This window comes from Pagrus pagrus (assembly GCF_965226575.1).
Source record: "Pagrus pagrus genome assembly, chromosome: 19".
NCBI classification, from domain to species: Eukaryota; Metazoa; Chordata; class Actinopteri; order Spariformes; family Sparidae; genus Pagrus; species Pagrus pagrus.
Window position 1 is genome coordinate 1,862,545 of NC_140203.1, and position 144,179 is coordinate 2,006,723.

General features: G+C 43.5%; 5 protein-coding genes and 1 long non-coding RNA gene across 11 annotated transcripts; 4 read left to right on the forward strand and 2 right to left on the reverse strand.

The window, feature by feature from the left end:
• The first annotated feature begins 5,148 nt into the window (after positions 1-5,148).
• On the forward strand, positions 5,149-6,874 carry LOC311274840 (tripartite motif-containing protein 16-like). Its single transcript, XM_084382837.1, has one exon. The coding sequence runs from the start codon at positions 5,167-5,169 to the stop codon at positions 6,835-6,837; it is 1,671 nt and encodes a 556-aa protein (XP_084238963.1). The 5' UTR covers positions 5,149-5,166; the 3' UTR covers positions 6,838-6,874.
• A 10,912-nt stretch (positions 6,875-17,786) lies between these two features.
• Positions 17,787-40,567, forward strand: LOC311274782 (ceramide transfer protein-like). 4 transcript variants are annotated; one of them, XM_084382737.1, is made up of 19 exons: positions 17,787-18,421; positions 21,213-21,347; positions 30,433-30,549; positions 30,698-30,763; positions 33,966-34,073; positions 34,262-34,400; positions 35,820-35,903; positions 36,129-36,286; positions 36,447-36,539; positions 36,635-36,721; positions 36,834-36,926; positions 37,083-37,154; positions 38,111-38,206; positions 38,319-38,451; positions 38,545-38,615; positions 38,702-38,830; positions 38,945-39,074; positions 39,177-39,305; positions 39,393-40,567. In XM_084382737.1, exons 1-18 carry the CDS (start codon positions 18,311-18,313, stop codon positions 39,302-39,304), a joined length of 1,950 nt encoding a protein of 649 aa, XP_084238863.1. In that variant the 5' UTR covers positions 17,787-18,310; the 3' UTR covers position 39,305; positions 39,393-40,567. The 4 variants fall into 4 exon arrangements, with proteins under 4 accessions (XP_084238863.1, XP_084238864.1, XP_084238866.1 ...); XM_084382738.1 differs by lacking the exon at positions 30,698-30,763; XM_084382739.1 differs by lacking the exon at positions 37,083-37,154 and having other exon boundaries at positions 17,789-18,421.
• A 1,638-nt stretch (positions 40,568-42,205) lies between these two features.
• On the reverse strand, positions 42,206-52,959 carry LOC311274781 (3-hydroxy-3-methylglutaryl-coenzyme A reductase-like). 2 transcript variants are annotated; one of them, XM_084382735.1, is made up of 20 exons: positions 52,848-52,959; positions 51,998-52,178; positions 51,794-51,905; positions 51,620-51,707; positions 50,803-50,887; positions 50,589-50,694; positions 49,914-50,020; positions 49,699-49,818; positions 49,440-49,573; positions 48,529-48,815; positions 48,267-48,415; positions 47,972-48,166; positions 47,205-47,363; positions 46,877-47,034; positions 46,672-46,777; positions 45,351-45,521; positions 45,112-45,252; positions 44,864-45,022; positions 43,359-43,513; positions 42,206-43,267 (listed from the first exon to the last, which is right to left on the reverse strand). In XM_084382735.1, the coding sequence occupies exons 2-20, from the start codon at positions 52,157-52,159 to the stop codon at positions 43,219-43,221; spliced, it is 2,643 nt and encodes an 880-aa protein (XP_084238861.1). In that variant the 5' UTR covers positions 52,160-52,178; positions 52,848-52,959; the 3' UTR covers positions 42,206-43,218. The 2 variants fall into 2 exon arrangements, with proteins under 2 accessions (XP_084238861.1, XP_084238862.1); XM_084382736.1 differs by lacking the exon at positions 52,848-52,959 and adding an exon at positions 52,299-52,464.
• Positions 52,960-57,454: 4,495 nt separating this feature from the next.
• LOC311275443 (beta-1,3-galactosyl-O-glycosyl-glycoprotein beta-1,6-N-acetylglucosaminyltransferase 4-like) lies at positions 57,455-62,947 on the forward strand. 2 transcript variants are annotated; one of them, XM_084384019.1, is made up of 4 exons: positions 57,455-57,753; positions 58,817-58,953; positions 59,066-59,119; positions 61,096-62,947. In XM_084384019.1, the coding sequence occupies exon 4, from the start codon at positions 61,097-61,099 to the stop codon at positions 62,396-62,398; it is 1,302 nt and encodes a 433-aa protein (XP_084240145.1). In that variant the 5' UTR covers positions 57,455-57,753; positions 58,817-58,953; positions 59,066-59,119; position 61,096; the 3' UTR covers positions 62,399-62,947. The 2 variants fall into 2 exon arrangements, with proteins under 2 accessions (XP_084240145.1, XP_084240144.1); XM_084384018.1 differs by lacking the exon at positions 57,455-57,753 and having other exon boundaries at positions 58,692-58,953.
• A 16,385-nt stretch (positions 62,948-79,332) lies between these two features.
• lhx5 (LIM homeobox 5) lies at positions 79,333-98,578 on the reverse strand. The gene is made up of 5 exons (XM_084382548.1): positions 98,009-98,578; positions 96,040-96,263; positions 94,979-95,256; positions 89,886-90,051; positions 79,333-81,406 (listed from the first exon to the last, which is right to left on the reverse strand). Exons 1-5 carry the CDS (start codon positions 98,179-98,181, stop codon positions 81,057-81,059), a joined length of 1,191 nt encoding a protein of 396 aa, XP_084238674.1. The 5' UTR covers positions 98,182-98,578; the 3' UTR covers positions 79,333-81,056.
• Positions 98,579-123,046: 24,468 nt separating this feature from the next.
• On the forward strand, positions 123,047-137,708 carry LOC311274677. The gene is made up of 3 exons (XR_014624778.1): positions 123,047-123,162; positions 132,537-132,635; positions 137,500-137,708. It is a non-coding gene; the product is annotated as an uncharacterized lncRNA (long non-coding RNA).
• Positions 137,709-144,179: the final 6,471 nt, after the last annotated feature.

A 144,179-nucleotide genomic window follows, 5' to 3' on the forward strand; every position in this document is an offset into this window, starting at 1 on the left:
TGACTGACCCTAGGCGGCGTGGCTCACAGTCTACAAGAGGTTCCGGTGACATCGCCTCCTCCTCCTGCCTGGAACGCCTCAGCCCGTTCTGAACGACAAGAGAATGGTGACAGTCATCGTTCGGTCTCATAGATCCATAGTTATAGGCATAACTTACAATCTATTTTGACCTCACTGTGACGGTCACCACGGTCTTCACCTTGGATGACTCATGCCATCAAGGTCGTGAAGAACTGAGGACTCCACCCCGTCCTGGCTCCGTCCCGCAGCAGAAAGCACAGCCAAACCCAAAGGAGCTGGTGCAGCCACGTTGACCCTGTAAAATCGAGCAAAAGTACATGGGGTGGTCCAGGATGCTGCAGCACAAATGTCCGCCATAGGCACACCTTTTAGGGCAGCCCAGGAGGTTGCCATACTTCTCACAGAGTGTGCCACCAGATTACCAGGTATAGGAAGACCCTGTCTCTCATATGCCTGTGAGATGGTGTGACAAGCGCTGTTTAGACACAGCAGCCCCCAGTTTGTTTCCACCAAAGCAGACAAACAGCTGTGAATGAGAGTGTCTCAGAGAGTGGGTGCACGCCAAGTAGGCCCTCAATCCCTTCACTGGACAAAGTGTGCGCAGGGCCAAGTCCCCTTCACCCGAAGTCGGGTCTGGCTGAAACGAGATGATCTCAACTACCTGGTTCACTGTCTGAGGGCTTATCACCTTAGGCAGGAACACAGGATTAGGCCACAATGAAACTCCTGAGTCACCAGCCTTCCATCTCAAACATTGCTCACTGGTGGACAAAGCATGTAACTCACTGACTCGCTTGGCAGAACAGATCGCCAACAGTAACAATGTCTTATGTGACAGGGATTTCAAATCTGCATGCCCCACTGGTTCATAAGGGGCTTGAGTCAGTGCCCTCAAGACTAGGGCGAGATCCCATGATGGAGCTCTAAGTGCCCTGCCCGGACGCAAACGGTATGCCCCCCTAACGAACTGCGAGACCAAAGGTTGTCTCCCCACTGAGACGCCCCCCACACGTTTAAGCCCAGATGTTGAACACGGTCCAATACTTCGTAATCTTTGTGTCCAGGAGCACCTGACTGTGACTTGGAGTGCAGATCAGCCAGTCATCCAAATAGGGCAAGATCTTCAGACCGCTTGCTTCCAGGGGGGACAGTGCCGCTGCCACCACCCTGGTGAACACCCTGGGGGACAGTGACAGGCTGAAGGGGAGGACCTTGAACTGATAGGCCTGGCCCTGGAATGCAAACCTTAGAAATGAGCCAGTGGTCTTTGCTGATAGGGAAGAAGTGGAAGTAGGCGTCTTTTAGATCCAGGGACGTGAACCACTCCCCTTTCTCTATCGTGTGCAGGATCTGCCTCGTTGTCAGCGTTTTGAAGGGAAGGACCTTTAAAAACCTGTTTAGGTGCCTTAAACCTAAAATGGGCCTCAGGCTGCCATCTTTTTTTGGAATTAAAAAGTATTTGGAGTAAAACCCAGTGTGCTGTTCGCCGGCGTCTACTCTGACAATTGCCTCCATCTGAAGGAGGGTCATAATCTCCGCAGCCAGCACCAGCACCTGCTTCCCCTGTGGCATCCCTCTGGAACCTGACCGGGACATGTATCGCTGGCGCTGAGCCGGCTTAGCAGCCTCACCAGAAGCCCCCGTGTCTGGACCCTGATGTCTGTCAAACCCCCGGGACCATGACCCCTGAAGCGGGAGCTGCGGGCCCCAAGTCCTATATCTGGAGGCACTGGACCTGGAGAATGTCGGCTGTACACTGTTCCTTGTACACTGAGACTTCTCTGCTTTGTCCAGCAAACTCTGGGAGTCCGGGTGGAACACCCTGCCCGGGACCACAGGCAGATTCGTCAGCTCCTTCCTGATATTCTCAGGCAACGTGGTCTGAGCTAACCAAACCTGACGGCATGCTAGCATGGCTGATGACATTGCTACCCCCATATCCCTGGTCAGCTGGGCATGAGACACCAGCGCCCCGTCAATGAGGTTCAATGTATCCTGATCTTCCTGGCTAACAGTCTTCCTAATTGCTGCCAGCAGAATAGCTAAAGCATTGCCGGAGCAAGCTGCGCATGTAGCTGCATTGTATGTCTGGCACACCAGGCTGTCCGTCTTGTGACACTCTAACCGGGCAACGGGGGTTGGCAGTCACCCGCTTGGGACCGAGTGACGTCAAGGCTAGGCCATTTCCCTCCCAACAGATGGCATATCTGCCAGTCCTGTGTCTGGAGCATACTGAGGTCTTGTCAGCCTCCAACAACCTGCATTGAACTGTGGAGCCGCTGCCGGGCTATTCCATGCTTTCCCTAAGCATCTGTAGATAATCTGCAGCTGCTGGAACCCAGACTGAGGGCTGGGGCTGAGAGATGTCAGCCTACACCCCCTCTACTGCACTCAGAGCCTCCGCAGGCACCGAAAGCCCGACAATTTTGGCTGCGCTCAGTATTTTTGCCATGACATCCTGAGCTGGGGTCTCATTGTCTGCCATACTCCCCAGCTCTGAGTCCAAGCAACCCAGTGAAGAGTTCAGCTCGTCCTCCTCCAGAGGCTCCCTGGACAGGCTCACACTCCCGCCCAAGGAACTGTGAGCATACAGGGAGAGGACATCTGGCGAGCCACCCCCTGATATGGCTGAAGATCCTCCTGAGAGGCCACGCTCAGCTCCCGTGAATCTGAGGTTGCGACAGTGACTGGCCGCTGAGTCAGCCTATCAGATAGACTCTGAATAGCGGCCAGGATTTTCATTTGAGTGTCCTCCGTCTGAGCCTGATGTTCTGGGCTGGGTTGTTTCCCACGCACCGACTTTCCAGGGTCCCATTCCTGATGACGATCAGGGCTACGGTCCCGCTTGCGACTCCTCCTGCCATCCGCTGCCCTAGCTGGAGAAGGATGAGCCCGTGCTGTCTCCTCCACCAGCTTAGCTCTGCCGCAGCACGGCACGGATTTTCAATATCCTCCACTAGGTGTGCTACCCCCAAACAGTGGGGGCACTCCCTGTGGCCATCACGGGGATCCATGGCCGTCTGGCAAAACCTACACCACTGGGAGGCCATCCTTTAGTCAACAAAAAATTACTATAACACAAAACGCACCGCACTGCGAACAGCTAGGGATTTTTTCAGCGACAAAAAATTCACCTGAATTTCACTAGCTGAGCACCCACTGCGAACAGGGGAACAACAGCAAATCAAAATAACACAATATAATGTGTAAAGAATAATATAGCACAAACAAATTCAGTAATCACTTACTGTAATGTCCTGAGTAACTTTACCACACTCAGACAGCCAAGTAACACAAAGAGACCTCACCAGAGGAAAACTGATTATATGGCGTCCCCTCAATGTGCACGAACGCACGAGGGACGGTCCAAACAAGCGGCTGCTCACTGCGAACAGCGAGTCGGCAGGGCAAAACAATATAAGTTACACTTTGAAAACAGCAGAACAAACCGTTCGCTTACCAGCGCTCGCCGCTGACCACCGTGCTCTACCAGGAGTAACACTGGAAAGACATCTGTAACAACGAGCAGGAATAAGCACAACCTTGATGGTATGAGTCATCCAAGGTGAAGACCGTGGTGACCGTCTGAGTGAGGTCGAAATAGATTGTAAGTTATGCCTATAACTATGGATCTATGAGACCGAACGATGACCGTCACCATTCTCTTGTCGTTCAGAACGGGCTGAGGCGTTCCAGGCAGGAGGAGGAGGCGATGTCACCGGAACCTCTTGTAGACTGTGAGCCACGCCTCCTAAGGTCAGTCATATGACGTTGTTGACATAAGGTCTCGAGGATAGGTAGTAGGATGGCATCATTCAAGGTGAAGACCGTGGTGACGGTCTGAGTGAGGTCGAAATAGACCTCATATGACAATGATCCGAAACACAAGGCCAAGTCGACCCGTCATTGGCTACGGCAGAAAGAAGTGAAGGTTCTGGAGTGGCCTTCTCAGTCTCCTGACCTCAGTATCATTGAGCCACTGGGGAGATTTCAAACATGCAGTTCATGCAAGACAGCCCAAGGCTTTACAGGAACTGGAGGCCTTTTGCCAAGAAGAATGGGCAGCTTTACCATCTGAGAAAATAAAGTGCCTCATCCACAGCTACCACAAAACACTCCAAGCTGTCATTGATGTTAAAGGGGCAGTACACGCTATTAAGAACTAGGGTCTGTAAACTTTTGATCGGGGTCATGTGGGTAGTTTCTGTTGTCATTATGATTTAAAAAGACAAAACACAATTGTTTGATGATAAATGGCTTCAGCCGACAACGAACCATGAGTGAAAGAAAGGTTTTTTATATTATCATTCTTATTCTGTGTGTAAACTTATGAGCACAGCTGTACATGTCCTGTGTTGAACTACCAGCTGTTGTTTGTTTATGCTATATTGTATCGTAGTATTGTATAATGACAAATAAATGATGTTGAGTCTTTACACATTGATGCATCAGTAACAATCTAATCTTACTTTAGATACTTTCAAGTACAGTTTGCTGATAATATCTCTGTACTTTTACTTATTATTTTAAATGCAGGACTTTTACTTGTAATGTTTTTTTGAAAGACTTTTACATTGTTGTATTTGTACTTAAGTAAAGTATCTGAATACTTCCTCCACCAGTATCTTAGAAGAAAGTCTCACTGGTCTGCAACTCAACACCAGAACGGTACTTTGGCTCCATCATGTGCTCATAAACAGTCTGACAAGTAGCGTCAGCTGTTTTTAACCAGGAGCAGAAAAGTGAACAGAATCAGAGGAAGAGTTAGAGAAATATCAGCAAAGCCTGAGGAGCCAAGAAACATTTTACAACTAAAAACTTTGATGTTTTCAAATGTGGAGCAGGTTTTAACTGAGGCTTCATTGTAAAAGAGGAAACACAGTTCAGATTCACAGAGCGGCTCCTCGTCCTGGAGCGAGTCGCAGCTCGATCAGCCCTCCCTCTTCTTCCTCCTCTCACACAGCAGCTCCACTCTGTCGGGATGTTTCCTTGTTCCCTCCCCTTCAGATCTACAGTTTGTGGTTGGGTGTAACTGAGCTGACGGCCTCATTCACTGCACAAACACACCCTGTTCAGATCAGAGCTCAGACTAGTTTCAGTTATCAGGAAGTGAAGCTCAGACAGTCGTTGTCACTGAGAGGTGAAATGGCGCAGAGAGCAGTTCAGCTGGACCGAGAGACTTTCTCTTGTTCCATCTGTTTGGATCTACTGAAGGATCCGGTGACTACTCCCTGTGGACACAGCTACTGCACCAACTGTATTGAAGGTCACTGGGACACAGAGGATGAGAGGAGGATCCACAGCTGCCCTCAGTGCAGGAAGAGCTTCACACCGAGGCCTGAGCTGCTGAAAAACACCATGTTAGCAGCTTTAGTGGAGGAGCTGAAGAAGACTGGACTCCAAGCTGCTCCTGCTGATCTCTGCTATGCTGGACCTGAAGATGTGGCCTGTGATGTCTGCACTGGGAGAAAACTGAAAGCCCTCAAGTCCTGTTTGTTCTGTCTGGTTTCTTTCTGTGAGAAACACCTCCAGCCTCATTATGAAATCCCTGCCTATGGAAAACACAAGCTGGTGGAGCCGTCCAAGAAGCTCCAGGAGAACATCTGCTCTCGTCATGATGAGGTGATGAAGATGTTCTGCCGTACTGATCAGCAGTGTATCTGTTATCTCTGCTCTGTGGACGAACATAAAGGCCACGACACAGTGTCAGCTGCTGCAGAGAGGACTGAGAGGCAGAGAGAGCTGGAGGGGAGTCGACAAAACATCCAGCAGAGAATCCAGGACAGAGAGGAAGATGTGAAGGTGCTTCAACAGGAGGTGGAGGCCATCAATGGCTCTGCTGATGAAGCAGTGGTGCACAGTGAGAAGATCTTCACCCAGCTGACCCGTCTCATGGAGAAAAGACGCTCTGATGTGAAGCAGCAGGTCAGATCCCAGCAGGAAACTGAAGTGAGTCGAGTCAAAGAGCTTCAGGAGAAGCTGGAGCAGGAGATCACTGAGCTGAAGAGGAAAGACGCTGAGCTGAAGAAGCTCTCACACACAGAGGATCACAACCAGTTTCTACACAACTACCCCTCACTGTCAGCACTCAGTGAGTCTACACACTCATCCAGCATCAATATCCGTCCTCTGAAGTACTTTGAGGATGTGACAGCAGCTGTGTCAGAGGTCAGAGACAAACTACAGGACGTCCTGAGAGAGACATGGACAAACATCTCACTGACAGAGACTCAAGTGGATGTTTTACTGCCACAACGAGAGCCCAAGACCAGAGCTGACTTCTTAAGATATTCATGTGACATCACACTGGATCCAAACACAGCAAACACATTTGTGTTATTATCTAAGAGGAACAGAAAAGCAACAAGAATGAGACAACATCAGACTTGTTCTGATCACCCAGACAGATTCACTAACTGGGTTCAGGTCCTGAGTAGAGAGAGTCTGACTGGACGTTGTTACTGGGAGGTGGAGTGGAGAGGAAGAGTTGGTGTAGCAGTCGCATACAAGAATATCAGCAGAGCAGGGAGGTCACATGAATGTGGATTTGGATTCAATGGCAAATCTTGGAGGTTATTTTGTTCCACAAGCAAATATAACTTTCATTACAACAAGAGAGTCCAAACTCCCGTCTCAGGTCCTCGGTCCTCCAGAGTTGGAGTGTACCTGGATCACAGTGCAGGTATTTTGTCCTTCTACAGCGTCTCTGAAACCATGACTCTCCTCCACAGAGTCCAGACCACATTCACTCAGCCTCTCTATGCTGGACTTTGGTTTTACGGTTTGTTTTCTGGAGGCTCTGCTGAGTTTTGTTAACTCAAATAGACAGAAGTCATTTCAGGGTCAGTGGGTTAAATTCTGTGTTTCACTTCTTCACACTTGTTGTGTTTCCATCATTGTTGCTGAGAGCTGATTGTTGTGGCATTTCTTCACTGCACACAGATCAGCTGTCAATCAAACATGATGGGCGGTACTTTGACGTCTTCTTGTTCTGTAAATGTTGGACTTTCTTCAGGCGGCGCTCCTTCCTGTGTCTGTTCAGCCACGGAGGCTCTCACTGCTCATGATGACTTCAGTTTACATCATCATAATCAATAAGGAGATGCTTCATTATTTGCTTGTACATAGCTGAGATTCTGCTCCAACACACTGATTGTGTGGATGAAGTCAATCTGTTCATGAAATCATTGAACAAGAGTGGTTTAACAGACTTTACTGATGGACGTGTCAACAAACTGGAAAGTGTGTCCATGTTTTGCTGTTTTGAACAAAGGACGGTTCAGATTTTGATTCTCTTCATATTTTGTTCTGTTCACTTGTTCTTCCATATTTTGAGGTGCGGGGCAACTCGTCTATGACTCGTACTAAACCTTTGTATGTGTCAGAGAAAAGAGCAATGAGACTTATAAACAAGGTGGATGAAAGAAAACACAGCAACAGACTGTTTATCAGGTCACACGTGATGAAATTTAAAGATTGAGTTGATTTGAAAATGTTATCAGTCGTGTGTAAAGACAGAAATCAGCTGAAAATCTACAGAGGTTGTTTATATTAAGATCACATTAAATTTTAAAAGTCTGTATGATGTAGTACATTAAAGCAGAGACACTGTGACGTAACATGCTGCTCAAATATTCAATTTAAGAGGATTTAAAAGAGAAATAATGAGACGTTATGAGCTTATTGAGTCACATTTATGTTAATAAGACTGTTATTGATTGTATCTGAGTTGATTTGTGAACATAGAAGTGAACAATAAAGTGATGTCCATCAGTATCTACAGTATCTGGTGTTATTGTTTAGAGCTTAAAGGTGACATAGTATGCTAATTTCTGCTTGTTGACATGGGTCCTTGGTGTCTAAATGAAATGATAGTAACGTGCTTTGGTCAAAAAAACCCGAAGGATTGAGCGCAGCAGGGTTGTTTACACACCAGTTTCACAGCCCTGCTCTAAGCAGCCGGTTTCAGTGCCTTTCCCTTTAATGCTAATGAGCTACTGCGTGCGCCGCCCACCTCTTCCTGCCGGCCGGAAGACGTAGCTCACTGGCTGTGAACAGTGGCGGATTTAAGAAATTTGGGGCCCAAGGCAAAGGCAGGCATGGGGCCCTCTGACATGAGAAGACAACACACAAACAACAGGTCAATTATACAGACACATACATTTTAACAGAATACACATGTATTATGTGTTTTACCTGTTGTCCCTCTCTTCCTGTCCCTTTTTCACGTTGTCTCTCTCCCTCATTCTGAAAACAAACACACAAAACACAGTATCAGGCTCTGACCCAGTGGTGAAGTGTAAGTATATTTACTCAAGTGCTGACGTAGACATTTGAGGATTTCATGCAACTTCAGTTGTGTCTGCTCCGCTGTATCTCAGAGGCAAATACTGCACTTTCTACTCCACTACTGTACATCATTTACATGTCTGGTTACATATTTCAAACCCTTCCTGCCCAGTGAAAACCATGTACCCTCAAAATGATGATTTAATGCTGATATTTGTGATAAACTGAAAGAGTCTTCCTTTGTGGGGCGACTTCTTCAGCCAAAACTCTTTAAAACATCGTCTTGGGCCAGCTGGAAAATACATCATGACAAGACTTCAGTGAAGTTAGTTTTAAGTTGGATATTCCACATTCGCAGCCACTCCAACATTTCAAGTGCACCCGTATTACAGACTTTACAGTAAACACACGGAGAAGACGGCTACAGCGTGTACCGACTTCCTGTTTTCAAAATAAAAATGTGGGATATTTAAAGCAGAGATACTGTGTTTAAAGCTATTGAGAAGCTATTGAGCTAAAATGCTAATATTTGCATATAAAAATTAATAAAAAATATTTAGAGACGTAAAATGTAAAAACAAGATGTGTATCTCATGCAGCCAGTGTAGTCACATGATCCCAACATGATTTTGAGTCAATTGATCACATGACCTGGAAGCTATTGAGCTAACATGCTAATATTTGCTAAAAATGCTAATATTTGCATATAAAAATGAGTAAAAATTATGAACAGAAGTAAAATGTAAAAACAAGAGGTTTATTTCATGCAGCCAGTGGAGTTACATGATGCAACACTAGTCGGGCTCCAATGATTTTATTATAACATAAACATGTCCCTTGTTTCTATTGGCATAAGGGACATTTCCAGGTTTTGTCCCTGGACAGACATGAGCCATGGAACCACCGGTCGCAGTCATCACATTGGATCTGTTCAATTGAAAACAAATGATATATTTCATTATTTTTTTATTCATTATTATTTGACACCTAAACATTATTATATTTTTTTCATGGCTTTATAACAATTCAACATGTCTTTAACTGTTTTCAATTACTCACCCATTGTACAATGGCAAGTCCTGGTCCTGCTGGCTTGAAGGTGGCACACACAGCACAACAATTTTGATCATCAAAGACTAAAAAAAACAAGATTTATTTAATTACATATACCTCCTATCTATCTTGTTTTTGATTTGTATGCTTAATTAGCCTTTACCTGAGGCCTCCAGGATGTGAAGAGCCAGATCTCTCCTCTCCTCCATTTCTTTTTTTAGATGTGAAGTTCATGTCAGGGATGGCTGGGAAAGCCTTTATCAGGTATGAAATGGTCTGTTATTCACAGCCTAACAGACCATTTCATACCGTCTCCTCTGCGTGTTCAACGTTGATAACTTCACATGTAAAGTTAGTTCAGCCTCATATTCACATCCACGGTTAGCGTTAGCTCATGTGCTAAACAGCCAAAGTAACACAAACTACTGTTAAATAAATACTTACAGTTCATCAGTGTTGTTGCCAGCTTTGTACTGACCCTGGCTTCTGAAACAGTCCGGCGTGAAGTGACTGGCACAGACCATAACGCTTCTGCTCACTGAAGCTGGGACCCTGATAAATAAAAAGTAGCCTCTTCGCTCTGATATCCTCGAGAAAATGGCGGATCCTTGTTCGGGTAGCTGGCGTAGTGTGGGAGGAGATACCCAGCGTGAGGGCTGGATTATTCAAATCACCCGGACTGTTACGTAACAATCCGGGTGAAATCCAAACGGCTCGTTTAGAGACTCAATTCCTGACTCTGCCAGGTACAAAATATTGACTTAGTTGTCAAAACTCATGCTTAAGGGGTGGGGAGGCACTCCGGATACGCAAATATACATACTAAAGCAAGGAAAAAGTCAGTTTTGCATAATATGTCCCCTTTAAGTTAAGTTTTTGTTTTTTTTGTAATGCTTTCACCCATTAACAGTCCAGTTTCGGGGGTGTGTAAGTGTCTGAACCAGCCTTTCAGTTTCCATTGATACCAACACAAAGCAATATTTCCCCCTCAGCCCTCCAGCTCGGCCTCAGCTCCTGATTATTGCACTGCTTGTTGTGTATAAGGGGGTGTGGGTGTGTGTGTGTGTGTGTGGGGGGGGGGGGTCCTCACTCATGCGGATGACGACTGTAATTCGGCTAGAAACAGAAAGCGCTGAGTCGGCAAAGCCTGCCTGTCTTGGGAAGGTCAAAGCATTCCCGTGTCACTGACAAATGAGCTGCTGCCGTTCTGCTCTGTTGTCTTTAGAGCACACACACACACACACACACACACACACACACACACACACACACACACACACACACACACACACACACACACACACACACACACACACACACACACACACACACACACACACACACAGTATTCTGAGTTGACAGTTTTGTTGAAAGTGAAGTTTTAATATGAGTTTCCTGCTTTTGTTTGTTTGTCAAAGCACTTTGTAAACTCTGTTTTTAAAAGGTGGCAAATAAAATAAAGTTTATTATTATTATTATTATTATTATTATATATTTCACAGACATGATATGAGAGTCAAAAGTCAAACTGTTCCTTGAAGGCAGCCTGATCAACAGCACTGAGCAGGTCAATAGTTCTTTAAAGGTTTATTAAAATAAAATATTTCTGAACTGAAACTCTACCATCATATAATCTAACATTTAATAAATGATCATTGTGTCATAATACTTGTACAGCATGTGATTATATTCATTAAACTGAGTTGATTTAATCTGATGTCTGGGAGTGTTTTCTATAATCTTTTCCAGCCTTTTGAATCGAGCACTCTGACTCCACTTCACTGTAATGAGGCCGTCAGTGTGAGTGACGGGAGGTAAGTAAAGCCTCAGTCCTTCACTGAGTCATCGTGTGAAACAGTTTCACAGGCCGGGATGATTTACAGGCTGATTACTATGAAAAGATTTCTTCATCACAGCTCAGCGTCTCCTCTGTCAGGACACGTCTGAGCCTGTAAAGCAGCTCAGCAAGTGTGTGTGTGTGTGTGTGTGTGTGTGTGTGTGTGTGTGTGTGTGTGTGTGTGTGTGACCATATTTACTTCAATAAATCAATAAAGACTGAACTTATCTTGTTTCAGTTTAGTTTCTGTTGCTGAATAGATGTTTACCTTTTACTTATTTTTTGGTATTTGTTTATTTATTATGATATCAGGGTATTTATCAGGGACAACATTCAAAAAGCATTAATATAAGGTACCATGTGAAGCCCTGTAGGGGGCAGGTGAGAAGGAAAATATTGTGGTGATCCATTTTATAAATCTTTTAAGGTTCCCAATTTTTCTTTCCTATGTGAAACAGGTGGGTATTCATTTATTCAATTGTTTAATTATTACATTAAGTGAACGTCGCACAAAATCAGTGCCAACATGTCCTCCTGTTCCGGTTGAATGAGACACTTTTTATTGGATTTATGTGTTTTTTTTCCATATTTTTAATTATAATTAGCACTGATGCCTCCTCAGGTTCGACCAAAGACTAAAACTGAAGACATTTCGTGTACATTTGTATTTTATATGGGTTTTCTCAGTTGACTAAAATCTTCTTCACATCCAGTTTTTGTTTTTAGTTTAAAACACAAACTGAATCATTTGTATTTTTATTTAATGTGTAATTAGCTCGTTAAGAGCACAGCATTGTTTTCCTCTTTCCTAAAGTCTGAGCTTTAGTCAGTTAACTAAAGTGTGAAGCAGAGATCATTTAGTGGACTGAACCAAAACACCACACTGCCGTCTGCTGGTCAGACTGGATACTGGAGCGGTCCTGTAGTTTTCCTGCCTGTGAGTTTGGTTTACTCTAGTAGATTATTTAAAAAAAGGATCATATCAAGACAATACAATGAACAAGAGACTCCAGAAAAGCTGACTCATTCACTTCTCATCTGACAGTTTATCACAGAGCACAGACAGAGTGATGGATGATGCTGCCTGCAGACCGATGTGGGCTGAAGCAGCCTCCAGAGGAGATCTGCCTGAAAGTGCTCAGAAAGGCGAGCATCATCCACTTGGTCTGTAATGATGCTCAAAGAGTCCTTTATCCGCTTTATGTACATGAAGCACTGTCTGTTCGGCTGAGTGCAGTTTTGCAGAAGTGTGAGCGTTAATGCTTTAAACCTTTACTGTATTTTTTGCCAGTTGTCATGGTAACAGTTCATTAAATGAACAAGTATGTACAGGAATATTAACAAAAGTCTAAACAAGTCAATTTTGTTCCTATAATCACTGGAGAAGAATAAACTCTAGTAACCAAAAGTGCATAAATCAAAATATCGCCACACACTAAGTAGAGAGAACAAAGCTAGCTCACATTATTAATGCACCTGCTAAAGTTAAGGACTCGTTAAGCTTTTGCTGGATTCTATAAACCAAAAACAAACTGATAAACACAGGATAACATAATATACAGTACACTGTGTGCTTTTCTTACAGGGTTAAGCCTCACACAGGTGAGCAGGTATCAACAACTCAAAATGACACACCGCGGTCTGGTGGGAAGGCGAACACCCTTCAACACTACTCACTTACTGGATGCATGTAGACACACCTGAAGATCTGAGGAGCAGACGGGCACAGTGTCAGTGAACAAACTTCCTGGTGGCAGCCTCGTCTCAACCAGAGGGACAGACTGGAGCAGGACACACCTGGCTCGTATCAGCACTCCCTCACTAAACTCCTCCCATGAGGGCGGCCAGGTGAATCCATCCCACCTGCCTCAGTCTCACAGAGAGTTTAACAATCACAGTGCTTTAACATTTTGTTACAGAGCGTGTGAGAGGACGCACCGTGCTGCCACATCTGAATCCATATTTAAACAGAGCTCTCGTTCTGTTTTGCTGAGGAGGAAACTGGAGCCGCCTGAAGCAAATATTTCTCCTGTGTGGAGACGAGAGAGCAGCGAGGACAGAAACTGTCCAGACAGCATCCATAATGCATGAGTCCACACTGATCCACCTGAGGGAAACACTTTGGGTGTTCTTGTTCCTCGGCCAGAATCACTGAAACAGCTCATTGCTTCGTACAGTTTCTTCTGATTCTGAGTGATGTTCACACAGCGTATACTGATCAGAATTAACCTTAGACATCCAGGAGGTGTGAGACTTTAAAATAGAGCCGCAGCGATCAGCAGATTCATCGATTAGTCGATCAACAGACATTGTATTGTCATCTATTTTATAATGGATTAATCGCTTCAGTCATTTTTCAAGCAAAAATTTCAAACATTTTCTGGTTCCAGCTTCTTAAATTTGAGGATTTGTTGTTTTTCTTCGTCATAACTGACAATAAATTAAGAGTCTTTGTGTTTTGGACTTTTGGTTTGACAAAAGAATCAAAGTGAAGACGATCGATAATCATGAAATAATCTGTGGATGAATCGATTGTGAAAACAATCATTAGTGGCATCTCTGCTTTAAAATGTAAAAGGATTTTCTTTTTATTGCAGCAGGATGAAGGTTTATACTGCATGTGTTGCTGTCGGCCAACAGAGGGAGCTGTTTTCTATCATCTGTCACTGATTTTATTCTTTATTTATACTCTTTAGCATCTTGTAACCTTGTTTTCCAAAGGTGCTGTGTACATTTTTCATTGTCTTTTGAAATCAGTTTGTGATCTCGGGGCTTCTGGAGGCTTGGACTACACAGGACGAGCTGTATGGAGCCGTTTTTATGTTTTCTTACATTTTAAATCCAGCTGCTTCAGCTGTTCAGCAGAACGCTGCAACTCTGTTTTACTGTGAAGCTCCAGAAATGTTGTGTGGACTACGAGACTTCACCTGACTTTCATCAGCACGGAGGGAGGAGATGATGACTGAGTTTATTTTTGCGTGAAATTTTCCTTTAAGGTAAAAAGTACAAAACTTTGGCCTATTTTATTTTCATGTATATTTTGTACTGTATTGTACAATATGGAAGCAGTCTTTGTATCACATGTACCATAAATCTGTGCAGTCGTATACAGTTGAACATGTGACATGGCCTCATGAAACCAAAATAATTTTGAGGCAGTGTTTTAAATGTATCACACAGTTTTTAAATGATGATCTGTAAAAGATCATGCTACAAAATATGAGCAGGGATTTAAATTTGAATTATGTAATCATATAAGTAAAGTTAAAGATTTTACCAGAGGAATAAAGGCTCACTAGGAGATGAACTACAGTGTTCGTGGTCGTTCATGTAGAAAATGCTGGAGGTTTATGAAATACTTTGCTGGTAACACCTGGTTCCCCTCCAGTGAAGCCACACAGGACACATGCAACACTTCATACTTCCTCCTGGAGACTCTCTCCAAGTCTCTGTGAGGGTTGTCATGGTGTCAGGATTAGTGTCGCAGCTGTCGGGCCTTGATGAGATAAAACCACACACACACACAGTCCACACACACACACACACACACACACACACACACACACACACACACACACACACACACACACACACACACACACACTGACATACACAACAGTATTACTGTTATTAAAGGCGCCAGCCACCAGCAGAGGGCACACCAGCTCACAGAGAGCAGGTTGCACCTTCACTGAGGTTTCTTGTGCAAGACTTCCCTGAGTCTGTCCTCCCTGTCTGAGTCACGTCCACGTGCAGCTGGTGTGACATATTCTGTTACTCATAAATATCCTTTAAAAAAAAAACAATCAGAAACTGCAGCGATATCAGTGCAGCCAATCTGTTTGAATGTGACAGATGTGTGAAAGGAGAATTTTAATATTTACAATATTAATGAGGTAATAATACAAACTGTTTCCATCAGTGAATAAACAAGCTGCTCTCAGAGGAAAATAAGGTCCCAGAACACTGTTTGAAGCTAGAAAGGTGGCAGGGTCCGCCACATGTAAACAGTGAAACAGTATAAACTGTGTTGTCCTTTAAGGTCAGTTTGTTTATTCAGTCATGAAAATAAAGAGAGTTTGGTGATTTAGTTTGTTTATTAGTCAGTGGAGATCTTTAACATTTCTTCCCCAAAATTACAGTCTGCTCTTTAAAATCAAACCCCAGTCAGCTGACAGTGTGACACCAGTATGTAATAAAATAATCCGTCCTGCTGGACCAGCTGCTTCCTTCACTTTTACCCACTTGGAGCTGCTGACCGATGAGGAAAGCTCGAAAGAGGATGTGATTTAATCACATTACTGCTTGATCAGCCCTGCCTGACTCATGCTCCTTGACTCCTGGCCGCTAAATGAATCACAGATCCACTAAATTAGGGACGATTTGAATGTCAACATGATTAAATCAGCTGCTTGAGTCCTCTCCAGTCAAACAACAGGTTGTGTCTGAGCCCTTCCAGTCCAGGCAGGACCACCGTGTTGCCGAGTGACTGTCTGGATTTTCAGGGACTTAATGTGAAGTGAAGGGATTGGCTGCGGGGGCTGAACCAGACCTGATTTCACAAGTGAAGTCTGAGAGATAAAGGCCCTCGTCTTGTTTTCTTACCCACTGCAGTGTAGTCCCACTCTGATCACTGTCAAACCTGAAAATAAGAATAACCTGTCAATATTACCAGAAACCACTAATACAATTCCTCTGAACATCTTCTCTCGTGTATAGTTTGGATTAGTGAGTTCACTATGTTGTGGTGGCTTTCAAAACCTGTTAACGGAGCTGCTATCCCAGCTTCCTGCCACTCAGGCTTTTCCTTTTAATGGAGGAAAGGAGTCTGATTGTGCAGCTAATAGAAGTCTTGTGGTTTTTCTTCGTTTGCAGGTCTCATGACTTCATGGAACTGAATCAGAGCCTCTGAACCCATGACATGGCTGAAAGCTCTCCTCTCCTCTGCTGTAACTCGCTCATACACTGCTGTCAGGAGACGAGGTGTGTGTGTGTGTGTGTGTGTGTGTGTGTGTGTGCTAAACCGTTCAAGGATTATCACATGACTCATGGTTAACATAAGAGGCCTGGTACAGCAGGATTATACCAAGAGAGGAGAGGAGAGGGAGGCTGGGAGCGTTCTTCATGAATGGTTGTGTTATGTCACTGAGTATTTATGATGTTAAATATTTTAAAGAGTTAACTGGAGTATATTACAGTCTAATGCACCTGATTTATTTTATTATGTATGTCTGTTTATTGAGCTGTTCATCATGGAAATATAAAACAATTTTAAACTCTGACTGAACCCTCATAAAAGCACTGATGCTGTAATTATTTATTACCCAGTTTGCTGCATTGACATCATAAACAGCGAGTCGACCTGAAATGAATACTGTAGAAAAAAAAAGAGGTTTGGACAGTTATCTTTTGGGGTATTTTGATTAATTGGCAATTTGTTTGGGAATGTAAACCTCTAAAGCCATTTAAATTAAACAAACTAAGTCAGGTCCTAAATCATTTCCCATCTTGTAAACATTTACATGGTGCCAAAGTCGGTCCTACATCTTTTTGGGCCAACTGTTGGGTTGACATGTCAACGTGTCCCAGGGCAAGATACCTCACCAAAACAAACAGGGGGCTTAATAATAAACTGTATTTGTACAGCACTGTACACAACTGAACGAGGATGAAAACATTTCAGGATCGCAGTGAGGAAAATAGAATCAGACGATTAAAAGAATACAAATATAATTGATATTGGATAAAATCTAGGCTCGGTTAAAGTGGAAGTCAACCACAGAAAAAGTTTGAAGGTATCTGATATCAAAAGTTTTCAAAATAGAATAAAAAGTAGAATTCTACACATATCTACATGTATAAATATATATATATATATACTGTATATTATGGGTCAACCGATTGTCAGCCTGGGCAACCCTTCTACATTATAGAAAATGTAGGTCTATTATGCTTCATACGACTGAGCCTACAATTAAAAATATGTATTCCTGTCTCATAATATATCAGACTCTGATCTTGTGTCTGCCTGCTCATCCCTGAGTCCAAGACCATTCATTTATTCAAAAAGATCTCGGCTGTTTCATTGTTCTGTAGAGGTTATTTGGGCATATTGTTGAAAGTAACCAAAAATAGTGTAAAAAGTAATTTATTACACTATACAGACAGTAATAATGTAACGTAATACATCACTTTAAAACGTAGGTAACTACTAATATGTGAAAGTAACTTGCCCCACACTAGTGGTAACCAGTAAAGATGGAGGTCCCACATGTGATTTTTTACCCATGATTCCACTGGCTGGATTAATAGAAGTCAAAACGTAGCTGAAAGTATAAACAATAGTTTGTTTTAATGTGTGTTAAAGCTAAAAGAGGTCAGTAATGATCCCTGTGTCCTGCTGGTGTGTTTAGATGCTCTCCTGTCTATTTACAGAGCTTTAACTAGGGGGCGGGGCCTGCTGGTATAAACAGGGGGCGTGACCTGTTTTTAGAACCAGGGGGAGGGGCCTGCTCCACTTTAGGGGTGGATTTGGTGACGTCACCCGAGCCAGCGCCCCTGCGCAGCACACAAGTCAGAGCACGCGCTCCCCCCCCGACAAGAAGAAGAAGCAGCTCCGCAGACGTCAGACGAACATGGCGCTGAGCCGGAGAGCCGTCACCAGTCACCAGAGGAGCACAGCGGCCGCAGCGTCCATCTGAGAGTCCGCCGCGGATCACTGCTGCCAGCCGGAGCTCGTTTATCTGCGTGACATCCTCTTTCTTTCCGCCTTTTCTGGGATTCAACGTCCGCCGAAGAAAAAGGGGTCCGAGCTGACCGTTACCGTCCCAGCCGGGCTTAGCTAACGTTCACCTGGACAGTGACCGCATCATGTGTCAGCCTCTTTAGCTGACGACGGCGAACCTGCTGGCTATCGATCCGCTCACGAGCTCGGCTGTTAGGGTTAACTGCTCCGGAGCTGTCGGTCCAGTCGATACTAGCTCAACATGACCCAGTGAACTGTTGCTCATCGTTTGCTTGTCACTCAGGTCCTCGCTGGCTGCTCCCCATCAGCTCTCCTGAGCGTCACGTGCCAAGTTTCTGTTGTTTTTATACTCGACTGCTGAAGAAATGTCAGATAATCAGAGCTGGAACTCGTCCGGGTCCGAGGAGGACATGGAGCCCAGAGAGGAGCCCGGACATCTGGTCGGTGTGGTCGACCTGAGCGGGGTCCTCAGTAAGGTGAGTCCGCTGAATTCACCTCACAGCTCCGTCAATGTCACTGCCAAGAGCCGAGGGCGAAACTGCCGGGGAGGCGCCTGTCTGCATACCGGGCTGATGTTTGCAACAGATCCCGGCATGTCTGCTCGGTGGTCAGGTTTATCCACACTGCTTCAACATGTCAGCAGGTGATCCCCACTGAAGCGGGAGGAACAGAGGTGACCTGCCGCACAGAGAGCTTCATTAGGTCCCGCTGAGATAGTTCAGATGAATCTTCTGTGGTAATAAGTGGAGGTAACTGTGTAACACCTGTATATTAACTGTATCCATGCTGTGCACCTGTTCTGCACAAGTATGACCACAGTTGGCCATGGCAGTGTTTACCAGAGCTGCAGCGACTAGTCGACTAGTTGTCAAATATTAAATTAATCGTTAGCTATCTAACACTGGTCATTTCTCCTCCAGTTTCATGTTTATACAGATAAAATCAGAGTCTCAGTTTCTTGTGAGATGCTCAATTTTCCAAAAATCCCATCACAAGCCTATTGTTGACAGTTACGCTATTTTGTAGGGATGCACGATATACATTTTTATTATTTATTATATAATTTAGATTAACGGTTATCAGGCTGGGCAATATATGATATAGATCGTGATATGAGACTATACATCATCGTCGATTTCTGATATTGTTATATCATGTTATGACTGCTCTAATTGTCTTTACCCACTTATTCATTATATCCACATTACTTATGATTATTGGTCAGAACTCTTATTGTGTTGATATTTTGTGAATGTGCCAAGGACGTAGGCTCTGTTTGGTCAAATTATTGTGACATTTACTAACATTAATGAAGTAATTTTGAGAAGATTTAAAATTATCGAGGTATATATTGTATATTGTGATGTGGCCTAAAAATATTGTGACATTACTTTAAGGCCATACCGGCCAGCCTTATTGGTTAAATATCTGTATAGATGACATTCTAGAAAGAAAATCCATATCGTGCATCCCTACTTTTTTGATAAACGATTAATTGGCTAGAATACATTTTTAAGAAAAAAGTCAAATTTCACCGAACTGAATATCTTTGGGTTGTGGACAAATCGAGACATTTGAGGACGTCATCTTAGGCTTAGAGAAACACCAAACATTAGGACCAAGCAACTCATCGTGTAACTGAGAAAATGATCGACAGATTAATATGTATGATAAAAATCTGGTGATGGCCCTAGTTGTTAGCATACTTGCCAAACTTGACACCTCAGAAACAGGAAGGATTTCAAAACCAAAGTGCAAAGTTTCAGAGACTTCCTGGGACATTTTTAAAGAATGAGAATAGCGAAATAATAATTACACATAGATATTACAGAATGCATCCCTCTGTCCTTTAAACCATAGTTTCATTTCTCTGCCCGTCTTACTCAATGAGGTGCAGCAATACAGCACACTGCCTTCTGCACAGAGCCTGAAAGAGGCTGTGATGACTGAAAGGGGAAAAGTTGTGACCATTCGTCATAAATTGGGTGAACAGGAGAATTGGGACGCTGGGAGGAAACAGTGATGAAGAAACAGGAGTCTGCTGGGAAAGTGGGGAGTGTTGGCCAGTATGATTGTTACCAGTATAAATCAAGAGGGCTGCTCTTTTTTTTCGCCTCGTGTACATTAGTGCAGACATTAGTGCCTCTCTATCAGAAAGGGCAAGATGTCTTTGTGCTGATCTTGTAATTAATTGACTGCTGACGGGCCGAATCAAAAGTTAAGGCTCTTTCCTGCTCCATGTCTACGGTGATAACAATGTGGATACAGCAAATGCTGTTAGTGTTACGGGCAAATGTCCAGTCACAGTGTAAATATAGCTCTGACAGCAGTGTGTTAGGTGCAGGGAAACGTTTGCTGGGCTGCCGGTACAACTCGTCTGTGCAGTGTGTCAGTAACGGCAACACTGCGAGCTATTGTTGATGTGTGTTTCCTTGATAAACAGACAGTTAAGTCGACTGCTAGACTAAGTCCTGCTAACCTATTTGGCCATATGCTTCTGCCGCTTGTTCAAGACTCTGTTTTGGACAAAATGACCACAGTTTTAATTACTTAAGCTGCTGGCGAGCTAACGTGGTATTAATCTCACTGTACAGTTGCTGTCTGTAAACAGATTGCATGCTGACCCGCTAACCAAGCATATTGTGAGATTAAGCAGATCCGCATTGAGAACAGCTCACCTGTTCCATCATACTAAGCCCGATACACGTCATAGATCCAGTGAGGATTAATGAGTCAACTCTGTACATAAAATCTCACGTGTGTCCAAACGCAAGTTTTTTCACAGATGTATCTCAGAGAAGACGCGTACGATTAATGTTTGTAATATGGAAATGGAAACTATTCTCTAATTTCACGGTCCAGTCCAACAGTCCCTGAAAGACTTTGTGTAACTTTGTTGTCGTTGATTTGAACTCTGTGGTGATTGTTGAGGTTGTAGTTTTTGGTTTATCCATTTTCTTAAACCGAATTATATTGTAAAGTGGTTTTCCATATGTACAGTTGAGGTCAGAAGTTTAAATGTGTGACCATCGTTATGTTTGGAGGCTTGCAAGCTGAACATCATCCCAGCTGTGGAGCAAAGGGGTGGCAGCACCATGCTCTGGGGTTGCTTTGCTGCAGTAGGGACGGGCGCACTTCACAAAATAGATGGCATCATGAGGAAGGAAAATTACGTGGATATATTGAAGCAGCATCTCAAGATGTTGGCCAGGAATCTAAATTTTGGTTGCAAACAAAGATAATAACAAAAGTGCTTTTGCTTTTCAGTGGACAAATTACATCCATGGATGGCAGGACCGTTGGGTGGTCCTGAAGAACAACACACTGAGCTACTACAAGTCTCAGGATGAGACCGAGTATGGCTGCCGGGGTTCCCTCTGCCTGAGCAAGGCCGTCATCACTGTGAGTATCAATGAGAGTCTTCACTACAAAGCAGCACTCTTCCTTTCTGTGCTTCAGTACGTCTTTCATCTGTCAGCAGAACATTGTTGACCTCAGTTCTTTGTTCGTGAACGCAGCCGTAAGTTTGTGCAATATCGGCCCTTTCAAAATGTCTTACAAGAATGAACGCTGTTGTTTGTTCAAGACGGCTTGATCTGCTAAGAGAGAGGAACCGTCACTCGCTGTTTGAGCCTCCAAACAGCAGAAGTGACTGCGGCACACAATCCGCTGCTATACACGACATGAGAGGATACTCTGTGAGTGTTTATTTAAATTGCAAATGTAGCCACAAAAGGCCTGTGTGGAGCTTCACCTGCAGCTTCAGCCCATTTTCTGCGTTGCTCCGGTTTAACCTTCTGTTTGGAAAGAGCCGAGCAGCCGGGCGCTGTGGTGTTCAGGCATTTTGATTGCATGGGTAATCTAACCACAGTGGGCATATTTCACCACAACCAATGATGTGCTTTGTTGCTCATGAATGGAAGAGAAGTGACAGATAAGCCACACTGAAGAGTGGCCTGTCCCTAACCCTAGCCCTTTATATTGTTTGTGAAGCTACAGACGTACGGGCTAATCAGAGCAGTCTGACTCAATCATGTTGTTATTCAGAGTTGGCAAAGCTTTGTAAACCCTTTAATAATCTTGCCAACAATTCAGGGAATGAGATTAAATCAACAAAACAAATCAACTGGGGACTAACTGTTGCCATCAGCTGACAAACTCACTGGTAAACCTGCCTGAATAATGTGTGGGCTGCTTTTGTTGTTAATGGTGATCTCAGAGTCGATGACGGCTCGTGGAAGAATTGTGAAACATATAAACTTTGTCTGTTTTGGCCTGAATTCACCTTTGACCCACTTTTAACCTCACTGCATGTTTTGTTCAGTTCTCAAGCAACAACGACACGTGCTACAAAGAAAATGAGTTTTAAGCGGCGTTTCTCCAAAACCATGATTGATTTTAAACATTTTTTTCTCTGCCAGTGTTGAACTATTACTTCTGGATTTGTGAAGAATGACAGATCATTGGTTTTACACCATGACAACTGCCAGTTACATTTTCAGATTATCCTTTTAAAAGAGTATTTTCAGTAGCGCTCATTCCTCTGCACAGGCCCAAAAGTCCCCATTTGTAGTCTTTTTGTGATCAACATCCATATATTATTATATTGTCGAGAAAGCTCTATCTCCTGACTTGGAAAGAAAGCAAGAAAACTTTTCTGGATGCTTCCCTTTATCTGGATCCACAACAGAAACTAATGGGGTGTATTCTGGGCCGAGAGCGACTCAGTAGATTTGACGTTGATGTAATCGGGCTGACAAACCGACAAACAAACGGACACAGGTGAAAATGCAACCTGGTAAATCAGGGATGAAACAATAAACAGTAAAGAAGTAAACCCTCTTCTGGAACAATTCAGTAAAGGATCTCTGAAAAAGAAAGTAAACCCAACATCGGCGATGCTCTGCGAGTTTTCTCTGGTACCAGTCAGCTAATCGTCTTCATGTAAACAGGATCAGAGTCTGGAAGTGCAGCTACATGCTAACAGTAAGCTAGCTGCTATTATGCTCTTAAAAAGTTAGTCAGTTGGAGAGAAAACAACATATTGGCAGAATCACCAGTCCTGCCTTAGATTTTGATGTTTGAAAACTGAACGCTCATTTCAGCTGATTTTCACTTTAGGATCAAAATCGTGACGCCCCCTCTGTTTTTAACTTCACTTGCTTGTGGAAACGACTCCACTGTTGTGACTGACATTTGATCAGGACCTTTCAGCAGGAGCAAGAACACTGCTTTAATTTTCATATCAAAGTGTCTCCACCTCTTGCAGTGCTGTCTTAATCTTGTAAATGCTGCTTCAGTTTACCTGATCACAGTTTTTCAGTTTCCACTTTATCACTGCTGATCACATGAGGAGCACATAAGGAGAAAAGACTCTACCCTCCTCCCTCGCTTTCTCCCTCAGCCTCTCGCATAGTTTTGAGAAATTTGGCATGTGATATACTCGATGTGATTCAGATGTCAGGAATCCACCATATGTTTCTCTTTAATTCACGAGAAAACACTCAGTTCCCTCTTCGACTCCTATGTCGGCCTAAAGCTCGACTCTTGGTTGACGGTGTTTAATCATGAGGACCTTCACCCTGGAGTTTCTTGAACTCGTTCTTCAGGTGATAAACTATTTTTACAAAGAACTCCTGATTATGTCCCAAGTTATGCTCGAGGGTAACTGGCCTGTCAGGTGACTGTTTGAGTTTCATAACAGCATGCTATGTGGTAACGCTTCAGTGAAACCTCATCATGAGACCAGTAATGCTGCGTCACTGTATAGAAAAGACAGAGGAATGCAGTTTAGAGCAGCAGCAGCAGCAGCAGCAGCAGCAGCAGCAGCAGCGTTGTGCTTCATGTATTTACAGTAGAAGCAGAATCAGATGTCTGACACCATCCTGTCTCACAGATTCACAGAGCTGCCACACTCTGTTAGGCAACGAGATGAATAAATCCAAATGTGTCACCGGTGTTTAACGCTGGACGTTCACACCTTCCATCATGTTTCAGAGGGAGCTCAGGTCAGTCATTGACTGCAGCTCAGGCTCTCTCTCTCCAAACAGTAACAAGGGAAATGAATAAGTTACTGTTCCCAGGCAGCATAAAGCAGGCTTCACTATTAGCTGTATTTGTTCAGCTTCCTCCATTCCCAGCCTATGTAAATATTAACCTCCATGTGGTGCTCTGCTGCACTCATTTTTCATCCCAATGGAAATCTGCCTCCCAAGTCTGGTTCGTATATAACAAAGAGTTATCGCTGGTGATGGCCATGCACAGACAGTTACTGCCTTTTTTGAACAGAAATATTGTTTTTTTGCTGCCAGTATTTCTCTCTTTGATTTCCTACTTTATTTCCCCTGATGGCTCTCACACTTGCCCTCAGATGTAGATGAACTATGATACAGTTTGCTCTCACATGTACCACTTGGGATTTTGTACTGCTGCTTTTATACTCTACATGTCAGCTTGGTGAGGACCATATTTGCATTTATATCATACTAAATGTTTACAGGGTCGAGGCATCCTATTGTCATCCTGTTTCAGATAAAGCTGGGGTATGTAAGACTGTAGAAACCAGAAGAACAAGCATTGAAAATAGCCAACTGAAAAAAAATCCAACTTCTTTCCTTCACAGCCACATACCTCCACATGAACGTGCACAGACACTGACTATCCTGCAGCGCTCGCTGGCCAGATGTGTTAGCGGTTTGTTTGCTACGTTCAACAAGCTCTGTTAGCTTTTTTTAGTGTAATAAAAACATGAACAACTCTGTTAAATTCCAAGCTAAATAGCCCGGCTATGTGCTACTTGTTAGCTGCTGAACGTTCACAGTACTCAGTCATGTCACTGAGAACGCAGCTGATCTTTGTCATCGCTAACCGTAACCAACTAGTGATACCTCATGTCTCACTCACATGTGAGAAAACGCCTAACATGTCTCGGTTTATCTGACAGGCATCACTCATCAGTGATCTGATGAGCAGTCCAAAACCAGGCGGTAGTTAATTTACTAGAATATGACACCGAAAAGCAAATGTTGAAAAGCAAAATGATAATTTGTGTAGAATCAAAAAATAGTTGCCAATTAATGTTCTGTCAGTTTTAGTGTGCATACTGTTTGCATATATGCATTTAGGTCAGAGGGAAGTCGGTGGTCGAGGTTTCACTCTGAGTCACAGATTCTGGTTTGGATGCTAAAGTTGAGAAAGTTTAGTAGACGTGTTAGAAATCGTGTGATTTCTTGCAAGTTCACAGAAGCATTTCTCTAAAGAGTCCGTCTTCATCGAATAACTTGATTAAGATCAACTGAACGAGACTCCTGCAACTCGCTGCTAACAGACAGCCAAAACTTCAATATTTTATTCACTCTTCAATCATCAACAAAGTTTGCACTGCAGGGTCGTATTCCCCAACAACAAATACCCCATCTCAACTGGTCATCTGTGTAATCCTAATATATATTACCTGGCTTCAGATCACCGTTAGTAGGTGGGACATTTTCTAAAAGGCACAACGTATCAGCCACAACAACAGCTTCAGATAAATAATGCAGTCTAATGCCTCCAATTCCCGTCTGGAAACAGCATCTGTCCGACAGTCTCAATTAAAATTGGACACCGTCGGCTTCACAAAGGGAGTATTCACTGCAGAGCTGCTGGACTGGATCACATTATACACTGTTATTCATGGTGTCCACCTCCGGTCTACATAATGGTATAGGTAGGTCATAAGTGTCCTCTTTGTGTTCACGCTGACACTTTCTGATCACGATCTAAAATCCTCAGATCGACACTCCTCTCTGTACCTGTGTAGTATTTTTAGGACGTACTCAGGACTCCCTTGTAGCATTACTGTAGACCTCTCCAGCATGCATTAGCTCTAAATTTAGATCCCTCTCTTCAGACCCGCTATCGACCTACGAACGATGCCCTTCTCGTTTCGCTGCTTTACATCTGACAAAGGCAAAATGGTGCAGATCATTTGTTATAACACGAGACGAATTCTGACTGAAATCCTGTAAACGTTCAGTAGATTCATGGCTAGTGGTACTACAGCAAACCATCAACCAACCGTCACGCTGTTCCAGGTTTTTTGGGGCAAATTGTAATCGCGAAAATTGTCTCTGGTGTAAGTGTGCCTCCACAGCTGCTTTTGCAACTGTACCTACAAAGGCTGCCAACCACCAAGGCCATTTTTAGATCCACGGTCAGTTAATAAGAGCACACTGGCCTACTTTTAATTCCTCCTCTCTCCGGAATTGGTGAGTAGCGCAGACTGGATGTGTATTAGTCTGGCGCTGGACTGTTTTTGAGTTCTTAAAGGCGAAAGGCTCTGGACGCAATATCTGTCACAATGAAACACAAGATGCGGAAGAAGAAAGAGACCGAGTGGATGTTGAATAGATGAGTGACGTCAAACTTTGTGGAAACTGAAGTGTCTTCAGTCAGGAAATGAGTCTTCCTCACGACATGCGACTTCCTCTACGCTGGGGGTCATCAGGAGGGCCAGGAACCACATGCACAAGTCTTTAGGTGTGTGTGTGGGTGTGTTTCAGCAATGACTGTTGTTCTTACTCTCACCCTTGTTCATTTAGCCTTCCCTTTCCTTGGGTTTCGCTCTGACCACTTGGTGAGTCAGTGTTTCTTGGACGCAGGCTGAAGGGATCCCGTATTTCCATCCAGAGCGGACAGAAAGATGTTCCTGGCTCCAGGCCTCAGTAGTAACACTATATTTGTCTGAATCTCCTCTGCAGAGGCATAATTATGTTGCTTAATTTTGCACAAATGAGTAATGGAGCTCAGCTGCAGGGATTCTCTGTGTTTCCATTGGTTTCAGTTTCCCTCTATTCTTGTTAGGTAGTGAATATCACAAGGTATTTTAAGGGGAGGCTCCCGTCCATCCAGCTCTGTGACTGCAAACACGTACACCAGCTCAGTGAGGGGTTGGAAGGAGAGGACAGACGGGGAGGCTTTTTGAAGCTCAATAGGAAGTTTATGTTTGAAGAGAACAGAGACAGACAAAAGCTGTTTTGTCTCATCATTTTGATTTTGGCATTCATATCACTTGTTACACTGCAGCACTGGGAAATAACAGCTAATATCTCTGGCTGTAATGATTTCATAAAACTTTGTGTCCCTTCCTGTCCCGATCTCCCCCTAACGTCTTCCTTTATACAACCATACAGTTGAAAATGATCCAAGTCACACAAAAATGAGTCCCGAGAATCAAAGACTCTGATTATCTGGGATATAATGATGGCTGAGCCTCAGCTGGGCCCCACTAAAGAGGAGGTTATTGACACCAGAAGTCGCTGCTGGCAGAAGCTCCTCACCAGTAAATATGGTATCTCAGTGGGCAACACTTACATTTGTGTCGTCTGCACTGGTTGACTGTGTTGTGGTTATTTTGTTACACATATTGGGCTTCTTAGAGAAGTATTTCACTGCTGGAAAGATTGCCTTTGCATAAAACTGGGCTGTCTCTGCAGTCGAATATCCTTGAAATTGAGGCTACATGATTACTTGAATAATTACTAGTCATTAAGTTCACACAGAGCTGGTTGAAGCACCACAGCGAACCTCAGCATCACTGCAGACAGAATGTGTCTCCTCACGGTCTCAGTCTATTTTTGGTCTCTGGTAGTTTTATGAATTTATTGTGAAGTAACTGTGTGGGCCTTTATGGCACGATAAAGACTTACTGCCTCTCTGATTTGTTCCTGTTCCAGCAAGATAATCAAATATTGATCTGGGCTCTAAAGTGCTTCGCTGCAATCATATCTAAAATATCCATCAACTTGTTGGTCACAGGAGGCTGGACGCTGTTTCACTGTCAGCCTTCACAGACACACAAACTTGCATCTCCATGTTTTGTCTGCTTGCCTTTCACATGGAGCCCAGGCTGAGGTCATCGTCAGCATGTCATGTCATCTTGTGAAGTGCACGGCCGCTGAGATGACCTTCCTGTGATGGATTATTGTTTACTGTAGCCTTGGATCCCAGTCACGTTCTCAGACCCAGTGCAGGCTTTCATTTCTCAACACTGCTTACCAGCCAGTGTACCCGTGACCCCTTAAGTCCAGAGGTGATCCAGAGGAATCCATTTTCTCTGTCCTAGCAACCAACCGACACGAGAGTCCCAGCTGCAGTACCAACCGTCCAAGTTGTGTTCAGAAACACAGCATTTTCTGTCATTTAACTAAAGTATAGTCGTGATATTTTTACCATTTCTACACTTGTGTTTATTTTTCTTTGAATTTTTTTCAGATTTGAGGGGTTGTACTTTAAATTCAGTTTATATAAGAAGCAGAAGCTGATCTTTTGTCTTCCTTATAACAAATGGAGGCTTAAAGAAGGGTCACGCTCGTTTCCTTCCCCTCTTCTGCTTCCTCTTGTTGTCCGTCTCTGCCGCTGGGGTTGATCTTGTCTTCCTGCTGCTGGCAGCGTTCAAGTGCGCATCTGATCTGGAAAGCCTTCAGCGTTCAGCCTCACGCTGTGCATTATTGACACCGAGCATCTGGTCTTGGCTTCAGCGCCGTCCAGATGTTGGGCAGAACCATCGGGCCAGTGAAACCTCTCTAAAGACACCACAGTGGGCCGTTTATCTCTCTGAAGTAGGATCACTTTCAGTAGTGGTTTGAGCTCAGGCGGTCTCCGAGCACTTCTCATACACTGTTACAATGTTAATGATCACATGCGCGTGTTTGATGTTGTGTTAATCTTGTATAGATTAAATAGAGTTGGTGGACGGGAATGATCAATAAAGTGTAATTATAACACTTAACTCTCACAGCACTGTATTGATTAACTAACCCAGAGCGGTCCTGAATGAACTCATTGAACAAACACTGGAGCTGTTCAGTCATTCTGGAAGTGCTGATGAGAGATGTGAGCAGCTGATGTGTATGTGACCTTTTTAACAAAAGAAAGACACAGCCTCCGTAATTTAGATATTACACTGGGCAATATTGCAGCTAGATAATATTTCAATTACCCGCGCTGTCCCTCTTGAGCCGTGCCCTCAGCCACACTTGAACCATCCAGACTCTCTCTGACATCAGCCGGCTCGCTCGCTGTCATCAGACCTGGAGAGTGATTTAGCTTCAGGGCTCAGTGATGTTCTGTCAGGAGGCCTGATGCATTTGGTAAATACTGCACAGGTAAATACCATCGCTGTCACCAGCACTCCCTCCACCTCCACCCTCTCCCAGCACACACACACACACACACACACACACACACACACACACACACACACACACACACACACACACACACACACACACACACACAGTCCCTGGTTGCTGCCGATGCAAGTGCAGCAGTTTTACAGTGCTGTCAGTTCACTGGAGGGCCATTAGGCTCCATCCTGCAAGTCTCCTTAAAAGGCCAGTTATCTGCTGCTTCTCCTGTGGGACGGAAAATGGAGGCTGAAGTGTTACGCTCTTCTTTGTCCTCTGTCTCTGAGAGATGCATACAAGAGAGCTGCACGATTAATAGATGAGTCAGTCACCAGCTGTTTAGTAGTTTTTTAAGAAACAAAATGAAAGCTTCTGATTCCAGCTGGTTAACGTTGAACATGTTCTGGTTTCTCTCCTCCTCTGTGACAGTAAACTGAAGATCTTTGGGTTAAAACATCAAAACAGATTTTTCTGCATTTTCTGACATTTTAAAGACCAAACAACTTCTCTATTAATCAAGATATGAATGGACAATAAAAAACAGAATGGTTTAGTTGAAGCCGTAATCTTCAGCAGGTAGTCCTGCAGTAGGAGTGATTCATCTGACATCACTGGGACTGTTGCCATGTTTCCAGTCGTTAAAGCTGACTCGGGAGCAGATTGTCGCCTGCAGGAGAGACGTTAGCCGTTTGCTAGTTCGCTGACATTTTAACAGCCATTTCCATGGAAGGCCACCTCACACATGCATCCCTCCGCTCTTCCTGAGCAGGAAAGAGATGTGTGTTTCCTGTCGCTATGAAAAGCACATGACAGCAGGCTCAGAAATGTATGACATCATTATGACAGATAACGAGCCAGCTGGGTTCCCATAGCTGGCCTCATTTCAGGCCGTCCTCCAGGATCCCGTCCTCTCTCTGCCTCTGCGTGATGTCGAGAGAGGATTCGATACTGATACTGAAAGATCCCCTTCACTCATGTATAAAGGCATACATAAAAATCTGTTTTTTTACAGAAAAATATAATTAGCACGCTAAAATGGCAGCTACTCCTTCTCCCTGCTCCCTCATGAACTTTGAACTCCGACACAAGCCGACACAAGCATTTCAGCTTATTGTGAAATAAGCTGAAATCTGTACAACTTAAGCCAAAAGGTTACGCAAGTCAATAAACTAAAAAATAATGAATAAGTGCGAAGCTCAAACATTCAGCTGGAGGCACAAGTAGAGAGCCTGTCGGGGACTTCAGAGGATCAGCGGTGTATTTTCAATGCACACTGACTAACTTCACTTTTTGTCCTTTTTCCTGTGTTTGTTTTCCAGCCTCACGAGTTTGACGAGTGCCGGCTGGACATCAGTGTGAACGACAGCGTGTGGTATCTCAGAGCTCAGGACCCGGAGCACCGGCACCAGTGGATCGACTCCATCGAGCTGCACCGGGTGAGTCACGCAACGCTAACGCACTTACGAACAATCAGAAGAAACCAGATCCGTTTCACATTTGCTGCTAATAAATATGATCTTTTATAAAGTTGGATTTGTGTATGTGTGTGTGCTTATTGTATGCATGTGTGTGTGTCTCTCTCAGAGTATCAGAGAGGGGAGGAGAGAGAATGGAGGAGTCCAGGGAACAATAATCATCCCTCCACCACTGGTGCGTTTGTTAGACAGTCTGTAGGACTTAACGAGTGCCTCACTTGTGCACTGTGGTAGCAAGTGTGTGTTTGTGTTAACCTGTCTGTGTATTTGTTCAGTCCATAGCAGATTTTAGCACAAACACGTGCTGTGTGGATATTTTATCCTACGTGACGCCTTTCACAAAGGGCACGCTCAGCTGAAAGTTATCTTAACCTTGGACTAACCGTTGGTTCGGGGTTAGGATAATCCTTTTTCACACACACACACACACACGCACACACACACACATTTAACGCACGGGCGGCTCTGAAAAGGGTTGGACTGGCTGAGAATGCTGTGTGAATCACAGGCAGCAGATGGCTTGTAGCCCTGCTGTAATGATTTTCTGGGTTCAGCTGAAACACCGAGGTTAACGTGGACTACAGTCAGGACGCTTCTCGCTTTGTTTGTTTGCCTACACAGTGAAGTTCAGCCTTTAGAGGGCAGCGTGACGGCCTTGTAGTGACACCAACTGTGTTCAGTCAGTGTGAGGGACAAAGGAAGCGTCGTAATCTCTGTTGACTGATGAGTAGGAGACAATGGAGGAAAGGAGGACCTACATGTAGACACAGGCACCAACCGTCAATATGTAAATGATGTTCCAGATACTTATCCTGTGTGCAAGAAGACGATCAGCTGACTGGTAACAGCGTGGAGATGTCGGTTTATTTTCTTTCTCAGAGATCCTTTATTGATTTGTTTCAGAAGAGGGTTCACTCTGGACATGAAGCTTTTCTTTGTCATACAGGAGAGTAGAACGAATATCTTTTTGTTTCAGATTAAACCGTTTGAAGCATTTTATTGATCAAACAATCAGGTTTAGAAGTCAAACATTTGATCGACACAAGTTTTCAATTTGACGTCAAAATCAAAAGCAGGGTTGACGATTCTCGCAGTATTTTGTTCTCTTCGCCTACTTAGATGACAGAGCTAGCTTAGCGTTAGCCTGCAGCTGCACGAAGACAATCAGCTGACTGGTAGTCAGAGATCCTTTACTGATTTGTTTAGGAGGAGGGTTCACTCTGGACAGATTTGAGGAACTGAACTTAAACTGAATTCTATCTTTTGTTGTTTGTTGTTGAATCACTGAAGGCTGCTGTTTTTTGTTGAACTTTATTTTTGGTGAATATTATCTGAGCTTGTCAAACACCAGCCTGCAGAAAGCCCCCAGGATAAAGTGACGTTAATAGTAGTCTGACCCTGATCCTGTTTAAATGAAAAGCTAGATGGTGGATTTGGGGAGGTGACACCCCCACGAGCCGGAGAGGAAAGAGAAGCAGAACTCCTTCTTCCTTTCTAATCGAAGGCAGAAACAATGCAGAGTGGAGTTCAGAGTAAGTCTGACAGATGAGAAGTCAGCGACCACACCTTCAGTCCCTCTGCCAAAACATGCGTACTCCCTCGTGGTCAGCAGGGAAATCCCCCCTCCTCCCCCCTCCTCCCTCGTCCTCCCTCGTCCCGGCATCAGGGACTCTCCCTGACTCATACGGAGCAGGAGGACATACATATACATGCGCTCACAGCGGGCCACCACCACACCCACCATGAGTCACCGCTGAAAACTCTTCTTCCTAGAAGGCCCGCTTCCTTTTCTAACCCACATTACTCACAGCACTCAGCAGCTCGGCATCTCCAGGGAGACACAAAACACTCCAGCAGCTAACACTTCAGGCTCCTCCTAGTTTCAACATCTTCATGTGAAAACAACACTCGTTTCTAGGATACGGTTTGAAGATGAAGATGACGTCCTCAACCTAGAAATGATCGGTTCACTGTGACAGAGGAGAGAAACCAGAAAATAATCATCAACACATTGAGGGAGACGTTCAGTAAATCAGATAAAGTCAAGAATACGTTTATAAAAACGGCATGAAATGAAGAATGTTAACCCTTTAGACCATTTGTGGGTTTCTTCCTTTAAAGTCTGCTGCTTGTTTTGGACGATGTTGTCACTTTCAAGACACGTGATTCAAGAAACACCTTGTGTGATTTGTTAACGAACATTGGAGCAAAGTTTCCATCTGAGAAACAGAGAAATGAAGGTTTTAGTAAACACTGACAGTTCTGAATGGGTCAAAGGTGCAGATGTTGACAGTCAGACGGATAAATCAGTACAAATAAAAACAGCATCAGTGTTCATGCTCTTGTTGTCTGAATCCCTGGTGCACACACACTTTAATCACCTTACACATGAACACATTAACACAGGGACAGTTACTCAGTGTTCGTCGTGCTGCCTGCATCTTCAGAAGGTATTACTGTGCAGGTGAGGCTGCTGACAGGAGAGCCAGCAGCTGATACATTTCTCAGATTTAATCGGTCGGTACAGCTGCAACATCCTCAACCTGCATCAGCCCTCACACAAACAGTGAGCTGGAGCAGTGGGGCAGCAGTATGTTGGCTAAAGGGCGAGCAGCACCGACTGAAATCCATGTGAACGCAGGCCGAGTTACTCCTGGTCGTTGACCGACAGTTACCCCGAGCTCTTACAAATGCCAGTCACGTGCGTGTGCATCTCGCGCCCTCTGGTGGATGAAACAGGAAGCGCCTCTTAAAGGGAAACACGTCTCCCTTTCTCCTGTCGACCTGTGTGTGTGTGTGTGTGTGTGTGTGTGTGTGTGTGTGTGTGTGTGTGTGTGTGTGTGTGTGTGTGTGTGTGTGTGTGTGTGTGTGTGTGTTGTCACGAGCGTCTATTCTGAGAGCCAGAGCGTTATGTAACAGGAGAGGGGAACCAGTCAGGTTTACAGGAAGTCTGCTGGAGTTTCAGCAGTGTTGCCACGGTCACTGAACGGTGATGTCACTCTGTCAAAATGTTTCATCTCGCTGTGAGGCCGGACCGAACACTTCAACACCTCCCTCATAGTGTTGACATCAACCTTCTGCAGCAGGACAGCTGAAGTATCAGACACATTAATATTAATATAATGTGCAGCATTACTTAGATATCAGTATGACTCGATATGCTGCATTATCTATTTTAGTTTACTTACCTACTTAATCTTCTCTTCTTTGTCTCTGGGTTTGCTTCTTCACGGCTGAGTTCTGGAGTCCCAGTCGAGCTCTTTTCTCATGCATGGCCTGTTTGTTCTGCTTAAATATTTAGTTTGAATACATTATAATGATTTTTATTCACTCACTTGTTCCCTCTGTTCGTCTCCACACCTGCGTTTTCTTCGCAGGCCGATTCTGGTTATGGCTCCGAGTCCAGCCTGCGGAGACACGGCTCCATGCTGTCTCTAACGTCAGCCACCAGCAGCTTCTCTGCCACCTCCACCTCCTCCTTCAAGGTGAGTTTTCTGGGAAATGTTTACTGTGGCTCGGGAGGTCACTGGCTTCAATACTGCGTCTGCACACATGGGGGATTACCTGGTGTTTGCAGGAGCACACGGACTGTTAATTCAGTCGGCACACATGCTGGAATGGTTTCATCGTGGTCTGTGAAAATATTGACTTGTTTGCTTTATTGTCTCCTCAGAAGGGCCACAGGCTGAGAGAGAAGCTGGCAGAGATGGAGACCTTCAGAGACATCTTGTGCAGGCAGGTGGACACGCTGCAGAAATACTTCGATGGCTGCGCAGACGTCGTGTCCAAGGATGAGCTGCAGAGGGATAAAAGTAAGACCGTCACACGTCCACACTCCTTTTAACCAGCTGTTCTGTCGGGAGCTGATGTTTAAAGATTATTTAATTGTAAAAATCACAGGTTTGTTTTGGAGCTGAAAGCAAATCAGTAACTCGAGTGATTAAAAACTGTTTCTGGCTTCTCCAACATGAGGATTTGATGCTTTTCTTTGTCATACGTGACAGTAGGATGAATATCTTCATGTCTCAGATCACCGCTCTGATAAAACAGTTTGAAGATGGCACTTGTAGAAGATTACACTGTATTTAGCACTAATTTTATGGTTTCACCATTTCAACTCGAACAAAATGAACTTTCAGTTTAAATCAGATGCAGGATCACAGATTCTCAGTGTTTTATCCGAAGAATAAACACAACACCTCAAAGACGACAGAGCTAGCTTAGCGTTAGCCTGCAGCTGCACTTCCAGATACTTATCCTGTGATAAGAAGAGGGCTCACTCTGGACAGATTTAAGAAAACTGAACTTTGTAACTCACCTGCAGAAAGCCTCCAGGACAGAGCGAAGCTGCTGTCGTAACATCTTTGTGAAGAAGGATCTGAAAATGTAAATGACAGCTGTCAGGACATAAAACCAGATTTTCAAATGTGAATATTCTTCTATAATATTAAACTGAATATCTTCTCTGTATATCAGACTAACAGACAAAACAAGCAACTAGAAGATTTGAAGTGAAAATGAAAATGGAAACTCTCAGGGCCTAGAAAGTTGTGAGGACGTTTTGTTGATGGAGGAAATAACCAAATTATTACTACAGTTTATTTTGTCACAGACAAAAGTAAAAGAAGTAAAACTGTTGAATTCTGGGAACCAGTTTTAAATAAACAACTAACTTTCTTCCTCTACACCACGTTTACACGTCGGAGAAATAATATTCAGCGTTTAGAGGAAACATGCTGACTGTGTGTGTGTGTGTGTGTGTGTGTGTCAGTGTGTGTGTGTGTGTGTGTGTGTGTGTGTGTGTCAGTGTGTGTGTGTGTGTGTGTGTGTGTGTGTGTGTGTGTGTGTGTGTGTGTGTGTGTTGTGACTCAGAGCAGTTGTTCTCCGGGCCTCTCGCCCTCGGCCCGTGTTGGCTGGCTGAACATTTGCTCATGGCAGCAGTGGATGAAGCCCTGCTTTTGTTCTCCTCACCTCCCTCTCTCCTCGCTCTCCCTCTCTCTCACCCTCTGTCCATTCTGAAGATGAAACCGGACCATTGTCATGTTGTCCAGCACAGCAGCGTTCTGTCAGTCTGATGGTGCGCTGGGCTGGAGCTCAACTTGTGAATGGGCCACAGGGCGCCACCCTGCCCTGGACGACTCTCAGTCGCAGTATCTCCTGTGTAGCAGCTACCTGTTTGGAGTTCTTGTGTTGGTCTTCCCTCCTCTGAAACCTTCTCTATTTGTTTCCAGTCGTGGAGGACGATGAAGATGACTTCCCCAACACCCGGACAGAAGGAGAGTTTGTGCACAACAACAACGGCAGCAAAGAAAAATGTGAGTACGGCTGCTGAAAACTGAGTTTTTACTATAACCTTCAATACTTGTGACCAAAAGTTCATAAATCAAGCTTAATATTTTACTGATAAGTCTAACTCTCAAGAATGTTTTGTAAACTGCAGCATCAGAACTGGAGGATGTGAAAATAAAAAACAACCCGACAGCCGGCATCACATTTTTACTTCAGCGTTTGTTTCACCTCGTTGCTCCTCGTGTGTGCAGTGTTCCAGTCCTCGAGTCCGAAGGGAATCAATGGCATAGACTTTAAGGGCGAGGCCATCACGTTCAAGGCCACCACGGCTGGGATCCTCGCCACTCTGTCCCACTGCATCGATCTCATGGTGAAGAGAGAGGACAGCTGGCAGAAGAGGCTGGACAAGGTGTGTACCATGTGGATCCATCAGCCAGGATCATCTGCTCGCTGAAGAAGCAGCTATCTGCAATCAAAGAGTTATTTCAGGATTTAATGATAGTCAGTGAACAACCACATGTATGGAGAGGAAGTTATCAAGATGTTTACCTGTGTGTGTTTGTGTGCAGGAGATGGAGAAGAGAAGAAGAATAGAGGAGGGTTATAAATCAGCGCTCAATGAGCTGAAGAAGAAGTCTCACTTCGGAGGTCCAGATTATGAGGTGAAGTACTCGTCAGATTCATCCGTGAAGCAGCATGAATTCTGGGATGTGTTGGAGCTTTTTGAAGTGACGCTCTCTCTCCTCTTCACCATCAGGAGGGTCCGAACAGCCTCATCAACGAGGACGAGTTCTTCGATGCGGTCGAAGCCGCTCTGGACAGACAGGACAAGATCGAAGAGCAGGTGAGCGAAAGATCAGAAGTGAAATTTGTGAAGTTATTCTGTCAGAAAACAGGAGGAAAAGTATCATTTTTGTTCATGTTGTTGATTTAAATTGTGTTTGTTTTGTGTCCAGTGTCAAACTGAGAAGACGAGGATCCAGAGGTCCAGCCCCGTCCCTCCTGGAGACGTCTACTCCACCACCGGCACGCACAGATTCTCCGGCAAGGTATCCCAACGTTTCCCTCTAAAGCTGAACGAAGCTACGAGCTGCTCCCAGCGTTCCACCTGATCCACCTCCATTCCTCCCTGTTCCTGATTTGTACGCCTCACATACTTTCTCTCTTCCTCTCCATCATCCCGTCGGTTCTCATCGCCCTCGTAGCCTCATAGTCAGTCCTCCCCTGCTCTGATAGTCATGGCCCCTCCTCATGATGTCCACAGATTCAGCTCAGAGGTAACTCACTGCTAAGTCTTATCCAGTCACCCCCCCCCCCCCCCCTCCTCTGTACCTCACCTGCACCTGGACTAAACACCATGTCTGCATGAGTGTTGAACTTACTGCATGACTCACTGAAGCGTCCCCTCCTGTTGAACACGGTGGTCTGAAGTTTCTTCTGTGCTTATTTGATGTTCTAAGTTCTAGTTTGGGTGAATTAAAGCTTTAACTTCCTGCGGCCCAACAGGTTAATCAGGTTTAAACTTTATCCAGGTGATGTGAAGCAGCTGTTTTCTCCCCTGGGTCTGTTGTAATGTAGCAGAACAGACACTGAGTCACCACATAGTGCTCGTGCTGTCAGACTTCGCTCTCCTCAGTGGATCCAGTGTGGCTGTTTGAACAGGAGCTCACTGACGTCGTCCGCAGCTTTTATCACTTCACATTAACTTTGTCTGGTTGTCTTCGTGCTGACCTGCTTGTTTTCACGCTTCATCTCAGCTGCTTTGAACTTCTGATGCATGAACTTGTGTTACGTCTGCCTTCTGAGAACAGCTGATGTTGTCATAGTTACTGACAGAGACATGACCTCACAGTGTCGGTGCAGCGGGTCAGAGATGACCCGGTTCAAACAGTCGACTGGTGTCAAACACTTCTTCATTATTGTTCAGTTATTTGTTGATAAGAATAGTTTTGACCTTTTTGTCCTCAGTTTTTTTTAAGCAAATTTTTTATTCTCGGTCTCGTTTTGTTGTGAAAAAGACGTCAACAGTATTTTTGTTGTTAAATGAACAGCTGTCCTCAGAGGACGCAACACAAACACTGTGTAACGTGTAGAGAGTCGGTTCAGTGCAGCCTCGGAGGCGCAGCGTCGGTCCTCTGCACACTGACTCCATCACACCACGTTGATATCTTTTTCAAGTTGTCATCACATAATCAATATCACATCCTCTGCCTGTCCTCGGCTCGTGTTACAGGTGGAGGAGATGGTGCAGAATCACATGACCTACTCCCTGCAGGACGTTGGTGGAGACGCCAACTGGCAGCTGGTCGTAGAAGAAGGAGAGATGAAGGTACGAGGAGGATTTACTGAACGTATTCATCTGATAGTTATTGGACCACAGTGTTTTCTAAGTTAAATATACATCTGTGTGTGTGTGTGTGTGTGTGTGTGTGTGTGTGTAGGTGTACAGGAGGGAGGTGGAGGAAAACGGGATTGTTCTGGACCCTCTGAAGGCCACCCACTCAGTGAAGGGGGTGACGGGTCACGAGGTCTGCCACTACTTCTGGGACACAACCTACCGCAACGACTGGGAGAGTACGTCCTTTAACTCTAAATAAACGCCAGCTTAAACACTTCATGATTCAGACGACTTCACCGTAACACTCCGTCGTTCTTTCTTGTTTTTAGCAACTATTGAAAACTTCAACGTTGTGGAGACGTTGTCGGACAACGCTGCGATCGTTTATCAAACTCACAAGGTAAGAAAATCTGCACGCTCTGTCGACAGTCAGATGGATCTGATGTTCTGTATCGTTGAATCTGATGGTATCTGATCCTGATGCAGCGGGTGTGGCCTGCGTCTCAGAGGGACGTCCTGTACCTGTCCGCCATGAGGAAGATCTTGGCCAACAACGAGAACGACCCCGACACCTGGCTGGTCTGCAACTTCTCCGTGGATCATGACGAAGCTCAGGTGAGTCCCCTCAGATCCGTTTCAGGCTCCAGACAGCGTGCGAGGGATTCATTAAATTCTGATCGTTCATCACGCTGCCGCTCTTCTTTAATTCTCTGTCCTGTCGTCTCACAGCCGTCCAGCAGGTGCGTCCGTGCCAAAATCAACATCGCCATGATCTGTCAGACCCTGGTCAGCCCACCAGAGGGAGACAAAGAGATCAGCAGAGACAACATCCTCTGTAAAATCACCTACGTCGCCAATGGTGCGTGTCGCCCTAAACCCACTCTCCCACTTTGAAACTGATAGTGTAGCTGTGGACAGTGTGAAGACATTTTAACTATAAGGATCCATTTTGTGTGTGCAGTGAATCCTGGAGGCTGGGCCCCGGCCTCTGTGCTCAGGGCCGTGGCTAAGAGGGAGTACCCCAAGTTCCTCAAACGCTTCACCTCCTACGTCCAGGAGAAGACGTCAGGCAAACCCATCTTATTCTGAGGTAACGCAGCAGCTCACTGACCAATTAATAATGTTTTCATCTGTCACATCTGTAACATGATAATAAAGAGCTTCTTCATCTTTACAGTGTGGAGACGTGAGGATCTTCAGGCTGACTGCTGCTGCGACGAGACCAGTTCGTCAGAGTGGTTTCTGCCTCCCGGTCATAGATATACGTTAGGTCCTGTGGGGGAGGAAGGGGCGTAACGGTGCCCTCTGGTGGCTGCATTCAAACAAGACCTCTGAGTGACGGTCAGATGAAAGTATTGTAGACTTTATCACATCACTTCAAGAAAAATTACGACTTGTTTCCCCTTTTTTTGTGCTTTCATTGCTAAAAATTGCAGATAAAACGGTTTCACACTGACAACCTGGACTCTTGTTCAGACCCTGAAGAGTTCTTGAGAAGCGCCGCTCATTCAGGCCCAAATGAAACAAGATATCACACATGAAAACATCCTGGATTAAGCAGATTATTTAAAAGGGGATTATGAAGCAGCCAGCAGAGGACTCAGTCGACCTTCCCTCCACATGAAGGCTCCCTCACGCTCGAGTAGCCAACACATCAGCTCGTGTCTCTTTTCTTACAGATATATTAATATATAAATGTACGTATGTTCTATAAGAGGTTTGTAAAAAAGAAGCAGATCTTTGCTAATAGACTTTTATTGTCTAGTTTCTATTTTGTGTTGATTTTTTTCATCAGTAGTCATTTCCCAGCTTTCTTTTTAAGCTGTTAACTTTTTGCTCGTAGAACATTAGATTGATTTAAGATGAGCGTCGTCTCATCTGCGTCGAGTCCAGAGGGCCGTCATTAACTCGTGACCCCGATGATGTAAGACTCGACCTCCCTGACTGCGTCGCTCTCATGAAGACGCCCCTCGGCGGTGCTGGAGGAGCGACGAGCTGATGGGAGCGTGTCGTATATTTTATGTACAAAAACAGAGTTTGTGTACATTGTTCCGCTTGGCTTTATATTTGTGTCATAGCACATGTTTTGAATGTTGTAAATAGAGTCGCTAACATTTCTCTGAAGGTCTGAAAGTTGTTTTTGTTGATCGAGTCGAGCCCAGATGCCTTAGAGTTCCAGGAAATGTAGGTAGAGACGCGACGCAGGGCGCTGTTAGTGCTCCTGACACATCACTAGTCAAAGTGCCTCTCGGCTAAACTCCCCTCACTGTCGCCTCTGATCCTTCAGGAGGCCATTTAAAATCTGTCCTGCAATATGTATCTACTGAATGAATAAACCAGGTGATGCTAACAGCTCTAGTGTTACGAAGAGATTCATTTCAATTTCATCTCAGTAGAAGTGTCCCCACACCGACCTTCAGTCAAAGCACTGACCCTGTGTTGCTACAGTCAGTTAGATCTGTGTGACGGCTGCAAAGACCAGAGTTCAACACAAAAAGACAACTGTGTGTCTGTGTGAGGTAGAAACCTGAGCTCAGTGCTGCGAGAAGTAAAACACACGGTTTATTTTTCAGTCGGCAGGTTTTGTTACTAACTGGTCCAGTTGCTGGAATGCTGGTTGGATTCCTCAGTTTCTCACTCTTCACCTCCATCAGCGGCTTATGTTCAGCTGCAGTGGAGAGTTTCCTGTTATTCCAGTTGTCCCACTGTTTCCCGGGGAGAGTGACAGGGGGAAACAATGACTTCCTGTTTTTGCTCCGTCCTGGTGACAGACTGAATATCACAGTGACAGTGCAGTTTATAAGGAACAGATCTGCGGTGACATCAGTATTTACTGCTCAACAAGTCGTCTACTGCAGGTTTAATGATTTCTTCTTAGTATAGATGTTTTATTTGCCCCTAATACTTTTCCTAAAGTTGAACTCTGGACTTTGGACCCATCACAGGACCCTCTCCCTTTCATGCATGTTGTCCACTACAGAGGACAGCTGGAGTACCATGTCTCATCCACCAAGTGGCAGCGCCCAGAAGAGTTATCTGTGATTCCAGATGGTTGTTATCTTTGTTTCTCTTTCATTTTGAGTTCAAATTCAAGATGGCGGAGCGAGGAGGAGACGCACAAGGCATCTCTGGAATAGATTAGATTTTTATTCTCAGAAAAACAGACGGGTTAAAATATCTCTTCCAAACAAACACTGTCAGAAATACTTTGGTTCAGATTTTAGTATTTTTCTTGTACGATATTTACATTCCACCGCTTTTACTCAAAATGATGATATAATTTACACTTTTTATTCTTATTTACGTTTTATTAAAGAGAAATGTTGAAGCCCTGAAGAAGAAACCCTTCGATACACAACTTCCACCAGAGGAGGCGGATGTTTGTCAGTCAGACAAAAAATAAATAAATCCAACATCTTGTTTAGTAGAATAAAGTTGTTGTACTCGACCCGTCTGGTTTTCTGAATGTCACGTATGTTACTTCAAATTAACAAGAAAACACGACTGAAGATGATTTTTCGTTTGTTTAAAGGTAATTTGTGATTTCATTCAGGCATGAGAGGGAGAAGTTTTTCAAAAATGCATTTAAGTTGAGTTCCCGTTGTCTTCATCATTTTCCAGACAAGTTTCCAAAGTAAAGCGTCCGTCCTTCACGTGAGGACGACGGCACAAAATGTTGTCTCTGGGTCACATCCTGAAACATCTGTAGCGTCTTTGTTTCAGAGCTGATGGCAGGATGATGTGAAGCCACATGAAACTCAGCCTGGAGGATTTCTAGTTTCTAACACACATTGTTAAAACTGAATGTAGTTAGAATGACATTTGTGTAAATAGTTTGTTCATACTAACGCTGTCGGGATCATCTTACAGATGTGCTGTGACGGCGTCGCACTTCTTCTGCCCCGTTTGAAAGTGAAATAAATCAGTTCGTCCTCCAGTTTGTTTCACGTGTGGAGTCATTTTGTTCACGTCACAGAGAGACACAGACGATTCAGAGGGAACATAGTGTTGTTTATTTATATTAAATAAAACAAAGTGCAATTTTTTCAACTGAACAGCTTAAAATTTATTATTCTATCTAGAACATGCTACAGCTCAACTCCTCCAAGACGAACAGTATGTAAGGCCACTTCTGAGCAGGACAAGAACAAGAGCAGGACAAGAACCTGCAGACGCCTGAAACGCTTCTTTAACTTCCATCATGCTAATTAATCCTGCAGTCGTTCCACATGTATAATAATGTACCATTAAAGTTAGTTAAGTCAGTTAATATGGCTTTGATTTTCCACTTTTCCGACTCGCCTCAACACAAAGATTTGTCGAGGTGGAGTCCGAGCGAGTCGCTCCGTCGGTTCTTTTCCTTCCTGGACCCAGCAGCCAGTCGCTCTACAGTATACACAGTATACAGTAGCACTGTAATCCAGTTAAATCCTACAATACTGATTTTAGTTCGACATACATTCAGGCAGGGATTGGCATTTTAAACTTGAACAAAATGTTGCGTTCAGCAGTAACAGCGCCATCTCAAGCAAGCTTTGGCAAGTGCAACAATCAGAAGTGAAGATCTGATGAAGATCTAACCTTCATGCAGGTTAGATGAGATGAACATGGACGTCGCGTCTTCGTTAAACGACAGGAAAACCGTTTCCTTTTGGCCTTACAACTCTTAGAGGCACAACATACTCGTTTGTGCAGCACAGTGGATTTTACCCCATCAGTGCTCCACAGCTGTCTGACGGATCAGCGCCAACAACAGTAAAGGCATCCAGAACACCGCTGCAGACAAATGGCACAAATAAAGAACCGCAACATAACTCAACCCAAAAAGTCTTAATGCGATCAGTCGGGCGACACACGAAGCGAGCACTCGATGGCTGTGGTCTTCACTGGTCAGTTAGTCTTAGACCCACAGAACTCCCTTCAGAAGCTCGTCATCAGGACACGGTTCTGTTCTCACTGAAGTTTGGAGAGCTCCTTCAGTCCGACTCTGAGGCCGTTTTACGTCACGCAGCTTTCTCCGACGAATTTGTTTCTGGTATGTTTGCTTTAGATCTGAGAGGAGAGAAACAGAACCGAGTGAGGAATCACGGTGAAAACTGCACCTTTGACAAACAGGAAGCACACGAGTGAGCAGGTATCTCACCTGTTGTGGGTCATGTGGCTCTTGACGAGGTGTCCTGCAGCCAGAGCAGCCATCAGGGAGAGCTCCCCCGCCAGCACGGTGCCACAGACCACACGGGCCAGCTGACGGGCGTTCTCACCCGGCTCGCTGGAGCTGGAACCTTGAACACCGAGCATCTACAGAGGCAGACGAGGTTTAACATCAGAGCAAGAGGGTTAGCAACCAGACGGCAGGTCATTTTCCTTCACATTATGAATGATTACATGAAAGTCATCAGAAACATCTCATCAGGATTTAATTTGAGCATTGGTTGTCTTAAAAAGCCGACCGGTTCTGTAGGAGAGAGCTTCCTTCTTCTGGAGGAATAAACACCTGGAGTCTCATCAGATTCTGCTCTGACCCGGAGCCGTTTACCAACAGGAGGAGAGCTTTTTAACTTCTGGTATCAAAAAGTGGATTTATCTTCACTCCTGTTTATCAACCTGACTGCAGCAGTGATCCACAGACGCTAGCTTACGGCTAATGTACAGTAAAGTAATCTGACTGTTGGGGCGAATAATCACAAATGTTACCGCGACCATTTTGCTTCGCTGGTGGTGAACTCACCATTACTGATGACAAACTATCTGACGTGACTCACAGACGAGATAATGTTTTTAAGTTCTCCGACTTCCTCCCTCGCTCTCTGACTCTCCTGGTTGTTATAGCGACAGACGACCAAATGAAACGCACCGTTACTGTGAGTAAACTTGTTGTGTACGACATTTTTATGCAGAAATGTTACATAAAACATCTTTAAAGGATAAGTACCGTTTTTTACAACCTGGACCTTATTTCTGGCAAAAGATATGGTCATTTACTCACCCAGATAACTTTGGTGTCATTCGGCGTCGTTCGGACGAAATTAGATCCAGTGTAGCGGCGATATATCCATATAATGGGAGAGACGGGGCAGCGACACACAGCCTCTATATAACGCATTATCTGCCACGAAACTAGTTAATTTCATCAATATTTTGTTACGATATGCTAGTGCTATTAGCCTCTGAGTCCGGGCTCGTCCGTTATCAACATCCGGGGTCAAACTAGCAGCAGCAGCTACAGGTAAACAAGGCGCGCTGTCGCGGGTGCGCGCGCAGCTCAGAGACGACATCTTCCAGGTCAGAGGTAGTAGATCAACCTACAGACCCCGGATGTTGACAATAGACGAGCCCGGACTCAGAGGCTAATAGCGCTAGCATTTCATAACAAAATATTGATGAAATGAACTAGTTTCGTGGCAGATAATGTGTTATATAGAGGCTGTGTGTCGCTGCCCCGTCTCTCCCATTATATGGATATATCGCCGCTACACTGGATCTAATTTCGTCCGAACGACGCCGAATGACACCAAAGTTATCTGGGTGAGTAAATGACCATATATTTTGCCAGAAATAAGGTCCAGGTTGTAAAAAACGGTACTTATCCTTTAACTCTCTCGTCCACTTGTAGAAAGTGAATGAAAACAGAGCATTAGGTGAGGTTACCTGCAGACAGGCCTGCTGTGGCGGCAGGTTGGTGCCTCCTCCCACAGTGCCCAGCTCTATGGAGGGCATACTGCAGCTGATGTAAAGATCCTCCCCGTCTGGACCTGCAGCCTCCATCTGAGTGATACAGTTGGAGCTCCCTATAGTCTGAGCCGGGTCCTGGAACAGATGACAACACGATGACTCCGTGGTGCTGATGTACAGACGAAGCTTTAGTTATTAAAGGAGCGAACACGTTGGATCGTTACCTGTCCACAGGCGATGTAGATTGCTGCTACGATGTTTGCAGCGTGAGCATTAAAGCCCCCGATGCTGCCGGCCATGGCCGAGCCCACCAGGTTCTTGTTGATGTTCAGCTCCACCAGAGCAGCCGTGCTACTTTTCAACACCTGCACATACATGAACGGTTGTTTTAGTAAGAAACGTATGATTCAAATACTTTTACGATCAGAGTTGATGCCTGAAGTTCTGTTCGAGTCGTCTTTACCTCTCTGACCACCTTGGCGGGGACGGTGGCCTCGCACACAGCAGACTTCCCCCGGCCCATGATCCAGTTGATGGCAGCAGACTTCTTGTCGGTGCAGTAGTTCCCGCTGACCGCCAGCACCTGCACATCTGGATACTGCTGCTGGAGTCTGTGCAGAGCCTGCTCGGTCCCCTGAGAGACGGAGCACACGTTTCAGTGTTCACAGAAATGGAGATTAATCAATTAATCTGTCAGTTATTTTCTCAATCAATTAGTTGTTTGGTCTCTAAAGTGTCAGAAAATGTTCTTTTAAAAAGTTTGATCAACGTTTCCCAAAGACGACGTTTTGTGGACGTTTTGTCCACAACTCAAAGATATCCAGTTTACTGTCACTGAGGAAGAAAGAAACCAGGAAATATTCATATCGAACCTTCAAAGACAGCTGAGAGCGGCTAAAAGGAGCCATTGCTTTCTTGTTTGGGCCTTCAGGGGCTCCGTAGTGAACGTGATTACACCATCATGTTCTGCAGAATTGATTCGTTGAGGAAACCCACGCAGTTTTTCCTCTGATGGTTGCAGCCAAGCTGCTTTTGTTCTTCATGTTATGATTAAGTAATCTTTCTGTTTACTTGAACACACTGAGGATAATATTATAATAAAAGGCTGTAACTTGATTAGGAAAGATCAGATGTAGACAAAACATCTTTTTAAATAAAAAACTAAAGATCTTCTGTCTGAGGTCACATTAAGAATAAAAACACCAATTTTTGACTGGTGTTTTTTTTTTTTTTTTTATTATTCTGGTAAATTCATCCATTTTCAGACAAAGCAAACAAAAATTGAGACTTGAAGCGATTCAGACTGAAACTTCAGCTTCTCCTGAATCAAATGAAGTGTGACACTCGACTGCTGACTGACAGAATAAGGGAGGAAACACTAAATAAATAAAGGAGAGGCAGGCGGCCCAACCCTCAAAGACCTGGAACTAGAAAAACATTTCTCCAAACAATCATAATCTTCTCGTGCAGCGACGACGACCCTGTGAAATAGAGTCAGGAGGGAAACTTGTTCTGAATGAGGGGAGGCGGCCCGGCCGTTTAAACGGTTGTGCCTCTACAAGAGAAAAGAGCTGCGAGCTTGTTTCGACCGCTAACGGCCTGGATAGAGTTTGGTGATTTGTTATTTTTTAGCGTGTCGGTTGCCAACTCTGAGGTTTTAGTTGTGGTTTCCCGTAGCAACAGGGATTTTGAAAACAAACACACAGATAGCAGGAGACAAACGGTCTACATCCGCTGAGTCACACCAAAAGTGCATCGCCTGCTGACTGAAGGCTTGGTCGTACCTTGGAGATCATGTTCATGCCCATGGCGTCTCCGCTCTGAGACTGGAAGCGAATGTACAAGTTCCTCCCAGCGATGCTCACCAACAGCTTCTCCAGACGAGCAAACCTGCACAGACGATATTCTTTCATGATCTGGGACATTTTACAGATGTGAAGAAAGGAAACGTTCAGTCGCTCTACTCATGTTTTCTGCCTTTGTACCGACCTGCTGGTGTGGTCGAACGCCTCTTTGACCTTTCTGAACCCGTCCGAGGTCTCGAGCCAGACTTTGACCTCTGCAGCCCGGCAGGCTGAGGGCAGCCTCACCACAGGACCCCTCGTCATACCGTCAGCCAGGATCCTGCTGCGGCAACCCCCGCTCATCTGGACAGGAAGCACAACACAGTCAGCACAACACAGTCAGCACAACACAGTCAGCACGACACACACACACACACACACACACACACACACACACACACACACACACACACACACACACACACACACACACACACACAGTACAACAGCTGGAGGTGCACATCATCACTTACAGAAAGAGCTCTGCATCCCCTGTTAGTGCTCGCTACCAGGCAACCCTCTGTGGTCGCCATGGGAACGTGAAACTGCTTCTCATCCAACGGAAGAGGACCAGCCACTCCCACCGGCACCGGCATGTAGCCAATCACGTTCTCACAGCAGGTGCCCGTCACCTGCAACAACACAAACAATACAGACTGAATGAAAACACTCACGCAGACACATTTTATTTATTTGTTTGTTTGTTAAAGAAAATTAAGGAGCTAGAATAAACATCAGACATCGAGGCTTCACATGTTGATTTGATGCTTCCGAAGACATTTTCATTTTTTTATTTAACACATTTTGCCTGAATATTTTCTCTAAGGATTATTATGATTTCCTCTCACAGCGTCAGACATGTTGGTTTATTCTCTTTATGGATTTGTTTATAAAGAGGGCTCACTCTGGACAGATTTGAGGAACTGAACTGAAGGCTGATGTTTGTTGTTGAACTCTGAGTATTATTTGAACCTGTCAAATCCTAACCTGCAAAAAGCCTCCAGGATTAAGTCAAGCTGTAGTTGTAAGATAAAGAAGAGTTTGTAAATTAAACGACAGCTGTCAGGGCAGAAAACCAACGAGGTGTTGATCTTTACAAATCCAGACGTCTAACAATGGCAGCGCCGTCAGCACTGAACACAAACGTTTCAACCAAAACTCGAATCGATTGTGGATTTTGAGAATCGTGACACCCCGACTATAAAGACACCATCGAAGGTGACACACACGTTGCCTGTACCTTAGAGTAGTCGTAGTCCTTATAAGGCAGAGAAGCCAAGGCAGAGTGAACAGGCAGTCTGGGCGACAGCATTTCCCTCCTGATGGCCACGCCTCTCTCCGGAGTGTCGAGAACAGCTTCCAGTTTGTAGTTGAGGATTTTACGAGAGGTCACCAGGTTCATCACCTCCTCATCGCTCAGGAAACGGGCTCCCCTCTGGAAAGCAACAAGAGCAAATCTCAAAGCTTCAGACAAAAATATAAAATATCTTCTGCTTTTGACCCAGAGAGGACTTCCATCTGCTCTGGCAGCTTACCTGAGGGTCCGACAGGATGGCCATACATTCCTCCAGCGCCCGGGCCTCTGAACTACAGCTGCTCTGAGGAGAACCGGCTGTCGGAGCGAGAAACTCTGCAGTGTAGGAAAGACAGTGGCTGTTCTCCACTGAGGCTGCTGGAGGCGCCTCTGTTGTAGAAGAATCGGAAAAGAAAACAAACTCAGCGTTATATCAGCCTTTTTGTTTCTTCATGAGTGCGTACGGACAAAATAAAGCAGGCAGGACCAATTGAAAGTCTCACCAGTCTCTCTGAACGCCGTGTCAGCCTCAGGGGAAGGTTTGGAGTCGGAGACAGCTGAGGAGGTGGGGCTGGTTGCTAAGGTACCGTTCATCATGTTGTGAGGTTTCGGGGCTGGGAGGTCCCTCCTGCAGCAGTCTGCTGCCACCCGGGGCTTCTGAGGGGGAGGAGAGCTGATAATGGGACTCTTGAGGGACAGGGACGACTCCGTCTCCGTTTGCTCGAAGAACACGTACTTCACAGCCAGGAGCAGGGCGAGACCGAGAGTTATCACCTGCTCCAGGTCCATACTGGAGGAGATAAAGTCAGAGGACGGAGGGTTACTACACCGGAGTCAATAACAGAAACATGTATTCTGGGCTCAGGTCTGGGGCCTCCTCACCACCCAGACAGAGAGGACAAGATCATCAGCTGCTTACAATCAACATGTTAAACACACTCTGATCTAAAACTTTATTTATTTTCAAACACACACAATGTTAGTTACTTCTCCTATAAATGCACGACTGACCAATTGTGTATAAATACTGAATTATAATAGATAAACTAAAACATACACCTAAATAAATCATGCTCCGCTACTAAAATGAAGTCCTTATTCTGTTACCGTTCAGGTCACCTGTTGTTTACCTGTTCTCTTAACGTAGCTTCCTCTGAATCTGCCTCAACACGGATCAATCAGGTTAATGATTGACCGATAACTGGTTGTTAAGGCAAATACAGTACATTTTTAGAGAGTACAGCATTCATTGTTGGAACACAAAAACAGCACTTATTGAACAATGATTAATGTACTTTAATTATACAAAATGTACTAAAATTAAGTGTACTTCTTTACACGTGTTGTTGTTTTTAAATTGCAGTTAGTCCTTAAATCATAAGTCTTTATTTCTGGTTCTGATTTAAGTTTTTACCTGGTGAGCTTCAGAGGCAACATGGGTCCTCCAGACTCCAGTCTCTTAGTGATGGGCTCCTCCACTGTGCGGTTCTGACCCGGATGTTCAGCTGCTAGTCGGGTGTGAGCGTGAACCAAGGCCAGGCCCAGAGACTGAGGACGACATCAGGTGTTGTTAGACTGTTTACATGCTTCATTACTCTTATTTTTTTTAAAGCCTCTCTAAGCTGATGTTTTAAGACACACAGTTTACTGATCAGCTGATTAGAGTTTCTCACCATGATGATTTTCACCCTCTGGGTCACAGGATTGGGCTTGTTGTCCTCTTCTTCAGCCAGCACACGGGCAAAGTGGCTCAGCTGCCAGATTGGACGGCCCTCGCGACTCTCCCTGGACAGCTGTTCACACAAACATGCATGAGCACACATATTCATCGTGAGATGTCAGGAGCTCATTTCCACATCCTTATCAAGATTATAATTCTCATTCTTACCTCCAGCACGAGGGAGACGCACGCAGGGAAGAAGGTCATGAAGACAAAGTAGTTGGCCAGGACAGACATACAGCCAAAACAGCACATGATCTCCAACTGAGGCACACCTGGGAAACAAGTGGAAATAATACTTAGTTAGTTTTCCACATGATTCACTGCTTACTTCACTTCTTACTCACATTAACAAAACTATTTTTGTATTCCAAGTTTTCATTTTTCTTCTGAAATTGCATGTTTCAATACGCAAATGAGCCGTTATCTCATTAAAGATGCACATCAGCTAAAACCAGGTTTACAATTCTTAGTTTATGTTGTCGACATTAAAGTCAAAGTTTTTTTTACAGAGGAAATTTTGGATTTGTCTTTTTATCACTCCATAAATCAGAAAATACTGAAGTTGAGATTTCTGGCTCAGAGTCTGAGAAAAACTCAGGGGATAACTTACATTGAGACAATTCATTTCTTGAATCACAAGTTTTCTAGCGTCATATGAGCTCATTTAAATACTTCTCAAACTTTCTTACTTTCTCAAACAGAAACTAGTCTGATAGAAAATGTGCTACAGAAGCAAAATACCCCAAAATCTCAAAATGCTTCATTAAGAAAATGATGTTTTCTCCATACAGATCATTGCTGTCACTGTTTTGCAGGAGAAGAAATTAAAGTATTCCTCACCTGACATGGTGCCGACACCAATGACCAGACACTCTACCAGAGCATCCAGGGTGAAGGTGGGGCCGAGGATGGCCATGCCCTGGGAGATGTTCTCCCTCACCTCCTCCTACACAAGGCACAGGGCCGAAGCAGGAGTCAGTGACACCTCAACTACATCCTTCATATGAATCAGTTACAGTTTACACATACAGCAAAACACGGTGTGTGACTTTACCTGGGAGTTTGAGCTGAGGGCAAATTTGGCCAATGCACAGGCTTTGGACAAATCAATGAGAAGGAGAAAGAAAGGCAGCGCTTCACTGCAGAGAAAGAGACAAATCACTCATTAGGGGATGATGGTGTTTCGTTTCACTGCAGCATTTGTCCACATTGTTAAAAAGACAAACTGATGACTCATCATTAAGAACAGCACGGCTCTGATCTGCACATAAAATGTTTCATCGCGTCTCTCTGACATTCATATTAAAGGAAACATTCACCCGACTGTCATTACATCACCAGGGGCCGTTTCTTTACACCGAACAGTTTTCTCTTACGTCTTCAGTCCGTGTTTACAGATCTGGGGTTTCACCAAAGTCCTGGCAACCCATTCCTAAGTAACTGCGCAGTATACAGTACACAGTATACTGTATACTGCTGACAACAAAATACATGCTCGACCGCACATCAAGGGTGGAAATGTTTGCTACAGCAGCCACAGTGAAGATTTCAGCTTAAAAAAAGGGTGTAAATAACATCTTTTCATATCAGTTTGGGATCTTAGGGCTACTGGATGACTCTGGAGGAGCTGCGTGGAGCCATTTTATATACCTATGATACACATCACCTGACTAACCGACTCTCTACCAGTTTGATCTCACCACCTTATTTCCCATCTTTTGTTCATGTATTCAATGCACACAGTCTAGCACTAGCAATCTCAACTACAAACTGAAAGACTCCAGCAGCTATTACAAACGAGTGAATTATTAGTTCATTAATCGAACTGTCTGCTGAACAGTAAGGATACGTTTGTGTATTTGGCGACTTACTTCAGACCCGTCAGCTCTTTCCCAAAGAAGTGTATGACCACTGTACTGAAAACAAAGCTGGAAAATACTGTGAATAACCCTGCAATACCTGTAGGAAGAGGAAAAATGTTTTACTATCGTCATAAAGCTGGGCGATACATGGAGCAGAACAAGCTAACATCCCATCACACTGACCCAGTATATATTTGGATCCCAGTTGTCGCAGATTCTTGAACTGGAAATAGATGTAAACGATGGCCATGCAGCGTGTGACCGTTAGGATGATTATATCACTGCTGTGGACTTTCTGCAAGAACACAGACACAGACATGTCCTCCTGTTACCACCTGTTACCTCCCGACCTGCCACACCAGCCTCCTCTCAGGCACACACACTCACCTCCTCCACTTTGGGGCACTCGTTCCAGCTGCACATCTGGCTGCTGGTTGCCAGGTTGTTCATGGACATCAGGCAGACGGTGAGAGCCAGCGTGCCCACTATTACCTCCCACGGGTGGGAGGCCACCAGCAGGCCATGGAGCCTGAACAGACGAGCCAACATGGTCGGGTCACAGCCTCACCTGTAGTGAAAAAGGATGACAACATCATCACATCGTTCCCAGTCAACGAGACGAGATGTCAGCTGCATGATTTACATTTCAGTCAGCAGCATAATGGCTCGTTAGTGTTTTAAACTCTACCAGCCACTCAGTAGATCAGTTGTTATCAGCGGATCTACCAGCTTCTTCACCAGCATCTGACCGGCAGCTGACGCTAATTTACTGCCCAGAAGATGTCAACCAGTTACTCAGCAAGATCGTGAAGCGGCTGATGTCGCTGCTTCGAACTAGCCGTTGAAGGCAAACCAACGTCTAACGGCTACCTGCATGTTCAGCCGTTACAGCCGTTTCACCACAAGCTAGCTTCTTCTCGACAGCTAACTAGCTAACGTACCGTTAGAAACCCAAGCTAACGTACGGTCAAAGATAAGATTTAGGTTCGCTCAGACTTTCTCTTTCACAATAATAAAGACTGACGACATGTGGAGACAGTTTTCAGTTTCGTCTTGTTAGCATTAGCTACATTTTTAGCAGTCGCCCACAGAGGACACCGCTAGCATTGGCTAGCATTAGCTACATTAGCTGTCACACCCACACTAAGTTAAACAGCCTGCCACCGAGGTCATAACGTCCCCCCGCGTTAACACACTTTAACGGTTAATGTCTAGTAAAGATATCAAAGTCACGTACTCTCAAATAAAAGCGTCACGGTGGTCAGCGAGTCTTCAACATCACGAGTATCTTCCAGAAACTGCTTAGTTAGCTGCTTCCTCCTGATGTAACGAGACCAATATGGCGGAGCGGAAATCCCGACGTCACAATTACGTCATGTGTATACGTCACGGATCATGAAAGGTGAAGCAGAGGTGACGCAGCGAACGTGACATATTTTTTAAAATTTGTTTTAATATGTTTATATTACATGTTTGTTCAAAGACAAGTGATTTATATGTTATTACAATAATAAACATTATATTTACTGTAAAGTGCTGCAGTGTTATTGGTGGCGTGGCGATGACGTATTTTGATGCTAACCCGGAAGTTAGTATCGCCCTGGTTCCCTGTGTGGGATTATTGAATTGTATTTTGGATTATTGCAGAAAATAATGTCTGTGTCAAACACAGGTTTATGATACTAACAGGTTTTATTCATCCAGATAATCTCCACAGATGAACTCCACTTTTATGATTTTTGAACCATGAATTAAATGTGTAGCAGTAAAAAGCTAATGTTAGGCTACAAACAGACAACATCAGGGTCACATGATTTAAATGTCACCATCACTAAGTATCTTACTGCACAACCGCTGTAGTTTCATTTAGACACTTTTTAAAGACATTTAGAGCTTTATAATTAAACTGTGGTACAGTTTATGTATTTTATGTCGTAGAACAAAACGTGCAAATATCTTCAGCCTGTGGTAACAACACACCTTATTTCACACATTTAGCTGAAAACCAAATAAAAAGACTTTGAGGCGAGGGAGCAGATGTGCAAAAATGCTAACTGATCACTGGAGTTTAAAGGTTCTGTTTGTCAGAAAAGTTGATTTTTGAGTCTCATTCCCAGTTTATTATTTGACAAGTTGGTAATGAGACTCAAAAATCAACTTTTCTTACAAACAGCACCTTTAAGAAATGGATACATTCACAGAAATAGCTGCATATCCATATTTTTCAGTGTACGCTGCTCTCTGGACTAAATAGATACCATCTTTACGTTTGGTATCTTGCTCTTATGAGCTCTTTGGTTTCTGCTGAAAATACATAGTTTCATTTTTAATTTTTATATGTATTTATTTATTATGTTTAGTCACTTCTTAGCTAGGTTCTGTAGTTTTTATAAAATGTTAATGAAACAGGGAGGAATTGTGCAGTTATTGAGGACTATTTTCAGCAGCGCATTTATCGACATTTGGTGCTGTAGTGAGTATTTGGGGCAGCAGGATGGTGTTAAATAATAAACTACTAAACTAATAAACTACAGTGTGTGTTAATAACAACTCACTCAAGAATTCAGCTTACCTGCCCGGGATCATTATACATCTCTACAAGTCGGACAATATCTGTAGAATAATAAGGAATGGGAAAAGCTATCAGGTGGTCTCATGGTCTCATAGAGCAGCTCTGAATAAGAAAAATAACTGAAGAAATTAGTTATTTAAAGTTTCTGTTGAACTTTGCAACATGATCATAAGAATAAAGATTTGGAAACTAAGAGAAGGTTCAATCCGATCCAACTTTATTTGTTAAGCACTTTTTAACCAAAGTTGACCAAAGTGCTGTACAGAAGAAAGGCCCAAAATGACATAAAAATACAAAATAAATTAAAAGACATAAAACATGAGTAAAAATAAAAAAGCAATGAAAATAAGAAATTAAAACAAGGAGATAAAAATCGACATCTTACTAGGTGTCAAAGGCCAAGGAGAAGAGATGGGTTTTAAGAAGAGATTTAAAAACAGGGAAGAGGCCTGTTTAACGTGCTGAGGCAGAACAGTCCACAATTTAGGAGCCGACCCAGCAAAAGCACGGTCTCATCTGAGCCTCCACTTAGTTATAGGCACACTCAGGAGCAGCTGATCAGCTGACCTGAGGGAGCGGGCGGGTGTGTGAGGGTGTAGAAGCTCAGAGAGGTAGGGTGGAGCGAGACCATTCAGGGATTTAAAAACAAATAAAAGAATCTTCAAAGAATAGATCAAGGTTGGATCAAAGATTAAACTTGCCGGTCTGGTCATAAACTAACAATGGCTGAATATGGACAAACAATGAGACCTGTCATGTGTCCCTGCAGGGGGAATAAGAGGATGTGAAAAAAGGAAAGGGAGTTACTGTTGGGTGTAACATTCAACCTTGACCCAAAATGATTCATCATAGAGATCCCTGTAGAAAATCTACTGATGAAAAAGCAAATGTTTTACTTTAAATTGCCCCCCAAAACACTATTACAGTCCTGTGGTTGCAGCCACAACCTCCAGACACAAAACAGTGTCAGCATGAGGTGAACGAGGTGTTCGTGATAGAAACACTGACAACTGAAATACTGCTGAGACTGGACACTCTCCTGGAGACGCGCCATGTCCAACACAAAGAGCTGCAGACATAGAAAACTCTTATGTGCAATCTGCTTTTTTAAGTATTAGCACATGTATTTGTGTTATTTCCTTGTTGTTGTTGCTGTTTTTTATTCCTACCCACATATCTGTAATCCATGAAATTCACATGTAGAACTACAGACTGAAACACAATGTTTGTTTGCAATAACTTCCAGGTAAAATGTTGTGGTATAAATAAAAGTTTTTTATTATTATCTAGTCTTTCTTCTATATTCTCACATTACATTGTTTGTATTGGTGCACTGTGTGGTTACACAGTGCACAGCTCTCTTTACACCTGGATGAATATCATGCAGCCGTCCTGCAGCTACGATTTTCATATATCAGATTAATGCAAACATGACCGTGTGTTTCACAGAGAACATGTCAATGAGCTCTGTGTGTCTTTATGACACGCTCGCCTCGATCATTTCAGTAATCAGGGTAGACATGCCTGTAACGAGAAGGTAGATAACGCTGACTGGCTCCACAGTATCACTTCTTTCTTCTCAGTAAAACTACTGCACATGGCGGTGGAAACCAAAAGGGGAGAGCAATGTAAGTTGTCACAGCACTTCCACTTCCCTTGTCCCGAAGTCAGCCTGAAATAAGGTCTGTGGTTCAGACAAGCTAAAGATATTTTCACGTGTTTTCTACGACATAAAAAACGTTTGAAGTAAAATGTATGGGTCTTAAAAAAGGCGTCGCTAACAAGTGGCTAAAGACAACAGAGGTTGTCGGGGACATTAAACGTCATCACGCTGAAAACTTTAGTTACAAACTTTACAACTTGTACATTTATCAGTTAATAGTGAAGTGTGTGTAGTTTAGTGTAGTAGGAAGCTTGGTGGTGGTGTTGTGAAGTCATGTGACATCTGCTTTTTATTTATTTGTTTACGCTTCAGGAATCATTGAAGTGTTTATCCGTGAAGATGACTGTAAATAACTTCTGCCTCACAGAACCAAATGTAAAGCATCATTTCTTTTCTGCGCCGAACTTTTCTGCGCCAAATTTACCGAATTAAGAGCGTCATTGAAGTCAGAGGTTTCGCCAAACTTCCCTGTTCACACCTACACGAGAGTGATTTCATCCTGCTGTTGATGAAACGTCTATTGTTGTTTTTTTTCATTCATTCATTCATTTTGAGTTGATCTTTTGGAAGCAGCCGGACGTGTTTGAGGCCGGCTCATGTGTCGGCTCTGACGCCTCCTTTATTAAGTTATTATAAGTTTTTAAATTCTTACACTCCATCTGATATACTTGACCTGGATAATCACACAATATAACAGGTGTTATTCAACAAGGTGTTATTCTTTCTCAATAAGAGGTCACATCTTCTTTATTTTGCAGGTAACAAGAAGGAAATCTACCCTGTCAGACCTGAGCCAGCGGATCTCTCGCCTCCAACACTTGCACTTTGCTTGATTAGATTTTCTTTTTAAAAATCTGTTCACACATTTACATAAAATTCAAATTAATATGGAGTCAAAAAGTGTTTAAAATGTTTGAGTTTAAGACAATTTTTTACGACTACGAGAATTTCAGAATATCTTAGTATTTAGTTTGTGACCGTTTTGCTTTAATGACTCCACCTTTCTATCTTCAAACTGTTCTAGGACCTTATTTTCCTCTGAGAGCAGCTTGTTTATTCACTTATGGAAAAAAAACCAACATATTTCTGAGTTTGTATTAATTGGCCACCTGTCAAATACACTTTGTGACTACGTATTATAAAATGAAGTGATAAAGTTCAGCCGCACATGAACCTTGAAGCTCTGCCCTAACATGATCACAGATCTGCAGAGAGGACGGACACATCGTGTGGGGTAAAGAACAAAAACTCACATCTCCTATAAACTGAATCCATTGTGTCGTCTTTAGTAATGCCACAGCTGATGCAAGTTACCCCCGACCAACGTTACTGTGTTGGAAACCTCAGAGCAGAGTAATGAAGAGTTTTTAGTCGTCCTCAGTTCCTGAGCGTGGATCTCTGCACTGGAAGAAGATGCTGTACCACTTCTTCTTCCTTTTCTTCTTGCTCATGAGCTCTTCCAGCTGGGACCTCATGGAGCTTTCTATCTCCTCACCTGCTTCTTTCCCTGCAGCATCTTCTCGATGTCTGTCTGTGGCCTGACTGAGGGATGTCTTTTCTTCCTGCCACTCCACCTGATGACTCTCCAGCTTCTGCTCAACATTCCTGAGAGCAGCCACGAGGGTGCGGTGCTCGTGTTTCTGCTGGTCCAGCTGAACTGGTTTCAGATCCTCGATCTCCTCTAACTCCAGTTTCTACAAACCATTTCTCTCCTGTGGTGTGTCTTGAGAGGACTTGCTGGGAGAAGTCTGCTCTTCAGGTTGTCCAGAAAACAAAGCAGCTGAGGGTCCAGCCTTCTCACCGTTGTTTTCCACGTCTTCCAGCTCTGTCCTCTGCTGGACCGCTTTGTTTTCTCTGCTCTGAGAATAAATGAACTCAAGTATCAGAAGTCATTTTCTGGCTATAAATGTAAGTTAAAGTAAAATTATACTTACATGATTGTGTACTGTTTACTATAGATCGACTGATTATTGGATCAGATATAGTTAGAAATGTTAACTTTTAATTATCAGCTGCTGTAAATGTATCTGTTTATTTATTTAATCTGCTCTATATCACATTGTTTTTACCAGGAGTTTAACGATACATCGATCCGGATCGATCCACGTTTGTTTTTATTAAAAGATGACAGATTGTTTCCATTTAAATGTCGGGAACCATCGATAAAATAATATTTCCTCTTAAGAGTTCACTAATAAAATTGTCAAATCATGTTTTAGTTGTTTTTTGTGAGTTGATATAACTGATTGTGTTAAATGGACAGATCATCTCATATCGTGGAAGACTTTGTGATATCGGTAAAAATCGTATCGTTGTCCAGAGAACTGATTTAATATCGTTTATTCTGAGCAAACTCACCGTTTTTATGTTAATGTTGTCTTGTTGTTTTGTATTTCGACACCACTGTAGCTGAGGACACGTCCTCAGTGGTTTTTCGAGGTTAAATAAAATTAACCTAATTAATATTGTAAATATCAAAATTATGAGTTTGAATTTCTTCTCCAAAACTACGCACTGCTCCTTTATCAAAGCAGGAGAACAACATTAAAAGACTAAAGACTACACACGCTGGCAGACATCATATATACACACAAGGACACAAAGTAATGACATTAAACTGTGTGTGTGTGTGAGTGTGTGAGCTCAGGTGACTCCGGCCACGAGCTTTTCATTCCTCCCCTTTAATCAGCTGCAGGATATCTGTCGTTTACGCACAGCTCCGCTCCTGTATCCACTCTCACAACGTGCCACAGGTAACGGATGAGCCCACTGGTGACATATGAAACGGAAAACAACATTTTTGCAGCGGTGATCTAATTAGTGCAGTTGGTCCATTCCTGAGCCCCTCCCTCTTTCCGGGTTACGCACCAGAGCGCAGCGCTGCAGCCTGCGGTCCTCTTCCTCTCTCTCTCTCCGCCTGCAGCTCACAGCGTCTTCCACTTTCTTCACCTTTTTCTTCATGTGTTACCAGAACCATGTGGCGCATTCAGTCGACTCATGGAGAGCGAGGTTCGAGTAGGTGTTGGATGTCGCATCAGGCGTGCGTAAAAAACACGTAACGACGCAGACGATCAATGTCCAGCAGTCCTCTCTCTCCCCCTCACGTCGGTGAGTTTACGCTCAAGTTTTTCGCTCAAAGAAAAGATCCATTATGAGATGAGGACGGAACCAGGTGAGCCGGTCTGAACTGAACTTCTCTCCTCGTTTTGGTAACTTTCAGGGTGTGACTTGGTGAAGCGAGGCGTGAGGCTGCTCTACCTGCATATGGAGCAAGGTGAGAATGACTTTGTGATACATCGATGTGTCAGTCTGTAACACTTTATATCACATGCAGAACAACATGTGAGGCTCGGGATAACAGAGGGGAGCAATCTGGAAACTTTAAACACAATTTATACTCTTTATTTTGTAATTATTATTATTTTGCCTCCAATATGAGCTACTGAGCTCCAGAGCAAGAAGTCTGGAGGAAGATTTATTTTTTAATCTGCTTTAATTTACTTCTAAATAACCACACAATAACTCCAGCTCTCAGCTCTGATGAGACATTTGGTCAGCCTCAGTATAGAAATAGTATTTATTTTACATATTTATTGTGTTATTCATACAGTTTTTACAGGACAGGAGTTCAGTCAGAAGGTCACACATGAAGAGACGAAGAAGTTTCACAGCGCTGACATGTTGTTGGTGTCTTTTACTGCCTGTGATCATCAAACTGAGTCAGAAAGTAGAGCCGAAGTGACGATCACCAGTTCAAACAGTTCAGACTGGACCTGCATTGTTTTTACTTCTTGTGACTTTCGATCGAATATGGTTTTAAATAAGTTTTTTAAAAATAGTGTTGAAATATCGTCTCGCTCTCGTGAACCCAATATCACTTACACTTACTACTAACTACCTGCTTGTGCATGTGTATATACATACATATATACATATATACATATGTATATATATATATATATATATATATACACGGAAATATCCTGGTTTCACGGTGTAATCTTCTTCTTTCATACTATTTTATTAGCTACGATTAAAGGAACAGTTCACCCACATATTAAAACTCAGCCATCATCTCCTCCTGATGATATAAAGTCAGGTGAGGTCTCGTAGTCCACAAAACATTTCTGGAGCTTCACAGTAAAACAGAGTTGCAGCATTCTGCTAAACACCTGAAGCAGCTGGAGACTTGATTTAAAAAAAACTAAATGTCTCCATACAGCTCGTCCCCCTGCAGCTCTGAGATCCAAACCGATTTGTAAAGACGTTATTTTCTCCGTTTTTCTTCACTGTAGCTGCTGAGCTAAAAGTGTTAGCATGCGTCCCGTCTGAAGTGACGTAAATAACAGCTTTTTAAATCAGTTTGGGATGACTTGGATTACACCAGACAGGCTGTGTGAAGACATTTCTAGTCGATTAATTGTTGCGTTGAAAGTTTAATCTATTATTATTACTCTTATCATTCTGGATTCACTGCCTCCAGCTTCTGAAATGTGAGGGTTCATGACAGTAGATGAAGAGTCAAAAGAAGCAGGTTGAACACGTCACACTGGACCTTTGGGGAGCATTTTTCACATTTTTTGACACTTTATGTATTAACAAGTAATTGTGAAAACAGTCGGCGGAGTAATGAAACTAGTGTGTAGCCGCAGCACTAACTGTCACTCACAACACAGGTCACAAACGCCTCAGTCACCTCAAAACTTTATCGAGTCACCGCACAGAATTGAAGTTTCTGGTTTTTCTCTCTTGTCTGGTGGCGTTAAACAGACAGAAAGTCTGTCTGACGCAGTTCAGGCACAAAAGTTCACAGATGAGGGATGTTAAAAGTTTTAATCTTGCCTTCCTCACTCTCTGTCCTCCACATTAAACACACGTCACCTCGAGGAAACTTGTGGATTTGTGGGAAAACGTACGTACACAACTCAACTAAATGTAGAACAAAGGTCTCGTTGTTCGAACACATTTGACTGCGTGTTAAATCTGTAACTCAGGACTCGACTTGCCAAAGAAAGATGACTTGATAAAAACTTTATAGCTCATAAATACTCTCCGTATAATTTCTCTTTAACTTTCCAGATTGTTTCCTTCTCGTCCTGCTCGTACAAACTCATGTAAATGGAGAATTACGCTGCACTTTACTGAGGCTGGAACATAATCCACACACGTGGCGTTCAGGGTCACCAGGTTTAGTGGATATGTTAATGAAAATCCAGTGATAGTTTTGGTTTCTGTCCCCTCTCACCACAGGATGAGGACAAGATGTTCTTTACTGACACTGAGAAGAAAGTTCACGCCATCACTCCTCTCACTGCTGACTGTTTGTGTCGTGCTATTAGTCAGCCTGAAGTACAGCTACGTCCCTGAATCTGTACCTCCAGCGGCCGCTTTCAATGACAGTCAGGCAGTTCACAAATACAATATTAGCTGTTCGGCTATATATGACATGGACCCGGTGGAGGTGGGTAAAGCGCTGATCATGAGGAAGAAGGAAGCTGTGGAGGACACGGATCAAAGTCTGGTTAACCTCACCACAAACTGCTCGTTATTCATCCAGTCCAGAGGTTATGATGACGTGTGTGTCTCAGGGGAAGAGGAAGACTTTCCTATTGCTTACTCACTGGTTGTGCATAAATCTGCGTGGATGGTAGAGAGACTCATCAAGGCGCTGTACTCTCCCAGCAACGTCTACTGCATCCACTATGATCAAAAGTCTCCACCTCAGTTCATCTCCGCCATGGAGGGCATGGCCCGATGTCTGCCCAACGTCTTCATCGCCTCCCAGCGGGAGTCTGTCTTCTATGCGAGCATCAGTCGACTGAGAGCTGATCTCCACTGTCTGTCTGACCTTCTGAGGTCGGAGGTCAAGTGGAAGTACGTCATCAACCTCTGCGGCCAGGATTTCCCCCTCAAGTCCAACATCGAGCTGGTGTCGGAGCTAAAGACGCTGAATGGAGCGAACATGCTGGAGACGAGCCGACCCACGGATTTTAAGAAGGAGAGGTTCACCTTTCACTACGAGCTGGCGACTGTCAGCTACGAATATAATAAAATGCCGGTGAAAACGCAGCAGGTCAAGACGCCGCCACCACACGGGATCGAGATGTTCATCGGCAACGCCTACTTTGTCCTGTCGCGGGAGTTCATCGTGTTCATGGACAATTCGGAGGTGGTGAAAGATTTCCTGGCCTGGTCGGAGGACACGTACTCCCCCGACGAACACTTCTGGGCCACGCTTGTACGAATGAAAGGCGTACCCGGGGAGGTGCCCCGGTCCCAGCCTGACGTCACCGACCTGAAGAGCAAAACCCGGCTGGTGAAGTGGCACTACCTGGAGGACAACCTGTACCCACCGTGCACGGGGGGACACGTGCGCAGTGTTTGCATTTACGGCGCAGCTGAATTGCGCTGGCTTCTTAATTATGGACACTGGTTCGCCAATAAGTTCGACCCCAAAGTGGACCCCATCATCATTCAGTGCCTCGAGGAGAAGCTGGAGGAGAAACTGAAGTTGTTCCGGTCAGCGTCCTCCAGCAGCTGCCGAAGGGGTTAACAACAAGCTGCGAGTGGCTGTAGAGAGCGGGGGTTCGATGAGTAGACGCTTATTTGACCAACAGAGAATTAATCTGCAATAATTTTGATAGTCGAGTTTCTTTCACTCTTTTTTTTATTTGGGTTTTCAGAGACAAAGAATTAAAGAAAAGAAAACAGAAAGTTAAATTAGAATGTGAATGTGTATATATATATATATATATATATATATATACACATATATATCTATATCTATTATATGTGTATATATAGATATAGATATTTATTAGGGATGAGCGAGTGTGCCATTATCTGTATCGTGGGGCTGAAACAAGAAGTTGGCTGTGTTTAAACCAAAGTTGTTGTTGTGTTATTTACGCCTGACATTGATGAGTTAATTATTAGTTGCTAAGTTTAGAAAAAGCTTCAGATCAATGTTTTTAATCACACGAGTAACTTTTTACAGAACCATTTTTTTTTTTATAAAACAAGAATAAACTTGTAAGCGTCGCACCTTCTTTATGTGTTTAAAACCTCAGGACAAAAATAAATGGATATTTTTTATGGGGAAGTCGGGACATCTCCGTTTTTTATTTCTACACAAAGTAAAACACAAAGTTAATCAGCTTTAATTTGTAGGCTAACTGTCTTTTATTTTTATGAGCTGCAGTGACAAACGAGAGAGGGTGTGTGTGTGTGTGTGTGTGTGTGTGTGTGTGTGTGTGTGTGTGAGGAAGTGGAGTTTTAGTTTTCAGGAGTTACTCTGGTTTTAACATCTGAATGAAGTGTTGCTGTGTGTTTGTGTGCTTTATGCAAACAGACACACACATCCAGGCGTGCAAATGTATTCTTGTGGAAGGAAGATATTTTTACAGCCCGAGGTTGAAGCAAAGGTCGTGACGCACGACTGCAGCGTGAACAGTACGAGTACGTTAACTCGGATCAACTCAGCATGAAGGTTTATTCAGACGAAGAAGACTAATTATTTAAGAAAGAAAAAGGAAAAAAAAAAATAGGCGAGGAGACGTCTAGAAGGATGTCCGACCGGTCAGCCTGGCTTTTGTTACTAGCGTTTAAACGAGGCTAGTTCGGGGAAAGAGCTGTGGCGTTTTTTAATCACATCTGCCGGCCTGGTTCTGCTCGGTTTGACTCGGCACATCAGGACTACCTGCTTAATCATTAAACTGATGATTGGCTTGTCTTGTGGTCAAAGGTAGCTCAGTTAATGTCCTGTTAATAAAGCCATAAGTAGGCCAAATGAAAATTATAGGTGCAGCTGTACATACTGTTCCTCCCCACAGCACCACCCAAAAAACAAAAAGTGCTGACGAAGCTCCATTAATCAAAGGGCAGCAAAACACGTTTCCTATAAAATCCTCACAATAAAAGTTTGTTACTTGAAGCTGCAGGAGGAAATGCTCCGTTCTCAGCAGCAGTAACTCAACACGTCTTCTGACGCAGCTCAGAACGAACAGGATGAAACAGTGTAACAGAGCAGATATCTGACAGCATGAACAGCGACACTGGAGAGAACCCAAAGTAAAAAGCAGACGTGGTACTTTGGATCATCCCGACCCGGGCGCAGCTTGGCTCAACCTGGCGCAGTAAAACCTGATGATGGAAACGCGAATGGGTGCGGTTTTGAGTCGACGTGGCCAAAAGTGCCAGTGGAAAATCCCCACCGGTGCATCGCTCCTGAGGCCTGTAAAAGTTTGCCAGACCCCTCTCAATGAAAATGTGATCGTTTCCAACTGCAGGTGGTGCAGAAACATCGTCCACAGGGTCAGAGTGACGCTGTGGTCTGTGTTCGAGTCCAGTTTAATAATATCAGTCTGCGAATACTCACGAACACAAAGGCTTGAAATCTGGGCAACACAAGATCTGACCTTTAGACTCATAACACTGCTGTCGGTGGATCGAGACGATGAGGACGTCTGATCACGACTGAAAAAGGTTTTCCCAATAAGTTGTGATTTTTTTGTGCCGTGCCAGAACATTTGATCGATTCTTTTTTTTTTTTTTTGATAAATGAAGTCACGTTATGCAATACATGAACTTTTAAACAGTCTGTGTCTGGCTCTGACTGAGGAGGAATGCTTGGGCATCTGTCCATAACTCTTCTGAGTTACTCCCAAATCATTAACCCCGGCTGTTTCTTGATAATCCACGGAGATGGTGCAATCTAAACACGAAGAGCGTTGTAAATAATGAAAGTGCCTCCCTTTATGCAGAGGATTTGATAAAAATATGGAGTCCTTTGGCGACACAGTAACTGTAAATACCTGAAACATTTCGTTTGTAACTGCGTCACTGATGAAAATATACCGTCAATAAAAAGATCTTTACAAGGAGTTGATGCCTTTTTCTTGTGCCACAGCTGAAACTGTGCATCAGTGAGCGATGGAGGAAACGAGGAGCCGGTAGAGAGCCGGGATGCCACCCAAAATATTTTCTATAGACAGAAAACATCAGCAGGAGGTGAAGACAGATAAGAGGAGGGCGGGGTGAAGAAGTTTCCTAGCAACTTAATCATTTTTTAGCAAGAATTCAAGTAATAAACAGCTGTCATCAAGCTTTTTACTTTGGAGAGCCCGGTAGAAACTAAATGGGCTACAGGCCAAGAGGAAACACCCATTGTACTGTACTGTTAACGCTGAAGCAGACGACTGTAGAGGAGGATATTTGATCATCGAGTCTCAATCACAGGTCGTGAGGAAACTGGCACCTGTTCTAGTTTATCTTGTTGGATCTTATTTCATAAAACTGTCTGGTATGAATGAAAAGAGACGAACAAACACGTCTTTATGAAGACGACACAGCCGACAGCCTCGTTAGTGACGTCGTCTCCTCACTTAAACACTGTAGAGCTGCTCCTGTATATCAGCAGCTCACAGAACTGAACCAGAACCAGCTCTCCATCAAACATTTATTTTGCGTCTTCCCGTAGACTTCTGTACAAATCTTGTCCGATATAAGGTCTCATGAGGTCCAACAGAACTTCAGCTCTCCATAGAAACATTTGAGTTCTCTGATATAAATGAAGGTTGTGCTTGGAAGATGGTTCTGGTCTCATGGGGATGATGCAGTAATGATCAGTGAGCAGTCGTGGGTCAGAACGTCAGCATGTTGACGGCAGCGTGGAGCGTCTGTTGAGCACAATCTGATGTGACTCCGGGTGTTTATTCCTCCAGGAGGTCTGGATCTCAGCCACGACTTCTCATTCGCCCTCATTGAAAAATCCAGATTCTGTGAAAACGGCGATAATGTTCGAAGTTTCCACAGCACAAGTTGCACATTGGGCCGTGACTGAGTGAATATGGAAACAGGCCTTTAGAGTGAAGCAGACGATTAATTAAGTCAAGTAACAATCGAAAGAGGAGTTTAAGTTTGAAAGGTATCTGCTTTCACCGCTGATGATATAAAAAAATATCTGCCAAAATCCATCTATGTTTAATCTCGTTCACTATAAATAACTTGGGCTTGTGTTCTGGTTGTTTACGACTGCATTATTGTTGTGTTTCATGTTTGTACTTCACACCACGATGACTGTGTCGTGAAGAGGGAACATGCTGCATGTTTCCTCATTTAGTATAATAATCTGGATGATAACTGCAGCGTGAAACAAAACATGCCATTAATCTCACTGATCAGAATCAGAATCAGAAACAGTTTTATTGCCAAAAAGGATTTTAAAAGGATCATCTATCTTGATCTTTAGAGTTCACTGCAGCTGACAAGTACAGCACAAACAAACAAGCTGCATGAGTCAGTGCACAAGAAGGAAATGAAAGGACGCACGAAGAAACAAGTTATTTATTTGTAGTTTCACTCTGAGCAACCGTTTTCTGTGATGGTCAACGACAGAGAAGTCACATTAAATCACACAGCTGTTATTACATCAGATAGAAAGACAGCACCAAGAAAAGAAAGAGGGGATTTATGCAGTTTGACAGGGATTGTTGGGAGACAAACAGTAAAACAGGAAGTACTTTGAAAATGTTCAACGACAGGACAAAGAACGGTTCAACAATAGACACAACAACAGCAGAGCCGGAGACAGAAGGGTCGCTTCTTTGACTTCCTGCAAAACCATAAATAAAGGTCACACTTTGACAGGAAATGGCCGCTGGTTAGACGTGAACAATATTTACAGCAACATGTTTTATGGTCCTCAACGTTGTGGGTGATAAAAAAAAAGAAGCAGCTAAAAATATTTTTAGACATTAAAGAGTTGCTACGAGAGAGAAACACATGGTTATTATGTTGCGAGGCGGAGGACCGACCCGTTCGCTGCACTGTGTCGAACGCTGTGTCAGATGTTTACATGCAAATATGTTTATTCTCAGGAATGTGACACTGTTGCCAGTTTGTGTCCCGTGGTTGCCATGAATCGTGAGGAAATCAACCCAACCTGTCGCTATTAGTTTACACACAGAGGTATCACGTTCATAAAGCCAGTGACCTCACAGCTTCCTCCAAACGTTAGTCACAGATCACGTAGGAGCTCTGATGGAGCGACCTCAGGTGTTATTAGGTTCCAGTAAATTATTAATGATGGGGGAAGTTCCAGTTTGTGAACATCCGTGAGAACGTTACACCTGCAGCAGTGACAGGTGTTCGTTCAGTTTACCCACCCTCACACACCGGACCCTGTTTGGTGTTACCAGGGGTGATACGACTGTGTACAACCTGAGAGCACTGAGCACGAGCAGCTTAGAGCAACAACCCTCCCGTCACACACTTCTTCCAGCTTGACTGGAAATCCATCCATGTCAAACTGAAACGGCCGTCTTTGAACAGAGGAGGTGGCCTACGACTTTATTCATCACCCACCTGTAATGCAGTACTGAGCTCTCTCCCCAGACGGCTTCACAACCATTCACACCTGGGCTCACCTAGCAACCCACAAGTGTCCTTAACGACTGTGTAAGGACACTCCCACACAGACTTTAAAAGCCTGCATCTGCTCCAAGTCCAGTTGCCTACGATACGGCACCTAGAAACACTCCTGCTGTTCATCATCTGGCCCCTCAAGTGGTGCCAGTTTGTGGGGAAGCTGTAGCTCAGGAGGTGGAGCGGGTCGTCCAGTAACTGGAAGGTCGATGGTTGCGTGAACCCCGAGTTACTCCTGATGAGCGGGTCGGCTCCTCGCACGGCAGCCTCTCACATCAGCGTGTGAATGTGTGTGAACGGCCCGGTTCTACTCGGCTTGACACAACTGGGCTACCTGCTCGAAGGTGAGTCTTCAACCAATGACGCGCTCGTCTCGATCCCCGCAGTACTAACGAAGAATCACCGCTAACAAAGTGGCTCAGCTAATTCAGTTACAAACACATTTTATGTCCTGTAACTTCACCACAATAAAAGCCTCCCTGTTATTTAGTCATTTAGAAGCTTTTATTATGAAGGACGGGACGCTTGACTCGGCACGGCCAAAAGTGCTGATGGAAAAACGTCCATACGTTGCACTGATGCTAGCTAGCAAACGTTAACATTACTAATGCAAGCTAGCTAACATTACTGTTGCTAACACTAGCTACTGTAGCTAACATTAGGGCAGTACAGTATTCTGTAGAAATCAGCCATGTGCACATTTCTTCCCTCCACAAACTGACAACTAGCACCGACTGTTGATGCTGACAAAACACAGAAGCCACGAGACAACGGTGTTATACGATTGGCTGACGAACCCTGTGAGAAGCTGGAACCAGCCGTCACAACTCTTACACACAGATAAACAAAACAAATCGTTCTGGGCCTGACGAACATTTTTAAATTATTTATTCACAGTCAAACTTCCCCCCTGGTGCGAGGAGACGCCTGTGTCCTGTGAAAGCTTCACACTGTGGCCTGCGTGAAGCTCAAAATGTGCGAAAACGCTTCTCGTATATTAAGAATAGTGTCAAACCGCTTGTGATTTTGTGTGTGTGTGTTTCTTTTAAGATTATTCTTTTGACCTTTGTTCGATAGGACAGCTTTGACAGCGACAGGCAAGAGGACGTGCAGCGAAGGACACAGGCTGGATTCAACCTGCCCGCTGCACCAGGTGAGCCATCAGGGCACTGCCACTGTGTTTTCACGTCTACTTAAGTGAGTCCAGAACGTAAACACCTACAGGAAATACAGAAAAATACAACCGTCCACCGTCTGAACTCAAGTTTCTTTCTGACTGAACTCAGACGAGCTTCATCGCCTCGTTAACTCAGCGTCAAACACACTTCATTCAAACTGGACACAAACTGAATCAGAGTCACCAGAACAGTGTTGGTTTGTCACCTCTGGTTCGGTCCAAATAAATCCTCAGTTCACAGATAAATTTCCACCCACCACTGATGTCCGACTATCCCTCTCTGTCCTCTCCTGCCCTGTCTTCTCGTCCCAGGAGTCATAGTCCTGGTCAGAGCCGCTGTAAATCACCTCTGTACTGTGTCCTCTGTCTTCACGCTGACCTCCGTCGCTCTCAGAGTTCAGTCCCAGTCTGCGGTCCAGACGTACGAGGTCTCGGTCCAACTCTGGCCCGACTGGCTGCACTCAACTGAGCCGTGCGCTAACAGTAGCTAGCTACAGTCAAGGAGCTGCCTTTGAATTCTGGCCGTATTTTACAGATGACACCTTTAATTGTTGTAACTTACAGAAGATATTATTACAGCAATGCATCACGATGTTAAGTGGAGGCGACATTGATCACCACGCTGTTGTAGCTTCAGTGAAAACTAATCAAGGCTTTTTAAACGATGCAGTAAAGTGAGGCACGTTGTTTAATGTGGAGCTTTTTGACGGATTACAACAACCGTTCTTGTTACTGGACTCTTGCTGCTTCAAAGGCACTCGACACTTGCTGAGTTGACATTTAACTTGACATCTCTCACATAACCTCCAAGTTATGCCGTCAGTGCAGCCTGCTCGTGAAGTGAGATCCAAAAACACAACTTCTTTTCTTGCCTTGTTCAACTCGGCAACATTTATGAGAAACATCTCTACTTTTTTTTTCTCCATTTCCAGGAAAGGCTCCGAGCTCTCACAGGGGAGCTCTGTGTTCAGCACATTAAAATGAACTTTCCAGCTTCCTGTTTGTTTGATCTCATAATACTGTACACAGCTGAGGTCTGGGTGTTTAGGCCTGCATTTCCTGTCTTCCTCTCTAAGTTGCTCTTCACTTCAACCCTGGCTGTTTTTATAAAGGGATCAAATGTCTATCTCATTCATGTCTGCGTCTACAGGAGTTTGGATTGTTTTTGTCTCTGATGTCCTGATAGTGAGGGATGAGGCCTTGATTGACGTGTTGTAATAAAATAGTTTAAACATGCAGAGTTGAGTATGATGAGAAATGTAGAAATGTAGAAATGATGACTCGCGAGATGCAAGATTAAAATCAAGCTGGTGTGGTTTTTGCACAGATGATTGGTGAAGAAGGTGAGTCATGTCAAAAGCCTTAAATAGCTCTCAGTGGCCTCTCACTAACCACATGTCTCATAAGTGTCAAGTTTCTATCCGAGCTTCACGGCTCATGAGCACCGGAGTAACGCTAACGTTCACTGCAAAGAGCTCATAAAGTATGTTGAGTTGGACTTCTGGCTCTGTTTGTCTTTCCAGAGTAACATAAACCAGATTTCTTCATGTTGTGGTTCAGCTGCTTTGGTTATTTGCAAATATAAAACCATTACCAGTTTTGCATCGAGCCACAGTTTCACTTTTAAGTGAGACTAAGATGACCTTGCATTGACCTCTTGGTTGAACTTCTTGCCAGAACAAAAGCTTTTGGGCTGCAGGGACACATTTACTAATGAAGCTTTGTCAACAAGGTCTGATGCCACCCTGCCAAGTGTTCATTTAGATTTTCTTCCTCTACCAGAACAGGAAAGAAAAGAGGTTTGCCAAGTGTTGCGTTGGGAGGGACGGACAAATCTACTGCTCAGCTGCTCAGAGCCAGCCACTTCCGGAGGAATAAACACTCGCATCGCATCAGATTTGGTTCTGATCCAGAGCCGTTTACCGGCGGAAGTTAAATCTCAACTTCATCCAATGTAACGGTGCGTTTCATTCGGTCGCCTGTCGCTAAAACTTCAAGACGAGAGTCAGAGAAGGGCAGGAAGTCGGCGAATGAGACGAAACATAACAAATTCAAATTTAAACTTTCCCCTGTCTGAACATTTGAGTCATGTAGACTCAAGGAGTTCAGCCTCTGACTGGACTGTGGTTCTGGTTCTGGTTCTCTCTCTCGCAGTCAACATTACAGAACACTCTTCCACTTCCATCCACTTTTTAATCCCAGAAGTTACAAAGTAATCTGAGCTCTCGGATCGGTGCAGAATCTCCTGATGTTTACTCCTTCAGAAGGTCCGACTCTGCACCCGACCCTCCTCCAGAGCCGACCGGCCCACAAAACACTCAGCAAACATCTTCTGTTTTGTTCTGACTGACACAAAAACACAGCGTTACACAACATTACATTAATATTAGAACGTGAACTTGCAACATGAATGTTAAGTTTTGACACAACTGAGTTGCAACATATTCGTGTTTTGCAGAAATGAACATTGTCAACATCTGTTCCTGTGAGAAAACTCTCTCGTGGACAAACCGAAGCTTTTTGTTGTGACAGGATCATTTGTAAATGATGCAAATCTGCACTGCTCACACCGAAAACTTAATTTACAGGAAGTGGCAGAAAAGCAACGTTTGGCGTGATGAGACAGAGTATTATTAGTCTCCCAGATAGATTAAAGTGCACCAGACACGTTCGTGCCGCCCACACACTGCGTGGAGTGATGACACTCGGGTCGCCCACTCCTGTTTGCCAGATCTGAGCCACGAGCCGTACACGCCGGTCACGTGTCGGCCCAGAGCGAGCCGAACAAACCCGACCCGGGCCACAACGGTTTCTCCATGGGTTGTCAAAGAATGTGCAGCACTTGTCACGTTTTTGAACGCTGACCGTTGTTTCCTGTAAAGAGAGGCCACATCAAAAGGTGCCTCAGTCTTTTAACTCCTGCGCAGAAAACGAGCTCACATAGTTCAGAGTGAGGTGAGAAGTATGTGTTCATGCTTCACCTCCAGCTGCAGTTGCACAATCAAGGCTGCCGCCTCAGAGTCACAATGTAGGATCTCTGCAGCTGAGTAGCAACGAACAGGCCGGGCGCTGAACAATATCACATTTAGTACTGTTCTCCTGTAAATGTTGAGAAGTTCCTGTATTCCTCATTTAACAACGTGTGCGGTTATAAAAACCGGAGGTTAATGTTTTCAGGAGGTGAGCTGGCAGAGGCAGAGACGTGTTCATCAGTCGACACTGTGAACTTGGAGGCACGTGATGATGAAAACACCTCACACTCGAGTATTTCATGAGTTTATCACGTATGAACTCTCTTGAACCGATTTTTGAAACGAGGAGGAAGTCACAGTTCAGGAAGAAAAAGGGGAAGCAACAACCACAAATATGCACACAAAGATTAAGACTTTCACTCGGCTGTTCCTCACAGATTATCTGCACACTGCACCGACCGTCCACGTGGTATTAAAGGGATAGTTCACGTACAAATACTTTGTTACTGTACTTCAGTGGATGTTTCAGGTGTCTGTACTGTACCTGAGTATCTCTGAGACTTTCCCTCTCTACATCTGAACTTTCTCCTCCTCACAGCTTCAAAATCAGCTTTGTTATTTGGCGTCATCGCACGCCGCCTCCCCAACATCACAAGACCGATTTCAACCTATCAGAGCACATCGTGCACGGCAGACGCAGCGAGACGAAACAAAGACGTAAAAGATTAGATTACATTAGATAAGTTTGGCTTTATTTACCCCACAACGGGGAAATTCACTTGTTACAACAGCTCAAGATGCGACAAGTACAGGAAACTGTAATAGTCTTTGAATTATATTAATATGACGTGAGCTTCAGTTAGCTTTGACCACAAATGTCCTTCAGAGGGAGGCTTTTTACTCTGATACTCTGAGTACATGTCAGAGCCTGTACTCGATTACTTTTACCAGAGTAAAGAAGCTGAATCAGGCCTCTGGATCTTTTTATCCACTATCAGGACATATACCAGATGTGTTTGTGACGGCAGAAGACAATAATCACATTCCTGATCAATAATCCTGTAAAGGTTCATTGTGTGTTCATACATCACACTGACAGATTATTCTTTATCTTCACATCTGAGACTGTGTAACTGGTTTGATGTCGCCTCTTCCTTCTGCACAGACGACAGCGCCTGATAGTGAAGACGAGGCTCATTAAATAAAATCCATCAGCTCTGCCGACGTGCTGACATGTATTTTACAGAAACCAAAAGGTGAAATTACTACATTTTTATTTCCATATTGATTTGTGAAGATCAAACGTGTGTCTGCTCTCTGACAAACACACATCTGAAAAGAAAAAACAGATCCCAGGCTGCAAATTACAGAATTATTCTCTGGAGGTCGTCTCTCAAATCCTCCACGTGACGCTCGTGAGCTTCTTTTTTATTTTAATGTTTTAATTCATTTCTCTTTCTCGTCCTCCGGCCTTGGAGCTCTTAATAAATTATTTGCCGCCACCGGATGAAAAGGCTCTTCAAACACACACCTGAACTGTGACTTGGATCTCTTCAGTGCCGGCTGAATGCAGATGTTGGCCCTCGGCTCTGTTCTGCAGTGGCGGGTTTGAATCCACTTGGTGGCGCTGTGGCTGTGTGGAAGCGGGAGGCTCGGTGCTGATTCTGCCTCTTTTGTCTCATTTCAGACAACAACTGTCACTTTCTCTGGTTTCAGGCTCCCAGCTTGAGTCTGAGGGTGAAGGAACGAGGTGAAAGATGATTAATGAAGAGTTTAATTGGAATTCATTCTGACTCTGACTCCATATCTTTACGTCTGGTATCAACTTCAACGTGATCTCTTTAGTTTCATCTGCAGACATTTAACCTTCTTATGTATTTCCATCATGATATGCTCATTTACAAGTTGTTTACTTGTGTATCATGAAGTGTTTTTCATGTGCAAACACATCGAGGACATCAGGAGGTTGTGGCTGAGTCATTTCTTCTCGTGTGATGTCACTGTTTCATTATTTACGTTCACCTGTTGTGTTGTTACCTGGGTCGTGTGATTGCCTCTGATTGGCTGGAGCCCTGATGACGACCTAGTGGCTGAGTAATTAGGAGATCATTGAGGGAAAACTCTTAGTTTTAAAGGAGCAGTCTATAGTTTTGTGGAAGAAATGTTAATGAGCAGAGAAAGATCTTCATTGGCTGATTTTTTTTTCTGTCTAAACAAACTAAATAAACAAACTTTCTTTGTCTTCATGACTGAATAAAATGAATAGACAAACTGATCTTAAAGGACAACACACTTTATACTGTTTTACTTTGTTTATACGTGGCGGACCCTGCCACCTTTCTAGCTTGTTCATTCACTGATGGAGACAGTTTGTATTATTACCTCATTAATATTATAGAGTTTGGATTTCTTCTCTAAATCTACATATTGCCCCTTTAAGTTCAGCACTTGAGTAAAAGTACTTAGTTACATAACATCACTGCCGGTATGAAAACATAATTTTTAGAGATTATAATGCAGAAAAAGATGCTCGAGGTGATTTATAATATTTTAATTCCCAGTGCAGTTTAATGTTTTAGTGCACTGATGTCGTCAAGTTTTATTGTTAAGCTGTGAAATATCGTGCTGCTGCTACACATCTATCACACAAGTGTCATTGTTTTACTTTGACATCTGCATCCGCCCCAAAAATCACGTATCAGTATGTTTTCGCCTTATTTTTTTATTTCCTACTTCTACTTTAAAGGTGCACCTTAAAGAACAACACATTTTATACTGTTTGACTTTGTTTTTTATGTGGCGGACCCTGCCACCTTTCTAGCTTCAAACAGTGTTCTGGGACCGGATTTTCTTGTTTATTCACTGATGGAAACAGTTTGTATTATTACCTCATTAATATTGTAAATATTAAAATTCAGAGTTTGAATTTCTTCTCCTAAAACTACATAATGCCCCTTTAATGGTGTAGTAGTTGTAGAATATGTTCATGCATCGATATCTGCTTTAAAATGACTAATAATAAAGAGACAATATGCTGTAAATGTGCACGACAGAGTGCTGCAGGGACGACAGAGAAGGTGGACACAAATGCAAGAAACTCAGGAGGCAGCGGGCTGGAGAGAACGAAAGGCGAGCACAACAAACACAAGAACTACATCAAGTACAAACCAAGGAAGCAGTGGGCGGGACGGGCAGGACGGGCAGGACCACAGGACCGTCGTGGGGAAACAGAACAGACAAACTAACAAAGACAGAGGGGGAAGTCTTAAATACACAGGGAGGGACGACTAATTGAACACAGGTGAGCAGAGAAAACATCAGAGGAGAGGAAACCACACAGACCAGATACTGAGGAGGACCAGAGCAACTGAGAACAGTCAGGACGATCACAGAGGAAGTAACACAACGTGACACACGAGGACGAAGCTCACAAAATAAAACATGGGCAATCAGGAACCCACAAACACGACACGTGACAAAGTTAGCAAAAGCTAATGCTAGGCTACAAACAGACGACATCACGGTCACATGACTTAAACGTCTCCACCACTGAGCGTCTTACTGCACAATTACTATCCAGGTTTTCTATAAACTGATCAATGTACAAGTTGTAAAGTCAGAGTGAGAACAGTGTGTAACTAAAGTGGGCCTGTGAAGACGGACTAGTGAGGAGATGAGTCTCCGTGTTCGCTGTGATGACGTTTAATGTCCCTGACGACCTCTGTAGTCTCATTTAGACGCTCGTTAGCAACCGCCATTTTTAAAAAACAAGCTTTTTAATTCCAGCGTGGGGTTTTAACGGACCTGTTTTATGACACAGAACAAAATGCGGAACCAAAAACCCGCTGACCTCGAGACGAGAAGAGACGGGACTGCAAAAATGCTGACTTACATCCGATTTTATGACTCCGTAAGCAACTAGTTCATGGTTTTCTATATGTTGTGCACTTCCTCTGGAGCAAGAATGTCGCATATTAAAGGAAAATTTTAAAGAAAGTTAAAAAATAATGTAACAAACAAATGTAACGTGTCTGTTTGACATCACATCCCTCCGTAATCATGACAAATCACTTTTTATGCAGCTGTTATGATGATTTAATCCATCGTAACAACTTGTGTTCTCATAGGCATCTATACATCTACTGTATGTAAGTGGTTGCATGTGTATTATTATGCATTTTCCTTACGTACGTTTAATTCATCTCTGCACGGTGCAGCTTGTACACATGTAAACGTAGAAAGGTCATCGCTTTGGTCTGTTTTTGACATTTACTCATTATTTTGTGGCCGTTTCAGCTTTTTATTTGATTGCGTTTGTTTATTTTCTTTCACCTAAAGACCAAAATGAAAGATCACGTCAAATTTCCGCACGTGTAAAATGCTGCACCTCATTGTTCTGGATCACCATAAACCCGAAACGCTGACGCGGAGCCGCTCGCTCTGTTTTCGCTTCGCACAGCCGTGACTTAATGTGTCCAAAGGGTGCCCACCTGGGTGCATAAACAGTCGCTCTGACAGCCCGGCTATGCATGGCTTACTCCTCCTCTGTTCATTTTATAGTGTGCATGTATCACTTTATAGCATCCATCTATCTAGTAAACCTTGAAAAGGCTGTCGAGGCTCTGGGATAAATCTGAGGGTGACACTCTGACAGTCCCTGATCTGCCCGTCCATGTTGCCTGAAATCTCTCTCGACGATCGTAACTTTGCTCTCTCACACTCTGACATATTCCTCGCTGAAGCAGGGGTGTGTGTGTGTGTGTGTGTGTGTGTGTGTGTGTGTGTGTGTGTGTGTGTGTGTGTGTGTGTGTGTGCCATCTGATAAACCAGCTCAGCTCTAATGTCACCTGTCGAGGTGCAGCTGACAGAGAAATAAACAAAAATATTGCAGCGTGATGCAGCTGAAAATAAGAGTTTTTCCTTGTGAGAATGAAGGAGCTGTGATGTAGCCTGAGTGAGTGTGTGTGTGTGTGTGTGTGTGTTGCAATTGAGCCTGGCACATAGACATGTTTGTGTGTGTGTGTGTGTAAAGGAGTATGTGAGTGTAATTAATGATGTGTTCCTCCTCTTCATAGGGTAATAGGATTTCCCCACCCCAGGCGGTAAAGAGAGTGGGAGGGGGGAGAAAACGGCTCTGCACGTATGGATGTGTGTGTGATTGCAGAGTTAGTGAATGGGAGCCCCATGTAGTGATGCCAATAGAGGTCCTGTGTGTGTTTGTGTGTGTGTGTGTGTTTGTGTGTGTGTGTGTGTGTGTGTGTGTGTTAGGGGGGAGGGGGAACAAGCGAGTGATTTATAACAGCTACTCCAGGTCTCTCCTCTCTCCCACAGCAGCACCGCAAACACATCCATTACAAAAGTACTGATGTTAATGGGATTGTTGTGTGTGTGTGTGGGGGGGGGGTGCGTGCGTGCTTGTGTGTGCATGCGTGTGTGTGTGGGTGTTTGTGTGTGCACGATACAGAGGCTGCACAAGTGTGAGTGTGCACCTTTATGCGTGTGTGAGAGAGTGATAACCAGATGCTACTGGGTGAAAGGAAGGTGAAGGTTACTGAGGGTGTTCGGTGGAGGTTTACTGGTGCTCAAGTCCGAGCGCAAGTTTCCACGCATGTGTGTGTGTGTTTGTGTGTGTGTGTGTGTGTGTGTGTGTTTGTGTGTGTGTGTGTGTGTGTGTGTGTGTGTTTGTGTGTGTGTGTGTCGCTCTGCTGGAGAAACGTAGCTGAGATGGAGTAATAAAAACCCGAGTTGAGGAAAATACTCCAGAGAGTAAACAGAGGGAGCAAAGAAGAAATAAATAAAGAGGATGTAGAGCTTCTCGGTAATGGACTGCTAGATGCTGAGGACCACATCCGCCTCAGTGTGTGTGTGTGTGTGTGTGTGTGTGTGTGTGGATATATACACACACACATAGTGTCTGGCTGTCTCCTCTCACATTACCCTTTACATTAAAACCAGTCAGGGGGAAAATTACTGCAGACCTGGGCCACCGTCGGCCCACCTGGCCCCACAGCGAGAGGAGGGGACGTGGAACCAGAGGAGGGGATAAGGAGGAGGATAAGGGGATGAGGAGGTTGTGGGGGGTCAGAGGGACCCTGAGAGGGACGGGGCTGCCCGGAGGCGCCGGTCTGAAGTCAGTGTCACATACGGAGGGAATTTCTGGTTAGAGGGCCTCAGAAGAAGCCCGTCCGTCAGCAGCCTCACAGGGAAACAAGAGGTTTTAAAGTAACACAGACAGATTTGAGTTTGACTTAAAGCTGCTCTCTGAGTCTTTGAGCTGTTTTAGCTCATTGTTTTGGTTTCTGGGTTCAACTTTAATGTTTTGGTTCACTCTCACGCTCGCATCAGTCTCTTTCCCAGCAGCAGGCGATTGTGTTTTTTTGGTATAAAAGATCTGATAAACACATTTTCGGCGACCAAACGGCACACAGACGGAGCTAGCTGCTAGCATGTGGATGTAATGAAATATTTAGCAGCTAAAGAGACACACATGTAGCTCAGGAGCTGCTCATAATGAATACTTATGTTGCTCTGTGTCTGCTAGAAGTGTAGAGGTGCCATATTTGAAACTTTTATGCCCCCAAGTGGCCAAAAAAAGAAAACAAAGATAAATTCCTGCAGATTTAAAGTTCTCATGAACGGCCAGAGGAGCATTAATTTCTTCAGCATGGTTTAGTGTTTCCTGTAAGAACAGACGGCTGTTGTAGGGAGGGACTGTCGCAGATATTGATTAGCATCTACAGCAGCAGATAGAGCAACATTTGCATTGCACGGCCCCCTAGCTAGCATTCTGCTAACTCTGCATGGGCGGGACAACACAGCCTCAGAGAAGGACCGAGGTGGTCCTCTCGTCAGGTTTGACTTCGGAGACCCTGTGATGGAGTCAGCAACTAGGACCGCTAGCTGAGCTACCTATCTAACAGCAGCTACACTCAGCAGCATTTAGCGGTAACTGTAGCAACAAAGCTAAAGATATCTGTCCATCAGAAAACACCTTATAATACCTCGGTGCTGTAGCTGGCCTCCATGGTTCTCCTGGTCCGGAGGTGCTGCTGGTTAGCAGCAGTTAGTTTACTTTCAATCAATCAAGTTAATTAACCTGTTGAGTCCGAGCAGATATTTCCTCAGACCCAGTGACAGATATACCGATAATGTTCCCTTTATTTTGATACCATGATTATTCAAATAGATCGTGTAGTTGCAGAGATACACTCAAGTATAAATAAAAATGAACTTGACTTGAAAACCAGAAAATACATTCGACATAAAATATGAAAAATGTTTTTGTTGTTTTCCAGGAAATTACAAACTCTAAGAAAACCTACAGATCTACTTCTTTGCCATTGTTGAGCCTGATACTAGTGTACAGATGAGATGTAGAAAAACACACGTGTGATAAAAACATTTAAATATTGATTTTGACCTCACGGGAACTTTAAAATATATAATAGTTACCTGTAAAATAAAATGCTTGTTACTGTAGCTCGCCAAAGTCTGGCAACCAAAACGCTTTTGCTAAAAGTTAAATAAAAGCTCTGTAATTAGTCAATAAAACCACAACAAGTGATTTCATAAATGTTTTATAAAAGCATAATTAAAACACATAAACTTACCTTATTAAAGAGAGATGCAGCTCGTTGAGATGGAGCTAATTACATTTACTTTATTTATTGCTGGGTAGTTTTTTATAACAATGACTCATATAAATGTAAAGTGTGTAGATATTATTAATGTTTTCCTGTAAGATGCAGTAGAGTGTAATTATAAAGCAGTATAGAGTTTAAATTTGTCTTAAAATACCTCAGAAAAGTACTCAGTTACTTCTCAGGAGTACACACGGAGGGAAACAGAAGATAAACGGTGGCGACGTTGAAGGAAAAAGTCAGTTCTTCAAGTTGTAAGAGAAGGTTTTATTACCAGTGCTATTTACATAGAAATAATACAGCCTTGCCCATTTCCCCCCCTTCAATGCACACGCACACACCCACAATCATTCACACACACACACACACACACACACACACACACACACACACACGTTTGTATCCAAGAATATCTCAATACATCAGAAATAAGACACATTCTCTCTGGTTCTTATACAACGTTCAAATGAAATTATCTGAAAAGAAATACGTGGAGTTAACTCGACGTGGACGACGATGTGATGTCGTGTGCCGTGAAAAAAAAAAAGAAAACGGAGCTGAAAGCGTGAAAGATGAAATGGATGTGAAACGAGGAATCAGGTCGAGGTTTTCACATTGAATAATATCAGCTCGCTCGGGTTTGTCTCCTTTCAGACGAATTAAAATATTGTGTCTTTTAATGCAGATCCTCGCGAGGCTGACTTCTGCTGACACTCGGCCCTGAAGCTGCATAAAATTATCTATTAGCATTATTTAGAGCAGAAAGGAAAAAAAACGTCCTCTGCGGCACAAAGATGTTCGTGTGCGCACAGAGCCGGACTCTGCTGCTTTGAGCTGAGCTTTTTTTTTTTTTTTTTTAAATTCTGTGTGTTTTAAGGCCACTAGATGGCAATGAGTGCTTCAGAGCAGACAGTGGTAATGTCACAGATGTTGTCTGCCCCCTCTTTTGTTTTCTGTCTTTAGAGGAAGGAGACCTCAGCTGTTGAAGGAGATTCTCCATTATGGGTTCAATGTTCTTTTCAAAATCATTTCCATTAAAACATGTTTTTTAAAAGGGACAGTAACAAAAGGAAGGTCAGGTGAAGCAGTCTGCAGAGCACAACTATCAGGGCCGGCTGCACGGGTGTGAGATCTGTGTGTGTGTCTGTGTGTGTGTGTGTGTGTGTGTGCGTGCTTGAGTGAGTACAAGTGTCTGTATAATTGTGTACGTGTTTTGAATAATGGTATAGACATCCATCTTTAGAGCTATGATCAAGAACACTTTTTGTGCATTAAGGGACTTATAGCTAAGATGTGTGCTGGAGAACATCAGCGCCGGTGTGTGTGTGTGTGTGTGTGTGTGTGTGTGTGTGTGGGTGTGTGTGTGTGTGTGTGTGTGTGTGTATGTGTGTGCGTGTGTGTGTGTGTGTGTGTGTGGGTGTTTGTGTGTGTGTGCAGTTTCCACCAAGGAGCAGCCTTGGATTTGACATAATGTCTCACAGAGGTGTACAGAGTTTTTTTTTTTAAAGCAGCGTTTTCTTTTTTTTCTGACTGAACCGTTCGTGTCCTGATTGCCACATAAGTGTTTGTGTGTGAACATTAAAGCGTGAATTAAAAACCAGCTCCTTTTTTTTTTATTAACATCGAGTGTGTTAGAAATGGAGCGACAGAATGAAAAACAAATATTTTTGCTTTGAAGCGACGGTTTGAAATAAAGAAACAGAAAAAAAAAAAAAGAAAGTGTGGTGAGAAATTAAGAGAACTAACGATGTCCCCTTTGGCATTTCTCTCTAATGTGTTTCCTATTAGAAGATACCTTCGTTAACATCGAGGGGAAGGCGAGAAGCAAGTTTTTGCTGGGTGGAATCTCAACATTTGTTTTAAAATAATTCAAGTCCAGTAATCCAGGAAGGGATATGCTTTGGAGCGTCTACTGGGCAGCAAAGCTGTCCCACTCGTGTGAAAGTCAGTCCGATTTTAAAAAGTCCTCCTGAATTAACGAGGCTGAGACTCGTCCCTCTACCAGGCTGTGGTCTCTCCCATCTCCTGGCCTTGGTGGGACATGGGAGCGCTGTAGCTGGAGTTACTCGCCAAGGAGAAAGGGGGACTGGGTCCGCCCCCGTAAGCCTCCCCCGGGACAGGCTGCAGGGAGCTCGGTAAGCCCGGCTCCGGACTCGGGGTTTCCGCATGGGAGATCATGTCCGTGAACCTTTGGTCGTCTGAAGGGTGGTGTCCGGATCCCTCCATGGCTCCGGGCCCAGAGCCCAGGATGTAGGGGGACTCGGCCGGAGACTGAGCCTGCGAGGACGGAGGGCCGTGGGGGAAGAAGTCGTAGTTACTTCCTGGTCCGTAGTAGTCACCTTGGTATTCTGTGGAGGGACAGAAGAAAACATGGAGTTAGACTCTGTCACCACCTTCACACCAAAATGAGCGAGTAGATGCAGGTTTTTTAAAAGAAACAGACTTCAGGAGACGAGTTTGACTTTCTGTTTATTTCTTCCTTGTGTGTGTGTCATGTTCAGCGTCACAAACACAAACAGGAAGCAGCAGATAGTATACCTCATCAGACGACATCCAGAAGACGTTAAAACAGGTTTGTTAAGGAGTGAGACATCTCACTTCTGTCCCATCTCTGTTGAGAGTTGCACACGAGCAGAGCTGATCAGGCAGCTAACGAGCACCGACGCCACAAACTACCTTTTAAATCTTCACTTTTACTTTATATATATTATATTTCATTAATTTACTTGCAGCAGATATTGTGTTCATGTAAACTGTGATTTTGTTGTTCTCGTCACTAAAATACTGGAAGAAGGCGTCAACGTGTTGTTTAAAATGCAAAACAACTTCTTTTTAACGAACACGTTCTGACACGAACACACTGATTTATTCACATTGAGGACAGAAGCCAGACGTTAGCGGTGTCAGTGGGTTGCATCAAAGATTCTGGTCCACATCCCAACACACCCGCTGACCCGACCACGTAGCCCTACTCCTCTGCGGTACGATGTCCTGATTTTTGTCGGGATAAAGATTATTCAGAGGAAGACTCTTAACGTTTCCACGTACTACAGCACTCTACAGGCAGGACGGGAGCACAGGCTGCAGACGTTATCCTGTAAAGCACCGCTGGTGTTCACTTTTTTATTTGAAGACTTGATTGATGGCGTGAATTTGGGAATGATTGTGAGCGTCCCTGCTTTTCCATCTCCATCAGATAAAACGAGAGAGATCGCCACGGCTGAGGACGGCGCGCTGGAGTCGTCTGATGACGTACGAGGGCCTCGAGGGGTCGTTCAGCTCCACAGGGGGAGATTTCAACCACTGGAAAACGAGCGTTCGGATAAAAACTGGAACTGGAATCGAGCCTTTGAATATACATAAAAACACCCACGGCGGCGTGCGGTGCCACACACACCTCCACCTCCACCTAAGTGGTGAAATTGATCATGTCCAATTTCCACCCAAGCGGTCTCCAACAGCCTCATTTGAGTGTATAAACAACTCCACACCTCTCCACCTCAGTTCTCTCGCCTTTTTACACACTGCATTCATCTCCCTCACTCATTCAGCTCGCAGCCATGCGTGCTCGCCTCGATGGATTCCCCCGCCGAAACTTCTGGATGTGGATGAGGAACTCCAAAATGAGATCCCAGCCTCGCCGCCGCCTCGCCGGCTCCCGTCGGCTGCATCTCTCCGTCATGTCTCACGCTGCCTCCAGGCAGACGTCCCTCTCCTGAGCCCCCGCCGATCACGCTCCATTATTCCCAGCATGCAGTTCAGTTCAGCGCCGCAACTAAGGGTTATTTTCACTATCAATTAATCGGGTAATTGTTTTCCTGATCAATCGATCGATTGTTTGTTATAAGAGATGTGAGTAAAGAGGGAAATCTGCTCCTGCTCCTTCAGTCGACTCTGAACAGATCGGATTAATTCTGGTCAACAAAGAAACATTTTGATTATTTAAAAAGATGATTTGTCATTTTTTTCTGCAAATATTGTGATTTTAAATATTTATATTGTGTTTTTTTCTTTAGTTTTGAGTCTTAGAGAGAAAACTTTGAATACATTTCAATAAATTAAAGTAATTAAACCAGAGAAAAGCACAAATCTTCACAGATGAGGAGCTGGAAACACTAAACAATGTTTAGCATGTTGCGTGAAAATAATATTAAAGGAGCAGTCTGTAGTTTTGTTGGAGAAATGTTAATGAGGGGAGAAACAAACTGACCTTAAAGGACAACACAGTTTATACTGTTTTACTTTGTTTACATGTGGCGGACCCTGCCACCTTTCTAGCTTCAAACCTTATTTTCCTCTGAGAGCAGCTCGTTTATTCACTGATGGAACAAATACATATTTCTGAGTTTGTGTTATTACCTCATTAATATTTTAAATATTAAAGTTCTCAGTTTCTCCAGAAACACACAGTGACCCTGTAATAGATTATCAGAACATTCGCCAGTCAACGAATCAATTAATTGCTCTAAACTCAGGATTGTCGCTCCTCTGGTCAGTTTCCTCAGGTCTGTCCACGTCATGCTGCTTCCAGCGTCGCAGGAACTTCACCTCATCAGCTCGTGGTTTCAGCAAGAAGGTTTAGGATCGATGGCTCGGTGGTGACGGGGTTACCCCGCTCAGTTTACAGCGTTATCCCCCAAAAAGATTTTTATTGGGGTGGCCGGGGTCGTGACACACCAAACTACAGGGCCACGGCTAGCTGGTTAGCAACACAATGTATATTGTGTTTTTCTTCACATTTTGTTGATTATTTTAGTTCATGTTTTAATGTTGTCAACTAAGATTATGACATTTTGCACCTTAAACATGTTGTAATGTTCTTGTACGTATTGGACAGGTGTGAGGTGATTAATTCACACAAATCGATCAGCAGCATCTTCATCCTGTAACTGATCCACACCTCTGAAGCCTTTTTAACTAGAAAACACAGACGTCCTCTAAATAACTAGGATTCATCATCTGAGGACCATGAAGAGCCACGTTTACATCGCAGGAGTTTCCCCCCGGGGACGACGTCTTTCTACCACAGGGACCAGGGTCTGAATTTAAACCAACAAGAAATAACTTCCTGGAGAAATATTGTTCAAATTCTGACAGTTTGGGTCGTTGGCCCGGGTCTCAGTCGACTCAACAGTCAACTATCTTTCTGCGAGAAGTTACATTTGGTTGTTTAAATTCAGACTCAGGTTCCTGATGTAGAAATACATCCAGTTCTTCCACAGGTTCCTCGTCTCTGCAGAAAATTCCTGCGTTGAAAACAAAAATGTCCAGTCCTCGCAGGAGTCGTCACCTTCCTCATATATCTGTGTATGTAATCCAAACGTTGTTGATGTATTTCAGTCAGCAGAGAGTTATACCTCTATATACGTTATCTACCTTGTGTGTAGAGGAACCTGTATCTATTAAAGCCACAGCTGCAGACTCTCTGACTGACGTCCTTCTTGTCTCAAACTCTCTCCGTGTTTTTCACTTCAAAGCAACTCAACGTGTCACATTAATGACAGAACACAGAGCAAATTCCTGCTTTTCACAGAAAATCTCCAGAACACACCAGGATTTACAATTATTCTCTCCGTAACCTCCAACACTGACTGACGTGTTTATACCTCTGAGAGGTTTCAGGGAAATCTGGGCCCTCGCGTAATGTTTGATGTCTCAGGTTTATTCACATTCATGCGTCCAACATGGCAACGTGTTATTTATGAGTCTGAAATCTAAACGCCGTCCTTCACAATCAGGATTCATGACAAAGGGTTCAACGGTTAGTTGGAGCAAATTACTTTTAAAAAATCTGTCACTTCTGGTCGTTTGTAGTCGTGCAGATACTTTTGTATTTAAGCGCTCAGGTTTTATTTCACTCTCTGATTTCTGTCTCCTCTTTAACACAAAGTTCAAGGAAGGATTTAAGAAATCATCAGTAACACGTGTTTCCACAGTCTCCATGTTTGAACCGATCACATGTTTACAGGACGTTTTGCAGATCCAGAGAACAGAGAAGCTGTTTTCTAGAAATAAATCGTTCTGATGCTTCAGGCAGAAACTTCACAGACACAAATCACAAATAAATCCAAAACCACCTGTAGATTAATTGTAAACTTTGATTTAACGAACCCTTTTTTTGTTTCTAGCAGAGCGTACGTGAGTCACATCGGTGCAGCTTTGACATCTGTTCAGTACAAATTCAGAATTAATCAACGAACCAGCAAAATGAGCTTCTCTTGCAACATCTCAGAGCAGCTCTGTGAGGTATGTAATGTAAATGTAAAAAATATATATATATATATACAGAAACGAAGAATCGATTATCAAAAATAGTTTGAAACTAAATCTCTTGCCGTTGGCTGATCGATTAGTTAGCTTAGCTTTGCTCAAAGACTCACTCTTATTTGTTTAATCCAAAACAAGAACCGAAGTATGACAGTTACAGGTTGTAGCTCTCCTCGCCCGAACACGATGTTTTCCTGACTCCTCACCAGACACAGTGTTGAAGTTAAAACTGATATCATATCTTTGTTTTGCAGAACAACATCGGTTCAGTCTGACTGCACGATGATCCTTTCAACACAGAGACGTTCTCATGTAGCCGATTACTCCCCTAACAACCACGACCCTCCCGTTGCCGTCTGCCTCTCACCTTCCTCTATATTCACCTTCCCAATCTGCATCCCCCCTCCGCTGCACATCACCTCAGTGACGTTGAACCCGTTCAGCAGCACCTTAAGCTGAGATCGACGGCAGACTTCACGTCCCAGATGTTGCGCTCACATCTCTCCCCTCTCTCGCACCATATGCTGCTCTTCTCACTCCTATTTCAGTCTGAACAGGCTGAATCAGGAACCAACAGGTTACACATCGCAGAACATGTTTCCCCAATTATAACGACCGCTTTTAAATTCACCGTCGCACGCGGCTTCTGGAGCAAACGAGAGCTGACGTGACTGAACCGTTCGATGTCACTAACAGGGCCTTGTTAGTTCAGGCCGACCTTGAGAACGAGCTCGTGTTGTGGCCTCTGAGTGTGTGTGATGGGGGTGGAGGTGGAGCTGGAGGGAGGAGGAGGAGGAGGAGGAGGAGGAAGGGGGAGGCGTTGGCTCTGAAAACTATAATTACCCTCACGCATGCAGACGCACTATACCACACACAGGCATTCCTCCCTGTGAGCAGCAGCAGAGGAACATAAGGAGGCAGATAAAGGCGAGCAGACGGGCCGGAGCTGCTGCTGCTGCTGCCGCCGCTGCTCTGCTGCACAAAAGGGTGTGAAAAGCAGCGAGGAAAGCAAGAAAGCGCGAGGGATGACTGTTTTGTCCTCTGTCCTGTCCTCTGTTTTCCCCTCCCACTCTTTGCGCCGCAGCCTTGACGGCTCCGGTTTATTGTATGTTCAGTGCCCGAGTCCGTCAGGTAGACGTACAGCAGCTGTATAGAAGCCGGGTCGAGATGTACACGACAGGTGCATCTGGTTTTAATCCTCCAGTTCAATGCGAGGCTGCTGTCGCGCCGATGCGCCGTTTATTATTCGATTGCCCACTTGTCTTGAAATGATTTCTTTTCTCTTGATCCAGGCGACCGATAGAGGCTTGAATTCTCTACAATCCAGATTTATTTTTTTTTTTTTGTTCAAGTGCTCTTCTTCTTCTTCTTCTTCTTCGTTGAAAGACTATTGATTCGAAGGTGTCGACGGCAGCTGGAGATCAAATTGTATTCCAGCTCACGTGATTAGATGTTTCATTTCATCAGCAGCTCATCTTCACATGTGGAAAACAGCAGCGTCCAACAGGAAGAAGAAGCGACACATGATTCAATGTGAAATTAACATTTTATCAGTAATTTAAAGGAACAATTCACCCAAAAAGGACGATGAGTTTGCCCTCTGTATGTTTTTAATTCATTTCCTGACATGATCCTGATATTAAAATATAGATCTTTGTTTTCACGTGACCAGTGACGGAATGTAACTAAGTACATTTACTGAAGTACAATTCTGAGGTACTTTACTGGAGTATTTCCATTTTCTGCCCCTCTATACTTTCACTTCACTACATTTTGAAGGCAAATATTGTACTTTTCTACTCCACTACATTTATTTGATAACTTTAGTTACTACTCACTTTGCAGATTACACGCTGCGTCAGAACCAAAGTGGCTCATTTTTAATTTAATTTAATCTAATTGGCAATTAGACAAAAGAAACACTGAAAATTTGATCCGATAATCGGCCAGTCGTGTATAAATACATGTGAATATGTATAATTTACTTCTACTTTTGATACTTGAGTACATTTCATATCAGATACTTTAATATTTTAACACAATATCTTTTACTCAACTATGACAGTTGTTACTTTATATTAATTACACATTCTGTAAAATTACGACACTATGACAAGTCGTATGATCATTTTCCCGAAATATCCCGATAATTGTCAGGATCTTGTACGATAGTTTAACATATCTGATCTGTGAAGTCTCGTAGTCCACAAAACATTTGTGTTGATATAACACGCAGGATAATATTGTGTAAATAACTTCAGTTTCCTGCTGCTCTCTCTTTGTCACAGTAGGTGGCGGTGATGCGCCTCAGCACCGGTTCCCAGCCGCCAGACAACTGACGAAGAAGAAGCCGCAGTAACTGTTAGCGAGCTAGCTACCAGCACAGTGTGGTGCTGCCGAGCCGCCAGGAGGAGCTGCAGGCTGTGAAGACAGTTGTCATGGTGGACAGACTGTGTAATTACATCGTCACGTGATGCATTTCCCCCGAGCTAACATTGTGAAAGAAGCGTCATAACCTCCGCTACATTTGAGCCATTCGGTCCATTAACATTTGTCAAGTCTAGAAGAGCTGTGCGATTAAACTATTTTATCTACATTTCAGTTTAGCCGGGCGCTAAACCAGAAGTTAGCCAGCTTGGTCTCTAGTGCGCTCAACACAGAAGATCCAATTATTTTATTTTTATCGCCGTCCCTGGTGTCTGCATCCATGAGTGTACTTAATAACAACTCTCCTCCCTATATTTGCATTTTGACTGGAATTAATTTCACGAAAAAGGAGGCAAAACACAACAAAGTTAAAGATTCATTAGACTGATATAGATATCGATATTCGATAAAATCATTATCATGAATTCTTTTGGACACGATAATCTGATTTCCTGACAGCCGTCGTCCGGGTGCACACGCTCGGCAGCTCGTCGAGGGTGAAAATGAGTAGAAATTGACTGAATTTTCGTTTTCTGGTAAAGAACTGATTGTACGTTAATTTCATACCTTTGTATTACATTTATACTATTATACTACTTCTACTGATAAATGAGTTCCTGGTTTTCATTCAGTGGTGCAGATTTGTTGGTCCAGGTGTGTTTGATGGGGTTTTGAGGGACGTCTGTCTGCGGTGCCACGAGAGTCCACAACCCTGCTTAAGACGGCCTCCCCCCATTGTCCTGTAGGTTAACCTGATGAAGGTCTAAGTACCGAAACGTTGTTGGCATTAAACTTAATTGCAGGTGGAGTGGAGTCTTTTTCCTGATGTTCATTTCATAAAAGATTTCTCTAGATCTTTTGCAGCTCTTAAATCATGAGAGATTCTCCCGTCTGTTGTTTTCCACATGTGAGAATGAACTGAACAAGAAAACACTGATATCAAGTGTCCAGCTACTAAAACTCTGTTTTACTGTGAAGCTCCAGAAACGAGACTTCACCTGGTTCCTGTTCCTTTAAAGGTACGTTATCTACCCTCATTTGCAATGTCCTGGTCAGTGAATGCAACACCACACACACCTCTACCTGTTTCCTCCTCCTCCGAACCAGCCGAGTGTAATTTCATGACCAGTTTATTGTTAAAGAGGCCTCAGCTGTCGAGTGTCGACCGTAAATGTGACACAGTTGTGTAAAATATTTTTTGACGTGAAGCTGTAAGTCTGTCTTCTGTCGCCTGGAGTTAATATATCTTCTTCAGTTTACTTTCACTTAACACTTTTAGAAATGAATCTTTTGTTGAATCTGCTCTGATGTGTTACTTTCCTCCTTCCTTCTTTTTCTACCTTCATAATTAGTCGAAGACACCGTCGCTTTATTTCTCCGGAGTAAAGTAGCAACTTCTTTGTCTGAGACTGACGCTGGAGAAGTGAGCAGAGGGTTTTTTTGTGACCTGTAAAAGCTGCTGAGGCTTCATCTTGATTAAAAACTTAAGAGACACTAGAAGAGCGACACCTTTCTACTGCAGAACGCCACGAAAATCACACTGGATGTACTTTATTATGATCATTACAGTGCGTTATTACACTTTGCTACTTAAGAATATAGACACATCAATATTAATTACACCTTCTGAGCGTCTACGTATGAAGTATCTGCCACCCTGAGAGTCCGATTAGACTACACCTGTTCCTTTAACCTCCAGGATGTGTAACAAGCTGCACTAAACGATATTTATGCTTATTGTGGTCCTTCAAAATATTTCCTTCCAGTCGTCTGAGGTGAGCCAAGCTCGACTTTGTGTTTTCATCCATTAAGCAACAGTTTTTAAAGTGTTATTTTCCAACTAGAATCGTGACAAAAGGGTGTTGCATCGTTGAAGAAAACATCATGTAACCGTCAATGTCCAAATAAACCGTCCATGAAGTCGCAGGAGTGTCCAGCAGATGTGTAATCTGTATGTAAGAGCCTGATATGTTACAATCAGCCTCGTTGGAGCTGCTGACGGTCGCACAGTATTAGATTTTTGACGTGAGGGTGAAACAGATCATCAGAACAAAACACAGACCCAGATTCTGCGTTAATATAACAAGAGGTGGTAAATCATGTTCAGAAACACACTAGTAGTTCATTTCTTACCTCCGTAGTAGCCGTAGGCTCCGGGTCCTAAGATGTCCGGATCCTCCAGCCTCCCTCCCAGGGGCCTCATCCTCCTCGGGCCCCTGAAGAAGGCGTGCCGCCGGGCCCCCAGAGCACTCAGCTGCTTCATCCGTCGCTCTTTGGATCTTCTGTTCTGGAACCAAACCTGCGAGGAACCGGAGAGACGGAGGAGGTCAGACCGCAGCCGCTCCAACGTTCCTCACTCACTGTTTTCTTTTTCTTTAATCAAACTTCTTCCGTCTCGTCGTCGTAAGATTCAGACTCTGATCACAATCACTACGAGACTCAGGCCGCTGCTCTCTGCACGAAGAAACCCCGCGCTGACAGAATGGAAACAGATTAATATGTATCGACTTAATATGAATCCTGATCATTTTTAGGTAATTTCACTGATCTATTCAATTTCATGCTCGCTGTTACAGAGCTCGCGTCGGAGCCATAATTCAAATGGAAGTTCGAAATGCTGAAGTTTTCTGAAACATCCCTCGAAAATCAGCTCCAACTAGTTTTTCATGCAAATGACAGAAAGTATTGTTTCTGACTGACGATGCTCGCAGCTGTCTGACACCTCTGACACTGTGAGCTGTACTCACTGTGTTACAGTTGTGTTGTTATTCAGGTTTAAATTCATGGAGCTCAACATCTGAATGACTAAAAATCAGTAGAAACACAAAAACATCTTTAATACATGTGCATATGTTTAGTTAATTAGACTGAAGTTAATCGTTATTTCACTGCTAACAAACACTAAAATGTTTTATAAAGCGTTCAGAAAGCTGTAGTTTATTGTTAAGTTGCAGATGATGAATAAATAAACCGTGTAGTTCATCTTTTATTCATATAAAGCTGCAACTGATGTTTATAAACTTTTACAATTTCTTAATAAATGGTTCATAAAACATGTCATTGTATGTTAACGGTGAAATAACTATTAATTAAAGGTTAATTAACTGTAAATGATCATTTATTAATGATGTTATTATAAAATGCAACCAAATCAATTAAGTTAAAGTCCAGCAGGGCGGCTCAAAGTGAGGCCCGTGGGCCAAAGCTGGCCCGTGATGAGGTTTGAGTCGGGCCGCCAGATGTTTTAATGTAAACAAATACAAACTGTTTATGTTGCTTTAATTTCTCACGAGGTAAAAATGTTTTACTTCATGCAAATGTAATTATTTTTATACACTGTATACATATATTTATTGAGTCATAAACACACTTTAGATCAGACTTAGAAGATGTAAATGTAGTTTTCCTCTCGACTCTCTGAGCTTCTGTAAAGAAGCATTTTTCATTTTGTCACAAGAGGTTTGCTTCTTCTCGTGGTCCAACGTTTAGTTTCAGTTTTGGCATCAGTGCATATATGTAATGTATGATCTTTATATATATATATATATATATATTTATATATACACACACACGGGTCATTTACACTGAGGACGCTTATTTTTTAAGAGCATAATTACTTAAAAAGTGCAAAAAATATCTTGCACAAAGAAATGTTAACTCATAAATGTGATTAAATTCATGCATTTTCTTTTCCTGCCGTGATTCCTCATGAAATCCAAACATTACATCACCGAAAATCATTTTTCATGAATATATTTATACAAACATCAAAGATTTAAAGACCAAGTCAAAAATGAGTGAAAGAATAAAGAAGCTCCTGACGAACAGCAAAGTAACATAAATATAAATATACGAGCTCGTGATCCTCTGTGACCATCACTAATAACTGTTGGTTCATTTATAGTTAATTAAACTTAAGTTGATCATTACTTCACTGTTAACAAACAATAAATGCTTTAATAAACCATTTATTAACCAAATGTAAATGTTTGCATCAACGTTAACTTTATAACGGCCGTCCAGATAACTTTTATAAACATCCGCTCCCACCTGACAATAAACAATCGCTTCATAAATGATTTTCACCGTTTGTAAAACAGTAAAATAACTATTAAATAAAGTTGAACTAAGTGTAAACGTTCCACTTGTGAATGATGGTTATTGTAAAGTTGGAATAAACAGTCAGAGCTGTGAATCAGAGAGTATAAAGCTCCTCGGTGACGTTTAAATAAACTGTGTTTGAAGAGGAACAAAGGAGGATTTTCACCATATGTCTGCATTATGAGACATAACACATCTTGTTTCAGCCTTTGCATCACTGCTGCATAATGATGTATGTTCACCCCCGGCTAGGCTACACCAGAGGCAGAATCCCACTGTGCTGCAGATTAACAAACACACACACACACACACACACCCACACACACACACACACAAACACCTAAAACCACTTAGGCTCTGTTCTATGTGCTCCAGCAGCAAAGGCGACACCTGCTTATTGAGAACAATCGTCTAACTGTAGGGTACATTTTTATGGAAATGCTCTCGCTCCCCTCGAGAGAGCGTTGCTTAGGGATTACATACACATGCTGGAGACGCAGCGTGGCTCACAGGGCTCCCCGCGCTCAGAGCAATGGTATTTAACACACAGTGAACAAGCAGGAAGATGACGAAACGCAGCCTCCATTTTGGCTCCGAGCAAACACGCGAGGGGGTGGGAGGATCACGGACGGAGGGGACGGACCTGCCCGACTGACTGCCTGATGGATTGATTGATTTATTGACTGTTTGTTTGAGCTCTGTTGATGCAGCCTGCAGTATATGATGTAGACGAGGCGGGTGGAGGTGTCGGGGGGCCCCCGGTCTGCTCTAATAAGCAACGGGAACGAGGCTGTAAGTGAGTAAGAGCAGAGAGGTGGGAAAGGGGAGGGTGGTATGTAAATCTGTGAAATCAGCGATAATTACAGTGAGTGCACAAAAAGCCACATCACAGTTGGCAGAGATGGTGCTAATCATCCTGACACAGTCTGCACCCAGACACCAGTGTGTGTGTGTGTGTGTGTGTGTGTGTGTGTGTGTGAGTCAGACAGAGCGAGGTCCAAAAACAGTGTTCGCTCGTGTTTTTACTGCAGAACATGTTTGTTTGTGGGGGGGTTCCTCGCGCCTCTGGCAAAAACAAAAGTAACCTTTCACTAATTTCACGGCTGCGCAACACAAACGATCACGGGAACAAACGCTGCTGCACAAAATGTATCACATTCATTTAAAAAAGAGAAGAAAAAGATGTTTGTTGTATCCGTGAATCAATAAATTGGATTAGTGGATCTTAATTTCAGAGAATAAATGAACGGCTGCAGATTTGGAGACGTGGAGCAAGAATAGAAAAGCAATTATTGTCTTTATAATAACCGTAATAAATGATACAGTTACAATAAAATGCTTTATAAATCATTTATCAAGCAACTGCTCATCATATGTATCGTATTATACTTTGTAAATTGTAAATAAAATGGTTTATTTAACATTTCAGTTGGTTAACAGTGAAATAACTGTTAACTAATGTTTAATTAACTACCTGACTGTCATGTTTGTTATTTCTTTCAGTAACATTAACAAGTGTCATTATTAATAAATGGTAAATCTTTAGTTAATTAAACTTCAGTTAATGTTGTTTCACTGTTAACAACAATAAAATGCTTATTAAACATTTATTAACCGTTTACAGAGTATTATAAACATCAGTTGCAACAATAAATGTTTTTTAAAACATTTATTGTTTGTTAACATTGAAATAACTAATAACTAATGTTTAGTAAACTATGAAGGAGAAAGATTTTGTAATAACCAACATTATAAATGAGAAATTTTAATTAAAATTTAAATGATTCGCTGTTAACGAACAATAAAATGCTTTATAAAATATTCATTATTTAATGTTTATAACATGTTGTAAACTGTTAATAAATGGTTTGTGAAGCATTTCATTGTTTGTTAACAGTGAAATAACTATTAACTAATGTTTAATTAACTATAAATTCAACATTTATTATTGATGGTTACTATAAAGTGTTACACAAAGAGGAAGGAGGATAACATTCTGTAATAACCATCATTTATAAATGTTATTTCACTGTTATAAATAATATAAAATGCTTTATGAACTATATAAACTATATTTTTTATACTAAATGATTATTAAACACTGTACAGGTCATCTTTAATCATTACTCAGGTCACCATAATACGGTTGATGTTTACAGATGTTTAATAAATGGTTTATAAATCATTTAATTGTCGTTAACATTGACATAACTATTAACTAATGATTAATTAAGTATTCATTTAACATTTATTAATGATGGAAGAAAGAAAGAAAGAAAGAAAGAAAGAAAGAAAGAAAAGTAAGACTTTATAACAACAATAAATAATAAATAATTATATTTTATAATAATAAAATGCTTTTCAAACCATTAATGAAGCGTTTGTTTCCTGTAAAGTTAATAAATCCTGTGCGGTTGATCTCTAATCATTATCTCCGTGTCCATTATTGTCGTCTTCACAAACTGTTTAATAGTTTATAAAAACATGTCATTGTTTATTATCAGCTGAATTCAACTGTTAACTCGAGTTTAATTAACTCTAAATATATAATTTTTTAATGACGGTTATAATAAAGTGTTTACATTAAGGTCATTTTTAAAAACCTAGAGGAGTTTATCACTAAATTATATCATATATCTTATTAATTTGTCTTGTTTCTGTTGCTGCTGCAGGATGATGGTCAGCTGTCATGAATATAAAACTCATTAAGGCAACACGCTGCCTCCATATGTGTGTGCGTGTGTGCGTGCGTGTGTGTGTGTGTGTGTGTGTGTTTTATATGAAACTACATTAAATGTTAATTATAACTGGTCTGTCTTTGTCACGTTCAGTTATTTTATGATTTTTGGAGGATATTTTTCTTTCCCATGGAATAAAAACAGGAAGCAGCTCGTGTGCAGACGGTTCTGAACGTGCACGTGTTTGGACCTTTCCTCTCCAGCTGATAACGAGGCCTTCAATTAACCCTCGGAGCATTTCAGCAAAAAGAAAAATTAATGTATTATTAAGTAATTCCGCTGATTTATAATCCGTCATTTCTCTGTTAATTTGTCTTTGTCTGCGCGGATCCTCCCCCTCTCATCGCCAGCACAGCCCCCGCAAGACAACACGCCAGCTCGTCTCACCTGGATGACCCGCATGTTCAGTCCCGTCTCCTGGGCCAGCTGCTCTCGGATGTGTCGGGTCGGTTTCGGCGTGGCGACGAACGCGGCCTTTAACGTTTCCAGCTGCTTGGCCTTGATGGTGGTCCGGGGCCCCCGCCGTTTGGTCCCCGAGTTCTGCTCCTCATTCTCAATATTGTTCGTTTCCTTATCTGAGGACGTTGAATTGTCCGTCTCCTTTATGTCGTCCTGTATCGGGTCCTGCAGATCCGGCGATAAACTCCTATCCGTACACGACGACACTGAGGGGAAACAAACAGGAGGAAGGTCACGATCCGAAATGTCAGGGAGGAGGAGGAGGAGGTGGAGGAGGAGGAGGTGGAGGGTGTGTGCGCTTTAATTAGGCCTTGAGATGCGCACAGGCACACAGACAATACAGTTCACAAAATATTTACACACAAAAATGTCTCCAGCGAGATGTTTTCCAAATCAAATATTTTCTTTTCTTGAAATCCACCCACCTCTCCGCGGATTCGTTGTGCGTAAAAAGCTTTTTACGCACAAAAAAAGAGATGCTTTTTACGCACAACAAATTAAAACCCAGGAACAGAATTTTTTTCTAAAAGCAGAATTAAATCGTATCTCACATGTTTGAATCTGACGTGTTAAAATAAACATGTGTGCAGCAGGAGATGGCAACATGATGTTGGGCGTGCAGACTTTCCCATTGCGCGCTCTCAGCGGATCCTGGCGCACAATAACACACCGAGAGGAGCCATTGTGGAGAGAGAGAGCTGGAGGTAAATATTGAAACCATTCACCTGACAAGGTTGTTGTGAAATTCTCTCCACGGACAGCTGGAGACGTTCAACAAAAACCTGAGTCTCTCCGCCTCCACCCCTGCCTGTCTTTTGTCCCCCCTGAAAGGCCGGCTGCCATTTTATAAATCAGATATTTGTCTAATTTTTAACCGGATAAAAAACAAACATCATGGCCACAAAGATGTTTGCTTTTAGAGATCGACAAAAGGGGAGACAAAAACACGCACACACACACATATCACGGTTATAATTATTATTGATTACCTGAGTTCAAGTTGACTTCCTTGATGGCCCCGGAGCTCAAATAATCTTCTTTGCACACGAACTTGTTCTCGTCTATCACGTAGAGCTCCTCTCCCGTGGACAGCTGCTTGTTACACACCATGCAGGTGAAGCAGTTCAGGTGGAACACCTTGCTGCGGGCTTTGCGCACCAAGTCGTTCGGCGAGATTCCCTGCAGGCAGCCGGCGCACTTCGTGCCAAACCTCCTGCGAAAAAACGGAGATTTAACGTCAAATTTGTGTTTTTATTAAAAAACAAAAGCGAAATGACACGTGAAGAGAACAGCAGCGCACAAAGAGCCGCCGGAGCCGCTGTTCGGCAACAAAACACTGGATTATTATTATTGTTTAAAAATGTTGGAATCAGATTTTTGTTAATAAAATGCGTTGTTATCATGTAACAATATCATATAAATAGAAGTCAAATTATAAAATATATAATAATAATAATAATAATAATAATAATAATGTGCTTATTCTTTCTCGGAATCCGAGTAAAAACCCGGATAATCATATATAATATTTAAGTATTCAGTCATTTGTAAACAATATTTAACAATAAACAAAACAATAAACACCCTGACTGTGTTGACAGAAGCGGCGGAAATCATTCATAGGAATTTTCTAAAAAAAACGAGACTTTTAAATCTGGAGCCAGGAAAAGCCTCGTGCTCATTATTTTGATGGAGGTGCTCTGACAATAACCCCACGCACAAAAAAAAAAACGTATTAGTGACAATCAACACATTGTAGCGTGGGGATATATTATGGGATTAGGCAGAGCAGGAGCATCTTAGCGTGGAAATCTGCTCTTAATCCATATTCACCCGCTTAAACACCGCGTGTGAAGACTCATCAATTTGATACACAAACAGCCCAAAAAATAAATTCAGGATGGAGAAAAAAATCCTCCTGCTGCTGCGACAGGAAGGAAGGAAGAAGAAGTGTTTTAATATGTGTGGAGAAGAGGAGGATACAAACAGCTGACTGCTTTTTATTTTATTTTTTTATCACCTGAACTGATTTTTTGCGTTTCTCCCAGCAGATGCTGCAGCTCGCGCCGGCCTCCTGTACCTGCGGTGCTTTAAGCCCTCTGTGTGAAAGCATCACTCCTTTTGTGCAGCATTGTTTTAACACTAATGTAGGCTTGTCTCTCCATTTGCAATGGTATCGCTCCACTGTCTCCCCCCCCCCCCCCCTCTTCTTTTCACATGCACGGCCGAGCCTCCCCCATGCGAAGGGGGCACAACTCTACTTACACAACAAATGGACATATTAGGGTGATTACTGTTTCGCCTGGCTAATGGCTGGCCATTTAAAACCCGGCGCTTGATGGGGACCTGCGGTAATATGATGGCCGAGGGCCGCGCGGGGCCAATAATAGCCCCGTCCCGACAAAAGCCTAATGTGTCTTACATGTCATTAGACAATTTGGGAGAAAATAACTGACACATACAAATGAAAATGATGCTAAGAGAGTGCGACGGGACAAACAAGGGCTTCACTTATCACTCAATTACCTGAAACACTTTTTTAGGGATTGTGAAGCGGTTAATAGGCTGACGGCGGTGTGAGGGAAGTGTTTGTCTGCATGTTGAAAATAGATAAAAAACGCTCAGCACGGAAAATTAAATTTGTAGCTGTCCTTTCTTTTTATCGCAGAGGCCAAATTAAAAGGCCACACGCTCCATTATGTGGCCAATATTTCACAATAAAGTCCTGCATTTTTCAAAATAAAGCAGTTTTATTTTGACATGTATTCTTCTGGAAGCTGTTTTATTATTTTTTTTATCCACGCGCACGTTAATAAATAGTTTGAACCTGTGACCCCTGAGCTCACAGGAGTTTTAAGGCCTGATACTTTTGATTTCTCTTCATTTATTTTGATATTTCTCAGATTATCGCGTCAGTATGAATAATAAACTGTCATTCTGGAGTCCAGCCTCTGTTACCTGAAAAAGTCCATTTTGCAATAGAGCTTCCCGTCCCTGGAGAAGCACTTCTCGGTGAGGTTGCAGTTGCACTCGCAGCACTGGACGCACTTGGCGTGCCAGGCTCGGTCCAGCACGTTGAGGAGGAACCGGTCCAGGATGGGCCGTTCGCACCCGGCACAGTGGACCATCATGTCTCCGGCCTGCAGGACGCCGAGTGCCGACCTTCCCACACGGACTGCGCTGCTCGGACTGGGGCACCCCGGGTCTACGCGGAACAACGTCTTGGCTCCGGGAGGTGCGCTGTCAGGCGAAAACTGGAGGAAGCTCCCGAGTGACAATCCCCTGAGCTGTGGTAGTCCCGCTCCGGTTCGCTCGCCCGTCCTGGCACTTGTCACAATCCACAATCCAGAGCAGAGGAGGTGGAGATCTCAGCCGCGCCAGCTGATGGACTGCGTAATGGACGAACCGGACATGTTTTCTCACGAGCACACAGTTAAAACCTCATCATTCAAACGTGTTTATTTCTGATATTTCATCCCTTCGCTCCTGCTTTGTTTTGGCTCCAGTCATTTCCTCCGGGCTCACCTCACGTCGCCACTTCCAGCATCACTGTGCCTGGGTTATCACGAGGTTTTCGCCAGCGCGGCGCGCGTCCTGCGCTCACATTGGATGACGCCCCTGTTAATTCCCGTGCACGGAGAGCCAATCAGAGGACAGTTGTTATGGTTACACGTTCATAGCTGTAGCCTCCGAGCACAACCTGAATCACACACGCCGTGCAGAAACACCAGGGCCGTGGATGCTGGGTGTTTCCAGAGGCCAGCTCGTATGTGATGGTGGTGGGGGGGTCATGGACACAAAACACACTTTATAGGAGGGAAAAACATCAGCTGCTGCTCAGGAAGCTCAACACAAAACCCTCCGTGCAACATTTAGATCGGACCTTAAACTTGAAAGTTCACAAAAACGAGCAAGGTTAGGAAATACCTGTGGGACCGGCAGGGGAGGGCGTCTGCGCGATGCATGTGAATAGACACACTGGGAGTGGGAGTAGCCGAACAAGGGCTAATGCTACACAACCTCATAATGGCCCTGTGACAAAACGCTCCTGCATCACAGTGTGTCCGCGCAAGGGTGGAGAGGAGGGAGCCGCGGGCCTTTTCTCATGCAGAAAGCTATTTACAGGGAAATGCGATGGATTAGCTGCAGCTCATCAATACGGAGAGAGAGCCCGGCCGGCCGGCCTGCATGCGCTTTAGCAGAGTGGCCACCAATCGAAAGGGGAATTTCAATATTTACCAACAGCCTCGTTTTGTTAGTTGGCAGTTAAGCAAACAGGCGATACGCTAATTCGTGTAAGTGGAGGGCTGAGACTTGTTCAGGCTTTTCTCTCTGCGCGTTAATGACGCGAGGTGTGAACTTTGGCTCATTTTACGCGCTTATTGATCGTTCAAGACAACATTTAGAGAGGAAACAAGGAAGCGAAGCACAAGTGACACATTTTAAGTGACAATATTTATGTTGGACTCAGTTACAGTCAGGGCCGCAGCCAGGATTTTAGAAATACTGAGGTCCTGGCCCCCCCAACTCCACCTCCACCTCCACCTCCACATCCACACATCCATCCAGGACACGTTGAAGACTGAAGTATACATCTGTGCATCTCTCTGCATTTTCACAGGACCGACAATCACTTGGGAAATAATATTAAATGTATTAAACTTAATTCTTGACTAAAAAGATCTTTACCGACACTTTATAATAACCATCATTGATAACTGCTACATTTATAGTTTATTAGATTTAGTGAAGTAATTTCACTGCTCAGAAACAATGAAATGCTTCATAAAACATTTATTTAATTATTTAATAATGTTTATAAATGAACTACACAGTATTTATTAATCCTTTATTAAGTATTATGAACATCAACTGCAACTTTCCAATAAAGAACTACTAATAAATAGATTATGAAGCATTTCATTGCTTGTTAACAGTGAAATAAATATAAATTTGCCATTTTCTATCGTACATAATTATTTATTTTAATGATTATAAAGTTACCACAAATATATATTAAAATATCACAGGAGATGACCTCAGCGTAGCTGCAGCCCTGGTTACGGCACATGTTACATTTTCTTCGGGTTATTTTTTAGACTTTTATGATTTAGTTTTGAGTCACACGTCTGTTTCTTTATGTTTTCTTATAATCGCTCTTTGTTGTGACGTTTCTATTCATGAATAAGGAGCACGATAATGTGAGTAGTTACTGAGGAATGAATCAGCTACGACTTCATAATTAATGAATCGTTACTGAGTAATTCAGCTCGTTCTCTCCCGGCGTGTGTCAAACAGCTGCCTGGTCAGTGATCTTACTCTTCTTAGTTTGACTCTGGTTGCAGCTGTAACGTCACTTCTTGAAGCGCCCATCAGGTGCTGCAGTATAAAGAGCGGTAGTTGTTCTGGTTGCGGGCGGTTCGGTGGGTTTGTGACCAAGATTCAAGAGTGATTACTGTTAAATGTATGTAACGTCAGAAAGTTTGCACACCTACACGTTGATGAACTAACATCATGAGACTGAAAGCAGTTATTTTAAACCAGGACAATCTTTTCCTGAACCTAACCAGGTACTTCTGGGGCCTAACACCAAACCAAAACACAACCGTAGGACAACTTGTGCATGTTGTGTTATATTATTGCTTATTCAAGTGCAAAACTGACGCTCGAGCGGCAGGTGGAGCGTCTTAGTTTGAGGTTTAAGGCCACTGACCGAGCTGGAAGTGAGAAGATACCAAATAGATCCTGAATAATATTGATTCTCGGACGATGTCGTAGATAATGAAAGTTACTAGAGAACAGACCGGGAGATGAATCATTAGGTAATGATTAGTTAGTATCTGTGATTCGACCGATTTCTACACGAGTTGTTCCTGATTTTAACTGTGAACCGGCTGCTGAGTGGAACAGACTAGTAAATACTCATTAACTACTAATTACTTAGTCATTAGTGAGGGTTAGCACTGAGTAGTTACCAGGTAGCCTCATTAATTAATAAGTACCTAATCATTAACTACTCTTTTTGTGCATCTTCTATCAACGTGAAGCATAATACTGAGTAGTCCCTAGTTTTACCTATTTATCCTAGTTTTATACAACAAAACAGAGACAAAGATTCTCAAAAAACCTTTTATCGATGATATTCACACCATATTTATATTAATATTCACATGCAGGTCATATTCTGGATCATTAGTGATGCAGACGCCATGTTGCAATCTCAAACTCCTCAGTTTTATGTTTCACTTTACCTGAAGATGAACAAAAACAGACACTTATGATTAAGTAATAAGTAATTAATGAGTCGTTAATAGTTTATGTCACTCAGCAGCTGGTTCACACGCGATCAGGAACAACTCACGGCCGCCCAGATAAATTAACTACTCAGTATTTATGAACCATTTAAGAAGTTTTATAATAAACATCAGTTGAAACTTTAGAATAAATAAATGCTTAATATGTGTTGCATTGTTTGTTAACAGTGAAACTATTAACTGTTTATTTAACTATACATGTGCCATGTTCTTTCTTTCTTTCTTTCTTTCTTTCTTTCTTTCTCCTCTCCAGATGTAGAAGAAGTCTCCACGTCTTTGGGTATGTTCGGTAGAGCAGATACAAAGTGAGGATTTAGCTCTCACCTGTGTATTTCAGATCTTTGGAGAGCGACAAGGCTGAATGAGTTTCCTCTAATTATCAGAGCCTAACGCAGCGTCCTTTAGCCTGCAAGGGGGAAAAAAAATCAGAAGAGGGCAGACACAAAGAGCCTCCGGTGGGAAAAAGAGCATGTGAGGCAAATGCGTCCACTCACCTCTTGTTTGAATGCGGCCACATCACATTGTGCAGAAAGAATTAAAAGCTGTGTTTGCTTCTTTGTTGCTCGGCTCTGCTGTGCAAACCAAAGAGCTCCAGACGCCTCACCTGTGGAGACGGAGCTGTCCGCGGTCCTGACGCACAGGACGCGCCAAGGACGAGCAACAGGCTCGTCTCTGTACAGCAGAAGATCCAACATCACAGCGTCACATAGATCTTTACTCCACTCTGCAGCATCTACATAACACATCGATACTTACAGGAGGCTGATTGAAAACCCGCCTGACCTCTGACCTCAAGCCGGTTATCATAGCATCGTGAAATGGCGTCTCGTACTATTGTATAGAAATCAATGTTTTACTGACGCCTTTTCATTCAAGGACTTTAAATGTTTGCCTCCATTTGAAGCTTCCTGTGAGGTTTTTCCACACGTATGTCAGACTGTACTCACCTGAAGACTGAAGCATGTACGGAAGCCCATTTATGCCAAAAGACAAAATGGTAAGTCGTAATAAATGTTGACTTTTTATGTCATAATTTCAACTTTTTATCCCATGATTATGATATTTGTCTCATAATGTTGACTTTCTCTTTCATAACTATGACTTCTAATTTATAATTGTGACTTTTTATCTCATATTTCTGACTTATCACATAATTTCGTCTTTGTTTGTCCTATTTTTTTTCTTTTTATTTCACAAGTTTCAGCTTTTTATCACAATTTCAACTTTTTATCACTCATCTATTATTATTTCTTTTCATTTCATAACTTTCCCTTTTTATCTCATAATTTCAAAATTTCATATAATTATTTCGACCTTATTTCTCATATTTATGACTTACCATCCTTTTTAGTCAAGTTTTTGTCTTATTATTTTTCTTTTCTTCCATAAAGACGGTTTCCTGGGTGTAGTTTGGTCTTTACATCAGTAAAACATTGGCACATTGTCGTGTGAGTCGATTGTTTAATGTAAGAAAACACTGATTGGACAATATCATAATATTTTATTAAGATAGCAGCAAAATACAGAAGTAATGATGAGAAAAGTCTCAAAGTAAAATCCTCCTTCTTTCTTTTTTTTTTTTTGCGTCTTCCAAAAACATTTTGATGCGTTCACAGGATGCAGCGCTGAAATACCAGGAAGCCTTCGAGCCAGTGAACGTTACAGAAGAGGCTTCATAAAGGACTCCAGACCATACAGGCATAATTTTGATTAACTGTTTTTATAAATGGATTTATTTATTTTGGAGTGAGGTGGTTTTGTTGGTGCACCGCAGCTGTTTACGCGCTCACAGACCATCAACCCAGATCGTTCAAGGACCAACATCTGAAGTGAGCATCAGCCCTTTTTTGTTTTGTTTGGCCTTCAAGAAATATATATATATATATATATCCTCTCTCCTCTCTCCTCCTCTCTCTTTCTCTCTTTTCATCCTTTTTTGTTGGTAATGCACAGAGAGCGATTTAAACGCTGCGCGCAAACCTTGAACCCCGCTGTCCCTTCAGTGCGCGCCCCTGCAGAACGTGGAGAGTCTGAGGATGGCGGAATTAAAGGCTAGTTTTTAAAAAGCGAGGCTAAATATCTTCCTCCTGGCCATTTGTGCTGGTTGCTGTGCAGCTTGAGCTGAAATGAAGCCATGAAGGAGGAGAAACGGACAAATATTCATCTGAAAAAAGGTGCGAAGACGCGGAGGAACAGAAACCGCCCCCCGCCTCTCCGCTCCACTCCCCTCCACTCTGCACCGTGACAGCCCGGACACCTGAGCTGCCCGGTGCCTCCCCTCTCCTCCACCCTCCCCACCTCCCCCGCAGCCGCCATTCCGTGCATGCGGTGTCACCCCAGCCCCAAAGACGCGCGCACGCACACACGCTCACACACACACGCACGCTCAAGACCACCTCCAGGGCCCCTCTTTGGCAGGGCCAGTCCCAAGGGAGAGGTTAGTATGATGGATGTCTGATTGGTAGCCCTCCCTTAGGGCCTCCCTCTCCGTCACCTCTCTGCGCTCTGAATTAAAAGGCCGTTTGTCTCCTCTGAGTCCTCAGCTGTAGAGCGCCGGCCTGCAATTTCACAGCACTCAGAGAGAGAGGGAGACCATTACAGAGGAGGTTGTCAGGGGAGCCATCAGAGCCCGGACACGCCTGAGGGACTCTCTCTTTCCCCTCCATCTTTCCCGGCTCCCCGTCTCCTCCTGCTCAGCCCACCAACACCTCCGTCCCTCAGGAGGCAGCCAGCCTCGCAAATATATAAATATTCAAGGCCTCTGTTACATTCAAGCATGTGTGCACCTATATGCTTATAAGCACGCACCGAAAATAATGTTACATGTGAACCGGAAATTTCTATCAGTCATCAGCTTCTTTCACATGTGAAATATGTGATTTCCCTTTTTTTCACATGGACACAAAACATGGAGACATGAAATCACGTGAAACGTCCTAATTCACGTGTAAATTTGATATTTTCACATGTGAACTCAAATTTTAACATGTGAACAACAAAATAACGAAGTCATTGGCTTTTTCCACATATGAACGAGACTTTATACGTTAGAAATCTGCATAAAGTATATTTTCACATGTGATATACAGTAATGTGACATGTGAACCGGATCTGACAGTTTCAACATGTGAATTATGTGATTTCCCTTTTTTTTTCATATGGACGCATGAAATCATGTGAAATATCTTCATTCACATGTGAATTTAATATTTTCAAATATGAGCTTCAATGTTGAGTGAGTAGCTTTTCACAAATATGAATGAATATGAATTACATACATTCACATGTAACTGGCTTTTTGTCACATGTGTATTAGAATTTCTACATGTGAACACAAAACAAGGTGCATGTGAAATTTCCTTATCCACATGTGACGTCCACATTTTCACATATAACATTATTTTCTGGTCAAGTGGACAAATTCATAAATTAAATGTACATTTTGAAATGTGAATTGAATATTTTCACATGTGAACTTTTTTAATTCTAACATGTGAAAAACAAAATAATAACATGACGTGAACTGGACATCTGGTTGGCTTTGCTTCACATGTGGGGAAAACAAACATCATGTGAATCCCACATTTTCACATTTGAATTGAATATTTTTAAATGTGAAAAGAAAAGAAATGTCACATGTGAACTGGACAAAGTGAGCATCTTGTCTCTCATGTGAATGAAACTTTCCACATGTGAATTACACACTTTCATACGTGATCGTCTTGTTTCCCTGCACACCTGCGTCCCTCAGGAGGCAGCCGGCCTCACAAACATATAAATATTCTGCAGCTATATGCTTATAAGCAGGCAGCGATGCATGTGCACATATCACACACGTCTGCTGGGACTTTGTCATTTGTGTTTCCATCTCTCTCTCTCTCTCTCTCTCTCTCTGTCTGTGTTGGTGGTAAAATAAATTAACACATCTAATTATATAAAGCAAGAATCAGAAGCTTTAGAAGGAAGAAATGACACATTCTTAGTGCTGGAAATGAAAAACGAAATAAAAACACACTGTTCATGGAGTCAGGGCACTCGTGCTACATTCACAGCTCTCATAATGTTTTTTTATCTTGACCTCTGCTCGAGTACGTGCGTGATTTTTATTGTTTTCTTCTGCCTGCGTATGTTTCTGAGGCACTTTGATTCGCTGCCCCGCAGTTGTTTCGAGGATGAATTTGACAGGAGGTCAATTCTTACATATTGCACCTTTAAATGTTCTGTAGTAATAAACTTGACTTGACTCGGGGGATTTGATGATACAGCCTCACTTAGTCTGGACTGTAGCTCACGGCGGCTTATGACAGCTAATTCTAGCAAACTTAAGGTTCTCTGCTGTATAACTGATATAAATGAGTCAGTTTGATGCTTCGCCACATCTCAGCACCGCAGTGACTGCAGGTCACCTTTACAAAGGTGTAAGTGGAAATGAGCTTTCATGTGAACAAACATTTCAACACGTGAAAAAGAAAATAATGTCACGTGTGAACTGGATATTTTCACAAGTGATTTGCTTTTTGTCACACGAGGATTAGAATTTTTTTTTTAAAAAGAGACACATGAAATCACGTGAATTGAATATTTTTAAATGTGAACATGTCAGGAGGTAAATAATGTGATATGTTGTTGGATATTTTTCCCAATTATTGGCTTTTTTTCACATTCGACTGAATATTTTCACATGTGACGTAAAATTTTAACATGTGAAAATAAACTGATGACACATGAAATCACATGAAATTTGCTTAGTCACAGGTGAATTCCACATTTTCACATGTGAATGAATATTTTCAAATGTGAAAATGTGAAAAAAAACCAATAATATTACATGTGAATACACGTCATTGGCTTTTTTCACATATGAATGAAACTTTCCACATTACAAATTTGCCTTTTCACATGTAACCTGAATATTTTCACGTGACATAAAGTTTCGACATGTGAAATTTAAAGTAATTTGCTTTGTTTCACATGTGGGAATTAAACATCACACATGAAACCACATGTGAATTCCTCATTTTCACATATGAACGGATATTTTCACATGTGAAAAACATACGTTTATATGTGATCGGCGTGTGAACACAAACCATCCCGCATGAAATCACATTTCTTTATCCAGACCGTCTCATATATTTTCACATTATAACAAACATGGCTCATGACATGATGTGAAATGTCTTTCTTCACATGTGATATCCACATTTTTTTTTTCTACATGTGAAGAGAAAATAATATCACAAATGAAACAGTTGTGCGATGTAGATGTCCACATGTGAACTACAGACGCTCATTCAAACATCTTTTACTTCGTGCTGCAGCATTTTAATAACAAATCATTTGTTGAGGCTCCAGTAGAGTGAAAACTGCCTGAACACTGACCTCAAACCAGTTTTCAAAGTTTCATAAAATGGTGTTTTATACTTCTATAGAAACAAAAATCAATTTCTTACTTTTGCAAAACACTTTTGATGTCTTTTCCTTCAAGGACTTCACATTTTTTTTAACCTCCATTTGATGCTTCCTGCGATGTTTTCAGGTGTATGTCAGTCTGCGGAGGTTTTAAAAGCACTCACCTGAAGTCTTCAAGATTCCTGTGTTAACTTTAATCTTTACATGAGGAGAAAGTTTCTTCAGCTCCGACAGTGATTGTCCACAGATGAAAAAAAAAAAAGTTGGATTAGAAAATACAAATGAAACATTACATTACGCTGCATTCATTGTGGTTTTTGCCATTCATGCTGACAGTCTGACTGATGGCGAATGTAATCAGCCAGCATATTGTGACGTCTAGCTGCATTTGTCCAAAAGTAGATTCTGTTGGAAGCTGCAGGTTTTTCAACCCAGCCGCCGGAAATGTTGCAACTTGACGTCTGTTTAGGTTAAATGTTCTATTTCTCTCTTGTCACAACACTGTGCTTATGTTCTGTTTAGGTTAAGGCGCAAAACTTACTAGATAACGTCGAGAAAACATCACGGTTCGGCTTAATATAATTTTGGTTGCCATGATCACAGATAGAGATGTTATGACTTCCCATGAGAAAAGAAGCTGAAAGCTAAAAGAAGTTTTATCGTCACAAAAACATCTGGATTTATCCCCGGGTACCCCTAAAAGTCCTCCACTCTTCACTCCATGAAACGACTCAAGATATCCACAGATTTCCTGAAAAAAAACACCAATATATGTAAATGCACCAGGTGTGAACGGGAGGACTGGCGCCTGGTTCAGTCTGAATGAGGGTTTATCCCCAAACCTGTTCATTCCTACTCAAGATGTAAATCTTTACTAACAGGTTACATATAATTTAGCAACGTTTGAGTAAAGTTTTGCTAAGAATGGTCCCTGTATGTGTCGGGGACTACTTTCAGCGGTGGATTAATCCAAATTTGGTGCTCTCTTTGGTGAAATAACAACATAAAACTACAATGTGAAGCAACAGTACATGTAAACCTTCCCTCTGCATGTGTGACGAGTATCTTACAGGATTTTTCTCAGCGATTTCTTTGTATGGTGACTTTCAAATATCCACGTTTGCCACAAAACATGGCATTTCTTTCATTTTTTCACCCTTTGTAGCTATTCCCTTTCAAATATGTCTTGAATTAAAAACCACAAGAAACTTATTTTGAATTACCTTTGTGTGAAGCGCTTTCGCCTCAACAGGAATCTGCACTCGCGTGAAAGAAAGACTGTGTTCTGATTACAAGGACGTGCAGAACGGGAAGCGATCATCAAGGAAAAACAAACACGGCAGGAGTCTCAACTTGCAAATATCACCCTCTCAATTACCCCGGAATAAAGGACTAATTCAAACAACCAGATTCACCTTTCACCCTCTGAGCACTAAATCGCACAAACAAACACATGCAGATGAATACACACACGTACTCCCGGCGAGCACTTGTAAATAGATAACAGGAGCGTCATTCAGCTTCAGGTGAGCCGGAGTCACAAGTCGTCGTGTTTAACTGTTCGTCGGGGTTCGGTTCAGTCAACCGCCGGGTAAAGTGCTGTGACTTTATGTGCAACAGTGTAAAAAGACAGGTGGACGGGATGGAGGTAGTTGCAGAGAGTAAAAGCCCGACTAGATGAATCACACTGTGTTGAGTTCAGCCCCTGTCATTGAGATATAATGAGGGAGATCACCTTTCACTGTGGGCCATCCTAATGAGGTAATGAATGGGGGTGTGCGTCGCACCTTTGCCCTCACCTACTCTATTAATCAGAGTAGGGTCACACACAGCCGCCAGGACCCAGCCTCCCCCATCTGGCAGCACTAATGGACCAAGCGATGGATTGAAGGTGCTGTTAGTTAAAGAGCTCTGGTTAGCAACCGGGAGAGGAGAGCAGAGAGGGACGGCGTCGCATCCTGCGAGGAGTAAACCTGAGGTGGACGCAGCAGACTGGGGGAATGTTTCACACCTCCGAGGGAGTGGGAGCGAGAAGTGTGTGCGACGTCGACCTCTGACCTCATCTCAGCCACCTTGAGGAAGGTTCAGGAGGGTCAGCCGGCTATCTGGACTGCCCGCGGCGGGATCAGCAGCCGACAGACATTTACTGTATGAACCACAGTGATGGACAGTCACATCTCCTGGCAAGAAATTGTTTGAGTTGTTGGTTTTTGTGTTCGTTGTGCTGTGTCTGAAGCCAAAAAAAACGTGGCTCCAAAATTTAGATCAGACCTGAATTTGGCTTTTTGGCATTTGTTTTGTTTTAAAGTTCCCATTGTATTGTAAAAAAACAGGCAGCAGCCACTAGCGCGACGTGCCCAACCCCTGAACCAAATATTTGCAGATGCTGCCTCTCTCCGGACCGTCAGCTTCAGCCTCAGAGAAGATGGAGGTGAGTTCGATGACAGGAAATACAGCACCAAGGTGGTTTGTCTCCTGGCGTCGCAGGGACGAGGCAGCGAATAGCACCACTTACCGAGCTAACCAGTTCACAGCCGCTAACGTTGCATACGTGTCTCTACCAGGAAACTCCATTAATCACCCCGGTGCTGTAACTCTCCTCTGTCATCATTCTCTGAGGCTGCGTAGGTGTTCACCGAGAAGCTGCTGGTCATCAGAGCGTTTGTTAGCGTTTTACTTTAGCAACAAGAAAAAGCTGTCTGTCCCGAAAAACCAGAGAATATCTTCTCCATAAAACATCACCCAGTTTCACCCAAATCACTGAGTAAAGCTATAAAGTTGTGTTTTTCTGTGAACACTCCGCTCTGCTGTCGCTCCTCTTTTCAAACATCCCTGGCAGCGTCTTAAAATAAAGACAGCGTTTATTGCCACTGTTGAGCCTGAAAGTGATGTACAGGTGAGATATAAATAAATATATATTATGATCATATGTATAGTAATCAAACTAAAGTTTATTTTCTCTAGTTGCAACATATTTTTCATACGTGTCAACAGAGACGCCACAAAAACAAATCTGACAGAAGAAGGTCTTTAATCAGAGATTCAGAGGTTGTTCCCTTCGACTGGAAGCCAAAATAATCTTCACTGTTTTTGTCTTTTCAATGAAAATAATTTAACTGACAGGAGAATTTCTGTCACAATTATGTAGAAATGAGTTTACTGCTTTCAGGATTACCATTGGCTACAAGGACAAAAACAACGATGACATAACTCCCTCCACGAGATGTAAACAAACACGACAGAAATGATTTGATGATCCTGATCAAACCACGAGATGCGTTTGTGTTTCCTGGCTGCTCGCTGTACATACAACCTCTTACGGTCAGCTGTGTGCAGACGGCGAGGAGCCGAGGCTGAATTGGACTCGACTCAGCACGACAAAAGTGGGAAGGCTGGGCAGAGAAAAAAGGGGGGACGGAGAAAGGGGGAGGAAATAATCTCGGCTGTGTATGTGTTCTCAGCATCCCGTCCTCCCCTGGCTAACCGCACCGGCGGCCACTTGAATTAGCAGCAGAGGATTATGGGCAGAGAGCCTCATTAATCTGGGCAACAAACAGTGGCCAGTGTGAATATTTGCACCCAGAAATTGAAAAGATTAAGTCCTATTTGACAATGACTGGCAGGCTCTGCGCTGCAAGAGGCTACTGTTAAATATTCATATCCTGGACTCCTTCTCTCTCGCTCTGTCTGTCTGCTGTCTGTGTGTGTCTGTGTGTGTCTGTGTGTGTTTGTGTGCTAAATGGAAGTAATGTGCAAAGACAATAAAGTGAAGTTGAGGGATTTCTATCGCTCATTATGAGCAGTCAGGCCTGTAAGTGAACATTTTTTAATGCCAAATTGACAAAACAAGAAAATAGAAGCAAATCTATTGAATTAACCAGAAGAAATTAACCCTTTCATGCATGAATTATTAAACCACAAAGTCATAATTTTATTTTGTAGTGTTAGTTGTTAAACTCTTGAACTCTTAAGGAGAGGGAGATTCAGCCCGTCCCAGTCAGAAAAACAACCATACAGGTTGAAAATGAAAGCAGCTTATTACGACCCACGTTAACGTTTGTTGGCGACCTCTAGTGGCTGTAGTGATTATTACAGCTGCAAAGGAGGAAGTGGTATAAAGAGTGAAAAGTCTGTATAAGGAGGAGGATGGAGGTGGACGGTCGGGTTAAACAAAACCAGAAGTGAAGGTGAGTTATTCTGACTTACTAACATGGTGAAGCTACGTCATGTAGCTGAATCTCTTCTGTCGTTTATGAGGAACTGTTGAACAAATCACGCCAATGACTTTTCTGCAGTGGACATTATGTATTGATGAGAGCCACGAGTCAATTCCCCAATGTCAACGCCTGTTTTTCTCGCAGCGCCTGCACGACAGAGCGTCTGCAAACGGCATGGCAACACGACGATGGACAGAAAATATGGAGGCCAGGGTGGTCGAGCTGTGGCAACTACACTAAGTCACACTGTCCATATTCGAGTCCAAATGCACGGCGCCTCTTTTTCTCGGAGGTTTCGGCACACAGGATTGCACAGATTAAATGTTGCCGAGAGTGCGACTGGGTCTTTTGATGTAGACTGTTCTCATGTATTTTGGGAAATGGTGTGTAAGGAGCTAAAGCAAATACTAGGATATGAGGTTCCCAACAGTTGCTGCTAATGATGGATATCTGATTAAAATACTGCTAGTAGCTGTCACGAGGAACTGGGGTAACGAAGGACCAATGGCTAACCAAATCTCTTCAATGGAAAAATTGACACACTAGAGATGACAAGAGGCACAACTAGAAAGAAAATGGGAAAAATGGACTCAATACAAGACTGATTATTTATAGTTGCAGGGATACAGACAAAGCCCTCCCTCTTGAAAACACACACACACACACACACACACACACACATTAATGAGTAGAAAGTGGGTGGGGGTCTGCTGTGACATCCCATCGTTCTGCCTGCCTCGTCAGCCTGGCAGGAGATTCCCTCCTGCAAACGCTCAGCAAATACACCTGCTATTCATTTCCTACAAGGCAGAGGAGGCTCGCCAGACCTGACAAAGCTATTTACCCACCTCCAGCACCGGCCTGTGCAGACGCTATCGCTAATGTTTTCCCTTCTGCAGGAGATCAATATGTTTGGAAGCAGACAAACAACCCTGCTCTGCCAGGCAGGCTCTTCCCGTTTAGCGGGCCACCACTGGGGGCCCTGACAGCAGATGTACACAACCGAATCAACAAGCAGCGCTTCTCCAGAGTCAACACTGGACACAATCAACAGCGCAGGATCTACGGCGCTAAGAACGAACACCGCGGCCCATATGTGCCATACCAAGGATCAACACTCATCCTCGCTCGCGTGCCAAGTTACGTCTGCCTCCAGAAAACGAGCCACAGAAGGAATATTGATTCAGGCACGAGCAGAGAGACTCATCCTGAAATATAAAGCCGCTGGAATAAACATACAGCTTTGTTGTGATAGGAAGCTGGAGAGCTGCACAGTTTGACATCCTGGAAATGTTTAAGAGCGGCGCAGCGAAACGATTCAGGCAGATTCAGAGCGGCAGACAACTTTCAGCAGATAAAACAGTCATATAAGCTTCAGTCAACAACAGGAAGCAGCCAGACAATACAAACATGAGAGCCAGACTAAACCAACATCCAGGTCCCTGATCTCCTCCTCTCCTCTCCTCTCCTCCTCTCCTCTCCTCTCCTTGTCTCCTTTTCTCTCCTCCCCTCTCCTCCTCTCTCCTCTCCCCTCCTCTTCTCTCCTTGTTTCCTCTCCTCTCATTTCCTCTCCTCCTCTCCTTTCCTCCTCTTTCCTCTCCTCTCCCCTCCTTGTTTCCTCTCCTCTCCTCTCCTCTCCTCCTCTCTCCTCCTCTTCTCTCCTTGTTTCCTCTCCTCTCATTTCCTCTCCTTCTCTCTCCTCTCCTCTCTTCCTCTCCTCTCCTTGTTTCCTCTCCCCTCCTATTCTCCCCTTGTTTCCTCTCCTCTCATTTCCTCTCCTCCTCTCCTCTTATTCCTCACCTTGTTTCTTCTCTTGTTTCCTCTCCTTCCCCTTTCATTTTGTTTCCTCTCTACTGGCTGTTCTGCTCCTCATTCCTTTCCTTCCATTTCCCTATGTTACTTCTCCTTATTTCCTCTCCTCCCATTTCCTCTCATTGTTTCCTCTCCTTGTTTTTTTCTCACTTAATTTCCTCACCTTGTTTCCTCTCATCTAATTTCCTCTCCTTTCATTTCCCTGTTTCCTCTCCTTATTTCCTTGCCTCCCCTTTTTGTTTCTTTTCCTCTCATTTCCTCTTCTTGTTTCCTCTCTTCTCCTTGTTTCCTCTCATTTCCTCACCTTGTTTCTTCTCTTGTTTCCTCTCTACTGGCTGTTCTGCTCCTCATTTCCTTTCCTTCCCTTTCCCCTCCCGTTTCCTCTCCTTTCATTTCCCTCTGTCACTTCTTATTTCCTCTCCTACCCTTTTGTTTCCTCTCCTCTCATTTCCTCTCCTTGTTTCCTCTCCTGGTTTTCTCTCACTTAATTTCCTCTCCTTGTTTCCTTTCCTCTCATTTCTTCTCCTTGTTTCCTCTCCTGGTTTCCTCTCATTTCCTCACCTTGTTTCTTCTCTTGTTTCCTCTCTACTGGCTGTTCTGCTCCTCATTTCCTTTCCTTCCCTCTCCTCCTTTCCTCCCGTTTCCTCACCTCACTCCTTGCCTTTCTTCTTCCCTCCTTTCTCTTATCTTGTTTCCACCTTCTCCTCTTGTTTCCACCTTCTCCTCTTGTTTCCTCTAATATCGCCTCCTCTCCACTTTTTCTCCTTCTCTCCTCATTTCCTCCTCTTCCCTTTTATTTCCTTCCTTCCATCTCCTCTCCTCTCTCCTCTCTCTTCAGCTACTCTTATTTATTTTCCTCTCATCTCTCCTCCTCTCGTATCCTCTCCTCTCTTCACTCGCTCGCATAAAATCCATTTGATGATTCAACACACTTTCCCCTTTTTGTGTTTTATTTTTAAGATAATGGAGGAAGGACACGAAAGACACTGAAGAGACATCGTCAACGAGTCATTTGTGGCATTTTCTATTGGTGAATCTGCGGTAAGAGGGTCCATGATGAGGACAGGGTCAGAAGAGGAAGTAACTTGTGTGTGTTTGTGTGTTCGTGTGTGTGTGTGTGTGTGTGTGTGTGTGTGTGTGTGTGTGTGTGTGTGCTGTAGCTCTGCAGAGACAGAAACACAGAGTGAATGAGTCGATGTATGTACATTTGAATATTCCCTTTTGACACGAAGCAGCTGTGTGCAAATGTGCATGTGCTGAAGGTGGTCGTGGGGTTGATTTCTGGTCTGTGTGTGTGTGTGTGTGTGTGTGTGTGTGTGTGTGTGTGTGTGTGTGTGTGTGTGTGTGTGAGTGTGGGGGTGGGGTGTGGCAGCGGCAGGGTGAGTGTGTTAAATTGTTCTGTGTTGCGGAGATAACACCGGATCTCTATCAGCTGCATCAGGGGGCTTAAGACCCCGATGGGCGTGAGGGGAGAATGAATTTTCCTCACTACTCTGCATATTACAGGATTACACTGCACCTTTAGATATGCTCAGGCTGAGCCTATCTCTGCCTTATGGCTATACGGATGTAGATTATTGAAATAGACTGTCACACAGTGAATGAATTGAAGCAACACCACAGCGACTGCACAGGGTCCTGAAATGAAACGAGCTGAAAAGAGATAACTGTGATAGGATTTTTGGTTTTGTGACATTGTTCGGACAGAATAGCGGCGTATAATCCGGGCATGTAACTATTTTCTTGCAAAAAAAAAAGAAATAACCACAAATATGTGTTCATGCTGCTTTGCTTTATGTATAAAAAAGAAGAAGAGACAAAAACGCTTCCTATAAAAATGATTTGCAGCCACGGCCACAGGAAAAACAATCCAGGGTTCCCTTAAAGAAAAGTTTCCCCCACTGTCACGCTGAGAGCAGAGAAGGTGGGCCGACACGCAGAAGACAGGTCAGTGGATAAAGTTTTACTCAGAACAAAAGCAGGAACACAACGGATGACTTGACAAAGACCGGACTAATGACTGGACTTAAATACAAAGTAAACTAACGAGGGGATGAGATGCAGGTGGAGAGAGGAGGAGACGCACAGGTGAAGGGAAGCAGCTGATAAGCTGGGAAAACACTGAACAGGGCTGACGAAGCTGGTGCAGGGCAGGTGTGGAGGGAGAAGCAGGCTGGAGGGGAAGACGCCACAAAAACAAACAGAAGGAGACAGAAATGACAGGACCATGACACCCACACATTAATATCCAGTCATCATCTCCTCCCTCCACGCTGATGGAAAGTCAGGTCAAGTTTCGTAGTCCACAAAACATTTCTGGAGCTTCACAGTAAAGCAGCGTCTCCAGAAGCCTCAAGATCTCAAACTGATTTGAAAAGACGTTATTTACACCCTTGACGAGCAGTCGAGGTCGACGTCTTTATCAAATCAGCAGTTTTACATGTGCACGGAGCTGGATTTGGACCGTTAGTTGCACCTTTTAGTCAGCCACCGATAACTTTCCATTGACCTCCAGAAAAGGAAAAGATGAGACAAAATTTGAGGTTGTAAATAACATATTTTCAAGTCAGTTTGGGATCTCGGAGCTTCTGGAGACGTTGTTTACTCCAGACGAGCTGTTTGGAGCCATTTTATGTTTTTTTCAGTTGTTTATTTACATTTTAAATCAAGTCTCCAGCTGCTTCAGTTGTTTAGCAGAATGCTGCAACGCTGTTTCAATGTGAAGCTCCAGAAATGTTTTGTGGACTACGAGACTTCACCTGACTTTCCATCAGCACGGGAGGTGAGGAGATGATGCCTGGATTCTCCTCTTTGAGTGAACTGTTCCTTTAAAAGCAGCACACTTGGGCTCCTGCAACTATAAATATCTGTAATCTCTGTCCAGCTCCGGGTCCCTTCAGTCATACAGACCCCGGCATCGAGCTCACATCAGGTGCGACGGAGTCTTTCATCCATCACAAACTCGCCCACCAGTGCCGCGCTGCAGAGGACGTGTAGGTAGAGCCGACTGGCCTCCGGGTTTGATGGCGAACAAGAGGGGAACACTGAGAGCAAAGGAGGGGCCATCTTCTTCTTCTTCGCTTTTTCCCTTCAACGCCTCCTTCGCTCAGCCCCGTCTCTCCCCGCCACCCTCCTCCTCGAAGCCTCCGGCTAATTACTCCTTTTTTCAAATGCAAAGCAGCGGCAGAAAGTGAGATGATTTCTCGGCGCCCGCTTTAGGGAAGAAGCGAGGAGAGGGGAGAGAAAGAAAGCCAGGGCAAGAAAAGAGGAGCGAGAAGAGGCGAGAGAGGCTGAATGGAAGAAAGAGGTGACTTTCTTTCCTCGGCTGGCAGGGACCTTTGAAGTTGGGCAAGACGGAGAGGGGAGGGGGGTCTCTCTGTGAGGGGACGGAGGTAAGAAAAAAAGCGAGGGAAGATCGTGTTAACGAGATGGCCTCTAAAGACGAATTAAATGGTGGGAGAAAAGAAACACGATCAGGCCTGGCCCTACTTATAGACTCCTCACAGACTCGCTCCTTTCAGTGCCGCAGAGGTTGTTTCCAAAAGCCTGAATTCCTTAGCTCAGCTCTTTAAAAGGCTTGGAGTGTGGGGTGTGTGAGTGAGGGGCTGCGTTGGGGGCAACAGGGTGTGTGTGTGTGAGTGCAGATGTGTGTGCGGGAGGGTCACCCGTCCTTTAGTCACACATCCCGGCCCCTCAATGGGGAGGTCAGGGACTTACACACCGATGGAGGGTCAGAAGTGGCAGGGATTACACGTCTGCTCTAAGCCCCCTAGATCCTAGTGTTTTCACTCCCTCTCACTGTTTGTTGTTTTGTGGCGGAGCAGACGAAGGAAAGAAAAGGAGACGGTCGGGGGAATTAGTGTAAAGCTCGGGAGATGAATGGGCATCTTATTCGCACCTCTTGTTGGCTGTTTTTCAGCCCCCCCCCCAAAACAGCCCTCCCATTCCTTGTCGCAGTGAAAGCGCGTTAGGGTTGCCTTTGTGCGGACAAAAGGAGACTCCCCTCCTGGCTTTCATGCTCCTGGTGGAGCAACAAGAGGATTTGGCCCGCCGCGCTGCGCCCAGAGCCGCTCCGGCTTTGATTGGACATCGGCAGGAGAGAGCTCTGCCTCTCTTTCTTGATTAATCAAGTGATTCCAGTGCTCTCAATAACACCTTCTCTTTTTTTTTTACACACTCTTTCTGAGTCTCAATAATCCCCTCCTCCCCCCGAACACCCCACGTCTGTCTCCGGCTGAAGAAGGACGCTTTTTTTTTTTTTTCCAGATTTTCTGATCTGATGTTTTCATGTGACTTATCTGATGCGTGGGTGTTTTTTTATCACCACTCACACATGAAAACATTAATTTAGAGGGTTTTTACAGGAGTTAACCGAGAGTTTACTCAGTGTGTCGTTCAAAAGACAAGTGCTTTCCACTGATTTCAGATTATATTATAAACATTGACCCACATTATGAGATTGTTATTTAAGTGTTTTTGATACAAATCTCTTCAGCTCTTCTTTATTCGCCTTCTTCTATATGACTTTTTTTCTTTTTTGCATTGAAATGTCGTCTCACATCATCGACTATCGAGCGCATTCAGTTCAGCGCTATTCAAAGCTGCACACACACTGTGAGCTATCGTTGGTGTGAACGGCGTAAAGAAATAATACGAGGAGTGTCCACATCTGAAGATGCAACTGAATATACGAGAATACACGTAAAGGTTATGTAAAATGTGTTGTGAAGGACATAGTGTGAAATATAGAGTACGAGACACGTATCTGTGTTTACAGAAGAAGAACCAACTCTAAAAGTTTGTTTCCTGTTGCATTATTTGCTGAAACTCAGCAGATAAAAGAAATAAAGTTGGACTCAGGCTGTTTCCTAGCAACACAATATAACTCAAAGTGTATGTTACCTCTCTGTAGGCTATACTGAGCTGCTGTGGTCGAGCTGCTGGAGGTTGAGTGCCCAACATGGTATTAAAGGGTCCGTTCACCCAACTTCAAATCAACCTTGTGTCCAAGAAATAGTCCAGCCCAGTCGGCAGGATGTAATATTAGCAGTTGACGTTTCTGCAAACCACAGATCCGTCCACGGTTGACACATCGTGTTCACGCTATCTGCTTATTAGCCACCTGTCGCAGCAGCAGCAGGTGGAGGGGAAGGTGGTGGTGTTACTGCATCCAACGAGGCTGCCGAACAATTCCAGATGTTTCTGTGGTGACCCAAACCGGCTACCTGTCGACCATCACAGCCAAACTGTGATGTTCTCACAACCCTAACCAAGTGGGTTCTGTGCCTAAACCTAACCAGAGCAGGAGCACAGAGTCGTGACGAGAGAGAAAATAGAAAAATCAACCAAAACAAACATAAAGAAGGTTTTAACTCATCTGTGGTTTTGTAGAAACATACTGCTGACCCCATGTTCTGTTCTGTTCTGCTACCACGACCCACGAGCCAACAGTCAAGTGGAGTTTTATATATTATGTCGGGCTATTTACCCAAACTGTACATAAATATACACATGAGCCTCAAAATGAGTCCTAAAAAATATAGTTTTACCTGGAAAAAAGTGCTCAACGTCGGTTGATATAACAAGAGATGATCGGACATTTGACACAGGGTGAAAACTTAAAAAATAAAGTAAATAAATAAATTATATGTTTCACTGTGTTGAAGTCCAATCCCAGGCCAGATATCTCATCCAGTAAGAAACCAACAGAGCAGAGAGGTGAGCCTCGTTCTTTGTTTCCTGATCAATAAGTCACAATCACAGAATACAGAGGCAGACGAAGAACACTGGAACAAATGTCTCAGAGTTTAATGTCTCATGTTTGAATCAGCTCACCTTTCCTGGTCCTCCTGTGTATTAGTGTGACATCATCCTCTCGTGATCACGTGACATGAGTCAGGTTTCGACCTGTGAGCTTGTGGAGGCGAACGCGTTGCGGTTGAACCAATCAGCATCCTTCAGGTGCGATGACCAGTGAGCAAAAAAAAAAAAAAGCTACTGTTAGCGTTAGCGTAGATGCTGCTGTAGCATTTTCTGCAGCTCTTTGCCACCTTTCTTGTTTATATGTGGCGGACCCTGCCACCTTTCTAGTTTCAAACCTTATTTTCCTCTGAGAGCAGCTTGTTTATTCACTTCCGGGCAAAAATACATATTTCTGAGTTTGTGTTATTTCCTCATTAATATCGTACATGTTAAAATGCTGAGTTTGTATTTCACAGAGCTCTTTCTAGACGGACTGTCAGGGCCGGATTAACATACAAAGGGGTCCCCGGGGCTAAAAAAGAGCTGCCGGGGCCCCTGTTCCCTCCCGCTCTCTGACTACAGTTATGATGGTAACACGTCGCTGTTCTCTGCCAGTTTGTCTGTAGAGAACTTTCTGTGCTGTATCAGGTTTCTCTTCATGAAACAAAACACTAAAATGTCTTTGAAGACATTTTTTAATAAAGGAATAAACACCGAGGCTCAGTACTTGACGTACTTTCTTTGGAGCAGCTCTGTTAATGAGATCACAGGTGACGGTTACACATTACGAACACATTGATGCCGCCGTTTGAAAAGATAAATAGCGGCGATAGCGATCTGCAGATTCAACTAAATGTAACTGTCATTCACTGGATTGCCGTGTTAGCACAGAGAAACATCTCACCTGTGCGTCTGCACACCTCTTACAGCGTATAAACTCAACTCCCGTTCGGCTTTAAATATTTTGTCTTATCGGCTCGGCAGCTTTGTGTCTACTTCGGGGGTATTTTCAGTGAGTAGGTGGGCGGCTGTTATAGATGCTACAAAGACAAGAGGAAAACACAGAGAGGGGGAGAGAAGAGGGGGTGAGAGGTGGTGATAAACAGAGTTGGGTGGGGGGGTGCCTTGCAACGATAAATCAAGTTCCAGACTAATCTATTTAGCATGCTCTCACCATTATCCTGTCAGCGAAACAGCTAATTAATTAACTGATTCTACAATGAAGAGGTTTTGAATGAGCCCATTTAGATAATTACTACAAGGAGCCGATCGGGCCAGGCATTTACAACTGTCACACAGGTTCCAGCATTGGCAGCTGCCCTTCATTCTGGTCCCGGCCTCCACCGTCACTAATACTCTCCATGCCGCATGAAGACTCGGGTTATATATCTGAGCAGAGAGGCGTCTGGTTACTGGACGTGTCCCAACAAAAATAAAACCACAATATCGTCTTTTTTTCGCACACCTTTAAGATCTGTATCACAGCTTCCTCCTCCACTAAACAGTATTTTTTTTTCTAGACATCTTCGGGCTTCAGCGACCGTGTACCGTATACAGGAGAGAGATAAAGCCAAATCAAGCTGCTGGTTTATTTTACAGAATATATCTTTAACAATCGCAAACACTCAAGAATCTGTCATTTACAGATGTCAGATTATTTTACCCAATTCATTCACACATCAGAGGGAGAGCAGCCTGACGAGAGAGAGAAGACGTCTGGGCCGCAGGCTGGGCCTGAACTCAGCCTCTGACACAGTACAGAGGCGATTTACAGCGGCTCTGACCAGGACTATGACTCCGGGGACGAGAAGACACGGCAGGTGAGGACAGGAGAGGACAGAGAGAGAGAGTTGGACATCATCAGCGTGTAGAGACGGGAACATTTTCACATGTTACTGAACTGAGGATTTATTTGGACCGGACCAGAGGTGACTGTGGAGACAAACCAACACTGTTCTGGTGACTGTGGTTCAGTTTGTGTCCAGTTTGAATGAAGTGGACGGTTGTATTTTCTGTTACGTAAGGAAAATAAGAAAATATGAAATATTTTTAGAGAATATATTGTGAAATGACCGATAAACGAACGTTTACCTCAGACGCTGATGCTCTTCGCGCCTCTTTTGCTTGTAGAACGCCAGCATGTCATCTAAAATCACACACTAGGGAGCGTTATGCCACCGTCGCTTGGTTCGGTGTAAATAAACAAAGGCAGCGTAAAGAAGAACGTTTGTTGCGGTGGTAACAGCATCATTAGCTTTCAGAAGTTGTGACGCTTCCTTTTCCTGCTGAAGACCGAGCTTTTCCAGGACATCTGACAGATCTTGGGGGCTTCACAAGTCTAAGTCAACTATGAAAGGCTCCCTCATCGGTCCGGACTTCTCTCAGGACCAATGCTCGGATGGCATCTCCATCGTCGTCCCCGTCAGATCTCATGTCATCTGAGCTTTATCTCCAGTTCTGCTTTTTTACACGGCAGAGAGACGAATCCGTCACCATCAGTGGCCTCAGGTACGACTTCACCTCCAGAGCAGAGTCATTAAAAGTCTCCCAGGTGAAACATCATGTAAACACACTTTTTCATCATTGTGCCATTATTTATTCATCTATTCACAGTAACGGGGAGACACCTGTTAACAGCAGCATCCAACACACAGCGAGTGAAGAGATCTCACACTCATTACAACCTCAGTCATACTTCAGGTCTCTGGTGACCCTATAAACTTTACAAGAACATTAGTGAAATGCTTTTTTTTTTACATTTTGACACCAAAACAAATATTTTGACTCAATGAACTGAATGAATAAGACCAGCTGTGTCGCGGTGTGCGCCCTGTCAGCCTTGTTCGTGTTTGTTTTTTCCCTCACCTGCTCCTTCTCAGTGCAGGTGCTTGTGGGCGTGGCTTGCCGCTGCAGCAGAGAGACACACCTGAGCTTCATCAGACTCATCAACAGCCACTACGTCACCCTGCTCTCCACTTCACTTCGGTGCCACGTTGTTTCGTCTCTTCCGGTGACTCTCCGGCGACCTTTCCTTCGTGACTCCTGTGCTGCCTGCTACGTCCCTGCAGCTCGTCTCCTCCTGCTCACCTCTTTGTCATTCCTCTTTAATTTTTAAAATAAACCTTTTAACTTTGCACATGTCCTCGTCTCTCTGCTTTGGGGTCCGCCAGTGCCAAAACCCAACAAGGTGTACTAGAATACCAAATTAATCCGGTGGTCTTCAGGGAACGTGGAACTTATTTTGTCAGAGACGTCGCAGTTTAATAAGCTGACAATAGAACATTTCGCCTGCAGACAACAGGGAGTGTCGTGCACGCAGCAACACTTGTGGGTGATGGGCGGAGATAATGAGCAGAAATTCAAAAGGATGCATAATGAGATTTCCTTTAACAAATGACGGCTGTGACAATTATCAGCATCATTGGCTGCGAAGTTAATAAAATCTGTTTGAATCTTGTTTTAGGTGCATTTTATTTTACGACGTGATGTCAGAGCCTCCTGTGGATCGCCTGATTTGAAAAAAATGAACCAGTAGAACTGATTTCTTTGTTCGACTAAAGCGGCGCTGATGATATCTGGTTGGTATTTTTCAAAATAAAAGCTGCAACCAGCCACATGGGATTGAACAGAGGTGGAAACTATGTGGCCGGTCCCGTGTGTCCGTACTGAACACAGTCGCTGAGGACATTTTACTGAGGGAAGTAAACGTATTGTAAGTGTCAAATTCAGAATGAGTGTATATTTACGAAACGATCTTTGCTGCAACTTATAAGGAGGAAAAAAAACCTAATTAACTTCCTGAGAAGTCCTGATTCGACACGCATCACAGAAATATATCACGTTATTCTGACGACTGGGCTGCAGATCAAACAAACAGTATATCGCTCATGTTACCTCGTAATGTCACGCATGCGTGTTTGCACTTCTGATTGGTCAACACAGACGCATTGCCAGATGACATCACAGTACACGAAGCAAAAGTTGACCCAGATTCAACCTTTGTTGGCGGACCACGCCACTCTGCTTCCATTACACGTTTCTAAAGATCGATGACCCTCCTGCCTGTTGCTGTTTAGTCACATGTTGTAGCATGCAGACAAGGAGGAGACAAGGAGGAGACAGAGCTGCCATGATGGAGAAGATACGGTGGACTCAGATGCAGGAGACGACAGGCAGGAAGTGCATTGGATAAAGTTAAAGGTGCAATATGCAAGAACTGGCCACGAGTCAACTCATGCAAAAAAGGGGTGAAGCACATCAAGAGAAGAAGCTGCTAATTAGAGCTGTTGATCATTTTAAACCATTTTTGAGTTTTTCAACCATAATTCTTACACATCGCACCTTTAATTCAGGATCAATGGCAACACAACGAACAGACACAACAGCAGGATCAGGTGAAACTCTGAACCGTAGCCGACTTTAACGCAAAGTGAACTAACGAGGGGATGAGGTGCGGGCGGGGGAAAAACACCGGGCTAAGCTAACGAAGGAGACGCAGCCCAGGTGTGGAGGTGAAGTCAGGCTGGTGAGGAGCAGAGGAGCAGGAGGGACGCCGCGACAACACAAACACAATGAAGCTGAGGTGACGGGACCACGACGAAGGCTGAGCTGTGAGGTACGTGCTCCTGTTTTTTTTCTAACCTTTTTAATACATTTTCAAGCTAAATGCGTTGTGCACTTACACCTCGTGTCACACTTGATGAGTCTGATTTCTAACACGTTGACTCTGTTAGCCACCTGTACAGTCCACACCTTCATCCTGTAACCAGAAAAAACAAAGAGCAGGAGAACAGCACTTCATGTGAGAGGCTTGTACAGAAAAACAACACCGTGACTCTGATAATCCAACAGGGTCGATCTGAAGTACTCCGAAGAAATTAAAGAAAAAAATAAACCGCCATCCTCAGAGGAGGTTAATTAGCTTTTAGCAACGGAGGATACCGATACTTGAGCTACTATCTGTGAAAGTAAACAATTAGTTGATCAATTCTGTCTGATTAAAACAACACGAGTTGCATCTTATTTTTATTGTGGATTATATTTAAAGGCTTTTCAGCTCATCAAACCGACTTCGGGAGAGGTGACTCTAGTTGACCCGCTTTTTCATTAAGAATAACACTTAAACATATAATATGGAGGAATTCTGCATTTAAATGTCTAAAAACGACCAGACCCGAGTTTACTCAGGGTAACAAAGTCGAGATGGAACAAAACGTGAATAAAACATTAAGACTTTACCTCGTCGGGAACATTTGTGTCTGAGTCAAGTCGGATAGATTTTCATCAGTGGTGGTTTATCCGCCCCAAACAGCCAGATTACTTTACGGTACGTTAGCTGTAATCGAACGTTTGAGAAAAATGGGACAGCACTCAGCAGAGACTCTGGTTCTGGTTCTGGTTCTCTCTCTCCTCTCTGTAACGTTACCTTCATGAAGTAAAGTCCATTTCCCCTCCAGCTCCAGTCAGCAGTCAACATTACAGAACAGAAACACCCGACGATGGAGGTCACCTCCGGATCACTGCTGCAGTCAGGCTGATAAACAGGAGTGAAGATAAATCCACTAAATCCACATCCATTAATCCCACAAGTTACAAAGTAATCTCTGAGTTCTCCTCACATTGGATCAGAGCAGAATCTGTTGAGACTCCAGGTGTTTATTCCTCCTGAGGGTTTGGATCAGAACCCGATTCAACACTCAGCAAACATCCTTTGTTTTGCTTTGACTTGAAATTACGTACATAGATTTGTACCTAAAGAAATGTAAAGTTGCAATGTGAAATAAGTTTTGACACGTTTGCAGAAATGAGTTGTAAATCCAGAAAACTTTCTCGTGAACAAACCAAAACTTTTGTAAATCTGTCAGAATATTATCACCCCAAACTTTAAAAGTCATCTCTGCGCTCTCCTCCCGTCGGTCAGAATCAGGTGCGACTTGCTTCATTATTTTTATCTTGTTGTTACGAACTTTTAATCCTCTATAAATGAAAACATTTAAACGAAGTATCGCACTACGTGTCGGTGAACGCTTCATTGAACCTGCTTTGTTGCGACTGAATGCGCCGTCAGCCTCCTCTGATCATGTGAGCTGATGAGGTCCACCACAGCGCTGCACCCTCGGGTCACCGCGGTCACGTCACCCCTCACATGCAGCCGCACCGTCCGGTCCTGTTCATAGTGTGGGAACGCGTAGTTGAATCCAGACCACCACTCTGAGCACAATGCCCCTAAAGGTGGTTATCTCATTGCCCGAGTCAGTGATCAGGGTTTTTGTCTTGTCACCTTTTTTTTTTCTCACTCGACCAGCAGCAGACGGCTCAATCCACTCCATCAGATCACAGCTCCTCTCTCCGTATCTCCTCCCTTTCCCTCCTTTTCTTCTCCTTTCCTCTCAATAATGGTCAATCCCACATCAATACGCGGGGCTCCATTCACTCCCTCTATTCCCCGAGGTGGCCTCATTACCCCAGGGTGTTTTGTTTGTTTGTTCCTCGGTTAAAGGAGCTGAATTGAGCAGCCGGCAGGGGTGGACTGCCGGGAGAGGAGGACGGAGAAGGGGGGAGGATGGGATGGGGAGGGGGGGACAGGGAGGAGAGGACGCAGGGGGTCCTGGTGGATCTGAAGGGGGACAGAGCGGAGATCACAGGGTGGGAGGTCAAGGGAGCGTGGTGCTGATGACTGAATCAGTGATAACAGGAGCGACGTAAAGTCCAGATGAAACCGGACTTTGAGAGTGTGAAGCGTCTGTGTCCCGATGTATTTCCAAGATTTGGAGGAGTTTGTCGACCGACTCTCTTAACCTGCCGATGTCAGCAGCAGATGTTTGTGAACACACCGTCTGTTTCAACTGATCCAAAACCAGAACGTCACCAGACTCCCTTAACAAATCGCACTATTTTAAGAGTTGTTCCATGAGGAGAAACTCAACAAACTTTTGTGAAACGGCTACGACAAATTCAAAATCATTGATGCCTTCTTGTAAATTCAGAATAAAATGTAATACATGAATCCAACTATCATCCACAATATCACCAGACTCCCTCAACAAATCAGCTAATTTTAGGAGTTGTTGAGTAGCATAAAACTTTATAAACATTATGAAACGCTACCTATGACAGTTTCTGAATCATTGTCTCCTTCTTGTAACTTCAGCATTAAATGAAAACAGTAAGTTGTTTGTTTCCTTGTAAAAAGTGTCAGTTTGTGGCAGCATGGCTGCACCAGCCTGTCTGCTTCTGTGTCTACAGTGCTAAAGTCTTACCTGCCAACATTTAGCAGCTGTTTGAACACACTGTTTACACTGATTTCACCATTTACACTCAATTTATGAAAGAAGAAACATTTTATTGATCTAAACATGTCACACTTTACAAATACACCGAACAGTAACCATTATAGGCTACTTCTTTGTCCCCGTGGAGAAAGTCACCAGACTCCCTTTAAAAATTGTTCAATTTAGGGAGTTGTTGAGTTAGGAGAAACTTTATATACGTTTTAAAATGCCGCCTGATAAATTCTTCATTATTTTGGTCTTCTTGTAAATTTGGCAAATGTTTAATGAGCTGTTTGGAGCCATTTGATGTTTTTTTTGGTTGTTTTTTTACGTTTTAGCTGCTTCAGTTGTTCAGCAGAACGCTGCAACTCTGTTTTATTGTGAAGCTCCAGAAATGTTTTGTGGACGACGAGACTTCACCTGACTTTATATCAGCATGGAGGGAGGAGATGATGACTGAAGTTTAATTTTTGTTCCTTTGTTTCCTCTGTTCCTTTAACATGACATTGATTTCAGGTGAAGAAAGACTTTATTTTGAATCCAGTGTTTTTGTATTTGAAGCGAGTCGTATTTATAGCGCGGGGTGACAGTTGTTTTCAGTGAATTTTTAAAGAGCTCTTGAGAACTCTTTGTCCATAAAGACAGATGAAAAATCCTCGTAACAACCACAAATATTCTGCAAACTAACCAGGGCTATCATTGTAGCCGTAATTATGCAACCGTACACACAGAGACACAAACGCATCATGCAAATACTCAGACACCTGTAGGATAAAGTTAAAAGCTGAGTTTTAGTTGCGTTCAGAAACAGGAGAAGGTCGACACCAGACAGAAAAGGGGCAGACATCCAGAAGTTGCCTGCCTTTTGAAGGCTGAAGGCTGAAACGATGAGTAACAAGCACAGCAGACAATCTGGCAGAGAATAAATAGGAATGGGCCTGTAGCCTCTGTATGTGCCGTATATACTGCAAAGCTACTGGGGAAGTGGGAACAGGTGTGCAGGTGGGCGGGAGAGGTCAGCTCGTATACGGGAAAGTCAGAGAGCAGATAGGAAACGTGGCGTCACATTCACCTCTTTCCTTGCAGAGTGCACAGCGAGGTCTCCGCTCAACGCCTGCCCAGTCGGCAGCGTGGAGCCGGTCCAAGGCTCCCCTGCCATTTTGAGCCCATTTTTCTGCAGGTTACTTACCTGCCAGGGGCAACACGAGAGCTTCAAATCTCTGGCTTTGACAGAGAAGTGGTGCAGAAACAGAGGGAAACAGATGACGGGGAGGAGAAATCCTGGGAGAGCTGAAAATATCAGAAACTGCAGTGAAGCAAACCAGAGAAACGACTGATGGACTTACAGAATGAGAAGTCTGTATTCACCTGCTGGAAGAAAGAAAATACATCTAAAAAGCTCCTGCGACAACTCTGGCTGCAACTAATTATTAAGACATCAATTATTCATTTAAACCCATGAAATGTTAAAGAGGCAGTCGTGTAAAGCGTCGATCACGTCGCCTTCATGCAACGTCTTCAAACTGCTTGTTTTGTTCGACCGACGGTCCAAAAACTGAAACTCATTTCTTTCACTGTCAAACGTGATGAAGACGAGCAGCAGATCTTCAGATGTAACAACCTGGAGCCTGCAAGTATAAAAAAAACAACTGAACTATTAATCAGTTACTAAAATAGCTGATAGTTGTCGGCTTACACGCTTGTTTTACTCATAATCACTGAGCATTACGCTGTCGGATAAACTAGAAATACTAAATTAGAAATAACAGATTTATCAGAAACGTTCTACCTGAAACTTCACACTAAGTAAAAGGAAAAACACTGATGTTAAAATGTTCTCGCTCAAGTGCAAAAATATTTATGCACTTTAAAACTTTGAATGCATTTTTCTTCTACTTGTATTTGAGTATTTTTCACATTGTCGTTTCGCTGCTTTCACCTGGGTAAAGAATGTGAACACTCGCCTTTACGTCGTGAAGCGATTTAAAATCTGCATCATGAGATGTAAGAATTCTCTCTGACCACACAAAGAACGTGCTCCTCATATTTTTAGGGGCTGATTTCTTTTTATTCTGGTGGTTCTGAATAGAGAATGACACACTCACACACACCTACACACACACACACTTTGCACCTTGTGAAGGACACGCAGGCCGATTAATTACTAGAAGCACGTCGTTTTAAATCTGGTGGAAGGACAGCCTGTTGTTCCTGCAGAATGGGTTGTAATTAAAGGAAGCCGAGCTGCGGCGGCGGAAAAGGCCACACATCAGCCCCTCGTGGGCCTGGACGCCGCTGATGGGAATTTATGGTTCTCCTTCGCGAGGCGTACGTGCTCGCCGTGCAGCTTTTCGAAAGCCAGACGCGTTAACTTCAGGATCACCTGCAGCCGCTCGCTGTTAACTGTTCTGACGCAAAGAAACCTGAGGGTTCAATGAGCGCACTTTACCGCACACTGAAAATGCTCTTATGTATACAAAATGTCAGCTGTCATGCTTATATTATATTTGTTCAGTAAGGAGAGGTTAGCGAGAGACGATAAGCAGCTACAGTCAATGGGATGTAGAACAGGAAGCCACAAATCAAAGCTCGCACACAACAAGAAGTACAATTTAGCATAGACAAATTTGAGCACGCTCTCTCCCCAAACAAAAACTGGATTGATTTTATATGAGTCCTCTTCAGCAGAGGGATTTATTTGAACAAGCCCAAAGTGTCTACTTCACTAGGCAATGAAAACTGGATACCCCCCCTGCCCACGTTAAACTCCCCTGCTCCCTTCTCCCCTCGCTCTCTCGCCGTGAAAATGATTTCTATTTCATCTCAGTCTTTCTCATTTTCCTCTTTTCTTTCATGTTCTTCCTCATCACATCCTCTCTTTTCATTTCCCTCCCGTATCTCAGGGCCTGTGTATACGTCTGCCTGTGTTTTTTTTTTTTACCTCTCTGTGCATTTTTACACCTCTATCCCTCTCCTCTTTTTTTTTCTTCTTGCCATTCGGTTCTTTCCCTATCGCTCCATAAAACACTCCTTCTACCCGCTGCTTTCTGACGTCTCTCCTTCCACCTCCATCCATCTCCTCCTCACTCTCTCCCTCCCTTTCCCTCTCTATCCCCTCCCGACAGCCCCCCCACACCATCATCCCCTCCCCAACCGCCACCGCCGCCGCCACCGCCACCGCCACCTCACTCGCTCTCACAGCCGTTCACTCCATTTTTCTGCACATGAGATTTGCCTAACAATAAGTGGCTCTGCCCAAGGTCAGATAAGAGAAGCACAGCCCAGGAAGCCACAGCCACTGTTTCTTTCATCCCTTTTTTTTTTTTTTTCCTCCTCTCTCTCCTCACAGCTTTCGAATTATCTCTGCAGCACATAATAATAATTACTGGGGACGGCAACACAGAGATAAGAATGCAGGAGCTGAAATGGCGAGAGAGAGAGAAGAAGAGGGAGAGAGAGAGAGAGAGAAGGGGGACAGGTTAGAGAAACTATAGAAGCAAGAAGCAGCGTCGTAAAGGTATATTAGAGAGAAACTGCGAGGCGTGAGAGAATAAAGAAGCTGGGAGGTAGATGACAATGTAGAGAAGAAGAAGAAGAAATACAAGAGGAAACAAAGAGAGCAGTGCAGAAAAAAGAAATTATGAAAGCACAGGGCCGGTGTTTGTGCTATAGTTTCTCTTATTGTCAACAAAATCAATGAAAAGACCAAACTGACAATGTGTGGAGGAGTCTGAGAGACGGCCCGAACCATCAATTCCTACTGAACACATGAATTTAAAAAACACACTGTCGAGGGGTTAAAAAAAAAAAAAGCCAAAGACGCTGTAGCTTTTAGCAAACACAAGAAAATGGTGCATTTGTGGGACTATTTTCAGCAGCGGATTAACGCACATTTGATGCTTTTAGTGAGCATTTACCAGTCCAGCATCCCCGAGGATTTACGTTCATATAACGTACTGTAAGTCTGCGCTTTATGATTTACGTCCAGTAAACCCATGTTATGTACAAACACAAGTAAAGTGAGGGTGTGGATGTGGATGTGTGGCCTGGATGTTCCTTAACACAGACGTACAGTTAACATTGGTCTTTTTCGGTTTGGGTTAGCTTTAGGTTACGTCCAACCCGCTCGGCAGAATAAATGCAAACATTTCTGATATGTTGCATTTCTTCAGGTTCAGTTTTTAGGTTGTTAGGTAAAAATAACCACCTGTTTTTTTTCAAAATACCTGTGTTGGTCGCTTCGATCACAGAGGGAAACATCTCCAGGTGTTGCGGTCGGCTGTTCGGAAGCTTTGTTGGCAGAAACGTTACCTGCTAACAATATGTCCTGGTGACTGGGCTGTGATTAAGCTCTGGGTAGGTTTGGGGCACAAAACCACTTGGTAAGCGTTAGGAGAACATCATGGTTTGGTTTACCGGGTTCTGTCGCCACAGGAAACAGCTAGAAATTGACCCAACATCCCACTAGAAATGCCTGTTTTTGGCTGGAAAATGTTGTGATGTGTCTTTAAACAGACAGTGGTCCCACGGTGAGCAGCTGTGTCTTCCTTAGCTGGCAGAGTGAGTGAGTTCATGAGCAGAGACATGGTGCAATCTTCAGTGTCCCCCTCAACAATGTGCTTTTGAGAATATTCCCTTTCAAAGCAGATTTAGATTTTCACCCCTACATTTTCTTATTTTACGAGGTTCAGCGCCCGATGAGCAACGAAGGTAGAAGTTTGGGGGAAGGTAGGGATGTCCTACCCGCTGTCTTAGAAATGTGTGTGATTTACTAAAGCGTTGCCACCCAACCATCTTCATCGTAGTTTCTTTTCCATAACAACAATCTCTCTCTGGCAGTCGTTGCCATGTGAAGGTGTTGAAGAAGCAGAGAAGGTAATAAAGGGTTTTCTTCTGTGTGGATGGAGCTGGTGTTTACAGCAGAGGACGACGACTCAACGTAAACTGCAATGTGTGTGTTAATGGTGACGAGGGAACAGTAACCAAAAATAAATAACGTTGACAGTCTTCTATTTTAACTGAAGACTTCTCTCCCAAGAAAAAACACAATAAGTCACTCATGTAATGTTTGTTTATGTTCAAGTGACTTAAAACCGGAGAGGTGACGGGAGCTAAAGTCTCGTCCATCAGCGGCGGCGAAGAGAAGATTGGTCGACAAAATGTTGATGTTTGAAACGTGATTTGACCATGTTCACCTCGTTCCCCAGCCGTAACCAAGTTTTTATTTTAAGCCGACCCACGCTGCTTCCATGGTTTCTATGCGTAAACCAAACCGGACCCACAGCGGTGTCGGACCAGAAAACAGTTACATTTCTGTGATTTTGTGTTTTGGACGACACCGCTCAATTATTTTTGTCGTTTTTACGAGAAGCAGATGTTTAAAAAATTACGACAACAAATGAGCTATTAAGGAGTAAATCTCTGTCTGAGTCTGCTGCACCCAGACGAAGAGTCGCAAGACAAATCTTCATTAAATTTTGTCAAACTTCAGCTCAGTATCGTCAAACCCCGGCGAGAGGAAAACGCCAGCGGACACCAAACAAAGGAAATTGCTTTCTTTCTTTTTAATGCCGGCATGTGGCTCAGTAGCATCTCTGCACCTGTGACAATACACCGCTCACTGTCACATCAGACCTGCTCTCTGCAGGGGTCAAATTGCCATTTTGCTACAAGATGAAGTGTCCCCCCGAATTGATTATATTTCCACAATCACTCTGGGAAAAAGAAGAAAAGAGGACAATTTCTCTTTATGAGTTGTTACACCTGCGCACACGCTCGTCTGCTGAGCTCACCGCTGTGACCACGACCTGCAGAGTCAATCAGAACATACACATTAGGACTTTCAGAAGTTAGGACGCGTTTTAAAGGACAAGTTCACGCAAAAATAAAACACTCAGTCAGAATCTGCAGACGGAAAGTCGTAACTAATCACAGCTACTCAGATTACTGCCATTAAATCTATTTTTTAAGGGTATTTGTACTTTTTCAAGTATCTAAGTTCATACTTAAGTATGCATTACACCATATAATCTACTTAGTTACTCTAAACCTTTTATCTGCATCATATCGTGGCCAATAAAGTCGTCCGATCACAAACAGGCCAATGAAAACCCTGACATGTGGATAAAAAACACAAAACTGTTACTAATGCAACAGTTAAAAAGTAACTAATACTCTGAGAGAGAGGAATAATTTACACTTTTAACTGTATTCCTGCCTGAATACAGATTTTCAGGACTCTTTCTATCACTGATTGACAGTCAGGTTTCACAAAACAGCGTTGCAGCTTTCTCCTGAACAACTGAAGTAGCTGGGGACAAAAAAAAACATTAGCTGGCTCCATAGAGTTCATCTGGCATAATCCAGAAAACCCAAATTGATTTGAAAAGATGTTATTTACACTCTTGACGTGCGACCTTCAGCATCTAGTCAGACAGAGTGCGTATAATGTAAAATGACTTTTTTTTAATTAAAAGACGTTATTTACTGTACAGCTTCTTTACAGCCAGAAGGTTCACTGTCGCCGCTAAGCTAAAGCTCGACCACACATGCATGGATTTTTGTCCAGAAGATTTGCATGGAAATATTTAAAAAAATGATTTCATGGGTTCTTATTAACGTACGAACATTCGTGCTGGGGAAAAATATTCTGCCGGACCTCGATGTCAGCTGATTTCTGCCTGCGGAGATGTTTAACCAATGAAATCCTTTGTTTCAGATGATGTCCAGCTCAAAATGGGAGACGACCACCTCAACAACCAGGTCAAGGACAATATCTGGCTGGAGATCGTCCAGCAGCTGGGATACAGTGAAGAAGGTAATGCAGCTGATGTTCACTTGATGTGTTATGTGTCATCATCCAGGCTGAACGATTTGGGCCTCAATCAGGAAACATAAATGACCAAATCTGATCGTGAAGTGTAATTATTTTAAAAAATGCAACATGGCACCACGGATAAATCTCACCGGACCTGCTGTACGTAGCTGTCATGCAGAAAACTTGCATGCAGATTTTCTGTTTTGCCTCATTTCACATTTCACAAACTATTTTAGAGCCATTTTAAGGTTTTTTTGTTGTTGTTGTCTCCAGCTGCTTCAGTTGTTTAGCAGAATGCTGCAACTCTGTTTTGCTGTGACGCTCCAGAAATGTTTTGTTGACTACAAAACTTCACCTGACTTGAGGAGATAATGAATAAAATGTACTTTTCTGGGTGAACTGTTCCTTTTTGAAGAGTCGGTCAGACAAAAATACACAACACACAGCCGAGCGCACCGGCCGTCCTGCCCCACCTCACCCCTGACCTCTATATCTGAGGGAGCAGGGTAAGCCTCCTAGTCCCTAAGCTGCTGTTTCCAAACACACACACACACACACCGCCACCTCCACCCACCCATGTCTCACCCCTCAGCACTCCACCCCCAACCCCCAGAGGACCTGCTATCAGCTGGGCTGAGCCCTTCTGCACCAGCCTGATATCCACACAGGATTGGAGGGAGGGGCAGCGGCTGGTGGAAGTACAGAGAGCTGTGATTTACAGTGAGAGACAGACAGAGAATAAGAATCAGCCTCTCTCTGAATGTCTGTTTGTTGTTCCTGTCTGTTTGTCTGTCTTTTGTGTGCAGCAGCCACACATGCACGTGTGTGTCCTTCTTCTCTCTCTGCATGTAGCGATGATTATCACAATGTATTATTACTTCAAACGATGGCAGATTAGCCCCCACCTTCCCGTTCAACCCCCACCTCATGATTCATCCCATCTCTGCATCCAGCCGCCACCCCTGCGTCACCCCTCAGAGTGTCGGGGTGTCGTAATGCCGTTCTGGCCTCTTCTTATCTCGCAACTCAGACCCCGTCACCCGGGTGACCCATGAACTAACCATCAAGAGGGGAAGAGGAGGAGGAGGAGGAGGAGGAGGGACTCAGGGAGGCTGAATGGGTGACTGCAGGGAGGATGAGGGAGGAAGGAGGGGATGCTAAAAAGCAGAGGAGGAGTTTGAAGAGTGAAAGGCAGAGTGGGTGGTGAGGAAACAGGAGGGCTTCTCTTGTGATCAGTTTAACTCCACCTGACTGACTCGAGTTTAGTCCGAGGATTAGTTAAAGTCCAACGAGTATTTGAATTCTCTTCACTTCTCGTGTAAGAAAATATAAAACACAAATAGCGCAGCTGTGTTGCATCATTTTGCCTTTTTAAAAAAGAGACGATTGAATTATTGTGTAACATTCGATCTTCTGAGTGGATGTTTCCACCTGCAACTGCTGACTGACATCTGAGCGTCTGACTGAAGCTCTGTACAGACGACGAATGTTGATAGAAGACTGTTAACGTTGGACGTTGAACACATCTCAGTCCTCTGTCCTCTTCCAGCATTTAGCATTTGGGTGGATCCGGTGTGCAGTTGAATTTTGTGCTAGCTGGCAGGCTAGACTAACTAGCTTACTCAGTACTTTTCGTCATGTTATCCACCTTGTGCATTTCAGCAACAGGAAGGTGCTCCAGCTGCTTTGTTTGGTCTTCAATTTTTGTTACACTTGTAGGAAAGCTCCTTAAATCCCAGCAGCGATCAATTAATCTAATATTCTGACAAGTCCAGTTTCTGTGTCTGTCACAGGCCTTTAATAAGCAAGTCCAGTCATTTAATTTGGCCTGAATGATATGATTAGATGAGCCTTTAATAGCTGTTCAATGTTTCAATGTTCAATGTTTTCATTGTCAATCACTATAAAAATGTTTTCTCACATGTGAGTGAGACATGAGGTAGTTAAACATGGCTGACGATGACACCGGGCTCACAGCTCACAGTACAAAGCCACTGAGCTGAAGAACGAGGCGCAGCGACAGACTGCAGCTAGCACAAAGCACACAGCCCCTGAGTCAAGCTAACTCAGCTAGCACAAAGCACACACCAGCAGCAGTGAGCAAACACCGGGTAGCGTTTCAGATCGAAGTACATTTATGCTGGCTGTTTTGCTTGTGTCTATAGACGATGTCAGTACCCACGCTGCCGTGGTTGTAGTTTTTTCATTGGAGCTGTAGTTTTTTTTTTTGTGCTCAAAAAGTAATCGTGGTTTATTCCTCCTGAAGGTCTGGATCTGCACACAACACTCGGCAAACATCTTTTGTTTTGTTTTGATAGAGAGCCCTCCGGTGGACGAAGTTGCAAAATGTACATTTAAGAAAGAAGTAATAAAATACAATAAAAACACACTGAATATGGAAAGTAAACGCAGATTGAGAATGATCGATTAAATGCTGAATGAGAGGCTGCAGAAGCAAGAGGAACAGGAAGTGACATCATGACTTCAGCTCTCTATTACCAGGGATTATTTCATGATGCTACCTCGTCTCCTCGCTCACCTCCCTCGCGTCTCTTCCTCCAGTCTCAGCTCCTCCCAACGAGACTGTGAGAAAGAGGGATGTGAGTGAGGGACGAGGGGAGACACCTGTGTCTCCTCCAGAAGACACCTCGCTTCTTGTCTCCTTGAGTTGCGTTTAAGGGATTCGACGACCCACCGTGATGACGACAGTACACGAGAGGACACGAGAACCACAAGTTAGCATAATAAAAATGATGGTATTAACTACATTTTTGACCACATAAGTTCTCAAGGGTAAACAAACACTGAGGTTCAGATTTTCTTCTTTTTAGAAAAAATGAATTTTAATTCCCGTTTATCTTAAATGTGTCCTCAGTGCTAATCTTTTCCTGATGGTGTGATTATTCCCGTATTTGATTTGGCAGCTCTGCAGCCATCGATGATCCAGTCAAATATGGATTACCGTGACGCGCTTAAGAAGCCTGATTCCACCAAATTCCCATTTTAAAAAATAGCATATTTTACAGATATTGTTTTTTAAAGCCTTCTTGGACTGTGCACTTTGACAAGTTAACCTGAAGAATAACATAAGATAATAAAGCTGTAGCTGCTAAAGATTTTAATCTTGAATATGTGGTCGTACGCAGAGATTTAACAGAGAACACATTCAGATCTGTCAACAATATCGCAACAACTACTTCATGAGAGATTTAAGGCGAAGCGGCTAATAGAAAAATGTCAGCGGATACGTTGAGAAAGCGCTGAGACAATGCTTCTGACAGCGATTGTACGTACGTCTGATTTGCATATTTTGTCTGTGCAAAATCCAGCACTCGGTCTGATGCGGAGGCAGACCTTATCTCTGTGTTTTTAGCTCGAAACCTGCCAATGAATGACTGTTAACCCTTCAGAAATTCATCATTTGGCCGCATTGATTAAAAGATGAGTGAACTTATTATGCATTAAAGCGTCATGTCAAAGCCCTGGCACGGCGAGATAGCGGCCTTATCTCTCCTCCTACCTGATAAGAGACAACATGGGAGAGAGACGGGGCAGCGGCGGTGGAGGAGGAGGAGGAGGAGGAGGATGATGGGGGAGAGGGAGAGGGAGAAGCAGAGCGGGAGGAGAGATACAAGATGGGAGGATGGGGTGAAGGGTGGTGGGAGGTGGAGAGGTGGCGGTTGTAATAAGAAGGGAGGGAGAGAAAAGGGAGCATACAGTAGATTCAGAGCAGAGGGGAGGGAAGGGAGAAATTGAGAGGGATGGTGGGAGAGATGGGAGACAGTTCTGGGGCATCTAATGTTCTCTCTGTCATGGCATCAGCCTTTCTCCATTCACTCGTCTTCCTCGCATCGCTTTTCTTTTTTTGTGCCTCTATTTGCATTTTTTGCTATTTTCTTCTCCACTGTCCAACGCTCCGACTCACTTTTTCCTTTTTTTATCCTCCCCCTCCCTCCCTCTCTCTCCCTCTCTCGCTCTCTCGCTCTTCGGTGGGTCTTTGAAGGGAGGTCATGAGGGAGACAATGCAAACACAGGCCCTCTGAATAGAGAATGGGAAGAGGACAGCTGTTGGAGATGACAGCGATGGCTGTTAAAACGCAATCTGTCTCTCTTCCCACCGGCCTGTTGCAGAACACACACACACACACACACACGCACACACACTGACTGCAGCTCACGTCTTTTCACAGAGGCCACAATGTCACAGCGACACTCCCAACTGTCAAACACGAGTGTGAGAGCACACACTTACGGGCATGTGTCATCGCACACACATATGTAAATGCACACGCTCTGCATAAATACGCTGTGGCTGGTACATGAACAATGAGCACATGGAGAAACACACGCATCCTGAAACACTTCAGGATTACTAACATGTTAGTAAGACGTCCAGATCATTTGATTTGAGATATAATTTGCAGGAATTCTGCATTATAACGTCTATAAACGACGAGACCTTTGTGATATATTATCCCAGATGTTTCCAACAATGTTCAGACCAGAGAAATCCACAAGTTTACTCGAGCTAACAGTGTGTTTCATCTGGTCGCCTGTCGCTACTTCCAGGATAGGAGTCACATAAGAGATTTTCATCAGCAGTGTTGGTTGTTTGATGGTGTTTACATCAATAGTGAAGCCCGTCTGACGGCAGGAACATTTGAGTTTAATCCGCCCCAAACAGCCAGTTTACTTTACTGTTCACTAGCTGTAAGCTAACGCTAGTGATCAACGTGTCCATGTTTTAAATTCAGGTCAACTCTGACTGAGCTCAGCACTCAGCAGGGACTCTGGTTCTGGTTCTGGTTCTCTCTCTCCTCTCTGTAACGTTACGTTCATGTAGTAAAGTCCATTTCCCCTCCAGCTCCAGTCAGCAGTCAACATTACAGAACAGAAACACCCGACAGTGGAGGTCACCTCTGGATCACTGCTGCAGTCAGGCTGATAAACAGGAGTGAAGATAAATCCACTTTTTAATCTCTGAGCTCTCCTCCCGTCGGTGAACGGCTCCAGGTCAGAGCAGAATCTGATGAGACTCTGGGTGTTAATTCCTCCAGAAGGTCTGGATCTACAACGCTCAGCAAACATATTTTGTCTTGGTTTGATAGAAAGACACCTCGCTGCAAAAGTTCCATATTTACAGCCTGAAACAATAAAATACAATAAAAACACTTTGAAGTAAAAGTTCTGCACTGATAATGTTAAAACTGTGTAATATTAAATTAACTGAAAATGAATCATAATGAACAAAAAAGTGTAATACTGTAATATGTGATATATGTAAAAACACACTGACAAACATTAACAACATTAAATTACTATGAGAACTTTCTCCCACCGTTCATTTGGCTTTTTAACTTCTACCAGAATTAAAAACAATGAGGCAATAAAACATCTAAACTACATTATAATATGGATGTTAAAACTACATGATTAACTGTATAAATATACATTATGTGTATTATGAGTTGCTATGGCAGCGAGCATATTTCATGCAGATAATGTTTTAATTATGGTTCATGAACCGGTGATTGAAGTTTCACGTGTACGTCGACGTAGAAATAATATTTATGGTAATAAATGTCACGTAGTAAAGTGCATTTCTGACACGTGAAAATAAAACCAGTGTTTAACCAGAGATCATCAATCATTCCTGATCCTCCTCTGCAGAAACAGAAGCGTTCAGTGTTACAGTATGAATCTATAATTAACAGTCGGTCTGCATTAGAGTTGAGTTCACACGCTGTCCTGCGACGACTTTTATATTTCATCTACATTAAAACACAGAGAAAAACGGTTTTTGTGACACAATATTTGGGTAAAAACAAAAATGGGGTAACGATGTATGTTCAGGTGCTTGTAATAAGTTAGTTAACAGGTAATAAGGCCCTTATATAATGTTTATTAACATTAATACAACTATAGAGGTGTTAATATTGGCACAATAATACACACATTAATGTTTAATTCCAGCGTGGAGCCGTTACTGCATGATGTGTAAGCTGTTGATGAGTGATTAATAAAGGATTTATCAACCTTAATAAGCATCGTTCTGGCTTCAGATCCGGTAGCTGCATCAATAAAACTCAAAACTCGTTTTATGAACGATTATAAAACACTCACAAGTGTTTTAATTCACATGTTTAAGCATAACTGACAGCTGCCGACCAGTGAAAACACAGAGTGGTTTAGTTTCTGTTATTTCCTCCATTTCTCGGAGGCCTTCAGCTCATATTTGAACGTGTGTTTGCTCTGAACATGCTCTGTGCTTCACCTCGCTGCTTTAATACTCACATGTTGTTTGTGGTGAATGAGAAGGACGAACATGACGGAGTTCAGTCCTGATTTAAAGCTCTGTTTCCTCCAGCTGTTGTCTCATCTCTCCTCTGTGTTTGTATCACAGCGCGTTACAGAATAAACAGACTTGACTGGTCGTGTAAGTGATTTATAACATGCACAGATTTAAACGCAGCCCATCCGGGTACTTTCCCTTTGAGTCCAGCCTCGAGCAGCTCCTGTTCGACTGGCCGTAAATGTAAATACTGACGTCTTTGCCAATTTGAAGGCGTAAAATAAGAATATCGCATCAATTTTATGTTTTGAAGTCTGCTAAGGTGAACTAATAACTAATATCTGTTGATAAGATCTGAGAGGAGCACTTCCAACGTTACCTGTTGACAAGGTTCATTATTAGACGGCAGGTCAGTTAAATTAACGTGATTTATTAATGTTACAATACCCTCTGCTCCTGTTCAACCAAACTCCATTCAAAAAGCAGCTGTTTTTAGGGTCAGGTCATATTTCTGACGCCATCATAAAGACACTTCTCTGGTTCACTTTGATTTACCGAACAGCTTAAATCAGCACACACGTCGTTTAACTAACCTGCGATGAAGTGTTTGTCACAGACGGACACATGTTGACCATTTCATCCTCTTTGTGGACGACCTGAAGCAACAGATAAACTGTGCAAACTGCAACACAGCAGCTTTTAAGTGTTGTGCTTCTAGTTTTTTTTTTTTATTTGGCGCCGGCAAAAAGAGGGCGTGGTCATTCTGGCGTCAGGACAGTGAAGTATACCTGCTCACATTTATTGGTCTGCTAGTGTTTCTGGTTATATTTGACTTATAATCTAACAATAAACATGTTTATTAACGCTTGTCTTATCTTCGAAGGGTCTAATTACCTTTTCAATAACTCTTATTACACGGACATTAATGTAAAGAGTTACCAAAATCTGTTTTCTGTCGACGGACTGTGTGAAATATATATTTGTAAAACAACTCATCATCCATCAGGACAGAAACGAGTCATAAAAAGAACAATCACAACAGTAACACCTGTGATCGCCGGCAGCTATCATCATGTTTCATCCTGCTTCAAATTACAAGCTTATAAATTTTCATAAAAAACAAAGTTGCGTTGTTTCACACACACACACACACACACACACACACACAAATGAAAAGCACAACTAGGAAATTAAAAAACCGAGCAGAAAAAAAACCATGATAATTTCGTTTGTTTTTGCGCAGAAAGGAATTATATTTCAAATTAGAAATGTTCGTAACCAGAGAGAGGAAATAAATCTATTAGTCAACTGGTAATCAGCACAAACAGCTGACTGATGGGATTCGGGGGGGGTCGCACAAAACCCAAAAAGAGGAAGGGGAGGCTCGCTGTATCTCCGGCCTCCTGATGGAGGAGGAGGAGGAGGAGGAGCTATGAGGGGGGGAAGCAAGAAATCTCAGGTAACAACAGTCCTCTGTCGTCCTTGTTGATGTGTGTGTGTGTGTGTGTGTGTGAGCGGTATCTCAGGCCCCATACTCCACTGACAGCAGGAGATAAACATAGGCCTGTGCTACTGACCACATGATTTATCAACATGAATTTCACCCCCATCCGCTATCTCTTTCTCTCTCCCCCCCTCACTTTCTCCCTCGCTCGCTCGCTCTGCAGTCTCAGACACGCAAACACACACACACACACACACACACACACACACACACACACACACACACGAGTCCACTCATTAACTGTCAAAACGCACTAATGAGAAATAAAGAGACTGTCTGAGTATATTGGATAGAGGTGAAAGAGCGGCAGACACAAAAGAAGGGAAAGAAACAAAGAAGAGCAGAGAAGAGAAGGGAGGAGGAGGAGGCAGACAACGAGAAGAAACTTATTTATAGATACAAAAGTAAAATAATAAAATAAAAATCCACATCGCAACTGAAAAGTGTAGAAAAAGATCTTTAAAATGTTGCGTTTTAGTCTCAACAACGAGCTGGCTGCAACGTAGGAACAGTCGCATAAAGATTAGAGCTTCACGCTGAAAGAAATATTCACAGCTTGAAAAAGAGAGAGAGCCTGAACACACACACACACACACACACACACACACACACACACACACGGCCTACAATTAGACGGCTCCCTCTGCTCGGTTCGTGCGAGGAGGCTCTGGTGTTGAAAAGGGTGTTAACACGTTGTCTTCTTGCCTCCTTCCTCGCCCTCCTTTATTCCTCCGGCGTTGCCCCCTCGGCTCAGCCCCCTCTCAGAGCCAGATTTTTGGGCGAAAGGTGCCAGACACTCAGAGCCAGACCAGGGCCTCACTCTGCTGGAGATGGAGGGGAGAAAATAATGATGTAAGGAGGGCTGGAGGTGTGTGTGTGTGTGTGTGTGTGTGTGTGTGTGTGTGTGTGTGTGCAGCAGTGGTCTTCCGTGCGTCGTGCTCGTCTAAGTGTTAGCTTGTTTACTTCCTGTTTGGACTGTGTTGATTGTCCCCCTTCAACCTTGCTTTGCTTGATGAGTTTGACTTTGCAGAAGTGTTAACTAGGACCCAGATGCTTCGGTGCACAGATAGCGTTTTCCCCCGCCGCTCTGGTGATAAACCAATCAGAGGGACCCTGAACAATAATGTCAAAACATCTGATGACAATAAAAAAAAAAGACTGATTTGCAACATTGAAGAAAAGCTGGCGCACGGTGACCCGGAGTCTTGAGCTGCCTGTCGTAAACACCACCAGAGGACGGGCGTGTCGGCCCGTGTTTACAGGTGTGTCGCCATGTTCAAGGTAACTGTGATATTAAACACTGAAATATTGATATTGTGTTAATAACACATGTATGACATAAGACATGTCAGACATTCAGCCTCGTGCATCTTTCTGTTTATGAGTTCACGGCTGCCTTTTCACCAGTAACTGAGTAGTTGATTATTTTTTGTACACTTATAAATAAAGTGTTTCATTTATGGTTACAGACTCTGTCCACCTCACTACACTCGTATTTTGAGAGTTATTTATTTGGCAAAGAGGACAATAAATACAGTTGAATTTCTTGTGATAATATCGTTATTGTGAATTTGCTCGGCCACAATAATCGTGCATTATGACAGCGATGTGAGATGTAGCTGCACTTCAAAAAGAAAGCTAATGTGACTGTTCAGGATGTAACGGGACGGAGAAGTCACGGTTCGGTACGATTTTATCAGAAGCTTCAGGCTAGAGTTTGTTTTTAATGAGGGAAGAATACATGTACTGTTACACCCAAAGTAACCACGGACCTTAAAAACACTTAATAATCTCCGTGTAATCTCCCACCAGAAGTGACACATCACCTACTATGTTGTTGAAGCTTTGGTTTCCCTTTGCTGTCCTCTCTGTGATGGACAGCTTTACTTGTTGCTGAAGTAACTGCTGCTAACTGTCGTTGGCATCAGCCAGTTAGCTCAGTCAGCTGTGCAGCTGGCCAGTGTTGGCCTGTTTCTTTTAGCAGTGACGGAGTAATATAACGCGGCACGGCGGCGCAGTCATTGTCGGCAGGGCCTTTCTGTGCAGAGTTTGCATGTTGTCTGCGCGGGTTTTCTCCGGGTGCTTCGGCTTCCTCCCAAAATCCAAAGACATGCAAAAATGGTGGTTACCCTAAATTGTCCGTAGGTGTGAATGTGAGCATGGATGGTTGTTTGTGTCTACATGTCAGTCCTGTGATGAACTGGTGATTTATCCAGGGTGTACCCCGCCGTCACCCAGTGTCAGCTGGGTGTAATAGGTGATTTATTTACTCTACGCAGACAGTGATATTGTAACGTAATACATTACTTTAAAATGAAGGTAACTAGTAATATGTAATTTACTGCCCAACACTGCAGCTGGCTGACGTGCACCGAGGCCCAACTGGACTGTGAACACCAGCAAAATACTTTAAATTGTCTCGACCCGGTGACGAGCACTAAGAATGACCACAGTAACTTTGGAAACAGCCAATCATCTTGCTGACGGTCTTGTTTGCTGGTGTAGGTCATATAGAGGCATCAGTATTAAACTGAGACAGTTTCATAATCAGTTCCTTAAAGTATATGTTTGACTAAAACACTATTCTTATCGTACTGTGTGTGTTTCTGTTGTCATAACAGATAACGGTGCGGTGCGGGATCGGGCTGATTAGATGGCAGATGTTTTCACTCTTCACCATCTGTAATTATCTCCACGCAGAAGTCACTCAAACTGACAAGTCATCACTGTAAAAAAAAAAAAAAAAAAGTCCAGTCTATCTATTTTTGGACCTTATCCCTCTCTGCACACACTGTGTATTGATCACGACTGTTTTTAACAGACTGCTGTGAGGTCCATTAACCTGTGGTGATGACAAAGCATTAAGAGACTAATGTGTCCCCGGGGGACCGGAGGACCGGAGAAGGATGAGCAGGACAGTTCAGCAGGCGACGACGCTCTGCTTCTTCCTGTTCAACACTGAGAGTTTAAAGTGGTGATGATGTTTGTAACGAGGAGATTTCTGCGTCTAACATTAATGTTTGCGTCCATGTTTATATGTTTTCGCATCCGTTTTACGTCCTTAGTTTCGTCTCGTCACGTCTACTGATGCTGGGAAGGCGGCGCCAAATAAAAATTTATCCAATATTCCCCTCAACTCCATCAAACTAAAGTAAAGAGCCTGTTTTTGGAAATGTAAGTTCAGATATTTGTGTTCAGATGAAGGGAGGAAAAGTCAAACGAAAAATAAGTACAGATACCTGAAGTACTGTAACAAAGTATTTGTACTTCATTTCTTCCCACCTCTGTTTGCAACTAACAGCTTTTAGTAACAATGTCACAGTTTGCTTTGGTTTTCTCTTGTTGTGTTTCCTTCATTTGTCTTCTCTTCAGCGTGCTACTCACAGTAATTATCTTGGTGAGAAGAGCGATAGAAATACTGATAGCAGCAGCGGCCAAAACCACAAAAATAAACTGTAATAATCAGAATAATGCCGACGGAAATCCGCTAGCGAGTGTTGGTACAAGTCTTCTCCTGGTGTGAGAAATGAACTGAACTAATCCTGAGGAACAGCTTATTGTTAATGGTGACGAAGGCTGCGAGGAACACAAAGCTGGAGGTTTATGATGAGACTTACAGTTGGAAGTAAATTTAACCGTTAATTTGTTTGTTGTCCTGCCTGATCGTCGTCGTGCGCCTCTGGCGAGCGTCAGACGAAACACGGCGACGCATCTCCTCCTGTCATCTGCACACTCTTCTTATTTCATG

Excerpts from the sequence above, each read along its gene's own strand:
- LOC311274781 (XM_084382735.1), bottom strand. The coding sequence starts at position 52,159 with ATGTTGGCTCGTCTGTTCAGGCTCCATGGCCTGCTGGTGGCCTCCCAC. Across the intron at positions 50,021-50,588 it reads TGGTGTCGGCACCATGTCAG|GTGTGCCTCAGTTGGAGATC; the intron begins GTGAGGAATACT and ends CTTGTTTCCCAG. Across the intron at positions 47,035-47,204 it reads GGGGATGCAGAGCTCTTTCT|ATGAGCGGGGGTTGCCGCAG; the intron begins GTAAGTGATGAT and ends CTTCCTGTCCAG.
- LOC311275443 (XM_084384019.1), top strand. The coding sequence starts at position 61,097 with ATGAGGACAAGATGTTCTTTACTGACACTGAGAAGAAAGTTCACGCCA.
- LOC311274840 (XM_084382837.1), top strand. The coding sequence starts at position 5,167 with ATGGCGCAGAGAGCAGTTCAGCTGGACCGAGAGACTTTCTCTTGTTCC.
- lhx5 (XM_084382548.1), bottom strand. The coding sequence starts at position 98,181 with ATGATGGTCCACTGTGCCGGGTGCGAACGGCCCATCCTGGACCGGTTC. Across the intron at positions 96,264-98,008 it reads TGCAAAATGGACTTTTTCAG|GAGGTTTGGCACGAAGTGCG; the intron begins GTAACAGAGGCT and ends GTTTTTTCGCAG. Across the intron at positions 95,257-96,039 it reads GGAAGTCAACTTGAACTCAG|TGTCGTCGTGTACGGATAGG; the intron begins GTAATCAATAAT and ends GTTTCCCCTCAG.
- LOC311274782 (XM_084382737.1), top strand. The coding sequence starts at position 18,311 with ATGTCAGATAATCAGAGCTGGAACTCGTCCGGGTCCGAGGAGGACATG. Across the intron at positions 36,540-36,634 it reads TCGGAGGTCCAGATTATGAG|GAGGGTCCGAACAGCCTCAT; the intron begins GTGAAGTACTCG and ends CTTCACCATCAG. Across the intron at positions 36,927-37,082 it reads CGCACAGATTCTCCGGCAAG|CCTCATAGTCAGTCCTCCCC; the intron begins GTATCCCAACGT and ends TCGCCCTCGTAG.